This window comes from Fundulus heteroclitus, unplaced genomic scaffold, assembly GCF_011125445.2.
Source record: "Fundulus heteroclitus isolate FHET01 unplaced genomic scaffold, MU-UCD_Fhet_4.1 scaffold_46, whole genome shotgun sequence".
Lineage (NCBI taxonomy): Eukaryota > Metazoa > Chordata > Actinopteri > Cyprinodontiformes > Fundulidae > Fundulus > Fundulus heteroclitus.
The window spans coordinates 2,331,233-2,474,385 of record NW_023396879.1 but is presented as its reverse complement, the minus strand read 5'-3'; the positions used below and the strand labels follow the sequence as shown (position 1 = coordinate 2,474,385).

General features: G+C 49.0%; 2 protein-coding genes across 7 annotated transcripts in view; one reads left to right on the top strand and one right to left on the bottom strand.

The window, feature by feature from the left end:
- Positions 1 to 88, bottom strand: part of frem1b (Fras1 related extracellular matrix 1b) — a 52,015-nt gene extending 51,927 nt beyond the window's left edge. Inside the window, exon 1 of the mRNA XM_036131762.1 lies at positions 1 to 88. This exon is cut by the window's left edge and continues 12 nt beyond it. The gene's annotated coding sequence lies outside the window, so the exon portion shown is untranslated.
- A 36,131-nt stretch (positions 89 to 36,219) lies between these two features.
- Positions 36,220 to 134,322, top strand: LOC105933249 (nuclear factor I/A). Of its 6 annotated transcripts, none has more exons than XM_036131767.1 (12): positions 36,220 to 36,472; positions 65,960 to 66,488; positions 97,031 to 97,096; positions 102,373 to 102,447; positions 111,342 to 111,459; positions 113,370 to 113,497; positions 114,265 to 114,315; positions 117,812 to 117,928; positions 120,648 to 120,811; positions 124,599 to 124,764; positions 125,192 to 125,280; positions 133,858 to 134,322. In XM_036131767.1, exons 1-12 carry the CDS (start codon positions 36,254 to 36,256, stop codon positions 133,870 to 133,872), a joined length of 1,737 nt encoding a protein of 578 aa, XP_035987660.1. In that variant the 5' UTR covers positions 36,220 to 36,253; the 3' UTR covers positions 133,873 to 134,322. The 6 variants fall into 6 exon arrangements, with proteins under 6 accessions (XP_035987660.1, XP_035987659.1, XP_035987661.1 ...); XM_036131766.1 differs by having other exon boundaries at positions 36,221 to 36,472; positions 120,648 to 120,826; XM_036131770.1 differs by lacking the exon at positions 36,220 to 36,472 and adding an exon at positions 61,228 to 62,150 and having other exon boundaries at positions 120,648 to 120,826.
- Positions 134,323 to 143,153: the final 8,831 nt, after the last annotated feature.

Here is a 143,153-nt window from a genome sequence, read left to right as displayed (position 1 = left end):
CTCTTCGTCTTGCTGCCTGCAGCCTGCTGCCTCCCAAAGTCTGGTTTCAACACGCAGGAAGGAGAGCGGGGGGAGAGAGAGGCTGCCCTGAAGCCAGGAGGGGGGGGGGCAGACAGGAAGTGGGCTTTCTGCTTCACAGCCTCATCCCTCCGCCCACCTGGGAGTCAAACTACAGACTCAGGTTGCTCAGAGACCTGATCTGCAGCTAGGCTCAGACACCGTCCCAGTAAATATCCTGTACCAGCAGAGAAACTCAGCCTGGAGCAGAATGAGCCAGACTCCAGGAATTAGTCGCCCCCAGAGAAAGAAGAGAAGCTGAAATAAAATAAAACTTCCTGGAAATCAGCCGGAATAAGAGAAGAGAAGAGGAGACTGAGAAGCTGCATGAAATCTCCAGGAGGTAGACCAGTCCGGGGGGGGGGGGGGGGGGGTAGACTGCAGGAAATAGACCGCATCAGGTGTGTGAGAGGGTGCAGGTTTGATCAGGCCTGAAAGAGATAGTTCAGGTAAAATCAGGTAATTTCAGGTAAACTCAGGTAAAAATCAGGTAAACTCAGGTTTTCTGTTCAGAAATGTGAATTTTAAGACATCTTTAGATTTTATTTAAACTTTTCTTTCCAACCAGAGGAGGCAAAGTTAATACGTTAAAACTGTTCTGTGAGTAAACATGGAGACCTTCAGTCTGGGTCAGGCTTCCTCTGATCCTGGTACCTGCCTGGTTCTGGTCCAGTTAGAGCCTCTGATTTAATCCTGGGATGGGAACCAGCAACCCTCTGGACCTGCTGCATGTCCTCGGGTCTGTTGTCCTCATCAGGAGACCCAGCGCCGCCCCGGTACCGCCCCGGTACCGCCCCGGTACCGCCCCGGCGCCTGCAGCCCAGTTCCGGACCGGGCTAATGGCAGAACCAGCAGCAGGAAGCAGTAAATCCGTCCGGTCCGTGTTCTGTTGCTCAGATTAATGCTGAGTTCATGTTCAGTCAGAAAAAGCAGCATCTGCAGAAAGCTGAGGGTTCTCCTTCCTTTATCTGAGCTGGACCTTCCCCTCCAGAACCAGAACCACAGTACTGGTCCAGTCCAGGCTGCAGCAGAATCAGCGTTTCTGAAACCCTCCTGGTGCTACTGGACCTTAAATAAGGGGTTCTGGACTTTGTGGCGCCACTGGAGCTGGTGTTTCTCTTCTGTTTTGGGCCGGTGGTTCTGCAGAACCGGGCTTTGGCTGCTTGGTCTTTGTAAATATGAAAGATTAAAGTTCTTTGGTCTGAGTTTGTGGGACCGGTTCTGCTCGGCTCCAGAATCTTCCTGTAATGACGAATCAGGAACTCTGCGCCTCGGCTGATTGGACCCTGCAGAACCCGTCAAGTTTCTGTCTGACAGGAGGAGGAACTGTGAAGACGCAGAACCAGAACTCTGGGAGAACCTCCTGCAGACGTTCCTAAAGTGGCTGCAGAACCGTCTGTCAGATGGATTTACGCTGAGCGGTTCTCCGCTGTTCCCTGATGCTTCCTGACTGCTACCCTTTGCTGCGCTGAGAGCAGCAGCCGCAGCGTTTGGCCCCCCGCCCGGACCCCCCCCCCCCCACGCTCCGGGGCCCCGGGGCCTGCCAGCCTGCCGCCGTGACTCCTCGCTGGCCTGAAATGAATTTTCTTCCTCACTGACCCAGAGCGAGGAGGCGGGTCGGCGCTGGGCCCGCTTACTTTGTTGCTGCTCAGTTTGCTGCGGCGCCAGAACCTGCAGAGACAGAACCCGTCCGGTGCTGGGGGCCCGCTTTCTGGGGGGCCGCTTTCTGGGGGCCCGCTTTCTGGGGGGCCGCTTTCTGGGGGGCCCGCTTTCTGGGGGCCCGCTTTCTGGGGGCCCGCTTTCTGGGGGGCCCGTTCAGGTGAGCCGCCTGCAGCCAGACCGCGGGGGTTCTGCTGAGCCCGTCTGTGCTGGCAGCTGGGCCGGTGCTGCAGGTTGCTGCCAGCCTCGTGGCTCGTGTTCAGCTCCATGGCGCCGGTCCACGGAGCGCCGCGCATCTTCATCAAGATGGAAGCCAGTCAACATCATCATCCTCGCTTGGCTGTTAGTGAAGTAGAGAGGAGACGATCTGAGGCCCAACAGGCCCGGTTCTGAGGAGGAGGTGACCCAACAGGCCCGGTTCTGTGGATCTTAGAATAAAAGCTTTAACATCTGCTGTGTGGTTCTGACCCAGAATACTTCCTAACAGCAGCGACCCGGTTCTGTTGGACCCAGCCTTCCCCAGCAGCTGCAGTTCATCGGTGCTGGTGGAGGTTCCACTGGGAAGCTGTCGGTTCTGATCCGTCAGCGTCCCTGACTGACAGGCTGCCCCCCCCCCCCTTTGCTCAGGAGCGATGGCAGGACATGGCGGTGCGCTGCGGCCTGCGGGGGGGCAGCAGTAGACGGGGGGGGGGGGGGGGGGCAGCTCATCCTCAGATTATGCAGATGAAGTTTTGTTTTGATGCAGAATGAGCCGGACTGGCTGCTAATGTCTGAAGTGGTGAAAGGGCGAGACTCCCTGGGAGAAATACCATGGGGGGGTGGGGGGGGGGTATACATTATCATATTTCCACGTAATTAGTTGGGTTTTCCACATGAAATGAGGAAGCGGCCTGACGGTGCGTTCACTGCCGCGGGAAAAGCCGGCTCCGCCTTTGACTTTTACTTTCACATCATCAACCTCAGCCAAACACGGCAGGCTGGAAACGGATCTGATAAAAATCAGCGAATGGGCCCCATCAGCAGCAGCGTCCAGGGCTCCTGAGGGTCCTGATGGGTCCCTGAGGGTCCCAGGGGGTCCTGATGGGCTCCTGAGGGTCCCAGGGGGTCCCTGAGGGTCCCCGCATTCTCTGATCTGAGAAAATAATCAAATGATTTGCAGGAGCATGAAACCCAAACAGGAAGCTGCTGAAGCTTTCTGCAGCGATCGTATGAAACTTCTGCATCACAACAATCTGCAGGGTCCAGATCTGCAGGTCCAGATCTGCAGGGTCCAGATCTGCAGAGTCCAGATCTGCAGAGTCCAGATCTGCAGAGTCCAGATCTGCTAGGAACCAGAAAGCGACAGAAAAGTGTTAACAGGATTAAAGTGAATAATCCAGAAGCTGGAGAACTGGAGCGGTTCCTGTTAAAAGGCTTTTATGGGTCGTCCATCCGCCCAGAAGTTCTGAGCTGTAGGTTCTGGACCCGTGGTTCTGAGGCCCAGAGCTCAGAGATCCCCTAAAGGCAGAGGAGAACGTTCCCAGAGACCACCTCCACCGTCCTGCTGTCCTCCAACATTTTTCCTCTTGCCTCAAACGCCTCTGCAGTCCACGGAGGAGATGTGACCCTGCTCTCCGTCCGTCCCTGGGGGCCCGCCGTGAACGGACACCTGCCACCGTGGGAGATGAGGCGGCGTGGGCCGAGGCGGACCGGGGGCCGGGGGCCGGGGTGGCGTGAGCCCACGGAGCGTGCTCAGTGGAGCAGCAGGCGAGCAGTAGCTTCAGATTAGTCTGCAGAGAGCGGAGGGGAGCTGGCTGCCGTCCGAACGCCACGCTTCATCAGCCAGGCTCTTCCTGTCCGCTGCAGAGAGGACGGCGTGTTTTCCTCTGCGGCTGCTCGGTCAGCTCCCAGTCAAACGCTCTGAAGCCTTATTCTCCACCGTTAAAGGCGCTGTGGCTGAAATCAGCAATTCCTGCAGGTATGAAACAGGCCTGGGAGCTGCAGACACCTGCTGCTGCAGAGCAGACGCCGGGTTCTCACCTTCAGCCAGAGCCAACAGAGGATGCTGGATGGAGCGGCGGGTGGAGCGGCGTGGAGCGGCGTGGCGTGGCGTGCAGCCGCTCCACCCGCTGGCCGGGGCCCAGCTGGTTCTTCATCCCAGCAGGAGGTCAGCCTCCACCGTTCACAGCCAGCTGACAGCGGCCTGCAGGTCGGCCTGCCTCCATCACCTCCACCAGCGTGGAGGAGTGACTCCGTCCAGGAGGAGGATTAAGCGGTTCTGGTCGGGTTAAGACGAGCTGTAAACAGGGAACCTGATCCAGTTATTCACTAATGCTGCACGTTTGGATCAGAACCAGAATTTACCTGAACTGAATGATTTGGAACCAAAGAACATCTGAAAGCTGGAGACTGAATCTGCTGCAGGAGGCGGCCTCCACTTAACACCATTATATATTATATTATATTATATTATATATTATATTATATTATTATTTTATAGGAACCAGTAACCCCCACAGCCCTATTAGGGATTAAGCGGGTCAGAAAATGGATATTACATTATTTTATTTTATATATTATATATTGTATAACATTATATTATATTTATTATTCTATATATTATATGACCTTATATATTATATTAAGTATATATTATATTATATATCTTATATTCTATTAGTGGTATGGCGCTGAACCTCCTGCAGTTTGTCACACTTTGAGTTTTTCTGCAGCTGTGCTGATGATTCAAACTGATCTGGTGTTATTGATGAATGGGAGTCGTTTAGTAGGAGGAGGTGGAGGAAGAGGAAGAGGAGGAAGAGGAGGAGGAGGAGGAGGAGGAGGACAGATTACAGGACAGGAGGAATTTTGATGTGAACATATGCAAATGAGTTTGGAAATGTCAAATTAGCATAGATTTGGGCCGGCCTCCCTCGCAGCTACAGGATGCCTGACAGCTCGGCCTGAATCCAGACGAGCTGCTTAACATATCTGATGACCAGGGAGAGTGATGCAGACTGACAGGAGGCCCTGATGGGGGGGGGGGGGGGGGGGGGGGGAAGGTTCTGGTGACCTGTTTGTTTACCAGCAGCACCGCCTCCTCTACCTGTGACTGCTGCCCAGGTGGAGGTGAGGACAGCGCCCCCTGCTGATGGAGCATCAGACAACAGGTAGAAATCACCAAAGCAGAACCAGAACATTCTGCTCTATAAACCCTTCAGAACCACTGATCTGTTCTGCTCTCTGCTGCTGGTTCCTCTTTACCAGCCTGGTTCAGCTGCAGACTTCATGCAGCAACTGCTCAGACCTGCAGGTTGATCCATGCAGCAACTTCTTAAACCTGCAGGTTGATCCACGCAGCAACTTCTTAAACCTGCAGGTTGATCCACGCAGCAACTTCTTAAACCTGCGGGTTGATCCACGCAGCAACTGCCAGACATGGAGACCCCAGAGCTGCAGATCAGAATAAGTGATCTTGAGGAGTGAGAGAGGATCAGCAACCTGCAGGAACTAGAAGTGTAAGCGGATGCAGTGATGTCTTTAGGTCTGTGTGTTCTAGCTGCCGATGCTTTATTGGTTTTAAAAATGTTTAAATGCTCCGTCCTCTGTGCCACATTAGAGCGTGGGTCACATCACGAGTCTTTGTGGAGCGTGAAATTGATCGTGCGGACGCATCAAACCTGCTTCCAGTCCGGCTGAATCTGCCTGTGACGGCGCAGAGCCAGGCTGCAGCCTTCTCTCATTTGGAAGGGAAATGTGGCGCTGAGGCGGCCCACGCTCACGCTTCCTGCTGACGACTCTCAGATCTTCTGCTGTCGTGTTCATGTGGGTCAGGGCGAGCCTGAGGCGCCGGGATCTGCTGCAGGTCTGAGATCAGCTCAGAGAGCAAGCTGCTCCAGGCCTTCAGCAGCTCCACTTCTCCATGAGCACATCCTAAACTGAGCACTTTAAATCTGAGCTGCAGCTGGAGGCACTTTGACCACGAGACGCCGAGGAGGAGGAGGAGGAGGAGGAGGAGGAGGAGGAGGAGGAGGAGGAGGAGGAGGAAGAGGAGGAGGAGGAGGAGACGCCATGCTACTGGATCCCAGAGGTTCTGCTGTTCTGGATCCTGGATGATCCCAGAGTCTGCAGAGGCTCAGCAGCTCTTCTGTTCTCCACGTGTTTCCCTGCAGAACATTCCTCTCTGCAGTTTATCTGTGAGCTGTCAGAACCTTCATCCCATCAGAACCTTCATCCTAACAGAACCTGCATCATGTCAGAGCCTGCATCCTAACAGAACCTGCATCCTAACAGAACCTTCATCCCATCAGAACCTGCATCCTAACAGAACCTGCACCCTAACAGAACTTTCATCCCATCAGAACCTTCATCCTAACAGAACCTGCATCATGTCAGAGCCTGCATCCTAACAGAACCTGCATCCTATCAAGACCTTCATCCCATCAGAACCTTCATCCTAACAGAACCTGCATCATGTCAGAGCCTGCATCCTAACAGAACCTGCATCCTATCAAGACCTTCATCCCATCAGAACCTGCATCCAGACCACCGCTCAGGAACTGAATGAGTGAACAGCTTCCTGTCAGGCCATGTGACGCCTGTTTACAGCAGCTGATTGGTCCTAATGGGCTGACTGACCTCAGAACCTCTTTCTGGGGTAAACAGCCTGCAGGCTCCATGGTTTCCTGCTCATGTTGAGGTTGCAGCTCGGCTTACAGACTGCAGCACCAGAACCGGGTCCAGATCAGCACTACTTCCTCCCCCTGCAGGTAAACAGACATCTGCTGGTATTAACCCTGCAGCAGGTCTGACTTCAGGGCCGTGGCCGGCTGACATGTTGGGACACGGAGTAAGAGTTGTGACCCTCCAGAACCAGCTCCTGATAAACGAGGTAACCTCAGACTGATCTAAGGGGACCGGTGTATCAGTTCTGGTTCCAGAGCTGTTGGCCGAGGAGACTAATAAGGAAATGAGGAAAGATGACACAATGTTGACAGCATACTGGTAACACAGGAACGTGACTATGAGCAGCGTTACTGAGCCTTTTACTGTTCGTACTGGAGCTTTGTCACGCCTAACGGAGACATGTTACGTCCTTAAAAACAAAAAGCAGAGATGCTGGTCATTGGTACAGATCCATACGGGCGGACACACGTCTGCTCACATGGATTCACTCCCTGCAGTCACCTACTAAACACATTTTGAATTAATTGCTTTAAAAAAAGTGGAGAAACTACATTCCTTCAAGTCTTTGGACCCTTTCACCCAAAGCGAGAAGCTATCAAAGCTGCATTCAGATCCTGAAGAGTGAGAACTGCTGATTTCTCCACCTGAGCTCTAAAAGAGACTTGACCTGTTTAATTAGTGAAGGGGCTAATGAACACCAATTAAAGCTCTGCAGTGACAGCTCTGATGAGCCATCAGAGCTCCTGCTGCTCCTCTGGATGTTGGGTCTAGTTTAGTGAATTTTAAGCTTTGGTTCTGGTGATTTCTGGTAATTACTTTGTTTTCTCGTGTTTGCAGGTTTACGCAGTATTTCCCTCGGTGTCAGACCGCAGTGAGCTGAAGACTCACGCTCCTCCGTTGATCCTGAGGAACCAAGTTTATCAGCTTGTGGCCTTCAACAGGCATTCAATAACCAAAAGTTAGTGAGAGAAATAAATCAGTTGTTCAGTCATGAACAGGCTGACCAATCAGCTTTAGAGGCGGTGGTGCTCGCTGGGCTGCAGACTTAAACATCTAATAGTGTTTTATTTCCAAAGGTTCACAGAGCAGCATGAAGCCGGTCAGCCAAAGAGGTGCTGACATCAGAAAAGGTTCTGGATATTTTATCTGAAGAGTTTGTTTTTGCAGCAGAAACCAGGAGCTCCCTGCCGCTGAATTTCTGTGACTCGTCCCGTTATGGTTTTATTGACAGCTTCACTATTCACTTTATTAAAAATAACCTTTATTGATAATGCTGCTTTATAGTTTGAGGCATTTTCTACAGAGTTAAGGTTGTTTTTGAGTTCCTGTGATTGATTGGTATACTTTAGGCACATCTGAATTTACTGTGAACCTCTGGGAAAGAAATACCTTTAATAATAGGTTATGTCCCTTTAAATTGGTTAAATTTAAATTTAACCAATCAACAAGCATCAATCCATGAATTTTGATTGGCTTATTCATGTGGCTCGTTTGACTTTTAACATACCTTTTAATTGAAATTGTCATGTTTAGGTTAAGGGTTGGTTGTGGTAGGACCCAAACGCAGAGATAGTTTGTTGATGTTTTGTATAACTTTAGCGTTAACCCATCAAGTGACTGATTGCTACAGCGACACTAGCTTCTGGGAGGAAGAATTGTATTAATAAAATCAAGTGTCCTAAAAATATTGATTTCTACTAAGCTAATCATTCTTTAAAATGTTATTTTCTCAAATAATGTTTTGTTTAAGTCAGGATTTGCATTGTGAATGGGTTGAACATACCAAATGTTGTTCTAAATTAGTTAAGCTAATTTAACCTCATTCCACATTCTTTAAAAGGTATACTATGCAACCGGGGTTGATTTTCCAGCGAGGCTCCCCCCAGAGGGCGAAAATAAAAGTGCACTGTCATAAAGATGCTCAGCTGTTCTGGTTTCTCCATCAAGCCAGGCGCGGTTGTTTTGAGCTTAGCAGACAGGCGAACGCAACGAAAAGTGGAAAAAACGGCAGAACAAACAATGACTAACAGTGAAAGTATGAACATCAGGGTTTCCTGCAGCGCTATCTTGGCGAGACGCTACCGTGGTGGCCGCCTCGCTGCGGCCGCCACGGTAGCGTCTCGCCAACATTCAAAAAAATAAATAAATAAATAAATAAATAAAATAAAATAATAATAATAATAATAATAATAATAAAGCAACTCGATATGCTGGCATGTTTATTTGACGTTAACACGCGGTTCTTTGTTGTTGCTTTCGCGCGTGCATATAGTGAATGGCAGGGCAAAAACACATGGAGTTCTCGCAGTAAAGCAAGACCGACTCTCGCGATGCACCAGACTTCTGAGCCTGTGGGTGCGGGCCGTGAGCTCTTGCAATTGCAAGTACGGTATTTCCCCCACAGACCACCAGGGCGGCCGAGAAAACCTTAGTTCGACCTGAAATGACTCATTTAATCATCCAAAACGGTATGGAACATATTAATTAACTGAAAAATGTTGCATAGTATGCCTTTAAGATGAATTGTGGTTCTTTGACTCAGATCTGCAGAGAACCAGGATTCACTGACTCATTCTGATGATGATGTTCAACATGTTTTATCTTTTTGTTTGTTTTTGTGTGTAAATAGTTCCTTAGCTTCTTTTTATCTTCATTTTGATTAGTAGTTTAGTTAAGTTTCACAGCCTATTAGAGAGGATTTGTTGATTGTAATATTGTGTTAATTCAGATAAACAGCATTACATAGTGATGTTCTCTGGATGTTCATTTTATTTCTTTTAATAAATGCTTGAACTTGGAGAGAAGTTGTTACTCCTTTATTCTATGTGTACAGAGTTTGCTGTTAAAAGATCGTCAGAGCTAGAATCATTCCTTTCAACTATTGTCCTAATATCAGCTGTTTGGGCTGATATTCACCTGATAACACCTAACAGACAGAGATATTTGTTAAACATTAAATAACTTAAAACAGTGCGTAATTGCACAGCATATAATGGCGTCCCTGGGTGGGCATTCGTAAACACACGAGAATATCACCTGTGACATTTTTAGACTTTTGAAAAAAAAGTGAACTCCAAAATTTTCTCAGCTAGGGATAATAAACTGTACTATAAACAGCTTAAATTCAAATGCTTTCAATCAAGTTATTTGGTGTAACCAACAGTCTGATAGTGGATTTAACTGTAAAGTTAATCTTACTGTTTGAATCTAATTTTGTTGCACATCTGTTTCCAGATGCTGTGACTTATCCTCATGTTTGCTTAAACCACAATTCTTTTTTCCCCCTTTTTTTTAATAAACCACAATTTTTTAAATAAACCACAATTCTTAAATGAAAAGTCCACAGTTATGCGCTTTCAAAATTAACTTCCAGTCCAGAGGAGTTAGATCCAATATCTTACCTAAGATGCTCTGCACATTTGTCAAAAAGACATTTTAAGAGCTAAATTTGTGTTGTGTAGAACAGATTTGTTTCCAGATTTAACTCCCAGTTAATCTGAGGCTAAATCTAATCTAAAGATAAATTGCTAATTTCCTTCAAAATAAAAGCGAGGAACATATTCTTAAAAATATAGTAATTCCTTAAAAGGTGAAGCCCTGCGCTAAATGCTAGTAAGCCCTGAAGGTTTAGCATCGTAACACTGAAAGAATTGTGTCGTCATAAGCCGCATGTTGAACGGTTAACCTGCGCACCTGTTTCTACACACAAATAAGTATTTGCAAAATGTATGTTTAAACATAAATGCATAGCACTGACTGGATCTTATGTTATTTTGAAAGTTTTGTCATAACTTGTGTTTGTTTTGTGTTAGCAAGATGGAGCCAGAACGTCTCACATCTGAAGCTACACCTGTGGTGGACCAAGCAGACATAGAGAGGCAGAAGGTTGCTGACCTCATCAACTTATCCGCAGATGAGTTAAATAATTTAAACAGTTTTAACCTTGCTGCATGCGATAAAAAGATTAAGAAACTAATTCATTTAATTAAGAATCCGACCAAAAGGACGCGGATTCAAGAGGTTTTGGGACAGCTCACATTGTTATATCAACATAAATCACAACTAGAAGATGAACAATATCTTCAGTTACAGGTTGAGCATCAGATGGTTTTAGACAGAGTGAGTGCTGCAGGAGGTGAGCTCTCAAAGACCGAGGTGAGGATGGAGGAAGCTGATGCTGAGACCAAGGACCTCAAAGCTCCTGATGTCAGTGAGGCTGCATCTCACCAGAGAAGTCCGTCCTCCGCCCTTCAGGTGAAATCCTCACACGATCAACCTCAGCAGGTTGAATCATTGCAGGAGCTGGAATCACAGAACAGCTCTGCAGTTTCTAACTCAGCACCTAGAACAGAACCAGTCTTTCCTCTAAACTTTGAGTTCACAGGAAGTACTTGACCCCGCCTGTCCGGGAAGCAGGCGGGGTCACGTTGGTTCATAATAGAAAGATTGAAGAAAAAGAAAACAGCAGAGGGCAAAACGAGCAGGTGTAAAACCGGCGGATTCGACAGTGACTGAAAAACTGGGAGCATAAATACGGAGATGGGGGGAAAACTGGCAGAAGGAACAGGTGAATCTGATGAGCCACAGCTGAAAAAGATAGGAACTGGTTCAAAATTACAACATATGGATGGAAGAAAATGGATTCCCAACTCACACCAAATTAATGAAGCACACTAAAGTCCAGAAGCCTTGCTTCATCCTGCTACAGCCCCAAAGAGTACCAGGTAAACAACTCTGCAGACACAGGTGGTCCAGATGGGAGGGATGAGCAGACATCACACCTGACTCATACCACCACCTGTCCTGACTCTGTGGCGCCCCCTAAGGGCCAGAAGAGTCACACAGGTGGTCCACACCAACCTAAACCCCCACCACATGTCAGAGTTCACACCTTGGAAAACTCTGTTAGATCAGGAACATTCTTCCTTACATCAAAGGTTAGTTCACAGACCTCCATCAGGTCACCAACAGAACCGATTTGACTTCCCAGGTGGTCCAGGGCCACCTCATAATTACGGTCTCCGTTTTCGCCAACTTGAGTCCCTTGCTCAGGACATACAACAGTTCGACCCAGATAATCATGATTCCATAATTATCTGAAGGAAGTCGAACGCTGCCTCTTTGACCTGCCATCTCCCTCATCTAGGAGCTAGGAGATAGGAACTAGGAGATAGGAGCTGTAATTAGAACGTTTCGCTGTTGTGGCTTAGTGTTGCTTACTAACCATCTTAGTGAATATTCCCCTGCGGACAACAAATCTAGTGTTTCTCCATTTAAGCATTAAAATCTAAGCTGCATATGTTTCTTTAATGCAGCTGACAGCACAAACTCTGCCGACGTCTGCGTGGTTCACAGCCCGAGCCTCGCGTGCTGCTATCTCACAGAATTTGTTGCATTTCAGATACGCAACATTCTGCCAGCATGCTGCTTGCTTTGAGGAGGGAGCGAGTTTACCGGGGTGAGAACGCCACTCAGCGTGGGTCAGCACTGGTGCAGAGGAAGGACCATAGGTGTACCTCATCATGTGATCTGCTGTTGTTTAGACAGGCTAATAAATGCAGTAAATAGCTGTGAGCATGCACAGATTCTTACTCATTTACTGCATGTCAGGATCTTCTCGGGGGGAGGGGAGCCTCGTTGGCTGGAGCAGAACCCCGCTTGGTACCAGCAGGAGAACCGCTGAACAAGGAGAACCAACACTGCAGGCAGGGTTAGGCGGGCCACCTGCATCCAACAGCAATAATAATAATAATAATAATAATAATAATAATAATAATAACAATAATAACAACAACAACAACAATATAAATAATAATAATAATAATAAATAACAATAATTATACATTTTATTTCTAAAGCACTTTACATTTCAAATAAAATCCGGAAGTACTACAATAGCAGGAGGTTAAAAACAGTTCCCAAAGTGTAATAAAAACAAAAAAAATAACAAGACACTAAAACCATCATTTTAAATCATAAGTAATAAAAGGCTATTTGAAATGATAATGTCTTCAGGTGCTTTTTGAACATCAGGATGTTCTGCAGGTGGAGACCCAGGATGTTCTGCAGGTGGAGGCCCAGGATGCTCTGCAGGTGGAGGCTCAGGATGTTCTGCAGGTGGAGGCCCAGGATGCTCTGCAGGTGGAGGCCCAGGATGCTCTGCAGGTGGAGGCTCAGGATGTTCTGCAGGTGGAGACCCAGGATGTTCTGCAGGTGGAGGCTCAGGATGCTGTGCAGGTGGAGGCTCAGAATGCTGTGCAGGTGGAGACCCAGGATGTTCTGCAGGTGGAGACCCAGGATGTTCTGCAGGTGGAGGCTCAGGATGTTCTGCAGGTGGAGGCTCAGGATGTTCTGCAGGTGGAGACCCAGGATGTTCTGCAGGTGGAGGCTCAGGATGCTGTGCAGGTGGAGGCTCAGGATGCTGTGCAGGTGGAGGCCCAGAATGCTCTGCAGGTGGAGACCCAGGATGTTCTGCAGGTGGAGGCTCAGGATGTTCTGCAGGTGGAGGCTCAGGATGCTGTGCAGGTGGAGGCTCAGGATGCTGTGCAGGTGGAGGCCCAGAATGCTGTGCAGGTGGAGACCCAGGATGCTCTGCAGGTGGAGGCCCAGGATGCTGTGCAGGTGGAGGCCCAGGATGCTCTGCAGGTGGAGGCCCAGGATGCTCTGCAGGTGGAGGCCCAGGATGCAGTGCAGGTGGAGGCCCAGAATGCTCTGCAGGTGGAGGCCCAGGATGTAGTGCAGGTGGAGACCCAGAATGCTCTGCAGGTGGAGACCCAGGATGTTCTGCAGGTGGAGGCTCAGGATGTTCTGCAGGTGGAGGCCCAGGATGCTCTGCAGGTGGAGGCCCAGGATGCAGTGCAGGTGGAGGCCCAGGATGTTCTGCAGGTGGAGGCCCAGGATGTTCTGCAGGTGGAGACCCAGAATGCTCTGCAGGTGGAGACCCAGGATGTTCTGCAGGTGGAGACCCAGAATGCTCTGCAGGTGGAGACCCAGAATGCTCTGCAGGTGGAGACCCAGGATGTTCTGCAGGTGGAGGCTCAGGATGTTCTGCAGGTGGAGGCCCAGGATGCTCTGCAGGTGGAGGCCCAGGATGCAGTGCAGGTGGAGGCCCAGGATGTTCTGCAGGTGGAGGCCCAGGATGCTCTGCAGGTGGAGACCCAGGATGTTCTGCAGGTGGAGGCTCAGGATGTTCTGCAGGTGGAGGCTCAGGATGCTGTGCAGGTGGAGGCTCAGGATGCTGTGCAGGTGGAGGCCCAGAATGCTGTGCAGGTGGAGACCCAGGATGCTCTGCAGGTGGAGGCCCAGGATGCTGTGCAGGTGGAGGCCCAGGATGCTGTGCAGGTGGAGGCCCAGGATGCTCTGCAGGTGGAGGCCCAGGATGCAGTGCAGGTGGAGGCCCAGAATGCTCTGCAGGTGGAGGCCCAGGATGTAGTGCAGGTGGAGACCCAGAATGCTCTGCAGGTGGAGACCCAGGATGTTCTGCAGGTGGAGGCTCAGGATGTTCTGCAGGTGGAGGCCCAGGATGCTCTGCAGGTGGAGGCCCAGGATGCAGTGCAGGTGGAGGCCCAGGATGTTCTGCAGGTGGAGGCCCAGGATGTTCTGCAGGTGGAGACCCAGGATGTTCTGCAGGTGGAGACCCAGGATGCTCTGCAGGTGGAGACCCAGAATGCTCTGCAGGTGGAGACCCAGAATGCTCTGCAGGTGGAGACCCAGGATGTTCTGCAGGTGGAGGCTCAGGATGTTCTGCAGGTGGAGGCCCAGGATGCAGTGCAGGTGGAGGCCCAGGATGTTCTGCAGGTGGAGGCCCAGGATGCAGTGCAGGTGGAGGCTCAGGATGTTCTGCAGGTGGAGGCTCAGGATGTTCTGCAGGTGGAGGCCCAGGATGCTCTGCAGGTGGAGGCCCAGGATGCAGTGCAGGTGGAGGCCCAGGATGTTCTGCAGGTGGAGACCCAGGATGCTCTGCAGGTGGAGACCCAGGATGATCTGCAGGTGGAGGCTCAGGATGATCTGCAGGTGGAGGCCCAGGATGTTCTGCAGGTGGAGGCCCAGGATGCTCTGCAGGTGGAGGCTCAGGATGCTCTGCAGGTGGAGACCCAGGATGCAGTGCAGGTGGAGACCCAGGATGTTCTGCAGGTGGAGGCCCAGGATGTTCTGCAGGTGGAGGCCCAGGATGCTCTGCAGGTGGAGGCTCAGGATGCTCTGCAGGTGGAGACCCAGGATGCTGTGCAGGTGGAGGCCCAGGATGTTCTGCAGGTGGAGGCCCAGGATGCTCTGCAGGTGGAGAACCAGGATGTTCTGCAGGTGGAGACGCAGGATGTTCTGCAGGTGGAGGCCCAGGATGCTCTGCAGGTGGAGACGCAGGATGTTCTGCAGGTGGAGAACCAGGATGTTCTGCAGGTGGAGACCCAGGATGCAGTGCAGGTGGAGGCTCAGGATGTTCTGCAGGTGGAGACCCAGGATGCAGTGCAGGTGGAGGCCCAGGATGTTCTGCAGGTGGAGACCCAGGATGTTCTGCAGGTGGAGACCCAGGATGCAGTGCAGGTGGAGGCCCAGGATGCAGTGCAGGTGGAGGCCCAGGATGTTCTGCAGGTGGAGACCCAGGATGCAGTGCAGGTGGAGGCCCAGGATGCAGTGCAGGTGGAGACCCATGATGCTCTGCAGGTGGAGAACCAGGATGTTCTGCAGGTGGAGACTCAGGATGTTCTGCAGGTGGAGGCTCAGGATGTTCTGCAGGTGGAGGCCCAGGATGCAGTGCAGGTGGAGGCCCAGGATGATCTGCAGGTGGAGACCCAGGATGCAGTGCAGGTGGAGGCCCAGGATGTTCTGCAGGTGGAGGCCCAGGATGCAGTGCAGGTGGAGGCCCAGGATGCAGTGCTGCACGTTGAGCCTGCAGGCCAGCAGCCTCTAAGTGAGTAAATATGGTGCGTCTCGGTCCAGAAGACGCGTCTGCAGCGTCAGAGACCTGCAGGCCCAGAGCCCACGCAGAAACACGGCGCCGTGGCTGAGCTCCAGAATCATTTGAATATTTCATGCCGCCTGCAGCCAGGACTCGGTTAACATTAATGCTCGACATATTTTCTGCTTCCTCTCAGCCGTGTGATGCGGAGCAGCGACACTTTGATGCAGAACCAGGAACGTGTTCTCATGAAGCGCAACGTTCCGCTTTGATGCTCCAGGAACGGCGTTCTGAGGTTTGGGTCCTTCCTGGGCTTCATGGCTCAGGTGTGAGGGTTTAATCAAAGGAGGTCCGGTCTGAACATGAAACAGCTGGAAGGCGTCTCATCTGCTGCCGGGTCAGAAAAATAAATGTTTGTGTTGATTTATTATTAAAACCTGAGAAATATCAGAGACTTTAACGCAGGACGCTTTACATGTTTCAGCAACAATAAATCAGGGGCTGCTGCCAATGGACCCAGTTTGCTCCCCGTCCCTCGGTTCTGTCAGCAGCCGGGCCTCCAGAACCTGAGGATCAACAGAACCTGAGGATCAACAGAACCGGCTCACTGCCAGAGAACACTCGTACGTCAGTAATGATGCAGCCGCAGAGACGGAACCGGGTCGGCTGCTTCGTGGGCTCAGACCCGTTGGTTCTGGTGCCGGCTGCTTCGTGGGCTCCGGCCCGTTGGTTCTGGTGCCGGCTGCTTCGTGGGCTCCGGCCCGTTGGTTCTGGTGCCGGCTGCTTCGTGGGCTCAGGCCCGTTGGTTCTGGTGCCGGCTGCTTCATGAGGCCTTGGTCTCCATCAGAACCAGAAGAGAACGGTTCTGCACAGAACTATGCTTCTGCAGCTCAGGTCCGAATGTTTTTATTCTGGTGGCACCGGGCCCTCAGAGGAGAACCGCACCGGTCCACATCAGCGGCGCCAGAACCCAAAAGCTCCTAAACTCACTAATTAGAGTCGTCTGAGTGATTTATGACTCAACCGTAAATTTTAGTTAAAGTTAAAGCTGAACTTTTTCTGTAGAAAAAGTTCTTTAACGAACTGCGGATCCAGAACTTAAGAAGAGTTCTCATTAATTTTCATGAATTAATCAGGAGCAGATTTGATGGGTGGATGTTTGTGGATTCCCGGTTCCTCTAAGACTACAGAACCCAAAGCCCGGTTATTAAATGACGGGTTCTGTGGGTCGCCCCAAACATCTTTAAAATTTTTATGAATCCGTTCTAATTTAGCTCTAATTAAGGAAAATGAAAAGCCTGTAACTGCATCAGGCCCCCGGGCCGAACCTTGGGGTTCTGGGCTGACCCGGTTCCAGGTTTGACCCGGTCCGGCTGGACCTCTGCTTCCCTCACGCAGACACGCAGCGGTTCTGGTCCTGATCCGTTACCGCTCAGCGCCGTCTCATCTCCAGACCTGACCGCTACCAGAACCCTCTCAGATGGGATTTCAGGGCCCGGAGCCCAGTAGGAGCAGACGATGGTGATGAAGATCTCAGCTGGATGCCGGTCCCAGAGGAGGCGCCGGCGCCAGGCGAGTCGGGTCGGGCCAAGTTCTGTTGTCAGTCCACTGACCTTCAGCCGGCTCTGCTGGCTGCAGCTTTTTGTTCTGCAGGCAGCAGGAGGCAGAGATAAAGGCTGGGAAGCTCCCTGGTCTGGGCGTGAAAAGCTGTGTGAGGAGGAGCGCTGGTATCGGGGCCCGCACCCCCCCCCCCCCCCCCCCCCCCCCCCCCCCCCCCCCCCCCCCCCTGCCATCATGGGGGGGGCAGGAAGGCTGCCAGGCCGCTAATCTGCTCTCTGAGGGAGCAGCGACCGACACGGAGCCAGGAGAGCGCCGGCAGGCTGCAGATGGTGGACTTCCATCCCACCTTCAGAGACATGAAGGGGGGGGGGCGGGCACCTCGCTGCAGCGGGGGTGGGGGCACCTCCCTGCAGCGGGGGGGCACCTCGCTGCAGCGGGGGGGGGGCACCTCCCTGCAGCGGGGGGGGGGGGGCACCTCGCTGCAGCACAGCATAGGACCCAGAATGAGGCTCTGCTGTGTCAGCAGAAGCTTGTTGGTCACCAGGAGCTGAGAGCTGGTCTCAGATCAGCGGATCAGAGCTTTATAAATCCTACAGCTTCTAAATCCGCCTTTTCATTCTGGGTTCAATGGAAACATGTATTAGTCTCAGTGCATTCATTACAGCAATTAAATAATAATATTAAATAATTAAATGTCAAATATTAAGACATTTATTATGAGTTAAGTATATTTTTTAATTATCTCCTTTTTCCCCATAAACCATAGTCTAGGAAATCTCAGTCTGTCATGAAATCAGTTTATTGTGCTTTACCTGTACGGAAATTTAACCGTCAACCCGTCATCTCATGTAAGCAGGCTGGGCCGTCCAGGGAATAAAGGAGGATATGATTTAAAATGAAATGATTGCATTAAGATTAGCCCAGTAATTAAATTATATATCTAATAAATAAATAAATAAACATATACGCCTTGAACATTTATTGAATACAAATGTATGTAATAAGTTGGTTAAACAGGTAATTATCAATACGTGTATCCTATCATCTTATCTATTTAAAGGTATACTATGCAACCGGGGTTGATTTTCCAGCGAGGCTCCCCCCAGAGGGTGAAAGTAAAAGTGCACTGTCGTAAAGATGCTCAGCTGTTCTGGTTTCTCCGTCAAGCCAGGCGCGGTTGTTTTGAGCTTAGCAGACAGGCGAACGCAACGAAAAGTGGAAAAAACGGCAGAACAAACAATGACTAACACAGTGAAGGTATGAACATCAAGCTTCCCGCAGCGCCTCGCCTCGCCAGTTTTATTATTATTATTATTATTTTTTTAATGTTGGTGAGATGCCACCGCCTCGCCGCTGTAGCGTCTCGCCAACATAAAAAAAAAAATAAAATAATAATAATAATAATAAAACTCGATATGCTTGCATGTTTATTTGACGTTAACACGCGGTTCTTTGTTGTTGCTTTCGCGCGTGCATATAGTGAATGGCAGGGCAAAAACACATGGAGTTCTCGCCGTAAAGCAAGACTTCTGTGTGTGCGGGCCGTGAGCTCTTGCAACTGCAAGAACGGTATTTCCCCCACAGACCCCCAGGGCAGCCGAGAAAACCTTTGTTCGACCTGAAATGACTCATTTAATCATCCAAAACGATATGGAACACATTAATTAACTGAAAAATGTTGCATAGTATGCCTTTAATGTAAAAACTTAATTCTTACCTGAAGACCTTGGGCCCCTGCGAACTGTGGGCGGATTCCAGCAGCAGTCTGTAGGGGGCGCTGTGGCACTAAAGGAAAACTTTCTAGCGCTTCATTAACTCGCTGTCTGTCTTTTATAACTTTTTATTTAGTTTTTTTTATTCCTGGAAAACTGGAGAAATGTTTTAACGATAGTTATTGTTCTGTTTTATCGGAGCTCTGGGCTTATGGCGAGTTTATCGGTAGTAGCATTAAGCTAGCAGTTAGCCACATGCTAACTCGTTTTATCATTTAGATTTTCTGCCTTCAGGTTGAGTGAACATTTTTAGGCTGATCTGAGTGTGTGGAAGTAAAAATCTGTAAGTGGCTTTATGTTCATATTTTCATTCCCAGCTGTGCAGCTGGTGCGACGGTATGCTGCCGCCATCTTGGAAAGGTCAGCCTGTTGTGGTGAGGCGTTGCTGCGTTACAGCTCTAAGAGTTTATACCACAAATTTACTCCTTTAAACTTTATGAAACTAAAATGATTTAGGACTGTGATCGTCCCGCTCATGAGGATAAGGGCACCAATGGAAGCATCTGCACAGACGGGGTCACATTCTGCACTACAGGGTGAAACATTACGACAGAACCTGGTTCTCAGTGTCACGCTGAGATAAAGGCCAGGCGTGGGGAGATGTTGGTCACACCGTGTCCCCCACCGCGGGGTCACACTACCCAGCTCTACCGGGTCAGGGTAGAGTCTGATGGAGAACACCTTCTGGTTCTGCAGATCAGGCAGCCGGTTCTGCAGAACCAGAAGGTGATGCTGAAAGGATTATTGTACGAGGAACACATGAAGGAACCATGAGACTGCCGCTTTCAGCTTTAATTAAAGGGGTTCTGGAGACGTGTTCTGCTGCTGGGTTCCATCGTGGTTCTGGAGACGTGTTCTGCTGCTGGGTTCCATCATGGTTCTGGAGACGTGTTCTGCTGCTGGGTTCCATCATGGTTCTGGAGACGTGTTCTGCTGCTGGGTTCCGTCATGGTTCTGGAGACGTGTTCTGCTGCTGGGTTCCATCGTGGTTCTGGAGACGTGTTCTGCTGCTGGGTTCCGTCATGGTTCTGGAGACGTGTTCTGCTGCTGGGTTCCATCGTGGTTCTGGAGACGTGTTCTGCTGCTGGGTTCCATCATGGTTCTGGAGACGTGTTCTGCTGCTGGGTTCCATCATGGTTCTGGAGACGTGTTCTGCTGCTGGGTTCCATCGTGGTTCTGGAGACTTGTTCTGCTGCTGGGTTCCATCATGGTTCTGGAGACGTGTTCTGTAGCTGGGTTCCATCGTGGTTCTGGAGACGTGTTCTGCAGCTGGGTTCCATCATGGTTCTGGAGACGTGTTCTGCTGCTGGGTTCCATCGTGGTTCTGGAGACTTGTTCTGCTGCTGGGTTCCATCATGGTTCTGGAGACGTGTTCTGCTGCTGGGTTCCGTCATGGTTCTGGAGACGTGTTCTGCTGCTGGGTTCCATCGTGGTTCTGGAGACGTGTTCTGCTGCTGGGTTCCATCGTGGTTCTGGAGACGTGTTCTGCTGCTGGGTTCCATCATGGTTCTGGAGACGTGTTCTGCTGCTGGGTTCCATCGTGGTTCTGGAGACGTGTTCTGCAGCTGGGTTCCATCATGGTTCTGGAGACGTGTTCTGCTGCTGGGTTCCATCGTGGTTCTGGAGACGTGTTCTGCTGCTGGGTTCCATCATGGTTCTGGAGACGTGTTCTGCTGCTGGGTTCCATCGTGGTTCTGGAGACGTGTTCTGCTGCTGGGTTCCATCATGGTTCTGGAGACGTGTTCTGCTGCTGGGTTCCATCGTGGTTCTGGAGACGTGTTCTGCTGCTGGGTTCCATCATGGTTCTGGAGTCATGTTCTGCTGCTGGGTTCCATCATGGTTCTGGAGTCATGTTCTGCTGCTGGGTTCCATCGTGGTTCTGGAGACGTGTTCTGCTGCTGGGTTCCATCATGGTTCTGGAGTCATGTTCTGCTGCTGGGTTCCATCATGGTTCTGGAGTCATGTTCTGCTGCTGGGTTCCATCATGGTTCTGGAGTCATGTTCTGCTGCTGGGTTCCATCGTGGTTCTGGAGACGTGTTCTGCTGCTGGGTTCCATCATGGTTCTGGAGTCATGTTCTGCTGCTGGGTTCCATCATGGTTCTGGAGTCATGTTCTGCTGCTGGGTTCCATCATGGTTCTGGAGTCATGTTCTGCTGCTGGGTTCCATCATGGTTCTGGAGTCATGTTCTGCTGCTGGGTTCCATCGTGGTTCTGGAGTCATGCTCTGCTGCTGGGTTCCATCATGGTTCTGGAGACGTGTTCTGCTGCTGGGTTCCATCATGGCTGCGCTGTTTCCCGCGTTAAGCTGCAGGATGTGATTCCCCGTGGCAGGAGGCTGGCGCTGCCTCTGTGCCGCCGTGGCCCATCACATTAATTATGCTAAGCAGCCCAGAGGGGGGGGGGGGGGGGGGGGGGGGTAAACGGCGGGCCTGGTGGCGCGAGCAGATCGCAGCCTGCGGTCAGCCGTGATGACCGTAGAGACAGGCGGCTCCGGATGCTCAAATGGGATCTGCAGGGCACATTAGCATGCTGCTCTGCGGCTCCTGCAGCCGGGCCAGGAACCCTGGAGCAGAACCTGGACTCGCTCAGAAGCAGAACCTGGACTCGTTCAGCGGAGCAGAACCTGGACTCGCTCAGAAGCAGAACCTGGACTCGTTCAGCGGAGCAGAACCTGGACTCGCTCAGAAGCAGAACCTCAGATAGTTTACAGGTCCTTCCTGCCGGGTGGCTGTGACCGGTCCGCTCCTGCACTTTGGTTCTGCTGCGTGGTTCAGCAGAACCCGACAGTCCAGCTGAGGTGCTAAAGAAGCTGTGTCTTCACCTCCTGAATCTAGAACCTGAGCCTGGAGAACCTGGACATTCGGCAGTCTGAAGTTCTCCAGACCCGTCAGTTTCCTTGAGGCTTGGTCCCTGAGCAGGACCAGCGGGGTCCTGTCGGGTAGTTGTTAGTAGTCAGTAGCTTCCATGCTGCAGACCGTGGTGCTGAGAGATGATGAAGAATCGCACAGTGCTGGACTTCAGCTGTGGACCGCTGTGTCTTCAGAGGAACCTGGTCTGGTTCTCCTCCTCTGGGCGTTGGGCTCCTGGTGCCTCCAGCTGCTTCACATCCATCCACTCCTTAGATGATCTCCTGGAGACGCTTCTGTCTGCCTTGTGAATAAAAACCTGAAACGTTTCCACCCAGACGGCGTCCTGATGGAGGAAACCTGAGGCTGAATGAGAAACACCTTCATGCCTCTGATTTCCTCCATGTCCTCCTCTCCTGTTCCACTGCTCTCTACGTCCCACTAGGAAGTGTTCTAACACCAGAGGGGTTGAGCTATCCTCGTTTTTATTTAATCATTTAGTAAAAGGATTCAGGCTAATCTGACCTGCTCTGTTGATTTATTCTGGTTAATATAGTTTCAACTGTGCACTTAGTGAATTTCTAACGCGTTAGAGAACCTCCTCTCATTTAGTGTGTGCAGCCATTATCTATGAAAAACCTTAAAGCTTAATTCTTGCTTAACTAATGTCAGTAAACTACACACAGCAGAAGCCTTATGGGCTGCTCATGAAAACACAACACATTAAAAAACATTAAAAATCATTAAAAACATTAAAAACATTAAAAAAACATTAAAAACAGGCGGTGCCAGAGGCTGGAGGGCCGCTGGACCTTCTGAGGAACCAAAACCAGGTAAAAACCAAAACAGACTTCCCTGTTCAGCGTCCTTGAAAGTGCTTTGATTTGTCATAAAAGTTTAGAATCATTTTAACAGCTCCTGCTCACAGTTCCATAAAGTCAATCATCCCTAAAGATAACAATAAGTTGCTTTTCTTGAATAATAGTCAAATGATTCTCTCTTAATTTCTCTTTATTCTGTTGAGAACTTTGCAATCATTTGATTATAATTGATTCTTTAAAAACATTTTTTATATTATTTGATTCTTTAAATATTTTCCTTGCTTTGTGAAGCTGTTCTGTTTTGCTGCATCTTTCCAGTCCTTCACCTTCTTAGCAAGAAACGAGTTTAATTTGCTTTCATTTTAATTTGAGTCTTTCATGGAAGCTTTACTATTAAACACTTTCTGTGGAGAAAAAGATTTTAACTTGACGTGTTTGAAATATAACGCAGAGCCTCTTCCTCTCATCATTTGTCTATTATAAGTACTATTACAGTTATTAATAACGGAATACATAAAACGATACGTATTTTTTAACTTGAGGTAAACTGTATACTTGTTTAATGAGTAGTTTATAAAATATTACATTGCATGTATTATTCTAGGAAATAAAAGTTAACTGGTTAATGATACACTTGTAATTAATTTAAATGATTTATTTTGTTTCTTCAGACCTTTCTGTTTAGCATCAGCACAGATGAAAGAAAAGAAGGAAGCTAATTTTTGCTGTTTATTGAGCAACTCTTTTTATTCACATGTAGAACTGGCTGCAGCGCTGAGACAATGTGATGCTCAGGAACCTTTAATGTGTTTATCTGCTTCAGGATTTAGTATTTTGTTTTTGTCTGAAGTAAAGCAGCAGATATTTTAATGCAAATCAGAGGGATCTATATTTAATTTTCTGTTAACTGTAGCTCAGCCTCAGCTAAAAGTCTCTCATCCTGATGCTGGAGAGGCTTGGAGTAAACCGACTTCAGCTTCGTTAAGCCGCTCAGCTTCCTCTGCGATGTTCCAGGCAGGTAAGGAGCGAGGGACGCCTTTCCAGTCCAGGTAGAAATCACCTTTTTCTATTTTTTCACTCATTGTGACTGAACTAAAATGTGAGGATCAGGCAGAGTAGAGCAGGTTTTGCCACAAAATACTGTTAAAACATATATACCCAAAATAAATCTACAATAACTAAATTATATAAATCTACAATAACTAAATTATATATATATATATATATATATATATATATATATATATATATATATATATATATATATACACACACTTTAATTAATGTCAGCACCTTGGAACATTGTTTTCTTGTAATACAGAAAATTTGTAAATAATAATAATAAAGACATTTTATATTTTTTCACAACTGTTTATTATATTTTATTATATTTGTTTACAGCTTCATTAACTGCTGCTACTGGTTGCTTCCTTTTTTGGAAACAGACTTTCTGATAAAACAAATTAAATGAGCGTGCTTTATGTAACGCGCTTGGACTCCAGACTGCCTGCAGCTTCCTTGTGTTACTAAAGATTAGCATTCAGCATCAGAACGGTTCTTTAAAGAGGCTGACGACTAAACATGGACACAAATATAAGATTTCAATTAAAAATATATTAAACATTAACAATAAACATAAGGGCAAAATAAAACAAACAAAATTTAGAGGGTTATTGTAGATTTGCATTCCTTTCTTAAATTAAATTTTCAACCCCCCCCCCTCAACACAAGGAAAAATAAACATTGTTCCAAAAAATGCAAGTTCCATAAAAACCACACAGGTAGAACAGGGTAGCTAATTGGTTCAGTCAATTAGCTACCCTGTAAAAATTATTTAGTTGTTCTAAATATTCTAGCTAATTGGTTCGGTCCATTAAAAAAACCTGACCAAAAACAAGTGGGGAAAAACACAAATGAGCATTTCATTTAGTCTCTATCCTTTATCCACAAATATTAATGTTTACCAAATAAATGTTCATGTTTAATAAATTAAAGCAATTCAAATTAATGCATCATTAATTATCAATGCTTCATACAACCAAGAAGATAATTGAATAATTGATCCAATCAATTCAATTTAAACAGCTTAGTAAACTCAATTGTATCTTACCAAAATAAATCATTAAGTGCCCTTAAGTTCAGTTCTCAACATATTACAGTACTTATCCAAATACTCATGCATAAACCAAGGGTCCGTTCTTCGTACGTCGCTAACTCAGTTAGCAGGATTTCATTGTTGACGATTTGGCATGATCTTGGATCGTTTGGTTCTTCGAAAGACTTCCTGCACTTGTTGTCATAGCAACATGTGCGCCAGCTTAAACCTGCTCCAGAGCAGGCTTATTTCATGTAAACAAGATTAGATCACGGCTGTATAAGCGGAGGAGATAGGAAGTCTGCCGTAGCCATGTCCATTTTTACGACTGCAACCTGTTGCGGAAGGTGCAAGAATAATTTGCAGAGTTTTTTGAATTAATCGCGTATTGCGCAATAGACAGGATCCTTTAGCGCAGCGGGACAGTCTAATTGTAGAGATTTCTCTTGGTGGCTGTTATAAACAGACAAACATCATTTAACAGTGGCTTTTAAAGAGGAAAAAGTGATGGTTGAGCCATAAATCTAAAATATTTAAGTTATTTTATGATGGTTTGCTTTTTATTTTTATCATATTCAGTAAGAAGATTTGTTCAGGCCATTTTATTGTGAAGTTTAGTTTTACTTTGAAAGGCTTGCTTCCTGTCGAGCCGTATATTGTATTAGAAAAAACTATGGACGGATTATCTAGACACGGAGCAATACAGTTTTACCGTGTAAACTGTGGATGACTTGGAAAAGGAAGATTTTCATTTTTTTATAGATAAAGAATTTTTTTAGTTAAAATTCCCAGTTTGCACGCGTCCTTTACTTCCCGTCTCTAAGGGATGACACTGAAATTTGGATCTCTTGACATAACAAGTGCCTTTTTAAAATACAAGTATAATAATTAAATGCTACCATTTTGTAGAATATTCTTGTATTTCACTTTTACTTGTCCCCATGTTCTAGTGGGTCCCGTGGAGGCTCTGATATAAAAGAACAAAGTAAATATGAAATTATTAAAATGAAAAAATTCATATTGTAGAAAGTGATAGAAACATCTACCATGGACAGTATTTACGCATTAATTTGTCTGCTACTTTTTGCCAGCCCTCTCTCCTGGCTTTAACAGATTTTGAGGTGTTTTAATTAATGACTCAAATTCGGCATAACCTTCCAAGCTCGTGTTCTGCTGGGAGAAAAACTGTGGGCGTTCTTTGTTCATGCTGAACAGCCAATAGCAGCGCTGCTGATCATTGTTTCTACTATCGATACGTTTCCCCTTTTAAACAAACGCATGAACGTGCAGTTGTCTCAGATAACTCAATCCAGCCATACTAATCATAAACAACAGGTGTGTTGGAAGAACCCAATTAGCCGGATCAGGATTAGCCGGATGAAATCATCTTGGATGTGTCATTTGATCTCGGATGTTTTAAGCAACGTACGAAGAACGGACCCCAAAGGTTGAAAAGTGTTGTGCAACAACCATAATATGTATCTATATTAATTTCAATTGAGCTCCATGTACAAAACAAGCCATTGTTTTTAGCATCTAGAATAAAGTAACAAAAATAGCTCCATAGCTTCACTCTTTCAACCATTAGCCTCTATTTGGCTCATGAAATGACAAACCAGAGCAACAACATGATTAAAAATAAATGTCAAAAATAAATGACCGCCAACCAACAAATAAATGAACAGAAAAAGCCAAAAACTCACCACTGAAATATTGTTGCAACTGCCCAGATTATCAGAGTTTGTGATTGTTTGTTGCCAACAGCTTCTTGGAGGAAGAGGAAGTGACACGCTGTGACCTCATGACACAGAGGAAGCTGAGGAGAGGCTGGCCTAAAAAACATGGCTTACATTTTGACACGTTTGTTTGTGTCACACATTTCAGTACAAGGACAACGTAAAGTGCTTTACATGAAGAAGATCCACTTTTTAGGCAGAGCTGTGAAAACAGTTACAGTGATCAGAGGTCCGTTCTTCGTACGTTGATAAAAACATCCAAGATGAATTCATCCGGCTAATCATGATCCGGCTAACTGGGTTCTTCCAACACATCTGTTGTTTATGATTAGTATGGCTGGATTGAGTTATCTGAGATTACTGCACGTTCATGCGTTTGTTTAAAAGGGGAAATGTGTCGATAGTAGAAACAATGATCAGCAGCGCTGCTATTGGCTGTTCAGCATGAACAAAGAACGCCCACAGTTTTTCTCCCAGCAGAACACGAGCTTTTAATGGAAGGTTATGCTGAATTTGAGTCATTAATTAAAATGACAGGAAACACCTAAAAATCTGTTAAAGCCAGGAGAGAGGGCTGGCAAAAAGTAGCAGACAAATTAATGCATAAATACTGTCCATGGTAGATGTTTCTATCACTTTCTACAGCATGAATTTTTGCATTTTAATAATCTCATATATACTTTGTTCTTTTTTATCAGAGCCTCCACGGTACCCACTAGAACATGGGAACAAGTAAAAGTGAAATACAAGAATATTCTCCAAAATGATAGCCTTTAATTATTATACTTTATTTTAAAAAGGCACTTTTTATGTCAAGAGATCCAAATTTCAGTGTAATTCCTTAGACACTGGAAGTAAAGGACAAACTGGGAATTTTAACAAAAAAATTCTTTATCTATAAAAAATGAAAATCTTCCTTTTCCAAGTCATCCACAGTTTACACGGTAAAACTGTATTGCTCCGTGGCTAGATAATCCGTCCATAGTTTTTTCTAATACAATATACGGCTCGACAGGAAGCAAGCCTTTCAAAGTAAAACTAAACTTCACAATAAAATGGCCTGAACAAATCTTCTTACTGAATATGATAAAAACAAAAAGCAAACCATCATAAAATAACTTAAATATTTTAGATTTATGGCTCCAACATCACTTTTTCCTCTTTAAAGCCACTGTTAAATGATGTGTTTGTCTGTTTATAACAGCCACCAAGAAAAATCTCTCTACAATTACACTGTCGCGCTGCGCTAAAGGATCCTGTCTATTGCGCAATACGCGATTAATTCAAAAAACTCTGCAAATTATTCTTGCACCTTCCGCAACAGTTTGCAGTCGTAAAAATGGACATGGCTACGGCAGACTTCCCATCTCCTCCGCTTATACAGCCGTGATCTAATCTTGTTTACATGAAATAAGCCTGCTCTGGAGCAGGTTTAAGCTGGCGCACATGTTGCTATGACAACAAGTGCAGGATGAGTTTAGAAGAACCAAACGATCCAAGATCATGCCAAATCGTCAACAATGAAATCCTGCTAACTGAGTTAGCGACGTACGAAGAACGTCGCTAACTCAGATCTACTAAAGATAAACATGGATTAGTTTCTCCAGATCCTGCTGAGACATCAGTCCTTTAATCCTGGAAATGTTCTCCAGGTTCTAGAAGGTCCACTTTGTCTTCAGATGGAGGTTCAGGTGTGAGTCCATCACTACTCCCAGATTTCGGGCCTGATCAGTGGTTCCTAGCTGAAGCAGCTGAAGCTGTGAGCTAACTCTGGATCTCTCCTCTATTGGTCCAGAAATTATTCCTTCAGTTTAGTTTTTATTCAGTTAAAGAACATTTTGTCTCCTCCTGCATTGATTTCTTCTATTTCCTCAGAGGCTGAACTGGTTCATAGTCACCTGGTGACATGGTGATGTAGAGCTGTGTGTCGTCTGCATAGTGATGGTAGCTGATGATGTTCATGATCTGAGCTAGAGGAGCATGTAGATCTAGAACAGGAGGAACCCAGGATGGAACCTTGGAGAACCCCACATGTGATTATTGTCGTCTCTGATGTAAAGTTACCTGCTGACACTAAAAGTCCTTTAAGTAGGATTTAAACCAGTGGAGAGCTGCAGCAGAGAGGCCGACCCAGTTCTCCAGATGTTCTAACAGGATGGAGTGATCCACAGTATCAATGCTGCACTGAGGTCCACCAGAACCAACACTGAGGTTCTGAGGTCCAACAGAACCAGCACTGAGGTTCTGAGAGGTCCACCAGAACCAGCACTGAGGTCCAACAGAACCAGCTCTAAGGTTCTGAGGTCCATCAGAACCAGCACTGAGGTCCAACAGAACCAGCACTGAGGTCCAGTAGAACCAGCACTGAGGTCCATCAGAACCAGCACTGAGGTTCTGAGGTCCATCAGAACCAGCACTGAGGTCCAACAGAACCAGCACTGAGGTCCAGTAGAACCAGCACTGAGGTCCATCAGAACCAGCACTGAGGTTCTGAGGTCCAACAGAACCAGCACGGTGGTTCTGAGGTCCAACAGAACCAGCACTGAGGTTCTGAGGTCCAACAGAACCAGCACCTTGATCAGGGCGGTCTCTGTACTGTGGTGAGGAAACCTGACTGGAGAACATCAAAGCGGCTGGTCGTTGTTAAGAAGGTGTTTAATTGTTGAAACTCAGCTTTTTCTATAATCTACTGATCATTTTATATTAATTTCTGTGTTTGTGCCATAAGGTCATTTAGACCACCCCCCCCCCCCCACCACCACCCCCACAGGAGTCACAACTCGGTGTTTCATTGACTAGATTTTGGTTATTCTCTGGTTTACCTTTATGTTCTGTAAAGTTCTTCCTGTCATTGGGTGGATATACATTGTGCCAAATACTCTACAGGAGAGACCTGGGATTGTGACACGTCAATCACCTGGGGACACCTGGGGGCCAATCAGATTTCAGGGGGTCCAGTGCCCCCCCATCTCCATCCCTGCTTGTGATACTCAGCAGAACCGAACCCGCTGCATCTGGAGCACGGCTGGATTCAGGGTCAGCAGCTAAACCCGTTGTTTGGCTTGAGTTCCTGGATTTCCTGTAGGGGGCGCCGTTGCTTCAGATGAGGTTCTCCAGTCACAGGCCGTCAGCAGAAAGTCCAGAACTCTGATCCCTGGTTCCGCTCAGCCTCAGTCTGGGTTCTGTGTTACAGATTCTGTGTTCCCTGTCCACCGTTCTGGGTTCTGGGTGTGGTACCTGCTCCAGCCTCTAGATGGCGTCAGTGTTTCTGTCCCGCTCTCCTCAGTGACGTTCCTGCTGCTTGGTTCTGTCCTCCATCTCAGACCTTCTGCAGATCTTCAGCAGGTCTATGAAGCGTGTTTCAGTCGTTTGCAGCAGAGCCGGGCCCCCCCATCAGCAGGAAGGTGGTGGACCTGTGCAGACCGGTTCTGGTTCTAGACAGAACCAGAACCGGTCTGCAGAGCTGCAGGTTGCCCTGCAGAGAGTGAGCGCTCCCTGTAGCAGACGTCCTATCAGGACAAGCAGCTGATCGCATATCAAAGGCGCTCGCTGGGCATTGTTGTCAGGACGGACAGGCGGATCCAGAACTGCCGCCCGGACCTGATGGCAGATGAAAGGAACCCTGAGAGGTCCGCTGAGGCCGTCTCCAGAGGAAACGTTCAAAGGCAGCGGGATAAAAGTCAGCTTTCAGGCTGCGGGCCCCCGGGGGCCCGGCAGGTATAAGGTGGACCTCAGCATGGGCCACAACAAAGGAGGCATTATCCCCAGCAGGGAAATCCAAGAGGCGGCTCTCAGTCGGACCCTCAGCCTGGAAACAGCCGGGTCAGAGAACCGCATCAGAACTTCTTCTTCTCACAAACTAAAATATAAAGAAATTCAGAGAGTCTCTGGATTATATCACAGGAGAACGTCTGGCTTCAGTGCTGCTAGGTTTGGGTGGAGGATGATCCTGGAGAGTCCTGGGGGGTTCTGGGTGGTTCTGGGGGGTTCTAAATGTTCCTGAATGTTCTGGGGGGTTCTAAATGTTCCTGGGTGGTTCTGATGGGTTCTAAATGTTCCTGAATGTTCTGGGGGGTTCTAAATGTTCCTGGGTGGTTCTGGATGTTCCGGGATTGTTCTGGATGGTTCTGGATGTTTTCATTCTACATCAACAGGTTCTTTAACCACAGGGCGGGTCCAGTCTTCATCACTGCAGCTACTCTGCTTCTTAGAACCTTTTCATTTCAGACCAGATGTCTTAAAACACGTCGCCATGGTAACACATGTTGAATGAAGACTCTTCAGCGATTCTTGATGCTCCTGAACTGCTGCTCTCAGAGAACATCTGGACTCAGAGAACATCTGGTCTGAGGACCAGATGGCGCCTTCTGTCAGTCAGACCAGGACGGTGAGTGGATGAGTGAATGAATGAATGGATGAATGAATGGATGAATGAATGAATGAATGAATGAATGAATGAATGAATGAATGAATGGATGAATGAATGAATGAATGAATGGATGAATGAATGGATGAATGGATGAATGAATGAATGAATGAATGAATGAGTGAATGAATGGATGGATGAATGAATGAATGAAAGAATCAGTGACTGGGTGAGTGAATGAATGGATGAATGAATGAATGGATGGATGAATGAATGGATGATTGAATGAATGGATGAATGAATGGATGAATGAATGGATGAATGAGTGAATGGATGAATGAATGGATGAGTGGATGAATGAATGGATGAATGAATGAATGAGTGGATGAATGGGTGAATGGGTGAGTGGATGTAGTGTGAAGCGCTTTGGGTTCCTCAGGACTTGAAGCACTAACGGAACATTGAACATTAAATCTTTGGGTTCGTTGGATGTTCCTTTGGTTCTGGGAAGAACCTTTAGGTTCTGGCATTCTGCTGACCGGACCCACTCTTTGGGTCGGGCGTCTCTTCGTGGAGATGAAACAGGTTCTGTTTGTCAGCAGAACCCGGTCTCTGGAGCTCCTCCCTTCTTCCAGACACCAGGCCGGTTCTGTTCAGCTCGTAAACATCTGGAAGCCACAGAATGTCTTGGGCCCGGTTCTGGGTTCTGAGGCAGTTTTCTCGTGAACGTGGAGCTGTCAGGTTCTGATAAGTCAGACAGAAGGCGTTGTAACCGGGCCTCGGGTCAGAGCGTGCTAGCGGCGCCGCCACACAGCGAGGGCTTCCTGGCTGTCAGAGGACATGAGGATGACGAGCTTGGCTGCCAGTCACCGCCGCTCTTCCTCATCAGCAGTGATGAGCCAGGACGCAGGTCAGCGGCGCCACCAGCCCGACCCGTCTGCTCTCATGCCAACAAACTGAGCAGCGCCTCGTTTTGGGGAACCACGGCGGTTCTGCTGGCGCCTGCCGTCACTTGGCCGGCGCTCAGCGTCTTCAGGGCCTGAAGTTTGGACCGAGCTGAGCTGTCTCTGCGCGTTCTTCTCAGCTCTGATGTTCTACGCCAGCAGGACCGTCAGTTCTCACACAGGAGATGACGAGTTGGTTCTGATCCGGTAAGACACGGAGAAAGGTCGCCGCGTATAAATAGCCTTGAAGGACGCTGTGGAGCCGACCGGCTGCAGAACGCTCATTAATCTGGCAGGAAGTAGTTCCTGGGTCAGACGGCACTTCCTGCCGTCACCAAGGAACCCGGTTCTGCTGGAACATTTCCACCTAAATGTAGGAAAGCTGCTCCTAATAAAGGTTTTATTGACTGTAAGCAGTTATAGACAGCCCCCCCCCCCCCAGCCCCTCACATGCCGAACGTTTAACACTGGACCGTTGGGGGTTCTCCGCTGTTGGCCTTTAATCCAACATTTAGGAAATTCACCTAAAATCCAAATTGTGTCTGAATTTTCTAGAAATGTTCTCAGATGATATGTTCAGGATTTCTTTCCAAAAGAAAAAAACGAATTTTTCCAACAGATGATCAGAAGATGAGGATGAAGGAAGAGCAGCCAGGGATTTATTCTACAGAATAAAACAAACAATCATTCATATTTTAATACATGAAGTGTTCCACAGAGCCACTCTGGAACTTCAGGTTGCAGAACCCTGATCTCGCAGAAGAACACTGAGAACCTAACTTAATACGGCTGAATCTAAAAATGTTATTAAGTTATTAAAGTAAAGCTGTCAAGGCGAAGAACAGACTGCTGACCCATTCTGGGTCCGCTGCTGGACAGCCGGATCCAGAACCAGCAGAATCTGCATAAAGAACCGGAGAGTCAGGAGGAGAGTTCTGACCTGCAGCTGCTGGTTCTGGCTCACGGTGAACCAGAACCAGCAGCTGCAGGTCCATCTCAGCCCGTTGCCTTGGTTCTGGATGTTCTGGAGGAAAGAGGAAATGACGTTCTGCTGAAGTGGAGCGTGAGGCGTGAAGGACAGACGGAGTCGGTCTGAAGCAGAGACAGCTGGGAGACGCTGAGCAGAACCGTTCCTTAATGTGACCTCATGTGGAACTCGGGCTTCAGTGAGCTTCACGTTCTCGGCTGGATGAACGGATGGGTGGCGGGGTTCTGCCGCCAGGCCCGGGGCCGCTGCCGTCCTCCGCTGACAGGGGGACAGATGTCTCCAATCAGGTCCTGCCTCTGCGAGGAAGGAGCCGCATGGCTGGAACCTTCTGGAGGAACCGCAGGAGCCTGACTGTGGTGCTGGTTCTGGGAGGACCGGGTCCGCTGAGGCCCGGGTCAGGAGAACCAGCGGTTCCTAGAGTAGGGGAACCGCGAGACGACCCCAATAACGATCCAACTTTCTGTTTTAATAAATCTGATTTAATAATAATAATAATAATAATTTACGCCTTTGATGGTGAAAACAGCAGATATGTGAAATCTATAAACTCCATAGGCGATTATAGAACGTTACTCTGTGGTCGCTAATCTATTGTGTTTAATCAACAATGCCCTTAATATAAGTGTTTTTTGGGAAATTACGAGAATAAAGTGAGAATATTAGGCGTAAAAGAATAGAAACTATTGGGGGAATAAACTTGACTAGAGCAAAAGAATGCAGTTTTTTATGTAAATTACTAGAATATTCTCACAATTTAATAAAACAAATCTCTCATAAAGACCACCACATCCTTCCAAATGTGGGTCTGTGGCTGATTTAAATGATTCTTTTCTGCCTTCTGAACGGATCACCCCTGAGTGAGTCATTCTTACCGAACCGAAACTTTCCCTTTTTCCACATTTATAGAGAAAATCAGATTTTAGGTTTTAAAGAAATATCATGTTGAAGCTTAAATAAGGAACCATTAAATGAGATGAGTGAGCCGGGTCAGAATCACTACATGAGATGAGTAAACCGGGTCAGAACCACTAAATTAGATGAGTAATCTGGGTCAGAACCACTAAATTAGATGAGTAATCTGGGTCAGAACCATTAAATGAGATGAGTGAACCGGGTCACTGCTGCTTCAGAACCCTTCAGAACTTCAGTGCTTCACTGTCACACGGTCCAAAGAATCTGACATGTTCAGACCTGACGGTACCGGTTCTGTTGCCTTGGCTCTGCAGGTGAGGTTCCAGCACTGCCTCAGTCAGTGAAGCCATGAAGGCCCTCAGCAGATCTGGAACAGTTTGTTCTAGTCAGGTTCTCACCGGATCGTTTTATTATTCACCCAGTGGGACCCGATCGGACCCACTGGGTCATTTTATCCTGGTTCCTGTGTTCTGTTATCCAGGTTCCTGTGTTCTGCTTCATTTTATCCTGGTTCCTGTGTTCTGTGTCATGTTACCCTGGTTCTGTTCTGCGTCATTATCATCAGAATAATGTTCCGTGAGAACACCTCGTGACAACATGTTAGCTCCTTAAAGGAGTTTGAACTGAGGCTATTTTTGATAGAACGTTTTTACGGATGATGTTCTGCTCTCATTTGGCTAAATACTGACCAGAACATTCTCTCCGTGTTCTGGTGGTTCTGTTACTGAGTATTCTTGCCCATAGCATATCCTCAGTTCTGTGTGCCGGTCCGTTGTTCCTCTCGGTCCAGACGGTGGATGTGCTCACCTCCAAAGGTTCTCCACCGATCCGTTCCACGGTTCCAGCAATAACCTTTCCTCCTCACAGAACCAGAACCCTGAAGAACCCGATGAAGGGAACCTCTCAGAGGAATCTGAGGAACGGTCACAGAGTGGAGTTCTGGTGGTTCTGTTCTACCGCTGTTCCTCCATTTGGGTTCTTTTCCAGGTTCTCCGTGTGAAGCAGGAGGAAAAGCGTTAAAATAATAAAATGTTTAACTTTAATAACATTTTATAATAAGTTAATGAGCTGAGGTCAGCAGATTTAATGTCACAGATGATTATCTTTAGTCTGCCCTGTCTGGGCTCCTGGATCAGAACCAGCAGGAACATCGGTGTGAACAGAACTCTGTGCTAACAGGAACCAGCGTGTCCTCAGCCTGACCCCCCCCCCCCCCCCCCCCCCCCCCGGCCCGGTTACCTGAGCCCAGAACCACCCCGCCCGCCGCCGCCGTATCTCCGCCTGAATCGCATTCCTCCGCCACAAAGGTTCTGCTGTGGCCCGGCTCGGCTTCAGGTGTTCCCCTGATTAGGAACCCGAGCCGACACGGAGCGCCTCCACCTGCGTGGGCCGGGAGACTGACCAGAACCAGAACCCGAACCCGAACCCAGCTCAGAGAGAAGCGCTTTGGTTCCGGACGCAGGACTTTGTTCCCTACAGCCGCCGCCTTCACGCCACGTGGGAGGAAACAAGCGGACACGCTGCGTGGGGGATTTTAGCTCAGTCTGCCCAATCCGAACATTCTTCAGAACTTTCTGGACCGCCCAGAAATGAGATAATTATAGATGAAGCCCGGAACATCTCAGCCAGCTGCTGTAATCGGTCCATCTTCACTGGACCGACAGAACCCCGGAGAAGAACCGACCCGGTCCAGGAGAACCACGAATCTCTGCGCTCAGCTGATCAAGGTTTGGTCCGCAGATGTTGGGTTTTTACGCCCCAGTTCCGACCCATTCTGCTGGGATAAAATCACAATCCGGTCCAGAACCGAGTCAGCAGCTGAAGCAACCAGGACTGGGTTCGGTGGGCCGGTCCAGAAACCTTCCGAACATGGAGAAAAGTCTCCTTTAGAGGAAAGGTTCGGGTCCAGAAGAACACCGAGGCTAAGAAGAGGCTAAGCGCTGCAGAAATAATCCTACAGAACCCAGTTCTGGGCCCGGTGGGCCCGGTGGGCCCGTGTTCCGATCCTGTTTTACAGACCAAAACCTTCTAATGCACTAAAGTTTGTAGAACTAGAACCACCAGTGAGAAACTCTGGTTAGGCATAAAGACGAACTGTTTACAGAACCGACCCGACCAGAACCGACCCGACCAGAACCAAAATATGAGCAGGAGCTACGGAGGAGAGACCCGGTTCTACAGAAATGCCGCCAGTGCTGCCATTTATTTTATTATATTTTATTTATTTATTATTATTATTATTATTATTATTATTATTATTATTATTATTATTATTATTATTATTTTATTATTATTATTATAGTGATCCATTTCGGTTCCGTATGAAGTTATTAATGAATAATAATTCCTTTATTGTCATTAAACCAATTAAAACGTCACAATCCTGAAGGTCTGAATGTTTTATTCTATATTCTTTATTTTTAGTCATTCATGTGAATAATTAATAAAAGTTGTTCTGGAAGACAAACATCAAACCAGATTTCCCTGAAGGCAAAATAAATCAGAACCAACCAGGTCTCCTCGGACTGGGTTCGGTTCCGAACTGAAGCAGAACTAAACCTCATCAACCAGACCCGAAAGTCCGGGACGCCAGAAGCTCCGTCCGGGTCAGAACCGGGTCCGGAGGTCCGGCTCAGGCCCGGAGCGTGCCTGCGGAGCGTGCACGCGCTCCTTCAGTCAGCAGGTACTTAAACCTGAGGGGGGGGGGGGGGGGTCACGTGGGTTCACCTCTCCTCCTGATGATGATGATGATGAAGCGCTAATTAAAGCTGAGGAGGAAGGAGCTGTGTGTGTTGGGGGGGGGGGGGGGGGGGGGGGGGGGGGGGGGCAGAGGGGGGGGGGGGGGGGGTGATGGGGGGGGGGGGGGGGGGGGTCCTGCAGCAGCCTGCTCACCTTGCCACGGGCTCCACACCAGATTGGTCGCTTTTTTTTACCCATGATTCCTGGTGCGCAGCGACTACATGTTGGCCGTCATGCTGGAACGAGCGTCTCCTCCGTGGGGCTCCTGATGCGCGCAGAGCCGAGCCGAGCCGAGCCGAACCGAGCCGAACCGCGGCAGATGAGGCTCTCTGACGGCGGCATGGCGGCCAAAAGTTCCGAAGGCTCCATCAAATGGCAGCTGTGCTACGACATCTCCGCCCGAACCTGGTGGATGGTGAGCTGGCTCAACTTTTTGCTTTTTGCTGGTTCCGTCTGTCTTCCTCCAGAGCGGCTCCAGTCCTCCTCTTCTTCCTCCTCTTCTTCCTCCTCTTCTTTCTCCTCTTCTTGGTTCTGTTCGCAACTTTTCCCTCCGTGTCGCTTCGCTCCACTTTTACGCTCCCCGGTCCGGTGCCGCCGTGCGCCCCGCTGGCTGCGCGCCGCGGCGCCGCGTCTCCGCCGCAGAGCGTCCGGCGGTGTGTTCGCGCTCTGCGGCTCCTCGCCTCCCCCGCCGGGCGGCTCTACCGGCCCGCTGCCGAGCGGTCCCGGTTCGGACGGGGCCCGGTGCCATGGGCCGGGCCCCGCTTGGCAGCGTCTGTGATCAGCGGGGCCAGGCGACCTCTGACACCCTGTCAGTGAGGGTGCTGGGAGGGGGCGGCGCAGGGGGATTCTGGCGGGTTCTGGGGGGGGGGAGGGGGTTCATAATGGTTCTTTGTGTTCTGGTGGTCCAAATGAGCAGGAACACGAAGCTCCGCGCTGCCAGCGCTCATTGTCGGACAGCTCGTTACCGGGTCACAGCGGCCTGAGCACGGCGCGGAGCGGCCGGCCGGCCGGACGGAGGGGCGGGCGGCTGCAGGTTCGGCTGCAGGTTCGGCTGCAGGTTCGGCCGCAGGTTCGGCTGCAGGTTCGGCTGCAGGTTCGGCTGCAGGTTCGGGATCAGTAGAAACAGAGACGGCTTCATTTTCTCCGGACCAGGACCGCAGAGCCAGAGTTCTGCACCTTTTGGACCCAGACGCTCAGCGCGGGACACGCAGCAGCGGCTCCGTCCCGCCTGGACCACGGACCCGAGTGTTCTGCTGGTTCGGTTCCGGTTCTGTTCTGGTACGGATCAGCGGCTTGTTGCGCTCAAAACGACATTCAGACCGTTTTTATTATTTGTTTACAATTTAAAGATTTTTAAATTAATTCTTTTTATTTTGTTTTATTTCACTTTATTTGAATTTATTTCATTTCATTTATTTTATTTTATTTCATGTCATTTAATTGATTTTATTTATGTCATTTAATTGATTTTATTTTAATTTAGTTTATTTCATGTAATTTAATTTAGTTTATTTCATGTCATTTATTTTATTTCATGTAATTTAATTGATTTTATTTAACTTTATTTGGATCAGTCATTTCAGGCCGCGGCCGGTTCCGCTGCATTTTAGTTTAATTCTTACTTTGGGTCCAACAAGCCGAACTGCGCTCCGGGTTTTCTAATAATTAAACTTATTCTAAAGGTTCGGTTCTGGGTCTCTGGTTCTAGAATTAAATTTCCTGCAGCTGTAGATTTTAATTTAAATGAGATCCAATTTGGTTCTAAAGGAGAATTTCTGGTTCCGTTTTAAACCTACAAATAATTCGTTTTTGAAATAAATGTTTAATTCTCCCTGAAAAATAAAAAATAAAATAATAAACTGAGGCGTAAAAATCTGAGTTGGACCGGAACATGTTCCGGATTTTAGTGAGACGGCAGCAGGAAAGTTCGGTTCGTTTTTAGTAAAATGTGGACAAAAAGGAGCGAACTGGACCGGCGAGGCGAACCCGCAGCAGCAGGTCCGGAACCACATGGAGGATTTTCGGTTTGGATTAAATTTGTTTTTCTCATTACTGATCGGAACCGAGCGCAGAGGACTGGGCTGTTCCTGCCGGTGCCGGCCCGGCACGATGTGAGCCGAACCGGGCCAGGAGCCGTCAGACGGGGCAGAGGCTGCGACAGGAACCAGGTGGAGCAAACGGAACATTTTACCCAGATCAGAACCCAGACTGGGTTCTGCGGTACCGAGACCCACCGCGCTGTTTACAGCTGCCGGTCCAGTTTGCGAGGAGCAGAACCGCCGCGGACGTGTTCCGATGAGTTCTGTATGTAATAAAGGGAAGAAATAAATTAAATTACATCCAATAAAAATAAATAAATGGGTCTAAAAAATCAACGGAACCATTTTAACAGCAGAACAATTTCAGCGCGTTGGACTGAACGAGTTTCTGATTCAGTCAGAACCTCGGAACCACGCGAAACAATTAAAAGTGGGCCGAGAAATACTTCCACGGATCATTTAGGAGAATTCTGACCCGTCTTCATAGGTTCCCTGGTTCTGGTTCTGCTGGGATGTCTGCGCTCCTGTTTGGTTCTGTTTCACCAGGGTGGGTCTTTACTAAATGGTTCCGTTAACGGGAACCGCCCGAGGAGCCGGTTCTGTCCGAGTTCTGCTCATGCTGGCTCCTTCAGACTCAGGGAGCTTGACCCGGTTCTGTGTGTGTTGGTTTTGTTACTCTGCTAATCCTCTGCTCGGGGGTCCAAGCCCGGTTCTGAAGCTGCAGAACTCCGCTTTTAGGGTTCTGCCTTAATGCAGGTACTAAACCCAACAGAACCGCAACATTAATAAGACTGTATTCATTTAGCCTCCTTTCTGACCCGTTTCTGAGCTGGTTCTGACCGTATTTGGAAGTTGGTTCTGATCCGTTTCTGAGCTGGTTCTGACCGTATTTGGAAGTTGGTTCTGATCCGTTTCTGACCTGGTTCTGACCGTAATTGGAAGTTGGTTCTGACCCGTTTCTGACCTGGTTCTGACCGTATTTGGAAGTTGGTTCTGATCCGTTTCTGACCTGGTTCTGACCGTATTTGGAGCTGGTTCTGATCGTGTCTGAGCTGTTTTCGGGTTTGTTTTGCCTCATTCCTGAGGTGGTTCTGATGCATCTCTGACCCGAATGGTGCAGAACTTTTCGGCGGTTGCTGCTGGTAATTTTACCGACCCGGTTCAGAATTCTTTGACTGAACAGAAGTTCTGACTGAACAGAACCCGCTCAGTTTAAAGCCCAAACCCAACCTTTTCCAAAGGTTTTGGTCCTGCTAGCAACAGCAGTGGGGCTTCGTTCCAGAACCGGGTCTGGTTCTGGTTCCTTTACCCCCCAGACGGGCCCTGGCTGTTAGTCAGCGTCTGATTGGTTAATTTTCCGGATGACGGCGGCTCGGGTCGGTGTGAGCGCTACCAGGCCTGCTGTGGTTCTGTGTGAGCCGGGCCTGTTTCTGATTTGGACCGGGCCTCAGCAGCCCGACATGATTACTGGAGGAAATTGGAGGATTAGAGTCGTCTGCTGGAACTTCCTGAGCACGCCGTCCGCCGCCGGCGCCGCCGCCGCGCCTGTCCTGTGGCGTGGAGAGGGTGACATCACGGTGACATCACGGTGACATCACGGTGACATCACCATGACGTCACGTAGTTCTGACCGTGTGGACCGCCGGTTCTGATCAAACGTTTTAGAACATGTTTGAGTCAAAGCTCTGAGCATTTTACGTACCTGGTTCTGCTGGGTTTCCGGTTCTGGTCCCACGCGTTAACGGACCGATCCGAGCCGGGCCTGGTTCTGCTGGGTTTCTGGTTCTGGTCCCTCACGTTAACGGACCGATCCGAGCCGGGCCTGGTTCTGAACATCAACGAGCCAAAAACACAGAACCGGGTTTCTTCTGTTTGAATCCGTTGATTCAGAGATGCATCAGAACATTCTGCTTTGGGTTCTGGTACCGATACATTCGTCTAGCACCAGTATAGGGTTCTGGCCCGGCCGTGATGGACCCGGTCCTGTTTGGACCTCCACGTGTCAGCTGTCCCTCCAGAACCATCAGAGTTTAACCGGGTCACAGGAAGCCCATTTAGGTTTCCTCCACAATGTGGAGCCTAGAGTGTGGTGGTGGTTCTGACCCGGTAACTATCCAGAACCTTTTGGATTTAACCTCCTTTCCAGCTCACAACTGTCTCTGTACCGGGTCCAAGTGCTGTAGAACCCGTCTGTGCAGCTGCTTCACACTGCAGCCGTGGTTCTGACCCGTCCAGAACCCCTGTCCTGCCTTCATGTTGTTGTCCAGACAGAACTTCAGGTTCTGCTGGTGTTCTGCAGGTCTTAGGGAATTCTGAGCTGCAGGAGAACCAGGCCCGGTTCACAGGTTCTGGTGACAGATGAATGACCTGTGGACTCTGTGGACAGAGCAGGTTTAGTAGAGCTCAGCGGGTCAATGACAGAACCAGAACCTCTGCTCATCAGTCCGGATCAGGTGGAGGAGCGGTTCTGAAGGCTGTCCTCACCTTGAAGGTTAAAGTTCTCCGTGGTTCTCCCGACCGGTCCAGTAGAACCTCTTCAGTCGCAGCAGAATCCAGAACAAGAGATTCACCAAAAACCCGTTTTTCTCTGAGCAGGAATGTGCGGCTCTCAGAACCGGGTCACGGTCGTCTCAGAACACGCTCCCCGGGTCACTGCCCCTTCCAGAACCACCAGAACCCGGTATCACCGCCCCCAGTTGGACTCTGGATCCGACCGTTCCTCCCTGGTGAAGAGCATCTTCAGTGGTTCTGATGCACCCAGAACCAGGACCACTGACGTCTGCAGCAGCTGCTTAGATGATCTGAAACCCAAACGGACCCAGGTTCTGGATGTTCCTCTCTGAAAGTTCTGGTTAAATTCTGCATTAAAAAGTGGAAGAAACGAACTTTAACTGGAAAGAGAAAAAACAGATTTTAAGTTTCACTTCAAAGGAGAGACACCAGCGGTTCTGTTCTGCTTGGTTCTCCTGGGCAGTGCAGCAGAACCTGAGGACTGGATGAGGTTCTGCAGCACCACACTCACAGTGCCTGAAACGCTGGTTCTGGATGCAGGTTGATTTGGACCAGAACGTTTGTGCAGAACTCAGTCCAGTTTATTTCTGCAGGTTCACAACACGACACATGAGGGTTCTTCCCAGAATCCGTTCAGAACCTCCAGACAGGTCGGACAGAGGAGAACCTCCAGCAGAACCAGAACCAGGCTCAGTGTGAACGCTCATCTGCCTCCACCCACTGGGGCTTAGAGAAGACAGAGCAGAGACACAGAAAGCTCAGAAGCTCACATTGACCCAGGAGTACTTTCTATGTTAGAGAAGACAGAGCAGAGACACAGAAAGCTCAGAAGCTCACATTGACCCAGGAGTACTTTCTATGTTAGAGAAGACAGAGCAGAGACACAGAAAGCACAGAAGCTCACATTGACCCAGGAGTACTTTCTATGTTAGAGAAGACAGAGCAGAGACACAGAAAGCACAGAAGCTCACATTGACCCAGGAGTACTTTCTATGGTAGAGAAGACAGAGCAGAGACACAGAAAGCTCAGAAGCTCACATTGACCCAGGAGTACTTTCTATGTTAGAGAAGACAGAGCAGAGACACAGAAAGCTCAGAAGCTCACATTGACCCAGGAGTACTTTCTATGTTAGATGGTAATAGAGGATGATCTGCCTCCCCTGATGATGTCACAGCTAACAGAACACCATACCAGGTGTACCTTCTATGACCAGGTGTACCTTCTATGACCAGGTGTACCTTCTATGACCAGGTGTACCTTCTTTGACCAGGTGTACCTTTTATGACCAGGTGTACCTTTTATGACCAGGTGTACCTTCTATGACCAGATGTACCTTCTATGACCAGGTGTACCTTCTATGACCAGGTGTACCTTCTATGACCAGGTGTACCTTCTTTGACCAGGTGTACCTTTTATGACCAGGTGTACCTTTTATGACCAGGTGTACCTTCTATGACCAGATGTACCTTCTATGACCAGGTGTACCTTCTATGACCAGATGTACCTTCTATGACCAGGTGTACCTTCTATGACCAGGTGTACCTTCTATGTTACATGCTAATAGCAGACTAGCTCCGCTGGCAGCTCCATGGAAGTGTTTCCAGGTGAACAGTGGTTCAGGTGGATCAGCCAATCAGCTCTCTCCGTTTCCTCCATCTTCCTGCTTCAGACTCTCCTCCTCTCTGCTGTACCCAGGTACCCAGGTACTCGTGTTCTCTGGACTGTTCCATCAGGCTTTGCTCTCAGAACTTTATCTCCTTCAGCGCTCCGTTGGTACCATCAGAACCTGGCAGCCGGTTCCCACTTTGGACCGCTCTGCATCCGGTTCTGAAATGACCCGTGTTGATTCCTCTAGAGATTTATTTTATGAAAATAGAGAAATCTTGTTTGTAGATCAGATCTGATTGGCTCATTTTTTTGGCCCCTGACCCGCCGGGCCCTCAGCAGCGGGTCTCTCCAGCGCCGGGGAGGAACTTTGTTCCGCTCCTCTCTGCAGAATGTTCTAATTCAGCTTTCCAGCAGGAACGGCCTTATATGGTCAGGCCTTTGACTAGGCCACTCCAAGGTCCCCATTTAGCTGAAGGCCAGGGACGCCTGGTTCAGTTACAAACTGGGTCAACTGGACCCGTCTGGCACTAATTTACTGTGTTTCATGTTCTACTGAAGGAACAGGTCAGTGTTCCAGCTCGGTTCTGGTCCGGTGGGCCCGTGTGAGGGCTTCATCAGAGGTCCAGACGTGGTGCTGGAGATGCTAGGAGCCCAGTTCTGCTGGGTTGGGTCCAAATGAGGAGGATCTGCAGGCAGGGCAGAAGGTTCTGCTGGAGGTTCTGCTGGGAGGACACGCCAGGGTTCTAGTCCCGGTCTGGTTCTGGTTCTAGTTGTAAACTGATTCCCATCACAGCTGATGGGTTATCTGGGTTTGGGTCAGGTTCTGGTGTGGCAGAGGTCCGTGCCGCTCTGAGTTCAGAACCGGTTCCTGTGGCAGGTAATGGGCCGGCTGTGTGAGGAGCAGGAGAACAAAGCGGCCGTTGTTGTGGAGCGGGTTCTCTGCCAGGTCCGGATCAGTATCAGGAGCAGCTTTCATCCCGGCGAGGCGGATCCGGTTCTCTGTCCCGGCTCCGCCCAGAACCAACAAACCGGACCTCTGCTTCACGGCCCGGTTCACAAGCAGCACCCCCTGCTGGAGATCCAGACGTGTCCGCAGGGAGAACCGGTTCTGACGGCAGGAGGCCCAGCTGGACAGTACCGTGGTTCTGATGCTGAAGGTCCTACAGAACCTGGTTCCTGATGCTGAAGGTCCTACAGAACCTGGTTCTGATGCTGAAGGTCCTACAGAACCTGGTTCCTGGTGAGGAAGGTCCTACAGAACCTGGTTCCTGGTGAGGAAGGCCGTGGAGGCGCCACGCAGCTCTCTGCGTCTGAAGGCCTCCTGAGGCTGGAGGTCAGAAGATACCATAGAAGAAGACCTCTGGTGGTTCTGCTCTGACCCGGCTCGGTCCATTAGCTGCAGCCTGGTCCAGGTCCAGTCTGAGAGACCAAGGCGGTTCTGGGCTGCAGCTGCAGCATCAGGAGGTTCTGACCTCGCTGGTGAAGCGCCCCCTGCTGGCCAAGCAGAACGCCGTGCAGCTGGAGCCATGATCTGGAACCGGGGCGGAACCAGAACTTCACCACCTGGTTCAGTGGCACTGCTGGGGGGGAACCAGAACCAGGGAGAAGTTTCAAAAAGTTCTGATGTTTCACCTCTGAACCCAAAGCTGAGGAGTCGGCTAAAGGCTCTGATTGGTCAGCTCCAGGCCTCCATCAGAGGCAGGAGCCAATCAGAGGCCAGGCTGAGGTGGGATCTGTTGTGATTGTGACAGAGAAATGTTGGAACCAGAACCAGAAACACCATCTGCTGCGTGTTTTTGGGCCGGCGCCACGGCGCCTGTGCTGCCAGCTGAGGTGTCAGTCTGCAGGCTGTTTGCTGCTGGTTCCGTTGGCGCCGGCGGCCCGCTGCCACGTTCCGCTGTCACGTTCCGCTGCCATGTTCCGCTGCCATGTTCCGCTCAGTAAACATCACCTGTTCTGTCACACAGCCGTCAGCGTTCTGGCCCGCAAACGGCGCCGCTCATTATTCCTGTTTTCTCTCTGAGCTTCACGCCTTGCTGTGCATCTGATCCAGAGAGAAGCTGAACCGGCTTCTGTTGCTCTGGGTCAGAACCGGTTCCCCAGCAGAACCTGCTGACCTGCTGAGCGTTAGAACAGTAATGATGCATTTTTCTGCCAGAACTACAGAACCGGAGCAGCTCAGAGGTCCAGAGCGGTCTGGACCCAGGAAGGTTCTGAGCAGATACGGTTCTGCAGGCATCGCCCTGTCCCAGCATCTAGACCCGTTCCACCTAGAACATCAGAACCCTTCATTCATTCAGCTGTCCCCGGAACGGACCGGCAGGGAGCAGCAGCCAGAACCAGCAGAACCTCCTGAGGAGAACACGTCCTCCTCCAGCAGCTGACCTCTGCCTCCTGGTTCTGCTGCCTTCACTGACCAGAACAAAGATTGGACTTTTGGGTTCCGGCTCATGTTGTCGGCCTGCAGCCGAGGTTCTGGAGCATGTCGGACCAGAACCGGCCGTGCTGCTGCAGAGAAACATCTCCAGGAGAACCAGAGCCGTCCTCTGATGGTCTGCAGAAGCTTCCATGGAGCTGCTGGTGTCAGATCATCGGACCGCCGGTCCTGGAGGCGGCCCGGGTCCGATTGTTCTGCTGATAACAGAACCTGGAGCCGCTCCGGTTCCTGCAGATCCAGCTGCTGTGGAACGCCGTGATCCCATCAGAGCGTTCCACAGCAGCGCTCTGAGCGATTAAGCAATTCCACTAATGGACCTGAGAGAACCAGGAGCGCCGCTCAGGCCCGGCTGATCCGATTAGGCTGCCAGATGTTGGCGGATCAGAACCCTCCTGGTTAGAGTCCAGCACCGTGTTCTGGACCGGAGGTTGCTCCTGCGTCACAGGACTCTGCTGACTGAAGAGGTTCCTCCACACAGAACACAGAACTGGAAAAGGTTCTGGACCGACGAAGCGGGCCGGGACAGGTTAGAGTTTATTTAAGGGTGGACTCATGAGTTCTGTTCAAAAGTCCAAAGATGTTCCGGTGGAAGTGAGATTCTGCTGGTTCTGCTGGTCAGCAGACTGGTTCTGATTAGATGTCTGGGAACTGTAACTGGGCTGAAGATGATGTAAAAACATCAGAACCTTCAGAAGGTTCTGGATAAGTCTGGATCAAGTAAAAGATGATGACTGGATCGGAACCGGACCTGTCCTGGAGGCGTGACGTCAGAGCGGCGCCGTGTGAGCCGCTGACCTGCAGGAGGCGCCAGAGTCCTCCGCTCTCCTCCACCCAGGAGGCCGAGCAGCCAGGTGTGTGCAGGACCAGGTACGCTCACCTGGAAGGCTGACAGCTGGAGACCCTGCAGCCCCCAGGAACCCGCCCACTGGGGAGGTCCTCTGAGGGAGCATCCTGGGATCCAGGACCTCCAGGACCTCCAGAACCTCCAGGACCTCCAGAACCTCCAGGACCTCCAGGACCTCCAGAACCTCCAGAACCTCCAGGACCTCCAGGACCTCCAGAACCTCCAGGACCTCCAGAACCTCCAGGACCTCCAGGACCTCCAGGACCTCCAGGACCTCCAGAGGCCAGTTGATGCTGGAGAAGATGAGGATGCAGCATGTTCTCAGAGCAGAACCTCGGGTCCAGAACCTTAGGAGCGTTTTCAGGCTGATGGTGATGAAAGAGTCCAGCTGGTCCCCAACCAGCTGCTCCACCCCGGGTCAGGGGGGGGGGGGGGGGCAGTCAGGGCCGCTCTCCTGCAGATGTTGCCAGCTTTACCTCAGGGTCACCTTGGATGAGCCCCCCCCCCCCCGGTGGACAGATGGCGCCCTGCTTAATCCAGCGTGGGGGTCTGCACATGCTCAGTGGGTGTGTTGAGAGGCTGCACTGAGCTGGGGGGGGGGGGGGGGGGTTCTGGTTCCACATCATCATGAGGTTGTTAGACTCCAAGCTGCTTCACTTCAGAACCCAAACCGTCCTTCAGGTCCAACTCCTCCGTGGTTGAGGTTCTGCTGCGCCGCTGGTTCTGTTTCATGGCCGTCTGAGAACCAGACCTGGTTCCTGCAGAGCTCCTGGTTCTCCCGGCTGTTCTAACAGGGAGGTTCTTCCAGTGTGAGTGCTGTGGTGCTGCAGGTCAGCGACCCGACAGGTCCAGTTGCAGGTGAGGCCGTCCTCCTCAGCCTGAAACCAGAGCCGTTCTCAGGCTGCCGTTCTCAGGCTGCTGTTCTCAGGCTGCCGTTCTCAGGCTGCTGTTCTCAGGCTGCTGGTGGAGGAGTGGATTGGGTGTCCAGGGCGGCTGCAGAGGCCACAGAGCGTCCTGCCGTCTCAGCTGGTGACGCTGACATGGTGCATGCTGGGATTCTGGGCCGCTCTGCGTCTGAATGGCTTTTCTGGATTCTTTAAACCGAGCCGACACCGAGAGAGCAGAACCTCAGGGAACCTGGAGTTTATCTGCAGATACAGACAGGAAGCCGTGGAAATAGAACCTCAGCAGCAGGAGGAGGAGGAAGAGGAGGAGGAAGAGGAGGAGGAGGAAGAGGAGGAGGAAGAGGAGGAGGAGGAGGAGGAGGAAGAGGAGGAGGAGGAGGAGGAGAGGCTGACACACACCCGTTTCCAGGAGTCTTTGCTAGCTGTGGCTCGCACTGAGCAACCTGCAGTTGGAGCGCTGCTGGTTTTAGGGAGGAGAAAGAAGCCATCAGAGAACAGAGGAGGAGGAGTTTACAGCTCGGTTCTCCATCACGTTCCAGAGAGATTACATCAGCATCTCCTCATGGTTCAGGAGACCAAGTCCTCCTCTCACACCAAGCAGCAGCTTCTAACCACCAGGACAGAGATGGTGGGGAGCGTTTAGGCCTCCACAGGCTGGCACCGCCCTGATCTTAGCGTTCATCTAAACATGTTTGTGCAGCATCAGGTTCCACCTTGGATGCACTCATGCTAGCTGATGGAGTTCTGCTGGAACCAGGTCAGCTTCTCTGCTCCTCATCCATAACACCTACATCCACAGCAGAGAGGGCTGGACGCCTAAACATGCTTCCTTTGAGCCGATGCTTTCTTTTAGGCTACAAGCCCTAAACTGTGGCAGGATGTCCCAGCATGCACTGCACACTAGGTAAACTCCCCAGTACGCTGAGAAGTAGAATTTAAACAGCCATTACTGCGTAGCTGAAGACAGCCATGTATACACATTATTAACAAAATAAGTTCATCTGGGCGTTAGTGGTTCTTTAAAGGTAGAGACGAACTTTCCCCAAGTCCCTTTTTCAATGACTGCGTTAGAACGTCTTACCTGCTCCTCAGTGGGATCACATGGAAAAATCTCCTAAATCCTCTCTGGTCTCATTTATTTCTACTGAGATCTTCTTCTTCTCCTCATAATCAGGAACACGGTTCACTCCTAGTGACTCTCAGCCATGTTCAAAGTCTACGGTGAGAACAGCAGAGCTACAATGAACGGCTAACACCGAAGCTAACCGCTAAGCTAACTGCTAAGCTAACTGCTAAGCTAACCGCTAAGCTAACTGCTAAGCTAACCGGACACATAAACACTAGTGAGCAGCCAGCAAGCAGAAACTAACAGGAAGGAGCCAAACAGAATGATGCATGATGGACTACCAGTAGATTAGATGATTCCTTCAGACCCTGAGGGACGGATATTATCGGGTTTTAGGCTAAACTGGTCTTGGCACCACAGCCCCACAGCATGATGCCGCCACTGCCGTGCTTCACCGTTGATACTGTGTTCCTTAAGTGGGAAAGTCTCAGATTTAATCCAAACATGTCAGTCTTTGTCTCCTCTGATTGTTAAACAGATTTCTGGCTCGTCCACAGGGACAGCAGCACGTCTCAGGTCCATTTAGACCGGCTGGTTCTGTCCCGGTCCAGGACGTTAGTGGGCTGATTGGTGTTTGGTGAAACTGGCTTCACTGAGGAGCTCTGAACGTCCAGCCCAGTCTCCTCCAGCTGATGGAGCCTGTTGGGTTTTCCAGTCCTCGTTGTGGAAAGGTTCTGATTGGTTCTGTAAGACAGCCCCACCCTGCAGCAGGAGTACCAGAGCAACTCTACGTGTATTCAGCGCGGGGCGGTCGGAGGTCAGCCACCCAGACCTCTAACCGCAGCAGATTGGTTTGAAGTAATGAGGAGACGAGGAGGCCCGTCTTTCAGAAGCAGCTCACAGGCTTCCAGCTGCAGGAGGAAGCAGGAGGAAGCAGGTCTCATTGCTCGGTATCTCTGCAGGACTGGATCTAATAAAACTAAACTGGGCCTGAGGGGGAAGCAGCTGAACTTCCTGTAGCTGTGGGATTTATTTATTCGGAGGGTCCGTTTCAGGTCTCCAGAGCCGGCTGTAAACACAGAGCCCTCCTCCTCCTCCTCCTCCGTCCAGATTTATTTAGAATTCCCTGAAACCACTCTGCGCTGCAACCTGATCGCTGCGAGCTCATCAAAACGTCGCCGTTCCTGCAGATCTGCTGCGAAGGAAGTTCTCCCTGTTTGCTCTTTTCCTTTTCCAGCCCTCGGCCACTCACGCAAATAAATACCTTTCTGCTTAAACATACAGGGCCTAATTAATCCGGCCCATCTGTTCCCTCTCTGCACACACACCCTCTCCCTGCTGCCTCACGCTGCTCTGATAAGCGGGACAAAAGCAGACGTTTGAGGCTACTCCACACTCTGAGAGGTTCTGAGGCGGATGTTTTCTGACCGCCATGCAGAGGAAGGTTCTGATCCTGCCCGGTGTTTGGTGTCTGTTACTCATTGGGTCGGACAGGAAATAATTAATAGTTAATTTAAAACCAGATTTACATTTTTGGATCTGTTGCCATAAAAACCAGGAGTTAATGTTGGCTTGTTGCAGTCTGTGGGAACTTGGAGTCCAGTTAATTTATCCTGAGGGAGACGTCAATACGTTTAATTCTTTAAAGTGTTCTTTAGGTATTTAACCTTCATTTATCTCTAAAAGAAAAGACAGCTCATTTATTAAATATGATAGTAATAAATTATGCTTCAGTTTAAATTCTATAGGTCCAATTCTCAACATGTCGTCTAAAGTCAGCTTCCATCAGATCCTCCAGGGAGGAGAACCTCCAGCAGAACCAGAACCAGGCTCAGTGTGAACGCTCATCTGCCTCCACCCACTGGGGCTTAGAGAAGACAGAGCAGAGACACAGAAAGCACAGAAGCTCACATTGACCCAGGAGTACTTTCTATGTTAGAGAAGACAGAGCAGAGACACAGAAAGCTCAGAAGCTCACATTGACCCAGGAGTACTTTCTATGTTAGATGGTAATAGAGGATGATCTGCCTCCCCTGATGATGTCACAGCTAACAGAACGCCAGACCAGGTGTACCTTCTATGAAGAGAAAAATGACAGAGAACAAAAAGTTAAAAGCTGAAATAACAACAAACAATGCAGATTGGAGAGCAGCAATAATTTTAAATTTTAAATGAAGGGAAGCTAAAACAGGAGAAATATGATCCCTCTGGTTGATTTTCATCAGAACTCTTGCTGCAGCATTTTGGATCAGCTGAAGGCTTTGAACTGCATTTTGTGGACTTCCTGATAGTAAAGAATTACAATAGTCCAGCCTTGAAGTAACAAATGCATGGACTAGTTTTTCAGCATCACTCCTGGACAGAATGTTTCTAATTTTGGCGATATTCCTGAGGTGAAAAAAGGAAACTCTGGAAATCTGTTTAATATGAGATTTAAATGACATGTCTTGGTCAAAAATAACACCAAGATTTCTAATTTATTACGCTTTTATATCTTTATTTGCTCTACAGTGACTGTCATGTTCAACCTGTGGTGTCCAGGATGGTGTCTGTGATGGAATTAACGTAATAAATCATTAAAAACGGTTTTTTATTCTTTATTTTTACCGGGGGCTTCAATGAATTTGGTAAAATCTGAAAGGTCATGTTTGAACATTTATAGCAGATGTGCAGCGCATAAAATGTTTAGCAGCTAGCCGCAGAGCGACGTCAGGCTGGGTCGGGGGGGGGGGGGGCAGGACCACCCGTCCAACCTGAAAAAGAAAAGGAAGAGATAAACAGCAGCGCCACCAGCTGGTGTCAGCCGCAGCGTTAGAACCTGCTGCTGAGCTTTAGAACACGGAGCACGTTCTAAATTAAAGGTCAGGCAGTGATGTTGAACACAGAACAGCAGCGGTTCTGTCGGGACGTTCTACCTGCTGCTGTTTGTCTCCAGGCTGGAACATCTGGAGCTCCAGCTGAGGAGCTGCTGTCAGCTGGGGAACGTTTGCAGGAAGTTGGTTTAACCCTGAAGAAGAGAGTTTGGAACGTGCCTCCAGGGCTGCGGAGAACATTCCTGTGAGAACCGGACAGGAAATTACGGCTGGAGGGTCTGGATCAGCGGGAGTCTGGGAAGCTGCTCAGAGTCCAGAGGATCTGCAGAGGATCTCTGAAGATCTCTGAAGCTGGAGGTCTGGCTCTGACAGATGATCCGTCTGTGATTAACCAGCCAACGTCCCCTGGAGACCTGGAGAACATCTGGAACCGCTAGGGTAACCATCAGAACCTCAGCCACCGCTGGAGATGCAGACGGACCTGAGGAGGAGGAAGCAGCAGCTGCTGAAGGCCTTGGTTCTCCGTCAGTGGCCTCCACCCTGATGGTGGCTGTCCTCCTGAAGTCTCCTGCTTCATGTGGACCATGGAGTCAGGAAGATCTAGTTCCCTCCAGGTCTGGAGGAGACGCTGAGGGACCTCCAGGTCCAGAGACACAACTGGGCCGGAGCTGCTGCTGATGTGCAGATGTTCCTGATGTTCCTCCAGGTACACCTCGTTCTTCTCCTCTGAAGACCAGGCCCAGGCTGCCTGCAGGTGTGCCTGTTTTCTCCATCCACCTGCTGAGGTCCTGATCAGATCATCAGACGGTTCCTCTTCCTGATCCAGAAGAAAACTGTTCTGCAAAGCTCTCCAGGAAGAATGGGGGAACGGTTCTGGAGCATCTCGCTGGTTCTTTCTGGGTGAAAGAAGGAAGAAGAGTGAAGCTAGGAGCTGGTTCCTGAAGACACCAGGAGGCTGAGCGTCCCGAAGATCTGACCCACCTGAGCAGATCTTCCAGGATCCAGGATCCAGATTGGTTAGAACGTTCCCAGGAATGGATGCCGCTGGATCTACTGGACCTGCTGCACCTGCTGGATCTACTGGACCTGCTGGACCTGCTGGACCTGCTGGATCTGATGGATCTACTGGACCTACTCTCTTCATCATATTTAAGCTTTAGAGGTCAGCGGACAGAACCGGTTCTGCTGGTACTTGGACCTCCCTGTGCAGTCCAGGGGACAGCAGAGCTGCTGCATGCTGGGAACATCTCCGTCCTCCATGCTGGTAGGTCTGATGGTGGCTGTGGCTCCAGACTGCAGAGAACCGGACCTTCCTCTGGGCCCAGAGAACCGGACCTTCCTCTGGGCCCAGAGAACCGGACCTTCCTCTGGGCCCAGAGAACCGGACCTTCCTCTGGGCCCTGCGCTCTGCCTTCCAGGCTCCATCTGACCTGCAGATCTCTGCAGCTTCAGAGGCAGAAACTAGTCAGAAAGGAGTAGAACAGAAAATAATCCCAAGAGAAACAACAACAAATGTTCTTTTATTAAGAAGCTGGAACAGAATCAGCAGCAGGAACCTGCAGGAACCTGCAGGAGTCTCTCCCTGCTCCTGGGTCCAGCTCAGCCAGCAGGCCGGAGGAGGACCTCTCGCTGCTCCTGGGCCCCCGGGCCCCCGGGCCCCGGCAGAGCGGATCAGGAGGCCTGAGGAGGAGCCGCCATGTGTTTCTCATTAAGCGCTGCGGAAATAAGAGCTGAGCTGCTGGTTCCAGCCGAGGGGACGGAGAGGAGTCGGATCAAACCGAGCGGGGCCGGTCTGTCAGCAGCCGGTGGGCGGAGCGCTCAGGTGGAGCTGGGAGGTGGAGGATGTGGAGCTCCTGATCTGAGGAGGGCAGCGTGGGAGGTAATTATACCTCAGAGGTGGTCTGCACTCAGAGGAACCACAAACTGCTGCAGGAACACGTGAACTGAAGGTCCGCCCCGACAGAACACCTTCAGAACCATAGAATGAGAGTTCTGCTCAGAGGGGAACCAGAACCTGTGAGCTTCCATCAGAACCCAGGTTTTCTGGAAGTCCTGAAGAACACCAGGAGCTGCAGCCGTGCTCTGAAGGTTCCTCAGAGGGCGCGGAGGAGAACGTGGCAGAGCCGCTGGCTGCGTGCCCAGGTGGGGGGGGGGGGGTGAGTGATGGCGCCGCCTCGCCCCACTTCCTCCTGCAGCATCCTTCATGCTGTCGCCTCCTGCGGGGTCCATCACTCCTCTCTGAGGTCAGGCCCCCCCCCTCACAGCCGCCTCCTCCTGCAGGCCTGAAGGAGAACCGAGGCGTTGCTTCAGTTTCTGGGTCAGGTGCTGCTGGCCGGCTGTGAAAGCTTCAGGAAGTACCGACACCATCCAGAGGTTCTGTCCTGGTTCTGGTTCTGCTGCCACTCCTCAGAGGAGGCGCTGCTCCTGCAACCAGCCAGCAGGGGGCGGCCTTCCTCCACCTTTACTCCTCTCAGCTCATCGCTTCTGGCAGGACCCGTAGTTTCCTGGTTCTGGTTCTGGTTCTGGTTCTGAGGGATCTGTTCTGTGAGGTCCAGACTGGCGGCCCAAACGGTTCTGGAGCTGTTAGAACTGCAGAAAACAAGTTCTTCATGTTTTAAACCAATGAATCCCATCCGGCATTTTAAACCTTCATGTTGTTCTTTATTGTTTTTATTCAGTTCTATTTGTTAGAATAAGGTTCACATAAAAATGACGTTCTAGGCTCGTTCTGTTCTAAGGGCGCCTGCAGGTTCTGACCAATCAGGAAGCGTCCTACCTGCTTCTGATAGGTCACCTGAGTGCAAGCAGAGCCGCATTCTGATTGGCTGTCACCCTGAGCCCGCCTGCAGGTGTGCGTGCGTGTGTGTGTGCGTGTGTGTGTGTGCGTGCGTGCGTGCGTGCGTGTGTGCGTGCGTGTGTGTGTGCGTGTGTGTGTGTGCGTGCGTGTGTGTGTGCGTGTGTGTGTGTGTGTGCGTACGTGTGTGTGCGTGTGTGTGTGTGTGTGTGTGTGTGTGTGTGCGTGTGTGTGTGTGTGTGCGTGTGTGTGTGTGTGTGTGTGTGTGTGTGTGTGTGTGTGCGTGCGTGTGTGTGTGCGTGTGTGTGTGTGTGCGTACGTGTGTGTGTGCGTGTGTGTGTGTGCGTGTGTGTGTGTGTCTGTGTGTGTGTGTGCGTGTGTGTGCGTGTGTGTGTGTGCGTGTGTGTGTGTGCGTCTTCACAGACTTTGTTTAAATGTCTGTAAATATCTCCTGAGTTTCCACCAGAACCGGACCGTCTGAGTCCGGTTCTCCCGGTTCTCCCGGTTCTCCCTGCTGACCTGAGCTGTGATGAACGCAGCAGGTCTGCAGGAACCATCATGGTTCTGTTCCTGCGGTAGAGAACATGAATAACATCAGCATGTGTAACTGGGGGGGGGGGGGGGCATCCTCTCGCCTGCAGGCCTCCTCCTCTCTGCAGAGGAGGCGCCCAGTCGGGCCGGTTCTGGTGGTACTGGTAGCTGCGTGGGCGGCGAGAGAGAAGAAGAGAAGAAGAAGAATGTGAGGAGGCTGACCTCTGACCTCTCGCTGCTTTCCCTTCAGCGCTCTGCAGATATTTTGGTTCTCCGCAGCGATGGAGCTCTTCTCCTCCAGCGGATCCATAAACACGCAGCGCCGCTCTCTGAGGGAGGGAACCTCCCCCCCCCCCGACCCCCAGACCCCCAGACCAGGAGCCCGGGCTGCGTTCCTCAAGAACCTCCGGGATGTTCGGTTCTAAGGTTCAGGAGAACCACACATAATCGCTGCTGCTTCAGAGGGCCTAGAATGCTGAGAACCTCCGTGGAACCCTGTTAAATTCAGACGGTTCCCTCTGGAGGCGCCGCTCTGCTCCTCAGGAGAACATCTCAGGGCGCTTCAGATGGGATTAAGGTTCTCTGCAGGTCCAACAGAACCAGGTTCCACCGCCCTTCCTCCGCAGGAAGAAACGAGGGCAGAAACCACACATGTGTTTTAAGTGATGTTCTAAGTGATGTTCTAAGTGACGTACTGGGTCGTGTTCTGGATCATGTTCTGTATAAAGTTCTGGATAAGGTTCTGGATAAGGTTCTGGACCATGTTGAGGGTCAGTGATTTTCTAGCCTGGTCCATCATGGCTCATTCTTTTTAATGCGGTGCCTTTTGGTTTGATTTGACAGTAAATATCTTACTTATTGCTCCTTTAAATCATTTTTAAAGTATTTTATTTTTTTATCTTGATATTTCTTCTCTAACAACAGACTCTAAACTGGCTGAAAATAATAATCAGGCTTAATCTGCTAAACAGATTTATTTTGATTTGTCACATTTAATGTGTCCACAGATACACAACAGTTTAAATTTGTTTAAATTGTTTAAATTGCATGAAAGCTTTGAGAATTACTTTTTTAAATAAATTCTTACTTTCTCCTGAATTATATATTATATTCACTATTACGTTATTTTAAATCTATTTTTAATTACATTAAATACTGCATATAGCTATAAGACGTCGTCTGTTTTTCTGGTTTAGTTTTTTTCACAATGCAAATTACGCACATTTTGCATTTATTATCCAACAACTCTTAATATATCAATAAGCAAAGATAGATAATAAATATTCAGTTTAATAAATTTAAGGCATAAAAACAGAAACTTAATCTGGTTAACACGATGGACAGAAGGAACAAAGAGGGCAGGCAAATCCAAACCTTTATATTTTCTTTTTCACAATCAATCAATTAATATTTTATGTCCACTCAGTTATGCAAATTAGGTGTTAGGAGTGGGCGTGGCTTTCTTAAAGGGACAGTTACGTAGGACAACTGGACAGTCAACCCAGGGACAAACAATAAATGGTCATTTTAAACAAAATAACAATTATTTCTAAAACTGCATTGGGGACAAGGCAAAACAAAATAATAATTTATCTTTATATATAAACTAATAGTTACTTTTGGGCTGGGGACACCAAGGGCATTTAGAGAAGAACCCACACGTTCCTCCTCAGCAGAACCCAGGGTCTGCGACCCCTGGGCAGCACCTAGAACACGCAGGACGGGTTCCTGGGGACCTGGAAATGAAACCACTGACCTGGGTGAGGTTCTAGGTAATTCTCTGGGTGAGGTTCTAATTGATGTTTTAGGTGAGGTTCTGGATAATGTTCTGCGTGATGTTCGGGAACCTGCAGGAACGAGAACCTGACAGTCGGTTCTAAAGATCCGGTCCACAATCGGGTCCTCTCGCCTCTCCCTGCACCGCGTTTATGGGAGAGTCCATCGCTGACGCTGTGGCCTCCCTCTGGCTTCTTAGATTAAATATGTTCTCGCTTCTGTTCATTTTCTACGGTTCATTCGTAACAATGGGTCACCTGCATGTTGGTTCTGGTATCGCTCTGGACCTCACTGGACTTGGTACCTTTGGCAGTGTGGGTCGGTTCCAAGTCCTGCTGGAGAATTTAATCCCGTTCTATAAAGCACCAACATGTTGTCTCCATCAGATCCTCCAGGCTGGTTCAGAGGTTCTCTCTAAGGAACCCCAGCAGGCAGCATCCAGTCGTTGGCTTTGCAGCAATCCCTCATACTGAGCATGCATGAAGCGACAGTGGAGAGGAAAACTCCCCTTTAACAGGGAGGAGAACCTCCAGCAGAACCAGAACCAGGCTCAGTGTGAACGCTCATCTGCCTCCACCCACTGGGGCTTAGAGAAGACAGAGCAGAGACACAGAAAGCTCAGAAGCTCACATTGACCCAGGAGTACTTTCTATGTTAGAGAAGACAGAGCAGAGACACAGAAAGCTCAGAAGCTCACATTGACCCAGGAGTACTTTCTATGTTAGAGAAGACAGAGCAGAGACACAGAAAGCTCAGAAGCTCACATTGACCCAGGAGTACTTTCTATGTTAGAGAAGACAGAGCAGAGACACAGAAAGCTCAGAAGCTCACATTGACCCAGGAGTACTTTCTATGTTAGAGAAGACAGAGCAGAGACACAGAAAGCTCAGAAGCTCACATTGACCCAGGAGTACTTTCTATGGTAGATGGTAATAGAGGATGATCTGCCTCCCCTGATTATGTCACAGCTAACAGAACACCAGACCAGGTGTACCTTCTATGAAGGTACACCTGGTCTGGCTGAATTAACAACAAACAATGCAGAATGGAGAACATCTGTGCTGAAATCCGGCAGAACTTGGAGTTGAGGAGTTGCTTTGGGGTCCGGTTCGCTGAGGTTCCGGTTCCGAGCTCCGTTCTAGTTTGTTCACAACTGACCATCTTCATCTTCATCAGCTGTTCATCCAATGAGCTGCAACTACCCGTCCACCAATCAGGGGGTCCGCTGCTCTGAAAACAGGAAGTAACCGCAGCCGATTGGACAGAAAAATAGAGATAACTTCAAAATAAAATATTCTAATTATTTAAATTAAAACAAAACAGCTAAAAAAAGTTTTCAAGGAATGAAATTCAGCAGTTCAGGAAAAATAAGCATAAAATGGTTTCAAAGGAAAAATTCACCTGGAATGAAACCAGACAGGAAGTAAACTGATGATTTTAGATCAACATGTTTGTCCTTCACTGAGTCCACGTGATTCTGGACCGGAACCAGAACCAGAACATTTCAGTTCTGCTCAGAACTCCCGGGAAGCCTCTGGTTCTGCCGGGTTTCACTGACAGGGACGGGCCGGGAGACGAGGGAAGACGTGGAGGAGCCGGGAATTGAACCGCAGACCTGCAGCGCCTCCTCCTGGCTGAGGTTCCTTTATTCCCAACGTTCCAGTTCTCCTGCTGCGGTTCTCCCTCACATCAATTATTCACGCCGCCTCTTCTGGCTCCGCTCCCTCTTGGCACCGTCCGGTTCCGTGTTTGGAGCGTTCTTGGCACGGAGCCGCATCCCAGCGAGGTCTTGGAGACAGATGGTGGAGCGGCTGTCCTCCTCCTCCTCCTCTTCCTCCTCTTCTTCCTCCTCCTCCTCCTCCTCCTCCTCCTCCTCCTCCTCCTCCTCCTCCTCCTCCTCTTCCTCCTCTTCTTCCTCCTCCTCCTCCTCCTCCTCCTCCTCCTCTTCCTCCTCCTCCTCCTCCTCCTCCTCCTCCTCCTCCTCCTCTTCCTCCTCCTCTTCCTCCTCATCCTCCTCTTCCTCCTCCTCCTCCTCCTCCTCCTCCTCCTCCTCCTCCTCCTCCTCCTCCTCCTCCTCCTCCTCCTCCTCCTCCTCCTCCTCCTCCTCCTCCTCCTCCTCCTCCTCATCCTCCTCTTCCTCCTCCTCCTCCTCCTCCTCTCTTTTATTTAGACAGGCGGACGCAGGGAAACCCAGAACATCTGGAAGGACCCGATCTGCTCCCAGGTCTGGACCAGGAGATGTTCTGGGTCCGGCTCTCCTGCTCCTCTGACCCCCTGGTGGCGGCTGGCCCGGTTCTGGCCCGGTTCTGGTTCGGTTCTGGTTCGGTTCTGCTGGCTGCCCTCCAGCCTGGCAGCAGCTCGGTGGGAGCAGGTTGAGAACCCCCCCTCCTGATTCTGAGCCCAAACCCACATGGTCTCCATGGCGATGTCCAAGCAGAATTTTTGGGTTTCTGCTCACGCGTGATTGGCCGGCTGCTCGTGTTGTTGGGTGGAACCAGAACCCGGTGGAACCAGAACCCGGTGGAACCAGAACCCGGGTCTTGTGTGGATCCTGAGGTGACGGTGTTCTGATTAGAACATGCTTCACTACACAGAACCGATCTGACCCGTTTCCTCTCTGAATGCTGGTGAAGGTTCTGGTTCTAGGTGAGAGGTTCTGGTTCTGGAGTCCAGCTGCTGCCGCAGGGTCAGGTTGTGTTCTGTTTGGTCTCAGGCTGAAAATGGACCCGACCCAGTTCAATCGCAGCTTAAGGTTCCCCCTGAATGTTGGGCTGACAGTGTGAAGGTGGTTCTGACCCGGAGAACATCAGAACCTTTTGGATCAACCCTCCTCAGCTTCACATGTAGACAGCAGAAGGTTCTGACCCGGTCTGATGAAGAGCGATGCTGAGGGCCCCCGCTGCTCTCCTGGGAACCAGGTTTCTGGACTCAGGAGCCCTCTCCTGGTTCTGGATGTTCCTCTGTGGTTCTGCTGGAGCCCAGTTTCTGGGTTCTGGATGTTCCTCCGTGGTTCTGCTGGAGCCCAGTTTCTGGGTTCTGGATGTTCCTTGTGGTTCATCTTCAGGACAGGATGCAGTTCCAGCCCAGAGGCTCTAGATGGCGCCGTGAGCTGCTGTTCTCCGCGGTCCGCAGCGCCCTGAGGTCTCCTGCAGCTCGTTCCTCGTGTTCTCATGTTCCTCACATTTCTCATGTTCCTCATGTTCTCATGTTCTTATGTTCTATGTTCCTCACATTTCTCATGTTCTCATGTTCCTCACGTTTCTCACGTTCCTCACGTTCCTCATGTTCTCATGTTCCTCACTCTCCTCATGTTCCTTATGTTCCTCACATTTCTCATGTTCCTCATGTTCCTCATGTCTTCATGTTCCTCACGTCCTCATGTTCTCATGTTCCACATTTCTTATGTTCCTCATGTCCTCATGTTCCTCACATTTCTCACGTTCCTCATGTTCTCATGTTCCTCATGTTCTCATGTTCCTCACGTCCTCATGTTCCTCACATTCCTCATGTTCTCATGTTCCTCACGTTCCTCAAGTTCCTCATGTCTTCTCGTTCCTCATGTTCTCATGTTCCTCACTCTCCTCATGTTCCTCACATTCCTCACCTCCTCATGTTCCTCACATTCCTCATTTTCTCATGTTCCTCATGTTCCTCATGTTCCTTACATTCCTCACGTCCTCATGTTCCTCATGTCTTCACGTTCCTCATGTTCCTCACATTCCTCATTTTCTCATGTTCCTCATGTTCCACACGTTCCTTACATTCCTCACGTCCTCATGTTCCTCATGTCTTCACGTTCCTCATGTTCCTCACATTCCTCATTTTCTCATGTTCCTCATGTTCCACACGTTCCTTACATTCCTCACGTCCTCATGTTCCTCATGTCTTCACGTTCCTCATGTTCCTCACATTCCTCATGTTCTCATGTCCTAACGTTCCTCATGTTCTTCAGGTACTCATGTTCTTATGTTCCACATTTCTTATGTTCCTCATGTCCTCACGTTCCTCATGTTCTCATGTTCTCATGTTCCTCACGTCCTCATGTTCTCATGTTCCTCACATTTCTTATGTTCCTCATGTCCTAACGTCCCTTACATTCCTCATCTTCTCATGTTCCTCATGTTCCCCGTGTTCCTCACATCCTCATGTTCTCACGTTCCTCACGTTCTTCATGTTCTCATGTCTTTACGTTCCCCATGTTCCTCATATTCTCACGTTCCTCCACCTGCTGGCGGCCATGTTCACCCTAACCCAGGTGTTCATAGAGACCCTACCTCCTCCTGGTGGTTCCGTCTGGGACCAGAACTCTCCTCCGGAACCAGAACTCTCCTCTGGAACCAGAACTCTCCTTTGGAACCAGAACCTTCTGAGAAGCGCCACACTACGCCTGAAGCGGGAGAGCTGCTGCAGTTCTGTGGGCCACAGCAGAACCCAGGCCCGGTTTCATCAGAGGTTCTGGTTTCCGACAGCTTCACCTGGAGCTCCACAGGTGGAAATGAATCAGAACCATTAATGGGTTCTGATGAAGATTAAGGCCCGTTTAATGGCTGTAATCTGGCTCAGTTCTACTGACCCAGAACCAGGAGCAGCAGAACCATCTACCACTGCAGGTCCATAACAGAGGTTCTGCTCACCGGCTGGACCGACCTGCTGGTCAGTTCTGCAGCACCGGCTCATTTCTGAGGAACCGGGCCGGATCTGCAAAGATTGAACCGATTCTGGAGGACCGGATCAGACGTACTGGACAGAGTGGACCCTGCGGTACCATTTGGTTCTGTTCTGATTACCTCCATATGGATGCAAACAGCAGAACTCAGTTTGGTTCTGCAGAGAACTGGGATGGTTTGATTTAAACAGGAAATCTGGACCGGGTCGGTTCTGTAAGACTGAGATGAAACAAGGTTCACGTGACATCAACCCAAAGGTTCTGCTGAGCCCAGTTTGTCAGCAGCAGAACAAACCCTGGTTCTGTGCAGGAGGACTCCGGTGGTCTCCATCGGTACCGGCTCTGACCCGTCAGCTGGAAGCAGAACCCGGCCTAGAACCCAGTCACTGCGCTCCATCCAGCCTGCAGCTGACCCAAAGCTGCTGAAACGGACTCTAACCGGGTCCAACTGGGTTTTAGTTCTGGTTAGCCTGATGGTTCCAGCCAATCAGGGAAAGGCGTCGTGGTTCTGATGGACCAATGATGACCCGGTTGATTCTGACCCTAACATCCTGTTCTGATCCAGATTGACATCTGGTTCTGATGGTGTTGTGGTTCTGATGGTGCTGTGGTTCTGATGGTGTTGTGGTTCTGCTGGTGTTGTGGTTCTGATGGTGTCGTGGTTCTGATGGTGTCGTGGTTCTGTGTGGCCCGCTGGACTCTCCTGTTGGAGCCCCAGAGGAAGAACCAGCTGAGGCCGATCCTCTCCAGGTCCTCGGGTCCAAACTCTGGTTCTCTCAGGTCCGGTTCTGATAAAAATCTGGAGGGTTAAGGTGGTCCAGACGGAACCGGCAGAACCTGCATGTGGAGCTGCTGCTGTGGCCCCTGGTGGCCCCAGATGGCCCCTGGAATAAGCTCCGCCTCCACCCTCACAGCCAGACGCTGATTGGTCCAGAACCCCCGAACTGTCCCGAACCACTAATTTAGATATCAGCCCAGGTTCGGCCGGCGATGACTAACTTTGTGGAGTTCTGGGATTCCCTCTGCACCCCGTGGTGGTTCTGTTCCACCCAACTGGACCGGAACCGGTTCTGATCCAGTTTTCTCACCCACTTCACGCGTGGTTCGGCTTTTGTCCGCTTCGCTGCTCCTCCAGCCGGACCCGGTCCGACCAGAACCCCAGCAGCCGGTCCTCCCGGGCCGCGTGTGCGCGTGGTGGAGGAGGAGGGGGGGCACGCTGGAGCGCTCGTGCACGCGCGCGCACACAGCAGCAGGATACTTGTGGCAGCGCGCGCGGAGATCGATGCTCTTCGCGATCGATCCGCGGCGCGTGTGATCAGTCTGTGGCCGCACGCGGAGCGACGCAGTCCGCGGAGGAGCAGCGGAGGAGTCCGGCGTTGGAGCAGGAGGAGCAGGAGGAGCAGGAGGAGCAGGAGGAGCAGCAGCGTCCCGGACCGTCTTCCCCTGCTGGACGCGCTCTCACGGAAAGCAGCTCCCGGCTCGTCCGGCCGTCTCTCCCCGCTCCCGGCAGCGCTTGTCCCGGGAAGGACTCCGCCGCTGCGCCGCTGTCTCCGGAGCAGCGGGGAGCTGCGGCGCCCCACGCCCGCCGCGGCGCACCGCCGGGCGGCCACAGAAGTTCTGGGGCCCGCCTCTGTACGCGGTTCTCTGGCTCAGTGACATGCAGTTCGGAACCGTTCTGGATCTTTGTGCTGTCCGTCAGAACCTCCGGTCCGTCTCTCTGCGGCTCTAACGGGACTTTAGCGGCGTGGCCGGAGATGAGGTTGGATCGTGGGCGGAAAGTTGTGCGCTCCCCGGCGGAGGGCCTCCACAGGTCCGGACTGTGACCCGGGGCGGGTCCGAAGTTCAGCTCTGCCCGGAAATGTGAAGCGAAGCGGGCAGAAGGAGGGCTCCGCTTCCCCCCCACTCTCACCGTCTCACACTTTCTTTTTCAGTTCTTCACGCGCGCACGCGCACTCACACTCACACTCACACACACACACACACACACACACACACACACACACTGGAGTTACAGTAACCCCCCCCCCCCCCTCCACCCCCCACAGCCGCCGGGTCTCTGCGCGCCGCGGACAGATATGTATTCTCCGCTATGCCTGACCCAGGTGAGTCCCTCTACCTGCTCCCCGGCGGAGCTCCGCGGCTCCGCTCCCCGGCGGAGGCTGCGCTCAGGCCGGCGGGGAGCGGCCAGCCTGCCGGGACTGCGTAGCGCCCAGTGGCTCCAAACTTCTCCGGCTTCTGACGCGTTCTGGTTGGGTTTATTTCACCGGGTGTCCCGGTGCGCGGTGACCCGGGACTCCCCCCCCAGGTTCGCGGCTATAATTAGGGGGACGCTGGTCTGAGCAGAACCGTGATTTGGACTCTTACGGCGCGGGTTCTCTGGTGTCTTTGGTCTCTGTTGATTTCAGGAAGCAGGGAACCCGGGATTGTTTATTCCGGGTCAGTTTCCGGCTCCGGCGGTTGTTGTGCGGTAGGATGCGGGTTTGCCAGCTTTGCGGGTCTGGGTGTTAAATCTGTGTTTGGGCCTTGAGGCCTGAAAGAGAAAGTGAGAAATGGCAGAAATGATTGTTTGTGTGAGAGGAGCTGAGGTGACTCCCACACTTCATCCTGAACTTAAACTCTGCAGGTTGCATTCAGGGTCAGACGGTAAAACCCGCACTGAGAGCCGCGGAGGTTTTATTCTGCGGCCTGGTTCTGCTCAGAGAAACGGGACCAGCTGGAAATTAAATCCTCACAGAGAGCCATTCAGTCTGATTTTATTTTTATTTACAGCATCAGACGCAAAGATTTAAATTGATCCACTTCTGTGGATTCATTTCTAATGTGAGCGCCGGCTTTAATAACTGCAGGAGTAAATTTACTCCTTAAATCCCAAATAATTACTCCATGTGGATTTCTAATAATTTGCAGGGATCAGGTTTATGGATGGAAGCGGTGATAATTCAGGACGCCTGAGGAACGCCTGAATAAATCTGCCCGCATGGGTTTTCCTCTCGGCAGCAGCAAACAGGAGCATTAATCAGATTATCAGCCTGTTAAACCAATAATCTGACTGACTCTTAGTTCCTGCTAATCCTCCTCAGCAGCCGTCACCAGCAGACAGCGTTCAGCGCAGAACGTTTTATTCAGCCGCTGGATGGTTTACAAGTGGTTCTGATCAGAACCGTCACCTTTAAACCTTTTAGTCTTTGGCTTTTACCACTACTTTACATTTAGATTTGTTTCTATTGTTTCTTTTAAGTGTTTTGATGCATTATAGTTTTTATTTTATTATTTAATGGATGTGTTTCAGCTGCTGGTTGTTTTTAAGTGCTTTATTGATAAAGGATGTTATTTAAATTAAAAGTAAACCTGCCAGGAATTTTTTTTTCCAGATTAGTTTAAATTCTTCATTTAAATTAATATTAAATTAGCAGGCCTATTCATCCACCAGGATTTAAAGTGAGAATAAAATCAGGTGTTGATCTTTGGTTGTATGGAGGTGACTTAATCAGTTCCTGTGCTGCCACTAGGGGGCGCCATCACCTCATCGCTTCTGTTAAAAACGTAAACTTTCTTCGCAGCAGGTTCTACCTTTGTTCTGTTAAATGAAACGCTAAATTCAGCAGGTTCAACGTGGCAAATATTCGTTATTTCTGTGGTTCTGCTGGTTTACCCGAGAAAACCGAGGAATGTCCTGCATGAAGTCTGCAGCAGCCTGCAGACCTGCGGCGGTCCGGTACCGGACCCTGACCCGCTGTGACCCGCTGTGACCCGCTGACATCTGGGGCTCAGAACCCTGCAGCTGTGGCGGGTCCGTGGGGTTCTGCGGTGTGTGAGTGTCAGGGTTTCCACCTCCTGCCTGCGCTCCAGCATCCCCACAAACTCTTCACAGAACCAACAGGGCCCAATGATGCTCAGAACCATTAAATTGGATCTAAACTCATCCAGTGTGCTGCAGGAATTAAAGCCTGATTTCCTGCTGGTTCTCAAAGGTTTTTAATTTGATCTGAAGCCGTTTGAATAATAATCTGTGATTTTATTAATAGATTCCTGAAATAGTTTTCCTGCAGTTGTTTTTCCAGAAGCCCTAATTGGGTTTTTCCTGCCCCGACCAGAACCACTGAATGATGTGGGAGAAAAGCCGGCGGTGATGAAATGTCAGGTTTTCCAGAGGATTCCAGCTTCTCGGCGGTTTCCTGGCAGCGGCGGGGAACATGTGCGTGGGGATGGGTGAACGTGAGGCGCAGCCACGGATCCTGTGGGATCTGGGCGGCGGCGGACAGGCGGGGTGTGAAACGGCGCAGAGAGCAGGTCAGGAATGCAGGAATGTGGCTCCGGCGAGCACCGGGGCCCGCGGAGCGCTGAGGGACGAGCTGAGCTCATCGCTGCCGCCCCAGGACTCGCACACATGAGGAGGACGAGGAGCGCCGGCGCCTCGGTCCTGCTCAGAGGTTGGAGAGCTCAGAGAGAAGCTGCTGAGCTGCTGGAGGCACTTTTGGAGAGAAAGCCGTTCTCCTGGAGCGGCTCCAAGAAGAAACAATGTGCCGTATTCAGGCCCAGAACGGGGGGCGGGGTGCAGCGCTGCAGCTGGCGCTCCTACCAACGGCCCCCAGATATCTGAGCTCCGAGCTGAAAACTCACTGAACATCCTGCTTTTGTTAGTGGAAACTGAACCCGCTGCAGAACCCGGGCCCGGTTCCTCTTTCACCTGCTTTCAGCGGGGAACCCGCTTTGGGTTCTGCTGGCTGCTCTGCTGCTTGATCGGCAGCGTCCTCCTGGATGAATCAGTCTGGATGCATTTCTGAGCTCATCCAGGATGCCGAGCCGCGGTTCTAACCGAAGGTTCTGGTCCGTTAAAGTCCGCTGACGAAATCATCAGTTAGAGGTGGTCGGCCTCACAGAACCTGCTGATTCAGCACAAATATGCCCACATTTACTCATTCAGGAGAAAAATAAATCTGTTTAGATCAAGATCAATTGTTAGAGACGATTTATTCTCCTTAAAGTTGAATTTAAAACGGTGAGAAATCCACGAATGATGCAGTACCGCTGCTGCCCACTAGGGTCAGCTGCAGGCGCCGCTGCTCACCTGGTTGTGTAGGACAGGTGTGTTTAATAATTCTAACAATTATTATTGATTTGGAAACAACCAAACACCAACGTTAGGTTTTATTGTGAAGGTGAAGAAATTGTTTCTATTTCTGGGAAGTGAGTGAAAACGGTTCAATAAAGATCAAATCAGACGTTTAGCCTCATTCAACCTGTGGCGGGTCGGCGTGTTCTGGACCTTTGGGTCAGAGCAGCTCGCCGCCTGCAGGATCACCACGGTAACAGCGTGGCGCTTCAGAACCGACCCCCCCCCCCCCCCCCCCCCCCCCCACCCCGGTCCTGGCGCGGAGTTTGGGCGCTGGGGCAGTTTGGACTTTGCAGTCCAGCGCTGGTTCTGGTCCTGTTTGTGGTGTTCATGGACCTCCAGATGTTTTTACTGATCCAGAAACTTTGGGTTTTGTAGACCAGAACCAAACCTGAGCAGTTTTCTGTAGATTAGCTCCGTCTAACCGGGCCTGGGCGGCCGACCCGGAGCTGCCGGTTCTGTTCCCTTTCATCCATCCTCGCCTCTGTTTTCAGTCCAGTCAGCTGCAGATGTTGGAGCCGGACCTTTAGGAGAATCTTTAAGGAAATGTTTGAACTGTTTTCCTCAGACTGAACCTATAATCCAGGATATTCCAGGGTAATCTAGGCTATTCCAGCATATTCTGACATTTCTCCCCCATCAGTCAGGGTGGATGCCCGGGTCACAGGAAGCTGCTGTTCTTCCTGTTTCCACCCAACCTCCTGACCAATCAGATTAGACTCTGTGTGTCTCTGTGACCAATCCCAGCTGCCGCTGTCCCTCTCACTGTCCCTCTCTGTCCCTCTCTCCGTCCCGCAGGATGAATTCCATCCTTTCATCGAAGCGCTGCTGCCCCACGTCCGGGCCTTCGCCTACACCTGGTTCAACCTGCAGGCCCGCAAGAGGAAGTACTTCAAGAAGCACGAGAAGCGCATGTCCAAGGAGGAGGAGCGCGCCGTGAAGGACGAGCTGCTCAGCGAGAAGCCGGAGGTCAAGCAGAAGTGGGCGTCCCGCCTGCTGGCCAAGCTGCGTAAGGACATCCGGCCCGAGTTCAGGGAGGACTTTGTTCTGACCGTGACGGGGAAGAAGGCGCCGTGCTGCGTGCTCTCCAACCCCGACCAGAAGGGCAAGATGAGGCGGATCGACTGCCTGCGGCAGGCCGACAAGGTGTGGCGGCTGGACCTGGTCATGGTGATTTTATTCAAAGGGATTCCCCTGGAGAGCACGGACGGCGAGCGGCTGGTCAAGTCGCCGCAGTGCTCCAACCCCAGTCTGTGCGTGCAGCCGCACCACATCGGCGTGTCCGTCAAGGAGCTCGACCTCTACCTGGCCTACTTCGTGCACGCAGGTGAGTCTGCCGGGGCCGTGTGGGCGGGGCCAGACGGGCCGTGTGGGCGGGGCCAGACGGGCAGGTGGGGCGGGGCCAGACGGGCCGTGTGGGCGGGGCCAGACGGGCCGGTGGGGCGGGGCCAGACGGGCCCGGTGGGCGGGGCCAGACGGTCCGGTGGGGCGGGGCCAGACGGGCCGTGTGGGGCGGGGCCAGACGGGCCGGTGGGGCGGGGCCAGACGGGCCGTGTGGGCGGGGCCAGACGGCCTGGTGGGGCGGGGGTGTCCGTCCGGACCTCACGGGTCCGCCTGTTGCAGCGCGTGAGAGACAGCTCGGTTCTGCTACATACGCCCGTTTGGAACCAGAACCGGACCAGGCAGGCTGGATCAGGACCGGTTAGGATTCGGTTCTGAAGGGGTTCCATCTGTAGAACCCCTGTAGTGGGGTCAGAACTCGGGATCAGGACTGATGTTCTGAAGGATTCCCGACACCTCGGACTGGATCAGTGTGTTCTGCAGGTTCTGATGGATCTTTGTGCAGGTTGTGTCTGCAGCAAGGATTCGGTTCTGGTTCCGGTTGTTTGGACAGTTTGACAGGAAAAGTCTGGATGTTTTCGTGGACCTGAACCGGGTTTAATGTCCAATTGTGGCTGATCCGGTCAGGCTCAAGAACCTTTCCAGAACACCTGATCGTCTGCACCTTATACTGCAGGAACAGGAAAAGGGGTCAAAGGTCAGCTTCCCTAACACAATCAGGGGTCAGAGGTCAGCAGGGAACAAGTCAGTCTGTGTGAGTGTGTATTCATGTATTCATCCGCTGCTGAAAGTAGTTCCTGCAGTTTGTCTAGGAGCCGTTTGGACTCGTGTCGCCTCAGTGGACCCGGCTGATCCCAGACTGTGTGTGTGTGTGTGTGTGTGTGTGTGTGTGTCATTGTATGTGTGTGTGTGTCATTGTGTCATTGTGTGTGTGTGTGAAGACCCAGTTCTCTCTGAGCTCTTAAACAGATTTGAAGCTTCGTTTCTGGACTAATCACAGAAGCTCTGACTGACCTGCAAACTCACACCTGAACTCTGTCTAACCTGCAGCACACACACATCCTGGTTTAAAATACAAAGTGAGGACCCAACCTTAACGGACACTTTAGTGAGGACCAACAAAAGGTCCTCACTTTACTAGTAAAATGGGCCAGAATGTTCTCAGCTGCCAGAACAGGAACACACACACACACTGACTTTATTTTATGAACCCAAAGCTTTCCTCTTCAGGTAAAAGTCAGCAAATATTTTATCCTATGTTACATTTTTATTTTTTGCTTAAATATTTTTTCTAAATGTTTTTTTCCTCACTTTACTTGATTTTTAAACTTTTCAATTAAGCATTAAACTAAAAACTCTTTAATTACATTTTTATTTGTCATTTTACTGCCATTATAATTTATTTTTATTAGTTATTTTAAACATGTATATTTACTCCTTTAATTATAGTTTTTTTTCCAATAATGATGTTGTTGTTTTCCATTAGAAATAATATATGAATATTGTAGTTTTGTAAGTCGGGGTGTGTGTGTTCTTGTATTTGCAGATGAGTGAGAACCTTTCTAACTCGTTTTACCAGTAAAGTGAGGACCTTTTGTTGGTGCCGGCTTTTTTTCTGGGCTGGGGGTCTGGTGCAGCACAAAGGGTCTGTTAGGTTTAATTTATAGTTAGAAGAGACGGTCCTCACCATTATACTTTGCATTAAAAACACGGATGTGTGTGTGTGGTGGAGTCAGGGGTTGATCTGCTCCTGCAGGTCCTCCTGACTCTTCTTCTCCTGCTGCTCTGCATGTGGAGCTGCTGCGGTTCCTGCGGTTCCACAGAAACACTCCCACCCCACCACCAGCCACACTCCCTTTATTCCCGTCAGACAGAGAACAAGGCAGGCTAGAGGAGATCAGAGGACCAGGCTGTCTGCTGTGAAACTTCAGCTGAAGGACGGTCCAACAGTTCACAGAACAGAACCGGTTTGGATCCTCAACCTTAATACAGATAGAAAAATAATTCATTCCATTCTCGGTACCACAACAACGTAACATGAAGGCTCACGGCTATTTCTGGCCAACAGCCAAAATAAAAAGATTATTTAACTTTAATTTCGTTAATTGGGTCAGAACTAGGGCTGAACAATTAATCGCATTTTCAATATAATCGCGATTAAAAAAACCCGCAATTTCCAAATTGCAGATGTCTGCAATTTTTGGTTATGTAACAATTAGTGAATCAGACGCGTCCTTTAGGTGTTGGTAAAATGTTTAAAGTGGGTTTGCTCCACATGGAAGGGAAGACAGTTGCAGCAGTGAGATAATCTAATTTTATTACTTGTTTTAGAGTTTATATAATCGTACATAGCATTAAGTACAGATCAATCAGTTTAATACATAGACTTGTTTGTTGGTTGCACTTTATGTTCAACAAGGATTGATCAATTAAATTAAAAGCTGTTTTCTTGAATAATATTCTGATTTATAAAAACATTAAAAGTTCTTGTTTTAAATAGTCCTTGTTTACAAACATCTTTATTTAGAGGCCATTTGAACAGACCACAATTGTTGCTTGTGGTTATTGCAGAAAAAAGTCAAAATTGCAATTTTTGTTGAAATATATTTTCAACCAAACGCAGAACGCAATCATTTCTGCTCCGAGTTTAGATGCTGTGGGTCTTTTAGTAACTAATCCGCACGGAGAGGAAACAAATTGATTTGTTGTTTTGTATATGTTTAAAAACACATGATAAATTAAACTGGGGAAAAACAAATTGCATTAAATCGCAATATTAAGATAAAAAATCGCAATTAGATTTTTTCCAAAATCGTTCAGCCCTAGTCAGAACCGGTCCATAGAGCAGAACCCAGCCCTCGTTTAGAGAAATATTCCTGTTGGTGTCACTCCTCTGCTAAAGCAGTAGAGCAGATAATTCTAATATTATCCTACATGGAACTACGTAGCTTTGAGTCAGGCGTGTAATTTTATTATAATTACTCTTAGCGTGTAGCGTGGTTCAGCATGTTTTCCTGTCCGCCTCACAGGGAACGATCCTCTGATCTCCTCTGTGTTCGTCCTTAACGAGGCTGCTGTGGTTCTGGCTGAACCGGACCTGCTAGCAGAGCTCCAGCTTCCAGCAGCAGATCATCGTAGTTCAGCGTCGCTGCAGCGCTGCGGTCCAAGACGGACCACGGGTATATTCATCCAGACGCAGAAGAGTATCTTTGAATAATTCACCTTTTTAGTATCGATTATATCCAGATGTGGATTATTTTGCCGGCTGTAGCCCTCTGGGTAATGTAGTCACTTTTCTCCTTGGCTGCTGCTCACCTTTCTGTCCTGTCATGTAGTGAAAGCAGCGTTTTTAAAGCGGTTTAGTTCTGAATCAAGAAGTTCTGTGAAAGTTTGCATTTTCACTGCAAACTTGAGTGTTTGTCACCTGCAGTGATCAGATGTTTTCACTGAGCTGAGAGCTGTGTGAGGTCAACAGGTTCCTGAAGGCTTTAAACAGCCCCGCTGCTGCAGTGTGTGAAGCAGGACAGCTGCGAGCATCTGCAGGGAAACGCATCACAGATGGTGCAAACAGAGACGCTCCTGAGCGCCGTATGGCAGCAAGAACACAGGAAGGAGGAGAAGAAGAACAAACCGGGTCGCCGTTCTGAGCGCCAAGCTGTGCAACGTTAAACCTGCGCTTCAGATCAAACTTTAATGCTTTTCCAGCCGAATTAATACGAAAACCTGCTGCTCTGTTGGACATTTTCAACCCGTGGAGATCACGTTATTTTTCATAAATATGTTTTATTAATATATATTTCATAAACATTTACATTTTCTCTCTTAATTTATTGTTGCATTTTCTTTGTAATTAAATATTGTTAGAATTAATGTTTTTTAATAAAGCAAAAAAAAAAGGAAAAAAGCCAAATAGGTTGTATAAAAAAAATAAACTTCGGATGGATAAAAAAACACATCAATGAATGAAAAATTACATAAATCACTTTTGATATTTTTAATGATTTTTCTAAACTCTGATTGTTAATTAGTTCCATAAATAGCTCTCAGTAAAATCAAAGAAAAATGTTTTTAATGTTTAAACCTTGCGGCTCAGATTGGTGCTGAGAGGCTGGATGAGCCCATCACTGGATCCGGTCTGCATCCAGAACCCTGGACCAGAGACCTCCATCGCTGCTGGGAAGGTTCAGCAGGTTGGACCCTGAGCTGCCGGGTCAGAACCGGACCTCACGGTTTGGATCTTACTCCAGGGCCGACCTCCTCCCCCGGAGGAGACCCAGACAAAGCTGGAGGAGAGGAAGAGGGAGGAGTCTTCATCAGCCTGAAACAGCTTGTTGGTGTTTGGACCGTTATCAGTTCAGCTGCTGGGCAGCACCACCACTCTGTGGTTCTGTTGGTGGCCGGGTCAGTTCTGGTGCTGAATGGTCTGGGCGGGGAAGGGGGGGGGGTCTTCTGGACAATGGTGCAGATGCATTTAGAGGAATTTATCATTTTCTGTGTCTTAGAGAGCAAAAGCATTCCTGCTGCGGTTCATAAAGTCCTTCTGAAGATCCTGGGTCATAAGGTTCTCCGTGGTTCTGAAGATCCTGGGTCATAAGGTTCTCCGTGGTTCTGAAGATCCTGGGTCATAAGGTTCTCCGTGGTTCTGAAGATCCTGGGTCATAAAGGTTCTCCGTGGTTCTGGAGATCCTGGGTCATAAAGGTTCTCCGGGGTTCTGAAGATCCTGGGTCATAAAGGTTCTCTGTGGTTCTGAAGATCCTGGGTCATAAGGTTCTCCGTGGTTCTGAAGATCCTGGGTCATAAAGGTTCTCTGTGGTTCTGAAGATCCTGGGTCATAAGGTTCTCCGTGGTTCTGAAGATCCTGGGTCATAAAGGTTCTCCGGGGTTCTGAAGATCCTGGGTCATAAAGGTTCTCCGTGGTTCTGTTCTGGTGTCTCAGGGTCCGTGTCCTGGGACTGAGAGCTGGGTCAGAGGGCCATGAAGAGGGGATCCTGGTGCAGAACCAGAACTCACCTGGGGACACCTGGGACACCTGGGGACACCTGGGGACACCTGGGGACACCTGGGACACCTGGAGACACCTGGAGACACCTGGGACACCTGGGCACACCTGGGACACCTGGGACACCTGGGGACCATCCAGCAGAAGCTGCCCAGCATCTCTGAGGAAGCAGGTGGACCTGCCACCCTCTCACCTCCAGGGGTTGGTGCTGTGGTGCCGTGGTCCGGTTCAGATCGTTTCTCACTCACCTGTGGATCTTTGGCTCAGGTGTGAACCAAGCCTGTACCTGCTCTGATCCCCTGATACGTGCTGCTGCTGCTGCAGTGCCTTTGAGCATGGCAGCGTGACCTCCAGGCTCCTCAGGGACCGTTCACAGACTGATGATAGGAGCTCAGCCTGTCCTGCTGATAGGCGGGGTTTCCAGAGGACGGCTGCAGGGGTCGGACTCTGCGGCTTCCTGCTAATTAAATCCTCTGCTGTCCGTGAGACGGAGCGAGTGACGGGCTGCTGACTCTGCACAGGTAGACCGCTCCTCTCCTCCTCCCCTCCTCCTCTCCTCTCCTCTCCTCCTCCTCCTCCTCCTCCTCCTTGTCCTCCTCCTCCTCCTCCTCCTCCTCCTCCTCCTCCTCCTCCTCCTCCTTGTCCTCCTCTCCTCCTCCTCTCCTCCTCCTCTCTTCCTCCTCCTCTCCTCCTCTCCTCCTCTCCTCTCCTCTCCTCCTCTCCTCCTCCTCTCCTCCTCCTCTCCTCCTCCTCTCTTCCTCCTCTCCTCTCCTCCTCCTCTCCTCCTCTCCCCCTCCCCCCCTCCTCCCCTCCTCTCCTCCCCTCCTCCTCCTCCCCTCCTCCTCCCCTCCTCCTCTCCTCCTCCTCTCTTCCTCCCCTCCTCTCCTCCTCCTCTCCTCCTCTCCTCCTCTCCTCCTCCTCTCCTCCTCCTCCTCTCCTCCCCTCCTCTCCTCCCCCCCTCTCCTCCTCCTCTCCTCCTCCTCTCCTCTCCTCTCCTCCTCCTCCTCCTCCTCTCCTCCCTGCCAGGTGCGTTCCTCCTGGCCGGTCCGGTGCTGCCGGGCCTCCTCGGGTCCAAGGAGAGCGGCAGAAGCGCTGCAGAGCTTTGACTGAGACGGACCCTCTGCTGACAGGACGCTCTGCAGGGACAGGCCCGCATATGAACTGGACCTGAACTGATCCGGACCTGAACTGGGACCGGTTCTGGACCAGAACCCGGTATTAATCTGGACCCATCTGTTGATTCACGTCTAAGAAACAGATTTAAACCTGATTTAAAATAGTCCAGCATCTTCAACCCGCAGCTTTTACTGCAGATCAGAACTTTTCATGTTGGACCTCACCAGGCTTGATCGTCTCTGAAGTCATGAGATCATTTCTGCAGGTTCTAATGAGTTCAGGACCGTCAGAACCTGTCTGGCTGCTCTTCTCTCCAGAACCAAGATGGCAGCAGGACTTGCTTTGAGACATCTAGGACAACGTCCTCTGGACAGATGAGACCAGAGTGGAGATGTTGGACCACGATGGACAGAACCGTGGTTGGAGAAGCTACAGCCTCATACCAGCGGTGGAGCACGGTGGTGGAGGGGTGATGGTCGGGTCTCCTTCATGTCCAATCAGCTAAGCGTTTCCATGGCGACAGGACGGGATGAGGTCCGGACCGTTAAATCCGTCCATGTGACCAGGCGCTGGCCGTGGTTCTGAACTCGTGGAAAAGAGTTTTTATTCTTCTGTGTGTTGATCAGGAAGCTTGTAGCGGTCGCCTGGATTTCACTTTTAGTTCCCTTTGCTTCTTCTTCTTCATGCCGTTTTATGGGTCCGGTTCTGGACTGACAGAACCGGACAGTTTGTGCCTGATGGAACAGACCAAATGAAAGAACCACAGGAAATAACAGAACCCCACTGCTGCTGAAGGTGGTTCTGGTTCTGTCTATTTCACGAGACTCAAGCTGAATGCTCAGGTTCTGGTTCAGGTTCTGGTTCAGGTTCTCCTTCCTGTGAGCAGAACAAACTGCTGCTGTTTGGCTCAGTGTTCTGGTTCTGGAATCACTGAGGCCGTAAATCCGGACCGAGCCGCAGGATTACATGTGATGCTGGAGGCTGAAGTCGTGCCGGCGCCGCTCCGTGTTCAGCACTTATTGGAACCGGACTTTGCAGCTCTGCGTCAGAGTTCTGGTGTCTGCTCCGGCGGGTCCGACTGTAACCCGGCGCCTCGGTCCTGGTCCGGTGGGAGCCTGGATGCAGCAGGAAGTGACAGCCGATAAACAAAGACGGATGCGGGTGAAGAAGAGCTGCTGACTGGGCGCCCCCCCCCCCCCCCCCCCCCCCCCCCCCCCCCGGGCCCTCTGTTCCAGGCTTGGTTCTGGTCCAGACTTCCTTTTACTTCTCCTCCCACTGACCGCCTGGGAGCCGAGGTCACGCTCTGACATCACTTCCTGCAGCTCAGACTCGGAGCAGGACGATGGCTGCGTTTGGGCCAGAACTTCTGTAGAACCGGCCCAAGGTTCTGTACAGAACAAATAAAAACGGCTCAGACACAAGAACATAGAATACAAATAAAAGGAAACATCAACAGAACCTTCAGTCGGCAGAACCAAACATCAGCAGAACCTTAACTCCCCATCTGAGTCCAGTCTCGCTCTGAGAAGTTCTTTCAGCAGGCGGGCGGCTCCGTGGGCGCCGCTCCGGATCCACCGGACCGGTTCTGATGAGCCGATGCTCCCTCTCCTTCCTGCTGTGGTGTCAGGGTGGCTTTAGGTCAGACGGTGTTCAGATCTGGACCGGTCCCTGGGATGCTGCTGCAGACGGACTCAGAGGCATCGGGTCAGAACCTCCAGCTTCTAGCAGAGGCTGCTGCATCCTGTGGTCCAGATCTCCTGCTGCTAGTGGAGCTGTGAGGGGAAGGAGGAGATTGTTCTGGTTCAGAACCGACCCGGGGGGGGGGGGGGGGGGGTAGTCGCCTGGCCCAGCGGCCCAGCTCTGATCAAATGGGTTCTGATCAGATGGGTTCTGATCAGATGGGTTCTGATCACAGCCTGGTTAATCAGCTCCTCCTCCACACATGCAGACCGGATGCTGTGTTCCTGTACTTACAGCGGAGCGAGGACATTTTCTGCACATTTTATTCCTAAAGTGAGAACTTTGGTTTAAACCTAAGACCAAAAAATGTGAAGACAAGAATAAAGTCCTGACTTCATGGGGAGCAGGGGATGGGTTCAGGACTGAGGCGTCAGGCAAGGTTAGGCCATGGAGACGGTTTATAATGATGGCAGTAAGTATGTTTGTGATGATGATGATGATGATGATGATGGTGTGTGTGTGTGTGTGTGTGTGTGTTATTGTGATATTGTGTGTGTGTGTGTCTGTGTGTTATTGTGATATTGTGTGTGTGTGCAGATCAATGCAGTGGCTCCTCTGATAACTGAACACATGGATCCAGGTGACACATCTGTTCAGGCGCCTCATTGATCAGGACCTGCTCTCTCTCTCTCTCTCAGACCCGTGAAGACGAGCCGCTCTTTGACTTTCTGCTCCTCCAGACGCTTTGAACCGTTAAAAGTTTATCAGGATTTTCCTTCAGGGTCAAACGTAGACCCAGAGAATCAGAACTGAAGCCGGTCAGGCTGCTGAAACCTGGAGCGTTCTCCAGATCGACCCGGGTCCTTTCTGGGGTTCCCCAGTAAGCCTGACTGGTTCTGCTGCAGATGTTCCTCCTGGAGGTCCAGTTGGTAAAGTTTGATGGACAGATGTGGTGAATCTGGCTGAAAGAACCAGATGTGCCATCATCCAGTAGCTGAGCAGAGCTCTGGCCATGTTTCCATCCACCGGTCTGGAGCAGATTAACCAGGCTAAGCGTGATGCCGTCAGGATCTGACGTTATGCATGGTTCTAATAAACAGGAGGTGAAGCTTATAAACTAGCAGGACCACAGGTTTTAAAAAAGGAGAGAGGTTTGTAGAGCTCAGCTTGTAATTCCACGTGTGTTTTGGGAATATCTGGGAAGAATGTGGGAACAGCTCTGAGGTAAATGTCCGCTATGTCAGAACTTAGTCGCTAAATGTGTTTCCATCTTCACGTAATACAAAAAACACCACAAACGAGCTTAAAAAGGTTTTAGAGAAATTAAGGAAGTTATTTCATATTTTGACATTTCCGTCAAGCTTTTCTAAAATGGGAATAAACGTTGATGGAAACACGGCTGGGGGAGGAGTCAGATCAGGACGCCTCACTTTGATTGGGTGATGGCGATCGTTTTCCAAGGTTCTGCTGAGCAACGGGTTCTCCTGGCTTCATGTGGACCAGAAATACAGAAGAGCTTAGTTGGGTTTTGTCCATGCGTCTCCAGCCCGCTCCATTGAGCCGTTGTTTACTCTTAATTGGTTAATTGGCTCATTAGGCATGTTAGGAGCAGAACTGTTGCTCCATTTGCACAGAATGGGGGGATGCTGCAGTTTGGGTCAGAACCCGTTTGGACTCCTGGTGTTTTGCATCTGGTGTTGGTGGTTCTCCATGTGGAACAACAGAGCATATCTTCATTATTCCTAATAATGGCCAATCAGCTGCATGTCGATCTGGCACATTGTTTTCAGCCCTCAGTGCCCGCTGGTTCTGGCAGAACCCTGAAGAACTGCAGGTCCATCTGGACAGCGGCAGGTTGTGTGTGGGACCTGGTAGAAGCTGTGGTTGTTGCAGGACCCAAACGCAGACAAGCGCTAGAAGATGCATGTTTGAGGGAATGATGATTTATTATCAACAGACTATAACAAAATAAACTCACCAACTGAACAGACAAGAGGCAGGCAGAGAAGCAAGGATCTAAGATCAAGAGTAAAACAACTAAATCCATAATTAACAGAATACTAAAGAATGACAAGATGGAACTAAATGTACAGACCAATAAACAACTAAAATGATTAAAACCTGAAAGAATGCACAATCCCCAGGAACCTAAAACTGAAAATAGTCAAACACAGAGAGTTTGTGAGAGTAGCACGGGGGATTGCTGAGGAACCGGCACCTTCGTTCTCTGAGAGCAGAAAGGCAGAACCTGGAGAACGTCTGGAAATGTCCACAGACAGATGTGAGTCAGAATAAAAGAGGACTGGTGTTTGTTCTGCTCAGATGAAACGTTCCTGATAAGGTTCAGAGATGGTCAGAGACGGGTTCTAGTAGAGATCATTTTCAGCGTCACAAGAACAAACCAAGAGAGTTCAGACTGTTCCTTCAGTTTTCTGCAGATGTGAAGATCAGGTCGGCCTGCAGAGGTCCGGCAGGTTGGCCGTCTGCTGGGATCAGCTCAACTCATCCTGTCAGGGTTCTCAGGTTCTGGGTTCTAGGGTGCAAACAGAACTCTGGCTCTGATGATAGAGAGCCTGCTCTGCATAATGCATGACATGAGTGTAACCACAGCTTAGTGCAGGGAGGAAGAGGAGGCTGCCAGCGCAGCGTCAGACGAAGCAGCTTCACCGATGAAGAACGGTTTATCAGAGCGTCACCACGGTGGTTCTGGTCTGAGGCTGCGCTCAGGAAGCTGATCTACGCAGAGGAAAGTGTGAAAACTCTATTTCTTTATTTGTTTTTATTTCATCCTACGCTCTGATTGGCCAGCAGCTGCCACTGGCTCCGCCCTGTTTCCGTGTTTTGGTCCCTGCTGAGCCGGACGGTGTGGACCGCTGACGACCCCGCGCTGGTTGGTATTCCAGGCGGAGCTGTAGATACAGTATAAACACGCACACACACACACACACACACACACACACACACACACACACACACACACACACACACACACACACACACACACACACACGGCCGCCTCTGCAGTGCTGCTCTGTGAAGGGCAGACCTGAGATCAGCATTACTCTGATTGTGAGTGTGTGAGTCAGTGTGTGAGTGTGTGTTATTGTGCGTCAGTGTGTGTGTGTGTTATTGTGCGTGTGTGTGTGTGCGTCCATGCGGCCTCATAAATAATTCCTCTCCATATTGCTTTTAAACGATAGCATCCCTCGGCCGGCCCGGTGCAGAGCGCTGCTCGTCTATAAATGATCCTGTCAGGACACAAACGCGGAGCCATTATTAAGCAGCGAGCGCCCGTCCAGCCTGCCCCATGCAGCCGCGGCCCCCTGAGTCCTGCATGGACCCCAGAGACGCCCTGAGTCCTGCATGGACCCCAGAGACGCCCTGAGTCCTGCACGGACCCCAGAGACGCCCTGAGTCCTGCATGGACCCCAGAGACGCCCTGAGCCCTGCACGGACCCCAGAGACGCCCCCCTGAGCCCTGCATGGACCCCAGAGACGCCCCCCTGAGTCCTGCATGGACCCCAGAGACGCCCTGAGCCCTGCACGGACCCCAGAGACGCCCTGAGTCCTGCACGGACCCCAGAGACGCCCTGAGTCCTGCATGGACCCCAGAGACGCCCTGAGTCCTGCATGGACCCCAGAGACGCCCTGAGTCCTGCATGGACCCCAGAGACGCCCTGAGTCCTGCATGGACCCCAGAGACGCCCTGAGTCCTGCACGGACCCCAGAGACGCCCTGAGTCCTGCATGGACCCCAGAGCCCCCCTGAGTCCTGCATGGACCCCAGAGACGTGTCCCCAGACCCAAAGCGGGCCTGCTGAGGCCTGAAGGTCTGCTCAGTGACCCGTCTGGGGCAGTTCAGTCCACTCGGGTCGGATCCACCCAGGAGGCGTTATCAGGGCCAGAGGAGACACACCAGAGCTTTCCCACTCAGCCCCTCCTGGAACTGGGTTCTTCTCCAGATGTTTGCTATCAAACCCTTCACATCCTTCCAGGAAGCTTTCAGGGCTTCCAACCAGTCCGCTATCTCCTGATAAACTGTAAGAGCCTCTGGACTCCAGGGCCAGAATTGTGTTCCAGGACATAGATCTCCTGCTGCTCCTGCAGAGAAGCTCCACAACGTGAGAGCATCAGAGCTGCTGGAGGTTCTGGAGACACGGAGATGACCGGGATCAGTCCTGGGACCCGAGTCCATCTGCTGGGCTTGGAGATGAAGGCTGAGAAGGTCCAGCGGTGGAGTCCTGTCAGGTGGTCGGTAGCTCAGGTCTGCTGCTGGTCTCCTTCAGAGAAGTGCTGAGAATCACTGGAGGGTTTGTTTTCTGGAGAACTTCCTGTCTCCAACCTGTTCTCCAGCTGTTCTCTGTCTCCTTAACAACCTCCATGTGGACCCAGCTCCACGCCTCCTCCTCCTCCTCCTCCTCTTCCTCCTACTCCTCCTCCTTCCTCCTCCTCCTCCTCCTCCTCCTGAAGCTGAGCGGCTCAGATCAGCAGCAGTGTTGTCTGTATCGCTGCGATCTGAACCGCTGCAGCCAGACCCCCCCCCCCCCCCCCCGCCCCCCCCACCACCACCACACCCTGCTTATCTCACATAGTTGTAGGAGGAGGAGGAAGAGGAGGAGGAGGAGGAGGAGGAGGAGGAGGAAGAGGAGGAGGAGGAGGAGGAGGAGGAGGAAGAGGAGGAGGAGGAGGAGGAGGAGCTGAGCAACATGAAGCCGTCTTTGTTGGGACGGAGTTCTGTAGGAAAATGATCGTCCCACTGAGGAGAATCAGCATCGTGTCTGCTAGCGTCCCGCCAGAGTGTGTGTGTGTGTGTGTGTGTGTGTGTGTGTGTGTGTGTGTGTGTGTGTGTGTGTGTGTGTGTTATTGTGTGTGTGTGTGTGTGTGTGTGTGTGTGTGAGTGTGTGAGTGCAGCTGCCGTCTCTCTCCTCCCTTCATTCCTCCAGTCGGCAGCAGTGAAGCCCCTCAGGGTGGAGGCAGTGGGGGGTCAGAGGACGGGAACATGGAGGCCTGTGGGGGAGGGGGGGGGAGACGGGGGGGGGGGGGGGTGGTGTAAGCATGGCCACAGGCTCTGACAGCCACACAGGAAGGAGATCACAGGAGATCCGCCCACCGCTGCTACCCCCCCCCCCCCCCCCCCCCCCATGCTGATCAGCTGATCTTCTGCATCCCTTTAAACTCACAGTCTGTGTGGTTATGCCCCCCCCCCCCCCCCCCCCCTTCAGGGACCCAGGCAGTAGTCTGGACCTGAAGTCTGGGTGCTGCTTCTGTTGGTTCTGAAGAACCCGGGTTCTGGAGCAATCTGGACTTTCTGTCTCTGCGTGATGATGTCATCAGTTTCTGCCGCCTCTCCAGGCTCGTTGCGTAACTTCAGAGGAAACTTTGACACTTTTTTAATAACCAGCCGGACCTTTGGACCACCTGGGGCTCTGGCTTCATCTGGTCCTGGTTCTGTTCTGTTTGGACCGCTGGGTTCTGCACAGACCTCCCTGTAACGATCGCCGTCAGCCTCTGATGCTGCAGATTTATTCAGCACAGCATGGTCTGTCAGCCTGCAGAGTATTTAAAACCTTCATCAGAGGCCGTTTGATCTGCAGATTTATGGGCGACCCGGGTCAGAGCAGGTTAATTAGCCGCCATCGACCCGGAGTCAGGAGGCAGAACCGCACAGAAACACACGGAAACGCACACCTGAGCCTCTGCTCCCAGGCACACTCACCTGAAGGCCCGTCAGGAGCAGGTGGGTCTCAGGGGGGTGGCTGGTGAAATGCATCCTGGGGCTTGTAGTTTGCCCCGTCTCTGCCGATGAGACAGTCCGTCAGCGGGAAGCTGCTGCGGGTTCGGTGCTGCGTTCAGGCGCAGCGGTAAATCTGAGCGGTGCGTCTAGCGTGGAGGGAGGTGTCTGGAGCCCTGCAGCGCCTCGCTCCAAGGTGTGTGTGTGTGTGTGTGTGTGTGTGTGTGTGTGTGTGGGCCTGCGGTCGGCCGGTATTCATTATTTAGTGAGAGCTATTACTGGGGATAAGAGGCTGCTCTCTCCTCTCTCTCAGGAACGTATCGATCGCTTTAATTGCCCCAAAGATTGTCAACTCTTAAGATAGATATTAAAGCGCCGACGAGGCTCTGCCAGGATGCTCTGCAAATGGAGCTAACAGCCCTGAGTGTGTTGGGGGGGGGGGGGGGGGGGCAACACGTCCCAGACCGCCTGTCGAGCTGAGAGGTCTCACTCCGACCGATCGATAACGCGCTTGTGAACACGCAAGGCGATCAGACAGGAAGTCCGTTTTCATGTCTGAATGGGACCAAGAGCAGGGATCTGATTGGCCGGGGCTTGTCACGTGTCCTGCAGGTGGGTGAGGTCACCTGAGGCCACCGTCCCGCCGAGGTTGCTGTGACAACAGATTGAACCAATCAGCAGAAGAAGAGGGATGCAGGCCCGTCAAGGACGCTCTTGGTTCTTGTAATCATGACTTTAACGCTTCAAGAAGGAACCGGACCGCTCCAGAACTCCTCCTGAGTCCGGTTCTGGTTTACCGCACAGAACTCCTCCTTAGTCCGGTTCTGATTCACCTTTCTGGTAAGAGTTGCTCAGCATTAATTTATCATGGCCTCATCAGCTGAACAGGAAAATGAATCGTTTCTATCTGACTCTCTGACTGAATCGTTTCTATCTGACTGACTGAATCGTTTCTATCTGACTCTGAATGAATCGTTTCTATCTGACTCTGACTGAATCGTTTCTATCTGACTCTGACTGAATCGTTTCTATCTGACTGACTGAATCGTTTCTATCTGACTCTGGCTGAATTGTTTCTATCTGACTCTGACTGAATCGTTTCTATCTGACTCTAACTGAATCGTTTCTATCTGACTCTCTGAGTGAATCGTTTCTATCTGAGTCTCTGACTGAATCGTTTCTATCTGAGTCTCTGACTGAATCGTTTCTATCTGACTCTGAATGAATCGTTTCTATCTGACTCTAACTGAATCGTTTCTATCTGACTCTCTGAGTGAATCGTTTCTATCTGAGTCTCTGACTGAATCGTTTCTATCTGAGTCTCTGACTGAATCGTTTCTATCTGACTCTGAATGAATCGTTTCTATCTGACTCTGACTGAATCGTTTCTATCTGACTCTAACTGAATCGTTTCTATCTGACTCTGACTGAATCGTTTCTATCTGACTCTAACTGAATCGTTTCTATCTGACTGAATCGTTTCTATCTGACTCTGACTGAATCGTTTCTATCTGACTCTGACTGAATCGTTTCTATCTGACTCTAACTGAATCGTTTCTATCTGACTGACTGAATCGTTTCTATCTGACTCTGACTGAATCGTTTCTATCTGACTCTAACTGAATCGTTTCTATCTGACTGACTGAATCGTTTCTATCTGACTCTAACTGAATCGTTTCTATCTGACTCTGAATGAATCGTTTCTATCTGACTCTAACTGAATCGTTTCTATCTGACTCTCTGAGTAAATCGTTTCTATCTGAGTCTCTGAATGAATCGTTTCTATCTGAGTCTCTGACTGAATTGTTTCTATCTGACTCTCTGACTGAATCGTTTCTATCTGACTCTAACTGAATCGTTTCTATCTGACTCTAACTGAATCGTTTCTATCTGACTGACTGAATCGTTTCTATCTGACTCTGACTGAATCGTTTCTATCTGACTCTAACTGAATCGTTTCTATCTGACTCTGACTGAATCGTTTCTATCTGACTCTGAATGAATTGTTTCTATCTGACTCTAACTGAATCGTTTCTATCTGAGTCTGACTGAATCGTTTCTATCTGACTCTGACTGAATCGTTTCTATCTGACTCTGACTGAATCGTTTCTATCTGACTCTAACTGAATCGTTTCTATCTGACTGACTGAATCGTTTCTATCTGACTCTAACTGAATCGTTTCTATCTGACTCTGAATGAATCGTTTCTATCTGACTCTAACTGAATCGTTTCTATCTGACTCTCTGAGTAAATCGTTTCTATCTGAGTCTCTGAATGAATCGTTTCTATCTGAGTCTCTGACTGAATCGTTTCTATCTGACTCTCTGACTGAATCGTTTCTATCTGACTCTAACTGAATCGTTTCTATCTGACTCAAACTGAATCGTTTCTATCTGACTGACTGAATCGTTTCTATCTGACTCTGGTTGAATCGTTTCTAACTGACTGACTGAATCGTTTCTATCTGACTCTGAATGAATTGTTTCTATCTGACTCTAACTGAATCGTTTCTATCTGAGTCTGACTGAATCGTTTCTATCTGACTCTGACTGAATCGTTTCTATCTGACTCTAACTGAATCGTTTCTATCTGACTGACTGAATCGTTTCTATCTGACTCTCAGCGTCTCACATCGTCTTCTTTGCATCATTGCTTCAGTCACGGAGGCTTCTGAGCAGCTCCCTCAGCACAATTCATTAAACTGAGGTCTGGACTTTGACTAGGCCAGTGCAGAACCTTAATTATTTTCTTTTTCAGTCAATCTTTCGTAGATCAGTACCTGTGTTTGGGACCATTGTTCTGTTTATGAAGCCGTTAGAACACGTTGGTGTACAGAGAACTTCACGGTCCACTCAGCCCACAGCATCAGAACCTTTGCTCAGATGCAGCCAGGAAGAAGAACACCCCAGACAAGTGGAGGTGGCGCCACCTTCAGGCTGGGAATGACTGTGGGTCATGTTTGAAGGTGGGGTGAAGCTGTGTCTACAGCCATGAAGATGCTGGACCAGTGAAGCTTGAACTTCACCAGATGATCTACATTCCACCCTCACCGCTGACTATAATTAGGAGAACCCATCAAACCTGATCCAAAGGTCGGTTCTGCTGGACTGCTGCTAGACTTGTTGTTTCCCAACCAGCGCAGGACATAACCTGCTTACACGCTGATCCTCTGCCATCACAGTTTAACCTGATTACTCTGATTCTCCGTCCTAACTGAGTCGGAGCAGGATGAGCAGCGTTTTCCTGGAAGAATGGCTTCCCTGCCTTTCTGGTCTAAAATGGTTCTGAATCAAACTAAAAACAGAACGGTGCTCAGAGATTAACCTGCTTCTGGTCACAGGTAGCCTCCGTCTTCCTGTAGCGGGACGCCTTCAGCGCCCCCTGCTGGTTATCAGAGGAGTCAAACTGGATGATTTGGAACTTTTCTGTCCACTGGTCTGTGTTCTTTTACATTTGCTTATGAGTTTTCATGTCATTAAGAACATTTTGTTTTCATGTTAAAGAAAACCGGAATGATAAGATTATGAAGATCTGATAATTTTCTGATTGCAGAACGACGTGGAACCAGAGCCTCTGGTTCCCTGCAGAGGTTCAGGAGTTGTTGTTACAGCTCCACTTCCATGTGGCGTTCCCCAGGGATCGCTACTCAGTCCTGTTACCTTTTAGGACCCATCATTTAAAAACACGTTCTTTCAGTTCTATGCAGATAATAATGATAATCCTCGTTACTCATCATTGTACCACCCAGAGAACTGTTCCAGCAGTGGGCTACCACTAGGTGGCAGTCTAACGTCCTGCTGCCGTCTCCGTTTCTCTGACCTAACCCGTCTCCAGCCTCAGTTGATGCCAGACTGTCCATCTGAACTCAATTCAGGCTGAGATCTTTGTGTTTGGATCAGCTGACTCCTTCAATCAAACCCCAGTTCTTCCTTCCAGTCTGGGTCCTCATCCATGAGACGACCAGAGGAGGTTCTCCTCCTGTTTCAGTCGGCAGAGGAACCAGGAGGAACCTGGAGGAACCTGGAGGAACCTGGAGGAAAATCCATGAGTTATTCAGCGGTGATGTTGGATTGAATCTGGTACCCAGGGTGCCAAGGCGCCCGCCTGCAGGGTTCTCCCTCAGATGGACCTGACCTCAGATCCTTCTGCCCTGATCTCACCTGTGTGTGTGTCAGGTGAGGCTTTCAGCAGAAGGTTCTATTCAAGGAGAACCTTCTGCCGCTTCCCTCGGCTGACATGGACGAGGAACTGGATTTAGCTGATTTAGCTTCAGGAGGAACAAAGAGAAGACCTCAGAACTTTGCTTCACAAAGTCAGAGGTTGGTTGAAGGAGAACCGAGGAGAACTCTGATGCAGGACCTGGTTCTGGCAAAATAAGGTTGTTTCCATTTAGAAAATGAAAAATGTGGAACAGTCGTGCTGTCCCAGGTTCAGATTTGATCTTAACGAGCACCAAAGGATGGTTAAGTTAATTACTAAAATAAAACCAGCTGTGAGAACATGAACATGAAGCCTGGACAGCAGAACCGTGGTTCTGGGATCCTCGTGTTTGGGTCCATTAAAAAGTTCTGCAGGCGTTCTGGGCTTCCCGTTAAAGCTTCGTCACAATCCGGCTAAACTTTCTCCAGCGGACCTTCAGGCGGTCTTTTCTCAGGAAACTCCTCCTGGCTGAGTCTGGGCCGTCTGGAACGTTTCAGAGTGACCTTGCAGCGTCCCCCCCCCACACACCCCCCCCCCCATACCCCCCCCCCCACACACACACACACACACACACACAGCCTGTAAGTGCCGAGGATAATTTATATCTAAAATGTGTGTGCTGGGGGGTGAGAAATGGCTGTTTCCATCTTTAGGTGGCCGGGGCTCTCCATTACTAAGATGGGCTGAGTCACCGCTGCAGGAATAATAATCAGCCCCCCCCCCCCCCCCCCCCCCCCAGCCTCTGATCTCATGATGCAGCAGATTACTCCTCTGACTGCTCCCTGCCTGCTTTATCAATGCTGCTGCTGCTGAGCGTGGGCTGGACCTGCTGCTGGCCCGGATCACAACCAGAACCGAGCAGATGTTTGGACTCAGACTGCTTTGGTCCGGTGCTGCAGCAGCAGAACCTCGGTTCACTTTGGTCTGATCTGAAGAACATTTATTTATTCTGACCCACCAGAGAGCAGAACCGGGCCAGTTCAACCTTTTCTGGGTTCTGTTTATTGTAATTATTCTATTCTATTCTATTCTATATCTATCTAGCTATTATTTCTGCAGTTTTTTAGCCGTTTACCATCAGAACCTGTTTGTGTTTGCAATAAAAATGTTGGGCAGAACTTTAAAGGCTCCAGAGAACCGAGCCGCTCCAGGTCTGCAGCTCAGAGCTGCTCTGATTGGCTGGTTGATTAAATCTGGAAGCTCGTTAGGGTCGTTTAGTCCTAACGAGTGAATCAGGTGGAGCTCAGAGGAGGTTCTGGTTCTGATGACTCGGGCCCTGATGACAGAGGATCAGCACAGTTGAACACTGGAGGAGTGAAATCAGCTGGGAGGAAGAACCCAGGAGGTTCTGGTTCTGACAGCCTGGGCCTGAATGAGGGGGTTCTCAGCCCCATTCTTTGGGTTCCAGGGGTTCTCAGGCTCCTCAGAGGAGAACGTCTGGGAGGTTCCTCTGGAGAAGACCTCCACAGACCTCCTGGTTCTGATGGACTCGGCCCGTTTTAACAAGGCAGAGCTGCTTCTTCCTGTTTCTGGCAGATTTTAAAGGTTTCCCTTCGGTTCTGCTGCTGCTAACAGGCGGGCCCCGGGGCCCCTGCGGCTGTACAGATGCTGCTGCAGATGGGACCCCGCTACCTGCCTGCCCCCCCCCCCCCTCCTGCACCTACAATCCATAAATATCTCATGTGCTCAGCTGTCGGCATTAAACATGCACACCTGGAGCAGACGGCGGTGCCGTGCTCCTGCGGGTCGTTAGCGCGCCGCTGATGGAGGGGCTGTGGTTCTGGTTCTGGTTCTGCTTCGCCTCAGAGGAGCCCAGCTTGTGATGCGTTCACTGACACTCAGATCTACGCACTCCACCACAATCAATGGTTTGGTTTCCAGGCTGGTGACGTTTGTTTTTAACTACTTCTGATGTCTGCATGTCTGCCGCTCTCTGCTTTGGCCGATCAGTAAATATTAGCGCCGCCCCTCTAGTGACCACGCTGGACGCCGTTCTCTACTAGAACTTCCCTCATGTTCTCTCAGTTTGATTTAACGTCTCTGTTCCTGAACGGTTCTTTCTGAGGCATTCCTGCCTCTTCTAGACCTGCAGCATCACCTTGAACCGTTCCACAACTTTAGTGAACTGTTCCACAACCTTAGTGAACCGTTCCAGAACCTTAGTGAACTGTTCCACAACCTTAGTGAACCGTTCCACAACTTTAGTGAACTGTTCCACACCCTTAGTGAACTGTTCCAGAACCTTAGTGAACTATTCAACAACCTTAGTGAACCGTTCCAGATTGTTCATGAACCATTCCAGAACCTTAGTGAACCGTTCCAGAACCTTAGTGAACCATTCCAGAACCTTAGTGAACCGTTCCAGAACCTTATTGAACTGTTCCACAACCTTATTGAACTGTTCCAGAACCTTAGTGAACCATTCCAGAACCTTAGTGAACCATTCCAGAACTTAAGTGAACCGTTCCAGAACCTTAGTGAACCATTCCAGAACCTTAGTGAACCGTTCCAGAACTTAAGTGAACCATTCCAGAACCTTATTGAACTGTTCCAGAACCTTAGTGAACCATTCCAGAACCTTAGTGAATCGTTCCACACTTCAGTGAACTGTTCCAGAACCTTAGTGAACTGTTCCAGAACCTTAATGAACCATTCCGGGTTCTTTCTGAACTCTCAGACGATCCTAGATCTGTTTCTGAACAGATTCTTTTCGTCATTCTTCCAGAACCGTCCCTGATAATCCGGTTCTTCCCTTCGCTGTCATACAGTCCTTCGTCTTTCCCCCTCACCCCCCCCCCCCCCCCGTGTGATCAGCTGAAAGCCGTCCTGGGTGGACGAGGCTGGCTGGGTGGGTGTTCAGTGGGAGTGGGTGATGCGGCCGTGGTTTGTGTGCTGCTGGTCGGCTCCAATCGTCTTTTTCTGCTCCTAATTCCAGCTGAAGCTTCTGCTGCTGCAAAGCCATTACCATTGATTTTCTGCAGGATGGGATTGGACTCGCGCTCTCCGACCTCCTCGTCTTCATCGGCATTGTCTTCCTCCCCGTCTTCCTCGCTCGTTTGCTTTTCCTGAGACTTTATTAAAGCGGCGCAGGCTCATCTTCATCCTGCTCGGCTGCAGAGCGGAGAAACTCTTCTTCATCGCATCAGCCGTGATTTGACTGTGTATGCGTTCAGCTTTCAGGCTCCGCCCCGCCCACACACTCTGACCTCTGACCTGTCCTCCTCGCTGCCGTTCCACTCACAGATCCTGAAGGCCGCATTCCATTCCCTGTCTCCCCCCTCCTCACCCCTCCTTCCTCTTCCTCCTTCCTTCCCAGCATGCCTCAGTGAGGAGTGAAGGAGCGATCCATTCCGATTGTCTGAAACTCGGCTTTAGAAGACAGCTGTGGCGCGGCGCTGGGACCACGTGTTGGACGTGTTGGACGTGTTGGACGTGTTGGACGTGTTGGACGTGTTGGACATGTCAGATGTGTCGGACACGTTGGGGGACACGCTGGACGTGTGGGACATGTTGGAACTGTTGGGGGACACGTTGGACATGTTGATGTGTTGGACGTGATGGACACGTTGGACATGTTGATGTGTTGGACACGTTGGACACGTTGGACGTGTTAAGGTGTTGGACATGTTGGACATGTTGGACATGTTGGACGTGTGGGACACGTTGGACACGTTGATGTGTTGGACATGTTGGACATGTTGGACATGTCAGACATGTTGGACATGTCAGACGTGTTGGACATGTTGGACACGTTGATGTGTTGGACGTGTTAACGTGTTGGACGTATTGGACACGTTGGACATGTTGGGGGACACGCTGGAATCAAAGCTGATTTCTTTCTCAGTCCTCAGCGTCAGTCAAACTCAGACAGATGTGCAGCTCCGCGGGTCGTCCCGTGTTCAGTGCTCAGACTCCAGCAGGTCCAGCTGTTGGGTCCGCCTCCCTGAACCTGCAGCAGGAGCTTCACCTGGTGCAGGTGTGAGCGTGAGGTCATCTCAGGGCGGGACCTGAGGGACGGTTAATCAGAGACAAACCCGACCAGCGCGTCTCTCCTGCTGGCAGCTCTAATAATAGTAAAGAGGACGCTGCATCCAGAAAGGATTAGCTCCTCCTTTGATGTGGTTCCACTTTCTGCGCCTCAATGCGATTCCCGTCTTGTTTGTTTCAGGAGGAGGAGGAGGAGGAGGAGGAGGAGGAGGAGGAGGAGGAGGAGGAGGTGCTTCTGGGCTTTCCTGCATGTTTTTGTCGTCTTGTTGCATTTTGAGGTGTTCGATGATCTCAGCTGAAAGCTGTGGAGAAGCTGCTGCTGGTTTCTGTGAGAGTCTTCCTCTGGAAGGAGACCAGAGGCAGTCATCCAAAGGAGGGAGGCCGGAGCGTGATGGGGGGAGGTCTCCAGAAGGAGGGGCATCAGGAGGAGACTCCTCCTGGATCAAAGGGGGTTTACTGTAGCAGGGAACCCCGGAGTCCGGTTCTGTAGGTCAAGTTCTCTTTATGGAGATGGTCTGGATTTATCCGGCCCTGAAAGTAGAAGAAATAAAGAAACAAGGCAACGATCCAGGTGTTGAGACATCAGCTGCCCCCCCCCTGCTCCTCCTGAACCTCCTCTGAGACAGAACCCCCCCCAGACTGAACATGATGTAGATCAGGTCTACTTCAGGTCTGGACGGCCTCATGGCCCAGAAAGGATCTTTAATGTATGTAACTGTTTCTGTGTGATGGGGCGGTTCTGGTTCTGTTATTCTGGATGTGAACTGGACGCTTCGCCTTCAGATGACTAGAGTTAAATCTGATGTTCCTCAGGTCTGGTGTCTCCACAGGCCTGAAGGTTGACCTCAGTAACACCAGAGAAACCAGAAGGTCTGCAGGCCGCCCAATGACAGCGCAGTTAGCCAGGCTCCGCCCACATGGCTCTGTAGCTGCAGGCCGCCCAATGACAGCGCAGTTAGCCAGGCTCCGCCCACATGGCTCTGCAGCTGCAGGCCGCCCAATGACAGCGCAGTTAGCCAGGCTCCGCCCACATGGCCCTGCAGCTGCAGGCCGCCCAATGACAGCGCGGTTAGCTAGGCTCCGCCCACATGGCCCTGCAGCTGCAGGCCGCCCAATGACAGCGCAGTTAGCTAGGCTCCGCCCACATGTTCTAAACTGTTTCTAAATCTGAAACACCTCACTAAACCTTCAGATTTCCAGAGTAGAACCTGCAGCAACACGCGACCACAGAGCCAAGAATGACGCTGACACGATGGATCAGTGTCGGCGTGGATCAGCTTGACCAGCAGGAGTTTAGAAATGTCGTGGATGTCGTGCAGATCCTGAATCTGCTGGTGTCTCCTTCATTTTGCTACTTCTGACCTGGATCTGTTGAACTAAAACCTGTTTTTATTGATTGCATAATTAAAAGCAGTTCTGCAGCTTCCGTCTGGTCCATTTAAATCAGACCCGTCACCACTGCTGCTCATTGGCTGGCAGCGATCACATGGCCACGTGGCTTCTGAGTTGAGTGTGTGTGTAAATCTCTCACCACGATGTTGTCATGGTGACATGGTGACATAAACTGATTCTGGATGCTGGAGTCCGGTCAGGGTCAGGGGGAAAAGAGACGAAAAGAGACGAAAAGAGACGAAAAGAGACGAAAAGAGACGAAAAGCAAAATTTCTGTCACATCCATCCATCATCCATCCATCCCTCCATCCATCATCCTTCCATCCCTCCATCCATCATCCCTCCATCCTCCCTTCATCCATCCCTCCATCATCCCTCATCCCTCCATCCATCATCCCTCCATCATCCCTCATCCCTCCATCATCCTTCCATTCCTCCATCCATCATCCCTCCATCCTCCCTTCATCCATCCCTCCATCATCCCTCATCCCTCCATCCATCATCCCTCCATCATCCTTCCATCCCTCCATCATCCATGCAGATCTTTAAGGAAACAGTGAGAACTGCGATCTGATTGGCTGCTGGTCTGTTCTCGATATTCAGCATCTCTCAGTGATCAATAATTTATCAGCATTGATCAGACTGCAGATGAGAGAGAGAGCGAGTGAAAGAGAGGAAGAGGAGGATGATGGAGGGAGGAACAACAGGAGGAACCACCTGAGGGGAGAAGAAGTCAAGGTCACAACATGGAAGATGAAACTTTTATATTTGAGTCTTTTTAAATGTCATCAATAACTCATCGGCTCATTGATTCACAGAATGATGACATATGACACAAGGCATTATGGGAGTTGGAGTCTGTTGAAGCCCAGTTTTTGGGCTCTTCTAACTTAATGATTTCAAACTTCTGACCTGATGAAACTTGACTGATTATATCTTTGGTTTTGTTCTGAAGCTTTGATGAACAATGAAGGAAGACTCTGTGGTTCTGGACAGTTGATGTCAGGTAGACGTATCTTCAGCATCGGGTCGCTTTGATTCTGTCTGGGTAGAACCCTGGAAGAATATTTATCCTGATTTATCCTGATCTCATGTTTTCATCCTCAACACCGGGCTTTTAACACCTTCTGGGCATTCCTGTGAGTCCCTTCGGTTCTGACCCATCAGAATCAACGGTGGAACCGCTTCAGAACCAGAGCCTGGTGGTTCTGATGGAGTCCAGCTGGTGAGCCCAGGGTGAGCCTCCAGATAAAAAGGTTCTCTGCTGATGAAAACAAATAATAATACAAATAATATGCTAACAGTCAGTTGGGCCATGTCCGTCATGCAAAGGTCAGAGGTCAGCCACGTCCCAGCTTACAGAAGCTACAGTAATCTGGGAGTAAACTGGGAGGTCTTTCACTGTTCACTGTTCTGCTCTGGAGGGTCTGGAGAACGTGTCGGCCAACAGAACGTGTGCAGCCAGCGAAGGCGGGAGCTCCTTTGTTGTGGCAGAAACCGCCGAGTGGCTTCAAGAAAACAAACAGCGGCTCCAAAATGGTTGCCAAAGCTTTAACATGGCTGCCAGACCCCCCCCCCCCCCCCAACTCCCCCCCCCCCCCCTCCCAAACACAAAGGGGCGGAGCAGGTCCCTGGTGTTACTGTGTGACAGAAAACGTTGGTGTGTGAGACTGAAAACATGAAGATATCAGTGTGTGTGTGTTATTGTGTGTTATTGTGTGTGTGTGTGTGTGTGTTATTGTGTGTTATTGTGTGTGTGTTATTGTGTGTGTGTGTGTGTTATTGTGTGTGTGTGCGTGTGTGTGTTATTGTGTGTTATTGTGTGTGTGTGCGTTGCCGTTGGCAGCGGCTCCTTGGCAGCGGCGGCGGCTCGCCGGTCCAACAAAGATGTCGGCTGCAGGGACGAAGCGTCTCGTTGGCAGCAGCGTCTGCCGGACACAAAGCTTCGTCTGTTTCCCTCTTTTCTGTTTAAATGTAATGAACGGATTGAAACGCTCACTCTGCAACTGTCTGAGGGGGGGGGGCAAAATGGCGGCTGCTGATAGCGCTGAAATGGAGGCAGTAAGCATAGCGTAGCTTAGCGGTCAGACGGTGAGACGGTTAGGCCTGCAGGCCTGCCAGGAAACAGAAAAACACAGGCTGGAGAACCAGAACCTGTTCCTGCTGGAGAACCAGAACCTGCTCCTGCTGGAGAACCAGAACCTGCTCCTGCTGGAGAACCAGAACCTGCTCCTGCTGGAGAACCAGAACCTTTTCTCCAGGCTTAGTGCATGCGCCACACGTTGGACTTGTTTCAGGAAAACGTCTGGATTGATAAAAGGTAAAACACTCAGATGGATGAAGTTCTGTAAGGTTCTTCAAAGTTTCTTTGAATGAGAGTTTTTCAGCGATGGAACAGGAACACCAGACTGGGAGAAAAGCTTTCTCTCACAAGAGAAATCATATTTCTCCAATTTTAGCTTCCCTTCATTGGCTTCCTGTTAAATCAAGAATAGAATTTAAAATTCTCCTTCTAACGTATAAAGCCCTTAATAATCAAACTCCATCATATATCAGAGCTCTGATTACCCCGTATGTTCCTAACAGAGCACTTCACTCTCAGACTGCAGGTCTGCTGGTGGTTCCTAGAGTCTCTAAAAGTAGAATGGGAGGCAGATCCTTTAGCTATCAGGCTCCTCTCCTGTGGAACCAACTCCCAGTTTTGGTCCGTGAGGCAGACACCCCGTCTACTTTTAAGACTAGGCTTAAAACTTTCCTTTGTGACAAAGCTTCTAGTCAGAGTGGCTCATGTTACCCTGAGCTATCTCTATAGTTATGCTGCTATAGGCTTAGGCTGCTGGAGGACATCAGGGTCTATTTCTCTCTCTCTTTCAGGAGGAGTGAATGCTGCTTGGAGAGACTTGATGCAACCTGCTGGGTTTCCTTAGAGAGGAAACTTGGAGGATCTGTGTTGTGAACTGGAGCTATATAAATACAATTGAATTGAATTAAAATTTGAATAATTTAGTGAACCTCCTCTGTGATTAGTTGGTTTGTCTGCAGGGCTGAGAGGGCAGCCAATCAGAGACGAGCGCCTGAGGCATTTTCCCGGTGCTGGTTTAATGGTTCTCCTCAGACATGGAGAACCTTCCAGGTTCTGAACAGCCTTTTCAGCACCGGGAACGGTCTGGCAGGATGAGATGATCCTTAATTGTGCCAGAACCAGAACGTGGTTGGTGTTTCTGACCACTTCAGATGAGTTCCTCAGTTTGTTTCTGGTTCTTCTCCTCATGAAGATCAGCATCACAAACTGAGACCTGCTGAGCTTTCACAGCTGGGCTCCATCAGCAACTTTCCCCTCATCCAACAGAAGCTGGTCTGGTCCCCGGCTTACAGGTGGAAGAGAATTTAAAGCTATAATTGAAGCAAAACCACATGTCATGGGTCGTCTCAGTCAGATCAGGGTTCCTGATCAGGGTTCCTGAGGTTCTGCTCTGATCCATCTGGGCCTGAGCTGTGCAGACTTCAGGAAAGGGATTAAACACTGATTAATTCTGCCTGTTCCGCTGGTTTTCCTGGTTAATTGGTGGAATGGACACGTGATGCCATGTCTGCAGATGGTTGAGGGTCTGTGTTGGAAACACCAAGAACCCCCCCCCCCCACAACCCCACCCCCTCCCCAGACCCCCCCGCTGGTTGGGTGGTGTAGGCAGACAGTCCGGTCTGCTCCCACGCCTTATTAGCATATTTAATTAACCTGCTGACTGATGAATGAGGAGAGTGTGTGTGTGGAGTGGGTGGGGGGGGGGGGGGGGGGGGGTGTGAAAATGCCCCCAGCACCCATCCCCCCCCCCCCCCCGTTGCCTTGGTTTCCGGCTGATGCTCTTTGTTTTAAGCTGCTGAAGCAGGATGACACGGTGAGCGGCATGCAAAACAAGGCTGATAAATGCTGCACTTTGTCCCTGCTGGGGGGGGGAGGGGGGGGCAGAGCTGGGAGTTTAAACAAAGCACGCAGCCTGGTGGTGATCCTCTGTAATTACAGGATTAGGGACATTAAAAGTAGGGAGCAGGCCAGTTCCTCCTGGTCTGTGGGAACCAGAGACCCCCCCCCCCTGCAGCCCTCAGCCCCCCCGAGTCACAGCTGCAGGAGCACCAGGGCTAATATTTCTTTCTCCTCCAGTATTTTATCTGCAGCACAGCCGATCGATGCCGCGCTGTTAAATCATTTTCAGGAGCGGAGCTGCTCGCTGCAAGCAGAGCTGATTTATCCTGCATGTTCTGCCCTGAAACTTTTCTCTGCAGAAATCCTCTTCCTGGTTCCTCTTCATGGACAAATAAGAACCGCTGATTCTTCTTCAGACTCAGAAAGGAACCGCTGAATCTTCTTCAGACTCAGAAAGAACCGCTGAATCTTCTTCAGACTCAGAAAGGAACCGCTGATTCTCCTTCAGACTCAGAAAGGAACCACTGAATCTTCTTCAGACTCAGAAAGGAACTGCTGAATCTTCTTCAGACTCAGAAAGGAACCACTGAATCTTCTTCAGACTCAGAAAGGAACCGCTGAATCTTCTTCAGACTCAGAAAGGAACCGCTGAATCTTCTTCAGACTCAGAAAGGAACCACTGAATCTTCTTCAGACTCAGAAAGGAACTGCTGAATCTTCTTCAGACTCAGAAAGGAACCACTGAATCTTCTTCAGACTCAGAAAGGAACCGCTGAATCTTCTTCAGACTCAGAAAGGAACCGCTGAATCTTCTTCAGACTCAGAAAGGAACCGCTGAATCTTCTTCAGACTCAGAAAGGAACCACTGAATCTTCTTCAGACTCAGAAAGGAACCACTGAATCTTCTTCAGACTCAGAAAGGAACCGCTGAATCTTCTTCAGACTCAGAAAGGAACCGCTGAATCTTCTCAGACTCAGAAAGGAACCGCTGAATCTTCTTCAGACTCAGAAAGGAACCGCTGAATCTTCTTCAGACTCAGAAAGGAACCGCTGATTCTTCTCAGACTCAGAAAGGAACCACTGAATCTTCTTCAGACTCAGAAAGGAACCGCTGAATCTTCTTCAGACTCAGAAAGGAACCGCTGGTTCTTCTTCAGACTCAGAAAGGAACCGCTGATTCTTCTTCAGACTCAGAAAGGAACCGTTGAATCTTCTTCAGACTCAGAAAGGAACCGCTGAATCTTCTTCAGACTCAGAAAGGAACCGCTGAATCTTCTTCAGACTCAGAAAGGAACCGCTGATTCTTCTTCAGACTCAGAAAGGAACCGCTGATTCTTCTTCAGACTCAGAAAGGAACCGCTGATTCTTCTTCAGACTCAGAAAGGAACCGCTGAATCTTCTTCAGACTCAGAAAGGAACCGCTGATTCTTCTTCAGACTCAGAAAGGAACCGCTGAATCTTCTTCAGACTCAGAAAGGAAACGCTGAATCTTCTTCAGACTCAGAAAGGAACCGCTGAATCTTCTTCAGACTCAGAAAGGAACCGCTGAATCTTCTTCAGACTCAGAAAGGAACCGCTGATTCTTCTCAGACTCAGAAAGGAACCACTGAATCTTCTTCAGACTCAGAAAGGAACCGCTGATTCTTTTTCAGACTCAGAAAGGAACCGCTGAATCATCTTCAGACTCAGAAAGGAACCGCTGAATCTTCTTCAGACTCAGAAAGGAACCGCTGAATCTTCTTCAGACTCAGTTCCTGGAATGGTTCAGGTGTGGGTCAGTGATTCTTTCCCACTGAACAAGCGGGTCGGCTGTGGTTCTGCTGATGAAGCTGCCAGTGTGCGGTCCAGAGGCTCCTGCAGAACTTCTCAGCTGTTTCGGTTCTGCTGAGAACACACTGGAACAGATCTCCTGTAGTGGGACGGTCCACTCTGGTCACCCGGTACGCCGGTCAGAACCCGGGTTCAGAAATGGACTCGCTTCATGGAGGGGTTTGGATCAGAGGGTTAAAGTGTGGAGCGCTGGGTTCCAGCTGTGGGACTTTAATCCAAGCCTCCTGTTGACTGCGTGGTTCTGGTTCTGGTTCTGGTTCTGGTTCTGCACTGGATGATAACTCCAGTCATAGCATCCCTCCACTGGCTGCTTGTTAAGTTTAGAATCCGTTTTAAATTCCTTTATCTGCTTTTAAGAACCAGATGGGCCCTTCCTGTTTATCTGAGCCGCTCCATCCTTACATACCTGTGTGTGTTCTTAGATCCGCTACCAGGAGCTTTATCTGACCCAAAGTCTCTAGAAGTGCAGAGGAGACCCAGCCTGGTGAGGCTCCATCGTCTGAAAACACTTTTTTCTTTGCCTTTAACCCAGAGGGAGTTTTTTCTGTGTTTCAGTTGTACTTGTAGTTTTGTTTTCTGTTTGTTTACATCATAGTGAGTTTTCTGCATATATTTTATGTATTTGTTCTTTGTGCAGCTCTCTGGTCAGCTTCTGTGTTGCTTTGAACGTGCTCTAGAAATAAAAGGGTGTGAATGATGCACTAAGCTGGACCTCCCTGTCAGCCACTGGCTTCTGGTAGCGACATTAAATCTTATGGGTCTGACCTTCTGACTGACGGCTCTGCTGCACGTTTCAGCTGATTGTGTCTAAACGGTTCAATCCAAATGTTCTTGGTTTTTAATCTGAATACATTTCGGTCCGATCATCAGGTGTTGTGAGGAAGAGCAGAGGAAGCTGAGGAAGAGCAGAGGAAGCTGAGGAAGAGCAGAGGAAGCTGAGGAAGAGCAGAGGAAGAGCAGAGGAAGCTGCGTCATGCAGACCAGGTCGACTCATTCAGGAAGAGTTTCACTTATTGGGCTTCAAGTTTTTTCAACAGAATTTCCACATGGACAGCCTGTCGCCAACCAGTAACAGGAGATGGGGGTTCGTCCTGAAACTGGCAGGTTGCCGGTTCAATCCCCCGCTCTGACCGCTGCAGGCGGTGGTCAGAGGGTCTGAACTGTGGCCTCCTCCGTCAGTCTGGGCCAGGGCAGCTGTGGCTGCCAGCAGAGCTCACCACCGTCAGGGGGGGAACCACTGATGCATTCTGGGTGCGGTAAACGCCATTTACCAACCACTATACTCTTTGTCAGAGGAGACTTTATCTATTTTCATCTCCTTCTAAGGACTAAATGCTGTGAAGCTCAGAGAACGAGCGTCTGTAACAGATGGAGAACAGTCTAGAGCCGGATTAAGTCGGGCTTTACGGGCTAAATCATACCATCATCGGCATAAAGAGGAGCTTTAATAAAAAGGGTAAAAAGAACAGTAACCAAGATGGAACCTTCATTATTTCCACAGTTGGTCAGCAGATAGTCTGTGGCCTTGGTTCTGGATCAGGTTCTGGTCCTGCTGCTGAAGATGAGAGCAGAACCAGGTTGTTGGTTCTACTGCTGCTGGTCAGAGAACTGAAACCATCCGGCTGCTGTTTGTCTCACAGCTCCTCTTGTCTCTTTCTGTTTCCCTCCAGAAACCAGCCAATCAGAAAGCCCCAATCAGGCCAGCGAATCAGACATCAAGGAGCAGCCAGAGAACGGTGAGTCACGCCACATCAGCACGCTGCTATAGACACGTGTTGCTAGATCCAGTTTACCTGCATGTTCTCTACGTTCTTAGTCTTAGTGGAAGGACTTCAGAACCGGGTCCATGTTCTCTACGTTCTTAGTCTTAGTGAGGACTTCAGAACCGGGTCCAGGTTCTCTACGTTCTTAGTCTTAGTGAGGACTTCAGAACCGGGTCCATGTTCTCTACGTTCTTAGTCTTAGTGAGGACTTCAGAACCGGGTCCATGTTCTCTACGTTCTTAGTCTTAGTGGAAGGACTTCAGAACCGGGTCCATGTTCTCTACGTTCTTAGTCTTAGTGAGGACTTCAGAACTGGGTCCATGTTCTCTACGTTCTTAGTCTTAGTGAGGACTTCAGAACTGGGTCCATGTTCTCTACGTTCTTAGTCTTAGTGAGGACTTCAGAACCGGGTCCATGTTCTCTACGTTCTTAGTTTTAGTGGAAGGACTTCAGAACCGGGTCCATGTTCTCTACGTTCTTAGTCTTAGTGAGGACTTCAGAACTGGGTCCATGTTCTCTACGTTCTTAGTCTTAGTGAGGACTTCAGAACTGGGTCCATGTTCTCTACGTTCTTAGTCTTAGTGAGGACTTCAGAACCGGGTCCATGTTCTCTACGTTCTTAGTTTTAGTGGAAGGACTTCAGAACCGGGTCCATGTTCTCTACGTTCTTAGTCTTAGTGAGGACTTCAGAACCGGGTCCATGTTCTCTACGTTCTTAGTCTTAGTGAGGACTTCAGAACCGGGTCCATGTTCTCTACGTTCTTAGTCTTAGTGAGGACTTCAGAACCGGGTCCATGTTCTCTACGTTCTTAGTCTCAGTGAGGACTTCAGAACTGGGTCCATGTTCTCTACGTTCTTAGTCTTAGTGAGGACTTCAGAACCGGGTCCATGTTCTCTACGTTCTTAGTCTTAGTGGAAGGACTTCAGAACCGGGTCCATGTTCTCTACGTTCTTAGTCTTAGTGAGGACTTCAGAACCGGGTTCATGTTCTCTACGTTCTTAGTCTTAGTGAGGACTTCAGAACCGGGTCCATGTTCTCTACGTTCTTAGTCTTAGTGAGGACTTCAGAACCGGGTCCATGTTCTCTACGTTCTTAGTCTTAGTGAGGACTTCAGAACCGGGTCCATGTTCTCTACGTTCTTAGTCTTAGTGAGGACTTCAGAACCGGGTCCATGTTCTCTACGTTCTTAGTCTTAGTGAGGACTTCAGAACCGGGTCCATGTTCTCTACGTTCTTAGTCTTAGTGAGGACTTCAGAACCGGGTCCATGTTCTCTACGTTCTTAGTCTTAGTGAGGACTTCAGAACCGGGTCCATGTTCTCTACGTTCTTAGTCTTAGTGAGGACTTCAGAACCGGGTCCATGTTCTCTACGTTCTTAGTCTTAGTGAGGACTTCAGAACCGGGTCCATGTTCTCTACGTTCTTAGTCTTAGTGAGGACTTCAGAACCGGGTCCATGTGCTCAGTGATCAGATCTACTAAAGATAAACATGGATTAGTTTCTCCAGATCCTGCTGAGACATCAGTCCTTTAATCCTGGAAATGTTCTCCAGGTTCTAGAAGGTCCACTTTGTCTTCAGATGGAGGTTCAGGTGTGAGTCCATCACTACTCCCAGGTTTCAGGCCTGATCAGTGGTTCCTAGCTGCTGACTCTGGTTCGTTCCTCTTTAGGTCCAAAGATAATTACTTCAGTTTTGTTTCTGTTCAGCTGGAGAACGTTTTGGTGCCTCCATGCATTGATTTGTTCTAAGCATCCTTTCAGTGCATGGATGGTTCAGACTCACCTGGTGATGTAGAGCTGAGCATCTTCTGCATAGTGATGGTAGATAATCTGATTACTTGTTATAATCTCAGCTAGTGGGAGCGTATAGATATAGAACAGAAGGGTTCCCAGGATGGAACCTTGGGGAACCCCACATGCGACTTTTGTCTGCTCTGATGAGAAGTTACTTACTGACACAAAGAAATCTGTATACACACGTTACTATAGACACAAATGGTAATTCAGTTCAGTTTTATTTATTTTCTCACATCCCATCATCTCATCAAGGTTCTTTCCAAAGTCAGCCTCCATCAGATCCTCCAGGTTGGTGAGAAAGTTTCCTCTCTAAGGAAACCCAGCAGGTTGCATCAAGTCTCTCCAAGCAGCATTCACTCCTCCTGAAAGAGCGTAGAGCCACAGTGGACAGTCGTCTGCATTGTTGATGGCTTTGCAGCAATCCCTCATACTGAGCATGCATGAAGCGACAGTGGAGAGGAAAACTCCCCTTTAACAGGGAGGAGAACCTCCAGCAGAACCAGAACCAGGCTCAGTGTGAACGCTCATCTGCCTCCACCCACTGGGGCTTAGAGAAGACAGAGCAGAGACACAGAAAGCTCAGAAGCTCACATTGACCCAGGAGTACTTTCTATGTTAGAGAAGACAGAGCAGAGACACAGAAAGCTCAGAAGCTCACATTGACCCAGGAGTACTTTCTATGTTAGATGGTAATAGAGGATGATCTGCCTCCCCTGATGATGTCACAGCTAACAGAACACCAGACCAGGTGTACCTTCTATGAAGAGAAAATGACAGAGAACAAAAAGTTAAAAGCTGGAATAACAATGCAGATACGTCCATGTTACTACAGACATGTTTGCCGTTCTGATCCCACATTCCTGAGCAGATCTCTGTGCGTGTGACGGATTTCCTCCTGGTTGTGTGTGTGTGTGTGTGTGTGTGTGTGTGTGTGTGTGTGTGTGTGCGTGTGTGTGTGTGTGTGTGTGTGTGTGTGTGTGTGTGTGTGTGTGTGTGTGTGTGTGTGTGTGGGACCTTGACCCGGGTTCAGCTACGTGCCGTCAGCCACAGCTGAGAGTGATTATGCTGCCGGGGAAAGCGAGGCTTTTTCTTCCTCACTGCGGGTCCTGGTTCTGGCTCTGCTCCTCTTCCTGTTCTCTCAGCTGTTGATGGATGGCAGTTCTGCAGAACCGTCTGTAAGATCTGCTCCCAGAAGCTCTTCAGATGAACTTCTGCTCTATCAGCGAGGAAACATGTGACCTGTAGTCCTTTACTTTGACGTTACTGGCTGATAAATATTTGTTAGCTGTCTTTGTCTTTATGTGCGTATCAATCAAAGTTCACAGCACAAATGTCCGTTTTCTCCTATAATCAGAAGAGTGATTTATTTCCTTTGCAACGTCCATTTATCTTCCACTTCCATGTAGAATAAACCTTCTAATCAGCAGCAACAACTTGAGCTTAAATAAGCCATACATGCCTTTGCTGTAATCAGAACATAAATGAAATTCCCCCCAGTGGTGAGAAAGGTAAGGAACCAGAACCAGGACCTACACCACCCTCCTGTTTTAGGCCCAGGTGACACCACCCATCGTGATTGACGGTAAAGCTGTGAACGCGTCTGAGCCTCTGCCCACAGCCGGAATGAAGCAGCCATCTTTGCAGCTGTGACGGCACATGTGGTGCAGATGCTGGCTGCTGATTGGCTGCTCCTGCTGACATCAGCGTATTACCTGGCCCATGGCCTCACCCAGAACCGCCTGCTGCCGTTTGGGTTCTCCGGTCCTGCAGAATGAGAAACACGTTTTTCCTTGAGAGCAGGAAAAACGTGTTTCTCATTCTGCGTAGGAAGTCTCAGCAACCAGGAACTGTCAGGGAACGCTGCAAAGTCAGGAAGCATCTGGACTTCATTATCAATCCACCAATCAAACTGCGTTTGTACGGCGCTTTACAGCAGCTGCCTCTGAGACGAAGCACTTTCCAGCAGTGCAAGAAATACAAAGTAGAATAAAGGAAAATAAAAGCAAAGCAGAACAGAAGTGTCAAGTTTTGGCTGCTGGTGAAGTGCAGATAATGAAACTTAGACCAGCTACGTTAAATCAGCGCTTGAACTCACCCGAGGACCGCCGACCCTCACCTGAGGACCGCGCCCTCACCTGAGGACCACGCCCTCACCAAGCCGTTATCCGTAGGTTTCTGTGATCCACGTCGTCAGCAGCCACTTTAAGCTTTAACCCGGCCAGCAGCAGTGAGCGTCTCATAGAAACGGAGCGCGGCCGCAGGAAACCTGTTTGCTCTGTGATCTGAGACGTTAGCTTGTTAGCACCTTCTGACCGTCAGCTCTTCTGACGGAGCTGGCTACTAAAACCCAGACTCCCAGACCCGTTAGGATGCAGGTCCCTGTTTCTGGGAGGGCTGCTGGTGTCGCCTCCCTCAGGCGCCGCGGCTTCAGGTCTGACCGCAGCGTTCAGCGCACCGGTAACACAGCGTGGTTTTTACCAAAACTGTAGGTGCTAACAGCGGGCTGTCTGGCAGGGTTTGGGCTCCAAGCTGAGCTAAGCACATTACCTGGTAGGTCTGGATCATGGCCATGGAGCTCCAGCTCCACCTGATGGACTCTGCTTCACTCGCGATAGCGTTGTGCTCATCCAGAACCACAAAAGCCAGACGCTAGTACTTTAAATGAGGGCTTAGCTGACAGACACGCTCACCAGCAGCTAGCTAGCCTGACTCAGAGGCGTTCTTAGAGAGGGGAGGAGCTAAGAGTTAAGATATATGGTGTGGGCGGAGCCTACCGGTCCTCTTCATCACGTCATCTGCATAGCAGGACGCTGTTGATAAAACAGAGAACACACGGCCCAGTGGTATAAAAACCTCTTTAAACACCTTAGCAGGTATAAAGTCCAATGAAGAAAAGCTGATTTAATGCTCTGCAGCATCAGAGAGTAGAGACAGAGAAACCTGCAGGGCCACCGGTGCCACAGAAAGCCAGGAAAAGAATATAGAGATACTTTAAAACAAACAGGGGGGGGGGTAAGGAACAGGTCCCAGAGTTCTAACAGAAAGCTCATGGGTGAAAAACTGAATAAATATTTCACAGGTAGTGAAATGCCCTGTGGAGAACTACTAACAGAGTTAATTTGGTTAACCAGTAAAGTTGTTGTGGATGAAGTTCCACAGATAATGAGATTATTTCACCGTCTTACACGATCTTCTGACTGCTTCATTTCATTGTTGATGGTCCTAAACTGTGTTTCTGGATTGTACTGTAGTGAATTCAGTCATTCAGGGTGTTGTGTGCCTTTAACGGTCGTTGAGGTGACATTAGTTTTAGTTTGGTGCTGTGGAAAGAAACTAAAGGAAGGTTTTTCCTCCTGAGCTGAAGAGCCGTCAGCCGATGCGACTGGATCTCCTGCTTCCAGCTTCCCTGCTGCTCTGCCTGGTCCTGACTCAGTGTCCTCTGCTCCTCCACAGGTCACCTGGGATTCCAGGACAGCTTCGTCACACCTGGAGTTTTCACCGTGGCCGAGCTCGTCCGGGTCTCTCAGAGTGAGTCCAGCGCTTTCCTTCTCTTCTTCACTCTCATTGGTCAGTTACTGACAGCTGATCTGATGGACGTCCTGTGATTGGTTCCAAGTTAATGACCGTACACAAATATTATTATTATTATTATTATTATTATTATTATTATTATTATTATTATTATTATTATTATTATTATTATTATATTATTGTTATTATTATTACCGTTATAATAATAATAATAATAATAATAATAATAATAATAATAATTATTATTATTATTATTATTGTTATTACTTCTTCTATATTCTTGTATGTTATTATTCTTTCCTTCTTTCTTGTTCATTCTTCTTCGTCGTCTTCCTCTTCTTCTTCTTCTTGTTGTTGTTGTTGTTGTTGTTGTTCTTCTTCTTCTATTCTTCTTCTTCTGCTTCTTCTTCTTCTTCTTCTTCTTCTTCCTTCTCTTCTCTTCTTGTTGTTCTTCTTACTTCTCCTCTTCTTCTTGTTCTTCTTCTTCTCGTCCTTCCTATTCTTCTCCTTCTTGCTGTTGTTGTTGTTGTTTCTTCTTCATTCTCTTCTTCTTCTTCTTCTTCTTCTTCTTTCTTCTTCTTCTTCTTCTTCTTCTCTTCTCTCTTGTTGTTCTTCTTCTTCTCCTCTTCTTCTGGTTCTTCTTCTTCGTCGTCTTCCTCTTCTTCTTCTTCTGTTGTTGTTGTTGTTGTTCTTGTTCTTGTTATTCTTCTTCTTATTATTATTCTTCTTCTTCTTCTTCTTCTTAGTCTCTTCTTCTTCTTGTTGTTGTTGTTGTTGTAGCTCTTCCAGCAAAGGCAGGGATGCTTAATGAAAGTCTGAAAAAGATAAACTGTTTTGGGCCAAATATAAAGTCTAGTGGTCTAGGTACACGGTCTTGAGGCACTCCGTTGTGTCTCAGAGCTGCTGACCACCAGTTGTGTTGCTTTAAAACAAGCAAAAAGTTCATGATAACTTTGTCACATTGAAGCAGCTTCAAAACTTCAGAAGCTTTCTGCGCTCACACAGTGATCCAGTTAAACTGGAGAGGGTTTGATCACTTTAGCTCCATGTAGACAGGAGATGTCCCTGCAGCTGCTCCTGAAGCTGAGACACAAAATAACACAATAACACACACAAACAATAACACACACACACAATAACACAATAACACACACAAACAATAACACACACACAAATGCATGGACAGCTTTTGTTTTTGTGTGTGTTGCGTGGGTCAGCACATTTGCAGCGATGCGGCTCTGAAAGAATCACTTATGGATTAGAGTGCAGGAGCCTGCATGGTGTGTGTGTGTGTGTGTGTGTGTGTGTGTGTGTGTGTGTGTGTGTGTGTGTGTGTGTGTTATTGGGTGTGTGTGTGTGTTATTGTGTGTGTGTGTGTGTGTTATTGTGTGTGTGTGTGTCTGTGTGTGTGTGTGTGTGTGTGGGGGGGGGTGACAGCGTGACAGCAGCGTCGGTGTCGCCGCTCATGAAGATGAGTAACAGAGCTCCAGTGAAACCGGGCAGCTCTGACTGCAGCGTCGTCCCTCCAGGTTCTGACTGAGGTTCTGAAGGTTCTGTTCACTCAGACCCACGGTTCTGTTCACGCTGACCCACGGTTCTGTTCTCACTGACCCAGTTCGTGTTCATGGTTCACTCCAGGAGAACTCTGAGCTGCAGAATGGACGCTGTGTTGACGAGCTGCTGTCTCTCTGCTCACACAGAGGCAGAGGTGTGTTTGGACCTGCAGGATGCACACGTTAAAGTTCTGACTGGTACCGGCTGCTGTGGACCGGGTCAGTCCAGAGGGTCCGCACGTCTGTTCCACACCGAGGAACCAGCTGGGAGGCAGGCGTCCCCTCCTCTGCTCTGTGGGACTTTACTTCCTGCCACCTGACAGAACCGAGCCCTGACCCGGGTCCAGGTGGCGCCTCACCTGGATCAGGTCCAGCAGCAGCGTCTGATGCTGCTCCCTGAGCAGAGAACACGCGCTGAGAGGGCCTGCAGTCCAACACGCGCGCCGCCGGTGACCTTGGCGCTGTGCAGCCATTACACAATTCACTGGCAGCCAATCGAATCTCTCTCTGTCGATCAATATCCTATTAAAGCGCCACACAAAGAGCGAGCCCGTGTGAGCGGCGAGCTGCTGCTGCTCGCTCCGGGTCGGTTCTGCTGCCGGGTTCTCCCGCTCCACCATCCCTCTGCCTGCAGCTCACGGCCAGAACTTCCTGTTTCTGTCTGATGCTGAGGAACCTCCACTCAGACAGAAGGAACCGGACCAACAGAACCAACAGAACCAACGTTTCCAGGCCTGAAAAGTCTCTGGATTCTGCCCTGAGTTTTGTCTGTAAGGCGTTTCCAGCCACCCTGACCCTCCTCCTTGTTAATATTATTGAATAAATGTTTTTTATTAGCAGTGTGTTTGTCACAGCAGTTAAGCCCCTCCCCTTTAATTTACTGCTGAACTAAAGCAGCGCTCCTTCTAAGCAGTCTGACTTTCCTGCGTCTGGCAGGCTTCAGCGCGTATTCTCAGGTAATCCAGAGTAGCCATTAGCAGCAGCTATCCTTCACAGCCCACTGCGCGTTTATGGCTCCTATTCCTCTATTTCACAGCCTGGTATCTGAGCTGGAAGGATTTTAGTGACTAGGAAAAATTAGTCCAAAGGTGTTGTTTAAGTTGCACCAAGGCACCTTTAAAAAGCAATAATAATAATTCACAAACCAAACACAAAGACCATGTACAACCATTAAAGAACTCAGTGATGAAAATGACTCTAATAACTGAATGTAAGCACAGAATGTAGAACGTTATCTGTTTCTTTCATTAAAATGGTTTGCAGGGTTAAGTATAAACAGATAAAAATAGAGCTTATCTAACTACACTACCTCTCCCTGTTTACTGGTACTACTAACTCTGAGAGTTTCCTTTATGCCTATCTGGTCTGAGTCTGCCCTCACCTGGATGGGAGGCACCGGTCCTCCCTGCTGATCCAGGTGCGTCCTGCAGGCCAGCCCAGCTTCCCCGTGTGACCCGTAGGAGAGGTGTGAAAACATTTTGTACCGGCAGCAGCTCATATAGGCACGTCTGGCACAGGCTGGAACCTTTTTGGTCAGGATTGTGACAGAAGCTGGTCGCTGACTGGCAGGAACAGAGCAGGCACCTGTGCAGGTAACCTTGCAGCTTTCTGACAGGAGCTTACCTGCAGGTGCAAACAGGTGTCTCAGGTGTCTGGTAGAGAAGGTCAGGGATCAGCGGCGTCTGAGGGGCAGCTGGAACCGTTAAACTGGTTTAACCCAGGTAGTGAAAGGCTTGTGGAGGAGCAAACTGTGGGACAGTCAGGCTTTTTCTGCTGATCGGCTCTTTGTCTTCAGTTGTTGGGGTTATTTTCCCCGAGTTGCTGAGGGAAGGAACCCAACCTGGAACCACAACGTTACAGGACTGACAGGTTGATGCTTTGCAGTGTGCAGCATCTGGCCGTGGCTCCAGGTCCCCTCCTGCCTCCTAGCTTCTGCCTCCTAGCTCCTGCCTCCTAGCTCCTAGCTCCTGCCACCTAGCTCCTACCTCCTGACTCCTACCTCCTGCCTCCTAGCACTTAGCGTCGCTTAGTGACGCTTTGCATTGTTTAGCGTCACTTAGCATCACTTAGCGACGCTCTGCGACACTTAGCGACGCTCTGCGTCACTTAGCAACGCTCTGCGTCACTTAGCGTCGCTTAGTGTCGCTTAGCATTGCTTAGTGTCACTTAGTGTCGCTCAGCATCGCTTAGCATCACTTAGCGACGCTCTGCGTTACTTAGCGTTGCTTAGTGTCACTTAGCGTCGCTTAGCATCACTTAGCGTCGCTTAGCGACACTTAGCGACGCTCTGCGTCACTTAGTGTCGCTCAGGGTCGCTCAGCGTCGCTTAGCATCACTTAGCGACGCTCTGCGTCACTTAGCGTCACTTAGCGTCGCTCAGCGTCGCTTAGCATCACTTAGCGACGCTCTGCGTCACTTAGTGTCGCTTAGCATTGCTTAGCGTCACTTAGCGTCACTTAGCGACACTTAGCGACGCTCTGCGTCACTTAGTGTCGCTTAGCATTGCTTAGCGTCACTTAGCGTCGCTCAGCGTTGCTTAGCATCACTTAGCGACGCTCTGCGTTACTTAGCGTTGCTTAGTGTCACTTAGCGTCGCTTAGCATCACTTAGCGTCGCTTAGCGACACTTAGCGACGCTCTGCGTCACTTAGTGTCGCTCAGGGTCGCTCAGCGTCGCTTAGCATCACTTAGCGACGCTCTGCGTCACTTAGCGTCACTTAGCGTCGCTCAGCGTCGCTTAGCATCACTTAGCGACGCTCTGCGTCACTTAGTGTCGCTTAGCATTGCTTAGCGTCACTTAGCGTCGCTTAGCATCACTTAGCGATGCTCTGCGTCACTTAGTGTCGCTTAGCATTGCTTAGCGTCACTTAGCGTCGCTTAGCATCACTTAGCGACGCTCTGCGTCACTTAGTGTCGCTTAGCATTGCTTAGCGTCACTTAGCGTCGCTTAGCATCACTTAGCGACGCTCTGCGTCACTTAGTGTCGCTTAGCATTGCTTAGCGTCACTTAGCGTCGCTCAGCGTTGCTTAGCATCACTTAGCGACGCTCTGCGTCACTTAGTGTCGCTTAGCATTGCTTAGTGTCACTTAGCATCGCTCAGCGTTGCTCAGTGTCGCTTATCGTCGCTTAGTGTGACGCCGCTCCAGTGTGACACCTGTAGGGATGTCATGTAAATGTGTCGCTCAGACACGTTCACGCTTAATGTACAAACCTTAAGGAAAAAAATCCTAGAATAATCGCAGTGCTGTGAAAACAAAAAGAAGGAACCCTGAGAATCGAGCCGTGCTCTACACCCTTGAATCAAACACAGTCTGCACTGCAGCGCCTGATGCCAGCTGGACCTGGAGCTGCTGGGAGCGTGCACGTAGCCAGGGGCGTGCACGTTGCCAGGGGCGTGCACGATGGCACTGACACAGATCTGACAGTCCTCTCCTGCTGGGGGTGGATGTGAACTCACGGGTGGAGCTCACTGGAAGACGGATGACCCACTTGGCTCGGAGAAGAGACGGATGAACCTCCTTCCCCCTGCACTCTGTTGCCCTGGGCAGCACACACACCTGGTCAGGTGCCAGCGGCAGATGGGCCCTGCAGCTCGACCTCAGCAGAGACGTTTGGCTGTGTTCATAATAAGCATGGCAGTAACGACCGTAGATCAGCAGCTTCACCGACACAATTTATACTAGAGCACAGAACCAGTCTGGACCCGGGACACAGAGCTGGAGAAAAGATGGAGGCCTGATGGAGATGGAGTGGTGCAGAAGAAGTGACCTGAGGCTGTGGCTGCGTTAAGCTGCTGGAAGCGTGCAGAGCGCCCTCTGCAGGCAGCAGAGGGCATCATAGAGACAAACATCTGTTCTGCAGCTGCAGCAGAGGAGCTCTGAGAGGATTCCTCTCTGCAACAAGTGATGTTCCTCAGGGAACCATCTGGAGATACAGTGATCCACTTCAGCCACTGATTGGTTTCCGCTGTTTTCAAACTACAGTTTGCTCTGAGAAGAAGAGGTGCCTCAGCACAAAACGGAGTTTTACCACAGAATGGCTGGTTCGATTTATAAAAAACAACATAAGGAAGCGCTAAACACACAAACACAGTAATTCAGTAACCGTCCCACAGCATGAATGAACCTTCATTATTCTGATGATTCTGGTCATTTTACTGCTTCATCTACCTGGCACTGATGCGCTCTCACCTGTCAGCGTTTCACCTGCTGGTATAAAGCTGGATCTGGAGAAATGACGACAGGAAATGGAGGAAAAGGTGGAGGAAGGAGCGCAGCAGCTCCTCTCAGCTCTGGGAGGAGAACAGAGGAGAGTTGAAGGTGTTCCTGGTTCTGCTGAGGCGACTATGAAGCTCTGCTGCAGATCAGTCTTTCTCTGCTTTTACCTCCAGCCTGGAAAGTGAGGAGGAACTTTCAGCAGAACTCTCCCAGCTGATTGGACAAGGCCACCCCTATTGCCCGCCTACCAAGCGGTCGGTTTCAGCCAATCACGGTAGCAAATGAAAACGTAGCAGCAGCTGCAGTGAGAAACCACAACAGGCTGAGCAGGTCGAGGCGCTTCCTGCTGTTCTCCCAGCAAAGAAGACGTCGTGGATTCTGACCAATCAGAGGGGAGCAGCAGCTGCGTCCTCCTGCGCCGCCATGTTGGCTCAGCCGCTCCTGCTTTCATCACAGCTGGCATGTCCCGCCTTACCGATAATCCTGATTGGCCCGAACCGTTGTTGGTGCAGACATAAGCAGCTGAAGCCAGAGCAGGGCTAGATGGTTTCTCGTGTCTGTTAACGCGTAAATACCGCGAGATTTCAGCTAGCAGGCGATTTTTGGATCTCGCTACACAGCAGCTAGCGCTCCATAAAGACCGTCGTTAGCAGCGGCGCTGCTTTCTTCTTTCATGCTCCGTCTCACTGCCATCTGCTCTTAATGTCGGCTCTCTTTGATCAGCAGCTTTCTAATAATAACTGAGTCCCCATTATTTAATTTTTCTTTTTTTTTACCAAAACTTTATTGAACTCTCCTAGAAACAGTTAAATTCTCCATTGCTTCGTAAACAGCGCCCCTCTGTGACGTCTCCTGGTATCTGCGCCTGCAGAACCGTTCAGACAGAACGTAGCCTGAGGGGCTAAACGTCGTCCTCACAGCGCTCTGTAGGAGCCCAACATGCTCTGTGAATTTACCTGAACCAGGTAAATTCAGGAGAAATCCTGAGATTTTTATTATTTTAATCCTTCCTGTGAAGTCCAGATGAATCCGTTCAGCTCCAACCTGCAGTTTCACCGCGGAAACATGAACACGACTGCCTCCCTCACAGGAGAGCAGGAGGTGTGTGTGTGTTATTGTGTTATTGTGTGTGTGTGTGTTATTGTGAGTGTGTGTGTGTGTGTTATTGTGTTATTGTGCGTGTGTGTGTGTGTGTGTTATTGTGTTATTGTGCGTGTGTGTGTGTGTGTGTGTTATTGTGTGTGTTATTGTGTGTGTGGGTCTGCAGGGCTCAGAGTGATAGATAGATGGAGTGAGCTCACGGTGCTGAGCTCAGCAGAAAATTACCCACCAGGTCCTGTCACTCCTCCTCCTTTCTTCCCATCATGCTCGGTGTCAATAAAGCAGTGGGGGGGGGGGGGGGGGGGTAGACGGATGTCCGGGTTTGAAGCTGAATGCTGCCTTTGTTCAGCAGAGTTCACTAAGTGAAGCGTCTGACAGCGAGGAGACGAGTCTGTCGCTGCAGCAGGAGGAGAGCTGCAGAGATGAAGGTTCTGGTGTCAGAACTCTGGATGAAGGCGGTACTCGATCACTTTGGTCCACATCTAGGTTCTGTGTGGTGGAGCTGAAGCTCTCTGATCATGCTAGTAGATCTTCAGCTGGGTTCTGATCTCTGGGCTGAAGAAGCTGGACTGGGCTGCAGCACTCTCTGTGTTGCTCTGGTCAGAAGAAGGAGACGTTCTGGGTTTACTGCTCCAAACCCGTCTGTGTAAAACAGCAGCCGTGTTCTGTGGTTCTGATAGACGGACCAGGAGCAGTAGAACCAGATCCAGATGCTAGCAGCTGAACGCAGCTTCCTCTGAGGGACGGAGGAGCTCCAGGGGGACTTTGGAGCGGAGCTGCTGCTCCTCCAGAACCTCCAGAACCAGGACGGGTCAGCTGAGAGGCTTCATCTGATCCGTCCTGAACAGCACCGGGTTCATCGGACACGTCGCCCTGACCCAGAACCAGCAACAGGACGGGTACAGCTAGACTAGAACCTGGTTCTGATGAGACCCGGTGTTCAGATTAAAAGTTAAGAAATAACCTTTAAGCAGCGATTAAACACAGTTTTCATTAAAAACGGTTTTATTGTCCTGATGTCAAACTCTGGTTTATTGAATGAGAACCTGAGACATGTAGATCCTCCAGGAGAAACTGGTCGATCTCTAGATGTTCCTGCTGAGAAGATACTCTTGATTTGTCCTGGTGGACCAGTTACATCCAGAACGTTATCTGATGGAGGGATGGAGGACTTTCCAGCAGTTCTGGAGGATCTTCTGTGGTTCTGGAGGATCTTCTGTGGTTCTGGAGGATCTTCTGCTGCTGCAGATTCCTAAAGTTTTTATTTCTTATTTCTGATTTTCTCTTCAGATCCATGTTTTTGAAAGACTTTCAAACGGGGCTCATTTTCCATCCAACACCTCTCTCTCTAAAACCAACATACAAATGGTGGTGGTGGGGGGGGGGGGGGGGGGGGGGGGGGGGTCTAACCTTGAACACCTGAACAACCATCTCACCTTTGCTAATCTTTAGAGGAGCCGTCAGGAACATCCCCTGCTGCTGCTCCAGCGTCATTCTTAGTTTCTCAAACGGGTTAACGTTAATAGCTAGCTCATAGCGGTTAAGCTAGCGTTATCTCATAGTGACTAAGCTAAGCTAACATTAGCTCATAGTGATTAAGCTAAGCGAACATTAGCTCATAGCGGCTAAGCTAGCGTTAGCTCATAGCGGCTAAGCTAGCGTTATCTCATAGTGACTAAGCTAAGCTAACATTAGCTCATAGTGATTAAGCTAAGCGAACATTAGCTCATAGCGGCTAAGCTAGCGTTAGCTCATAGCGGCTAAGCCAGCGTTATTTCATAGTGACTAAGCTAAGCTAACGTTAGCTCATAGCAGCTAAGGTAGCATTAGCTCATAAGGTGTGCCTGTGACATAAAGCTCATTCTGCTGGTTGATGTTAGTGTTTGACACCAAGTAGTTGGAGGGCCCGGGTCCCTAGTGGGGCCCTGGTAGTCAGGTCTCCCACGTGGCAGAACCTGCTGCTCCTCCGGTTCTGTAGGTCCTCATCAACAACTGTGTGTTCTGTCTGTCTGTCCATCAGCTCCCATTGCAGCCGGAACCGGGCCAAACTTTTCCCTGGCGGACCTGGACAGCTCATCTTACTACAGCATGAGTCCAGGAGCCATGAGGAGACCGCTACCCAGCACCTCATCCTCCAGGTGAGCACACCTGTCAGCTCTTCATGATGATAGTCTCCACCTCAGGAAGTGCTTAGGAGTTCTGATCCGACCCGTTTCTGTCTCAGTCAGAACCAAAGAGTCCCTTAGATCCTCCTCCATGTTTTAGACGCGTCTCTCCTGAGGTCCAGAGGACCAGGAAGGTCTACATGCCCACATGCTCGTTATCATGTCATCGTTTGAGGCTCAAACTCATGTTTGATCCTTGAGTTGAACTGAACCCAGTGATCCGGGTCATTTTAGGACTGGGTGGGTCAGAGCCGGTGGCAGGTTGGCGTGAGGGCGGCGCTCCGATGGCAGGAGCAGCTCGAGCCGTAGGAGGCGCAGCCTGCTTTGTAAAAACGAGCCACTGGAGCCACAAAGACCCAGAAAGAGAGTATAAAAAGCAAAGGTTGCATGAATTACTGCACACTTTCACGCCACCTCAGTTCTTGTGTTTGCTGCGTACGCATGCTTCGTGCATGAGGCCCCCGGTCCTCCAGAACCAGAACCGCTGCTTCTGTCAGAGATGAAACACTTTGAAGCTGGAGAGACTCTCAGATCTGCAGGAAGTAGAGCCTGCAGGTCCAGGAGGATTCCTCTCTCTCTGCTCGGCTCGCAGGGTTCTGCCTGACCTCTGCTGTTCAATCGATGCGGTGGCAGGAGTCTGTCGGCTCAGCCCTGCGGCCCTCTCTCTCTCTCTCTCTCTCTCTCTCTCTCTCTCTCTCTCTCTCTCTCTCTCTCTCTCTCTCTCTCTCTCTCTCTCTCTCTCTCTCTCTCTCTCTCTCTCTCTCTCAGCGGCTCTGAGACTCCGCCCACTTCCCCAGGGACCGCCCACACAGGGAGCTCCCAGCCTGGGGGGCAGATCCGAGTAGAAACAGTTGCTGCTGTCAGAAAGCCTCGTTCTCACAGAGCAACACACACAGCGCTAAATGGACCAGAGCCGGTTCCACGTAGCGTCCTGAACAGAACAATCCCCAGCAGGTTCTGTCTCAGGGTTCTGCTGGGTTCTGCTGGGTTCTGCTGGCCCTGAAACAGTGAAACAGAGTCCGGGTCTGCCTGGTTCTGGCCTCTGAGCTCAGGTGCTCCCAGAATGCCGCAGGGCTTTGAGAAGGACCAAGCTGTGGTTCTCTGGGTCAGACCGGGTCAGACCGGGCCAGACCGGGCCATACCGGGTCAGACCGGGTCAGACCGGGCCATACCGGGCCAGACCGGGTCAGACCGGGTCAGACCGGTGTTCTGATGGCCGGGGGCAGGACTAAAGCAGAGTGAAAACTAGCCAGAGTCCAAAGAAACTGGATCCAGGCCAGTCTAAAAGGAAAGCCCGGGTCACAGGGTGAGGACTGGATCGGCGCCACTTTGCTGTTTCTCCCGGTCCCGGTTCCAGTAAGAGGTTCTGTTGGTTCTTAGCTCAGGGGTCTGGATTATATTTAAGCTGTAGTCTGTCTGAAGCAGAAAGAACATCTGGGCTGGATGTGACTCCACAGCACCAGTAGAGCTCATTTAGCTCCACAAATATCTGCTGTCATTTCCCACAAACATCAAAGTTCTTCAGTTAAAAACTATAACATCACGATTTTAAGTGTTTTTTAGAACCTAAATTGAGAAATAAAATAGTGGTTCTTTAAATGGTAGAACATTTTAGCAGGTATTTATTAAAATTATATATTAAGTTTTTGTTGAAGATCAGGAACAAGTTTTATTTTAGCTGCACTGGCGGCTGTTTGGACTGTAAAGGCTGTGGAGCCTTTGACTAGGCCGTTCTAACCCCTGAAAGGCTGCAGGTTCAGATGTTAGATTGTAAAATGTTGATGTGTGAGTCGTTCTGCTTTGTGCTGATTGGTCGGCCAGGTGAGGCAGACGTTAACGTGTAGCAGAGCGCTAACGGGTCTGCCGGTTCTGTCTGTGTGCAGCTCGGCTAAGAGGATAAAGTGCATGGAGGAGGACGTGGACAGTCCGGGTGAGGAGTCCTACTACCCGGGCCAGGGCCGCTCTCCAGGCAGCGGCAGCCAGGCCAGCAGCTGGCACGACGTGGAGCCAGGTACGCCGCCGCCAGCAGCCACACCTGCTTTAATAACCGCCATCTAACCCCCACTAACCCCCATCGGCTCCAACCTGAAGCTGCTGCAGACCACAGGTGCTGCCAGGGGATGTGGGCGGGGCTTGGAGCGGTCACCTGTGTGTGTGAGAGAGAGAGGCTGAATTAGGGCTGATTTCACCTGAAACACCTGAAGTCGTCAGGAAGGAGCGGATCCACCATCCTGACCTGCGGTGATTAAGGCAGGCGTTAGGGGGCGGAGCCTGCATCACACCTGAACACACCTGGCGGGACGCCCACAGCACAGCGCAGGAACATTCGCTTTTCAGTTTTAGTTTCAGGGGCGCTTTGCTGTTCCTGTTTGTGTTTAGCAGCAAATTACTGATTTTCTAATTCTTTCATTCTAGTATTTACATTTACAATTATATCCAACATATCATATCTTTATGTTGGATATAATTCTTTACATTTGCCCTTTTAAATAAAACACTAACATAATAAAATACCATACAGTACAATTTCCATCTTAAAAGAAAAGATATTTTAAAAAAGGTAAATTAAATATGTTACAGAAAGCTAAAGAATTCCTCAATATTATCTAAAAGTATTCTCTAAATCAAAAGCAAAGAATAATAATGCGGATTAAATGAAAGTGTCCTGGTGCTTCTCCACCCGTCTCTCCCTTCTTCCTCACTGCGTATATTTATGCTGCTTTTCTTCTTCTTCTCGTTTCTTTCCTTCCCTCCTTTCCTCCGTGTCGCGGTGGGAAGCTGGATATAAGCTGCGTGGCTCTCTAGCTAGCTCATTCATCTCTCGACAAGGTAAACACCAACATGGCTTCTTCCTCTCTGTCTCCGTCTGTGTGACCCGCCTCCTCCTCCTCCTCCTCCTCCTCAGGTGATGGACGGATAGGTGTGGATGCTTTGTCTTTGTGTTGTCTGCTGGACCCCACCCACCTGCCTACACGCTGCGTTTCTACCCTTACAGTCAGAAATGTACCTATTCTGGGTTATTTAGCTGTTGTAGGAGGAGAAAATGGACTTTTATAAATGTGTGAAGGAAAATGTGACGAGGAAAACATTTTTTCCTCTTATGACAACTAAATAACTCAAATATTGCTGTTAATTTCTGACTGTCACATAACAACACCCCATACCTGCCTCACCTGTCTGCCCCGCCCACCTGCCAGCATGCAGATGACATCATGGTGGCTGCTTATTGGTCCGTGTGTTTGGAGGCGGTGTGTGTGACTGAACCTCTGAAGGACCTCCAGCTCAACAGGTGGAAAAAGGTTTTCTCATCACATCTAAAGATCCGTCCGGCTTTATAAAATGTTTCCCCTCCTCCGTTAATCAGTCCCCTCTGCAGAATTCATCCTCTCAATGCAGAGAAATAGTTTCTCAGGTGGATGACAGGTGTGTTTTAAATGTTGGGTTTTAGTTCATGGATTATAAGAGAAGAGAGAGAAACTCCTTTATTGTCTCACAGTGGGAAAAACCCTCAGTTACACTAAATCAGCTAAAGCAACAGAGAATGAGTTTATCAGGAAGGCAAAAATAAAAATACAATAAAAAACAAAGTATGGCACAATTATCAATAATACACCATATTGGTGTGAAAAGGCATGGAGCCAGGAAGTAACCGGCCCGTTTCCATCGTCCATAACGATGTTTGTCACGTGTGTGACGTCCAAATGCCCGGGAATCATCGGTTATTTTCCCAATAACTGCTTTAGCCTGTAACCTCCTGTAATATCTACATTTATAATAAGATGTTAATGTTGAAACATGCAGGAAGGTTTACCTGTTTCACCTGCAGATATTTTAGGACCATAAGGTGCGCTAGAACATGTGTAACATCACTCCTCTCTGTGCGTCTCTGTGGGACCAACAAGTCAACCTGCAGAGGCTCGTTATCAATAACCTTTGTAGAAAAGTAAATGAGCATCCAGGCTTAGCAGCAAGAGAAACACAGATGGAAGATAACAGAACAACAGAACAACAGAACTGCAGAGGAGGACGAGTGCATCCAGCGCCGTTCTACTAACAATTACCTGGCAGTCAGCGGCGTCACAATCACTGATTAATCCAGGCGGTCAGAACATGAAAACCACAATAATACTGATAAATTCCTGATATGAACTTAGTTTCATTCTGTAGCTAACGGCAAAAACATCAAATTTAACTTTACATCCAGCCATCTAGAAATTCCCTCCAGATCCGAGCAGAGTCTGCAGGTTCTGGTCCTTCATGCTAAGCTAACCGTGGCTAAGTCCTTCTAGTTTTCTTCTTCTTGTTCTTCTTCTTCTTCTTCTGTGATCAGCGAGAAGCCGGAACAAAAACCAGCTGAAATAAAATTGAACCAGACTATTTTAAAAATGTAAGAAGTGGAAGTAAAGCGTCAGCTTGAAAAAAATTACTGCAGTAAAGGATAAATAAGCAACATTTCTACTGAAGTTACAAAGTATTTATACTTTGGATGGATGGATGAATTAATTAATTAATGGATGAATGGATGGATGGATGGATGGATGGATGAATGGATGAATGGATGACTGAATTGATGAATGAATGAATGGATGAATTAATTGATGAATGAATGAATGAATGAATGAATGAATTGATCAATGAATGGATGGATGGATGAATGGACGAATGAATGAATTGATAGATGGATGGACGAATGAATGGATGGATGGACGAATGAATGAATGAATGAATTGATAGATGGATGGACGAATGAATGAATGAATGAATGGATGGACGAATGAATGAATGGATGGATGGATGAATTGATGAATGAATGGATGGATGGACGAATGAATGAATGAATGGATGGACGAATGGATGGATGGATGGATGAATTGATGAATGGATGGATGAATGGATGGATGGATGGACGAATGAATTATTGGATGGATGGATGGATAAATTGACGAATGGATGGATGGATGGACGAATGAATTATTGGATGGATGGATGGATAAATTGACGAATGATTGAATTGATGAATGAATGAATGGATGAATGAATGAATGAATTGATGAATGAATGGATGAATGAATGAATGAATTGATGAATGAATGAAGGGATGAATTAATTGATGAATGAATGAATGAATTGATCAATGAATGGATGGATGGATGAATGGACGAATGAATGAATGTATAGATGAATGGATGAATTGATGAATGAATGGATGGATGGATGGATGGATGGATGGACGAATGAATGAATGAATGAATGAATGGATGGACGAATGAATGGATGGCTGGATGAATTGATGAATGAATGGATGGATGGACGAATGAATGAATGAATGAATGGATGGACGAATGGATGGATGGATTGATGAATGGATGGATGGGTGGACGAATGAATTATTGGATGGATGGATGGATAAATTGACGAATGAATGAATTGATGAATGAATGGATGAATAAATGAATGAATTGATGAATGGATGAATGAATGAATGAATGAATTGATGAATGAATGAATGGATGAATGAATGGATGAATGAACGAATTAATGAATTGATGAATGAATGAATGAATGAATGAATGGATGTATGAATGGGTGGATGGATGGATGAATGAATGAATTGATGAATGAATGAGTTGATGAATGAATGAATGAATGAATTGATGAATGAATGGATGAATGAATGAATGAATTGATGGATGAATGAATGAATGGATGAATGAATGAATTAATTAATGAACTAATGAATGAATGAATGGATGTATGAATGGGTGGATGGATGGATGAATGAATGAATTGATGAATGAATGAATGAATGAATGAATGAATGAATTGATGAATGAATGAATTGATGAATGAATGAATGAATGGATGTATGAATGAATGGATGGATGAATGAATGAATTAATGGATGTATGAATGAATGGATGGATGAATGAATGGTTGGATGGATGGATGAATGAATGAATGAATTAATGAACTAATGAATGAATGAATATGTGTATGAATGAATGAATGAATGAATTGATGAATGAATTATTGAACTAATGAATGAATGAATGGGTGTATGAATGGGTGGATGGATGGATGAATGAATGAATTGATGAATGAATGAATGAATGAATGAACTGATGGATGAATGAATTGATGAATGAATGAATGAATGAATGAATGAATTGATGAATGAATGAATGAATGAATGAAAGGATGAATGGATGTATGAATGAATGGATGACCTCATCGGTTATGCCATCACTAGACGCCACCTTGTGGTCAAACATGTGAAGTTACGCCCTTCTCTGCTCCTCATCTTCATCGCCGTGGTTCCTGCCAGAAATCCCGTCTTCCAGCTTAAAGATGTCAGAGAGGTCCGGTTTCTGCAGCACCGGCCCCTCTTCCCCCAGAACCGTTCCCCCACACCTTCACCGGCCCATCAGTACCGGGCCTCAAGGTGAGGTCCAGCACAAGTCCAGAACCTTGCAGCCTCCACCTTTACCCCCCCTCCTTCCCCGGCTGAAGTAAGACCTGAAAGTAAACACTCCCCCATCGTAGACCCCCCCCCTGGTCGCCTAACCCCCCCCCCCCCCCCCCCCCCCCCACTGCTAGTAGCTCCTGTTGGGCTGATGTCTCCTCTTCTGATTGGGGCTTAATGGATGAACAGAAGTTCCTCCTTAAGAACCTAAGTTGGTTTCAGCATAAAGAGCTGTAGGGAGTCATGATTCTGTTTTAGATCCATCCAGGACCCAACATGTTCCTCCTCCACCCTGTAGATCTGTGATGTCAATGATCTCCATCACTTTGGTTCTCATGGACTCCATGTGGACCTTCTGCTTCTGTTTTCTGGTCCACAATCCAGTTTTGCTCATTCTGAGGCATTTGTTCTCCTTCTAATGGTCTGACCACTCCATCCGTCCTGGCTCCGTCAGGTCTTCTCCATCCTCACCTAACGCCGCCCACCTCCTCTACCTGCTCGGTCTTAAAGCGGACATTTCAGGCTTTTCAGTTTATCTTTCACATTTATTCCTTCAGCTGTGGTCTATAAAATATGGAACAGCGACGCGTTGGTCTGAATTCCTCGTTAATTTACCCCAACCTTCCCCCAGACGCCCCCCCCCCCCCACCTCCAGGTCACAGAGCGCTCCACTCCTCCCCATTCGGCCATTTTTGTAGTCTGCAGTGGGGCGGTGTGAGGAATTGTGGCGTAAAACCCAACAACCAAACATTTCCTCTGATCCACTCAGCATCCTCCAGCTTGGACCAGTGAAGCCTTCAGAGAAACACAAGTGATGAAAATGGTCAGCTGGAGGTCCAGCACCTGGTTTAGCAGCTCTGCAGCAAATATTGTGACACAATTGTTGAAAACAGATAACAGAGAAAGCTGAACGGAAAGGAAAATATGAAGCAAACTGAATCTGAAGATATCTACGGCGCTCCTGGAGAGACTAGATTCAACCTTTCTGCTCTTCTAGACTCCAAGGACACGACAAGAAGGATTTAGGGGCTAAAAAGCAGGATTTCTCCAGATAGGCTCCCTTTAAAGTAATCTAGCAGCAGCAGGAGGAAGAGGAGGAGGAGGAAGAGGAGGAGGAGGTAATCTGCTAAGTGGAACTAATACGAGCTTTTCTCTGAGTGCTGGACAGACGGTGCGCTGATCGACTGAAACACAAACACTCCTGCTGTGTTAGAGGAGAGTTCTTCTCTGGAGAACGTGCAGGGATGAGGTTCTGGGTTCACAGAACTGTAGGCGGCGCCAACAGAACCTGTGTTCCTTTTTAGAACATCGTTTTATCTTCGCAATGATGTGAAACTTTTTACTCGTCAGTAAAACCGCGGGACATCCAAACACCCGACATGTGATCCGGATGCGCCTCCTGGTTCTGGAATAATCCCGGTTCTGGAGGGTGGTACACTCCTGGACCAGCCAGACCATGAAAGATTGGAGCAGAACTGGAGCAGAACTCCTGATCCGATTCAGATCTGCTGACAGAACCAAGACTCTTTGATCTTCAAAGAGCCAGAAGCTCGGCAAGCTTTCCTTGGAGTCTTCTTATATTTTTCATTTTGATTTTGGTTTAGAAACAAAAGAAAAGGGGATTTAACTTTTTGATTAAATCCAGATTAGTTCCAGATTAAAGCCGGGTGCCAATTAGTCCCAATACAATCCAGTTCTGATTGGCCCAGTTTACCGGGTTCCTGAAATAGGAAATCATCTAAATCCATCAGAGCCGTCTCACGTGTGATTGGTCAGCTTGGCGTCATGTGACCCAACATGAATCACCTCTGAGAAACAACGACACAGAAAACACAGAAAACACAGAAAACACAGAAAACACCGAGGTCCGTTCAGTTTGAGCGTGTGTGAGTGTGTTATTGTGTGATATTGTGTTATTGTGTGTGTGTGTGTTATTGTGTGTTATTGTGTGTGTGCGTGTTATTGTGTGTTATTGTGTGTTATTGTGTGTTATTGTGTTATTGTGTGTTATTGTGTGTTATTGTGTTATTGTGTGTTATTGTGGCTCAGTGTGTGTGTGTTATTGTGTTATTGTGTGTTATAGTGGGTCAGTGTGTGTGTTATTGTGTGTTATTGTGTTATTGTGTGTTATTGTGTGAGTGTGTGAGAGCGCTCTCCCATCCATTCGGTGATTACAGTAACACGCTCTGAGGATTGTCAGAGTGATAAATCACAGCCGACTTTAAGTGAATTAGTGCAGCAGCTTTAACTCTCCCTCCATCCCTCCATCCCTCCATCCCTCCGCCCTTCTCTTCCTCTCTCTTCTAATATTTCTAATGTCTCTCTATCCCCACCCGCCTCACCCCGAGTTCCTCCTCCTGCTCCTCCTCTGAGCTACACACATCACAGGCTCTAACGAGACCAAAGCCACTAACGAGCAATCAGACCCGATTAGACCAATCAGGTTCTTAATTAGACTGGAGAGGAGGAGCAGCAGGAGGAGGAGGAGGTGTAAAATGTGGAAATAAAGATATGATGGAAGTTGGATGGAGGCAGAGCGAGACTGAGCGCTGCTGTGGGCGGGGCTTAGCGCTGCATGCTCATTGGTCCATCTCTGCTGTCTGTCCATGGTCACTGATCTGCACGTTGACCTCCCTCCCTTGTGATAACCTTTAAATCTGCTCCCCCCACTAACCTGCCCCCCCTCTGTCTCCCACAGCGAGCCCCCACGCCCCCCCCTCCAGCCTCCACTTCTCCTCCTCCCCCATCCTGCAGCAGCCCGGCTCCTACTTCTCCCACCCGGCCATCCGGTACCACCCGCAGGAGACGCTCAAAGAGTTCGTCCAGCTGGTGTGCCCTGACTCCGCCCAGCAGGCCGGACAGGTGGGCCTCCTCAACGTAAGCACACACCTTGACACACACACTCAGAGCGAGGTGGAGGCGGGGGGGGGGGGGGCGTGTGCTTCAGGCTGCGGTCTGACAGCCGATACGTCTGCGTCTAGACATGGAATCGATGCGCAGCACCAAACACACACAGGCCTCTGCTCGCTCCGCACTGAGCCGCAGCTCCTGGTGGCCGCGTCCCATTTCCTGCCACGCCGCCTTCCACCGACCCAGCAGCTGATGCTGGACCTGGAGGTTCTGCAGGAGGTTCTGCAGGAGGTTCTGCAGGAGGTTCCTGCTCTGACTCTGCTGCTGTTCACCTCCTCCATGCCAGCTGAGCTCTCTGAACTTCCTGTAAACAATCATTAAACCAACATCATTTTCCATCGATTCAGATTTACTAGTTGACTTTTATGCATCGTCTGCATTCATGTCACAACAAATAGTTTCTTCATCTCTATTTTACCAGGTCAAACAAAGTTAAATCCAATAATATAACAAAGATTTTAATATGTATATAATGTAGTTGTGGAGATAATGAAGGGTGACTAAATCTGAATTCCTGGACGTTTTACCATTAAATATCTTTCCATTTGCTCTTTGTTAACCATATTTAAAACATTTTCAGGACCTTAAACTTTGTATTGAGTCAGTTTAAACCCTCTTGGCTCCTCAGCGTGAGGCTAACCTCCGTATTAAACTATTGTGCAGGACAGGCTGCAGCCGTTTTCGCTGCTCCTCTCTAGTCTTTACATCTGACCTGCTTCCTGAGGAGTGTAGGCTGCAGCAGCGCCTCTAGCCTCTCCTCTGCTCCTTCTCCTGTTTAACGTTCTCGCTGCATATCTCCTGGTCAACACGGTCCTGGGCGCAGCTTGCTGGATGTCTCTGCGCTGCTTTTGGTTCATTAGCAAAGTGCAAACGGAGAGGAGTGGTCATCTCTCTGCTCCGACTGCAGCCTGGTTTGCAGGACGAGGCAGCTGCTGTCTGTGAGACTGACTAGAGAGGAAGGGAATCACGGCTGCCTCCAGCAACTGGAGAACGAATGGAGATCTCAGGTCAACTCGCATATAACACAGAAAAAAGACAAAGTTGCTGTTTTGAAGATGAATAAATCGGTGGAGCAGGGGTGTCATCATTTATTTGGACTCCTCAGAACCAGGAAACCCGGTCAGATTCACCGCTGTTGCCTGACCAAGATGGCAGCTGAACAAACAGTGACATGAGCAGCGGTCCAATCAAACAGATGTTTTGGCACTTTGACATTTCTAATGCTGAGTCAGCGTCCAGATGGGTCCAATACTCACAGTTCTGGATTTATCTTCAACACTTTGATTTAATTGAGGAGAATAAAAATAATTCTAGATTTCTCTTCAGTACAGTTGCCAAATTTACCCAGACCCACAGCTCTGTTGATCCATCTATTCCCTTAGCTCTTAGCAGTAATGATTTTATGGGATTCTTCATAAATAAAATTAATTCCATTAAAAATAAAATAATTGGCATCCTCCCAAACATGATTACCTCGTCCTCAGTAAGTGAGGCAGCGTTGGAGGAATCTTTAGAACCTGCGCAGTGTCTGAACTGTTTAGAAGCAGTAGAGCTTTCTGAGCTATCTAAAATTTTAGCTTCATCTAAACCTTCTACCTGCATGTTAGACCCAATCCCAACCAAGTTGTTTAAGGACATATTCCCTCTGATCAGTGGTCCTATTTTAGACATGATTAATCTATCCTTAGTAAATGGATATGTACCACAGGTTTTTAAAGTAGCTGTTATTAAACCTTTACTTAAGAAACCTTCTCTTGATCAAGATGAGTTAGTAAATTACAGACCTATATCTAATCTTCTTTTCTTATCTAAAATTCCTGAGAAAGTAGTTGCTAATCAACTATGTGAACATTTACAAAGTAATGACCTACTTGAGGAGTTTCAGTCAGGCTTCAGAGCTCATCATAGCACTGAAGCAGCTCTGGTGAAGGTCACTAATGATATTCTCATGGCCTCAGATAATGGACTTGTGTCTATACTTGTCCTGTTAGATCTCAGTGCTGCATTTGATACAGTTGATCACAATATTCTCCTACAAAGACTTGAGCATACTGTAGGGATTAAGGGAAAAGCATTAGGCTGGTTTAAATCTTATCTGTCGGACAGATTCCTGTTTGTTCACATTAATAATAAATCTTCCTCAAACTCTAGGGTCACCTGTGGAGTACCACAGGGTTCAGTCCTTGGACCAATTCTCTTTACTATATATATGCTTCCCATTGGCAAAATTATCAGACTTTGTTCTAGACTGTTTATGTGTTTTTTTGTGTAAATACTGAACTGTCCCTTTAAGAAGAGGGATCATATTACTCCAGTTTTAGCTTCCCTTCATTGGCTTCCTGTTAAATCAAGAATAGAATTTAAAATTCTCCTTCAAACGTATAAAGCCCTTAATAATCAAGCTCCATCATATATCAGAGCTCTGATTACCCCGTATGTTCCTAACAGAGCACTTCGCTCTCAGACTGCAGGTCTGCTGGTGGTTCCTAGAGTCTCTAAAAGTAGAACGGGAGGCAGATCCTTTAGCTATCAGGCTCCTCTCCTGTGGAACCAACTCCCAGTTTTGGTCCGTGAGGCAGACACCCCGTCTACTTTTAAGACTAATCTTAAAACTTTCCTTTGTGACAAAGCTTCTAGTCAGAGTGGCTCATGTTACCCTGAGCTACCTCTATAGTTATGCTGCTATAGGCTTAGGCTGCTGGAGGACATCAGGGTCTATTTCTCTCTCTCTGCTGAGTTCTCCTACTGCTCTCCAATCTGCATTGTTTGTTGTTATTTCAGCTTTTAACTTTTTGTTCTCTGGCGTTCTGTTAGCTGTGACATCATCAGGGGAGGCAGATCATCCACTATTACCATCTAACATAGAAAGTACTCCTGGGTCAATGTGAGCTTCTGTGCTTTCTGTGTCTCTGCTCTGTCTTCTCTAACATAGAAAGTACTCCTGGGTCAATGTGAGCTTCTGAGCTTTCTGTGTCTCTGCTCTGTCTTCTCTACCATAGAAAGTACTCCTGGGTCAATGTGAGCTTCTGAGCTTTCTGTGTCTCTGCTCTGTCTTCTCTACCATAGAAAGTACTCCTGGGTCAATGTGAGCTTCTGAGCTTTCTGTGTCTCTGCTCTGTCTTCTCTAACATAGAAAGTACTCCTGGGTCAATGTGAGCTTCTGTGCTTTCTGTGTCTCTGCTCTGTCTTCTCTAACATAGAAAGTACTCCTGGGTCAATGTGAGCTTCTGTGCTTTCTGTGTCTCTGCTCTGTCTTCTCTAAGCCCCAGTGGGTGGAGGCAGATGAGCGTTCACACTGAGCCTGGTTCTGGTTCTGCTGGAGGTTCTCCTCCCTGTTAAAGGGGAGTTTTCCTCTCCACTGTCGCTTCATGCATGCTCAGTATGAGGGATTGCTGCAAAGCCATCAACAATGCAGACGACTGTCCACTGTGGCTCTACGCTCTTTCAGGAGGAGTGAATGCTGCTTGGAGAGACTTGATGCAACCTGCTGGGTTTCCTTAGAGAGGAAACTTTCTCACCAACCTGGAGGATCTGATGGAGGCTGACTTTAGAAAGAGACTTTAGATGACATGTATTGTTCAGTGGTGCTATATAAATAAAATTGAATTGAATGAATTGAATTGAGCCAATTGGCTGTTACCAACTAGAACATGTTCAACTAAGATGATCAGAACCACTCAGTGACTCCAGGTTCTGTTTTCTGTCTCTGCTCCTGACTCCTCTTCCTCCTCTTCCTCAGCCCAACAGCAGCTCCCAGGGGAAAGTCCACAACCCCTTCCTGCCGACGCCCATGCTGCCTCCCCCGCCACCTCCCCCGATGGCCCGGCCCGTCCCGCTGCCCGTCGACGCCAAGCCGCCCTCCACCTCCTCCACGGAGGGGGGAGGCAACTCCCCCTCCTCCCCCAGTGAGTTCCTGCAGGCTACAAACATCATTATCTCCACATTTGCTCCATGATCTGAGCTGTGCTGGGTCGGATTGGCTTCAGGATGTTCAGATAACTGCTGACGTTTGGCACCAGCAGGCCGAGCTGCAGCCAAAACAGCTAATCCTGCTATTGCTCCTCCACATTTACACCCAGATGTGTCGTTCAGGTGCTTTCTGACCCAAATCTTCTGCTAAACTCTATCAATAGGAAGCAACTCCTCATCAGTTGCCTTTAAAGATTGATTGCTCAAATGATCGCCTGGGCGTTGTTGTTTTTTAATGAATTACATTTCAGTTTAAACATGAAATAAATCTGATTTTCTCTCCTGAGTGGATGTCAGAGTGGATGTTTACCTGTCACGCTCTGCCCACCTCGGTACTCACCTGTGTCTGTGTGTGTTCTGCAGCGTACTCCACCCCCTCCACATCTCCGGCCCAACGGTTCGTCAGCGTCGGGCCCCGGGACACCGGCTTCAACCTCCCTCAGCAACCTCAGGTAAGACCGGACTGCACCGGGAACGTCTGCTGGCTTCTTACCAACGTGGCTCCAGGTGGGACCACCAGGTCATTGGTGTGTGTGATCACTGCTGATAACACCAGCGCCCCCTGTGGATCAGATCAGTCACTACAAGCCGATGCAGCATCCTGAATCCACTCACTTCTAGAGGAAACATGGTCCTGGTTCTGGATCTTAGCAGCCAGCCTGTTCATGAGAACACCTGATGAACTCACCTGGTTTGGAGGTGATTCAGAATCTCAGGAACGCCTCCAGGAAATGAGGATAACTGATCCGTGTCTGTTTAAAGCAGCCTCTACCCAGGCTGATAGGACCAGAACCTGCACAGAATATATCCAGAGCTTCATCTAAGTAAAGGTTTGCATGACAAGAACAGGAGGATCCACGTGGGCCACTGTTCCACTGCCGCCGTAAATGAGAGAACTCCTGATGTTCTCTCATTTCAGGCTAGTGCTGTGGTTCACCCAGGAAGGCTTCCTCAGTTCCTCATGGGTTCTCCTCTTTGGATTTCAGAACCAAAGTGTCAGTAAAACTGGGTTCAGTCTGCAGACGCATGAAGCCAAACAGGCAAAATCCTGGATCTCAAGCATCAAAAACGTAAAAATGCAAAGTTGACAAAAACAATTCTGCAGCCAAATCGTTGCAGAAGTTCTGCATTGTGATGTCATCAGGCGCCAATCAGGGTTTAGCGTTTTAATCCAGCTACGGCTGAAGCAATAGCAACTGTTTTTCCAGCAGGAAGAACGATTAGCAGCAAATGTTCCTTCAGAGGTTTATCTCAGGAAATCCATTTGGTGAAGAACTTTTAATCGCTTCAAACACTTTCTGAGGTCTAAACCAGCAGAAACCGTTTCTTTCAGCCGACTCTGGTGTCATGGCGACTGGTCAGCTGATCAGTCATGTGACCGCTCTGGCGCCTTTGTCTCTGAGTTGAGATTTTAGGGTCAAAAAAGTTGTGATAGAAACACTGAAAAATATTCATTTGGGATATTTCTCGGTCAGTGAGGGCAGCATTTTAATGGTGTGTGTGTGTGTGTGTGTGTGTGTGTGTGTGCGCGCGCGTGTCCGGGTCAGGCTGTGTTTGTCAGCTGATTTATGGAGAGTACAACGATTGGTCGGCTGCGCTTTAACTCATCTCTCTCACACACACAGATAACAATGAGCTGGGAGTCCTCTGTTGACATTTCAGACATGCTCCATCGCTCTGGTGTGTGTGTTATTGTGTTATTGTGTGTGTGTGTGGTGACCTGCAGTGAACGTGTCTGTCGATTTATCGATCCTGTCACAGGCCAGCACACACCCTCTGAGAGGCCGACGTGGGCCAGGTGTTTGTCTCTGAAACAGAGCCGCTTATTTATTTATTCCTCCTCTGGCTCCATGAGCTGCTGCTGCTGCTGCTGCATCCTCTCGCTGTGTGGGAATAATGAGCAATTCCTCAATTCCAGAATCAGAGGATGAAAACTTTTGTTGCTAGAAGCTTGGGTTGGTGAAGGTTACTAGTTATGTTTCCATCCGTTCTATCGTGCGAATTCTGAGAAAAGGTTTAAAATGTTGCAAAATAGAAAAAAGAAATGTTTCCATCTACAGGCGTGGCGCGAATTGGCGTTACGCATGGCATTACATCATGTCGTTACACATAGCGTTACAGCATAACGTTACAGCATGACGTTACACATGGCGTTACACATGGCGTTACACATGGCGTTACACATGGCGTTACAGCATAACGATACAGCATAACGTTACAGCATGGCGTTACACATGCCGTTATGCATGGCGTTACACATGGCGTTACATCATGTCGTTACACATGGCGTTACAGCATGCCATTACAGCATAACGATACAGCATAACGTTACAGCATGCCGTTACACATGCCGTTATGCATGGCGTTACAGCATGGCGTTACAGCATAGCGTTACACATGGCGTTATAGCATAACGTTACAGCATAGCGTTACACATGGCGTTACAGCATAACATTACAGCATGGCGTTACGCATGGCGTTACACATGGCGTTACAGCAAGGCGTTACAGCATGCCATTACAGCATGCCGTTACACATGCTGTTATGCATGGCGCTACACATGGCGATACAGCAAGGCGTTACAGCATGCCATTACAGCATGGCGTTACACATGGCGTTACAGCATGGCATTACAGCAGGGCGTTATGCATGCCGTTATGCATGGCGTTACAGCATGGTGTTACACATGGCGTTACACATGGTGTTACAGCATGCCGTTACAGCATGGTGTTACAGCATGGCGTTACAGCATGGCGTTACACATGGCGTTACAGCATGGCGTTACAGCATGGCGTTACACATGGCGTTACAGCATGGCGTTACAGCATGGTGTTACACATAGCGTTACACATGGCGTTACAGCATGCCGTTACAGCATGGTGTTACAGCATGGCATTACAGCATGGCGTTACACATGGCGTTACAGCATGGTGTTACAGCATGGCGTTACACATGGTGTTACAGCATGGCGTTACACATGGTGTTACACATGGTGTTACAGCATGGTGTTACAGCATGGCGTTACACATGGCGTTACACATGGTGTTACACATAGCGTTACACATGGTGTTACAGCATGGTGTTACAGCATAGCGTTACACATAGCGTTAAAGCATGGCGTTACACATAGCGTTACACATAGCGTTACAGCATGGTGTTACACATGGCGTTACAGCATGGTGTTACACATAGCGTTACAGCATGGCGTTACAGCATGGCGTTACAGCATGGCGTTACGCATGGCGTTACACATGCCGTTATGCATGGCGTTACAGCATGCCATTACACATGCCGTTATGCATGGCGTTACACATGGCGTTACATCATGTCGTTACACATGCCGTTACACATAGCGTTACAGCATGGCGTTACAGCATAGCGTTACACATGGCGTTACAGCATGGCGTTACAGCATAGCGTTACACATGGCATTACAGCATAGCGTTACACATGGCGTTACAGCATGGCGTTACAGCATAGCGTTACACATGGCGTTACACATGGTGTTACAGCATGGCGTTACACATGGTGTTACAGCATGGTGTTACAGCATGGTGTTACACATAGCGTTACAGCATGGCGTTACAGCATGGCATTACACATGCCGTTACACATGCCGTTATGCATGGCGTTACACATGGCGTTACATCATGTCGTTACACATGCCGTTACACATAGCGTTACAGCATAGCGTTACACATGGCGTTACAGCATAACGTTACAGCATGGCGTTACGCATGGCGTTACACATGGCGTTACAGCAAGGCGTTACAGCATGCCATTACAGCATGCCGTTACACATGCCGTTATAGATGGCGTTACACATGGCGTTACAGCAAGGCGTTACAGCATGCCATTACAGCATGCCGTTACACATGGCATTACAGCATGGCATTACAGCATGGCGTTATGCATGCCATTATGCATGGCGTTACACATGGCGTTACAGCATGGCGTTACAGCATGGCGTTACAGCATAGCGTTACACATAGCGTTACACATGGCGTTACAGCATAGCGTTACAGCATAGCGTTACACATGGCGTTACAGCATGGCGTTACACATGGTGTTACAGCATGGCGTTACACATGGCATTGTTTCAAGGTAATTGTTTTTGTTTCAGGGTAAATTCAGAATATTTGCAGGTAACCATTTGGATAAAATTTTGAGTATTCCAGCATAAGGTGTTTCAGGGTAAATCTGGGGGCTATCAAGGTACATTTTGGATATTTCAAGGAAAAACATTTGGGGTAAATATTTTTAGCTTTCATGGTAAATGTTATGGGTTTAAGAGTACATTTCCAGGGTAAATTTAGGATATTTCAGGAGCAAATATCTGGTAGATTTTTTAATTTCCCAGGGATCAGATGAATTGCAATGTAAAATGTTGGAGTAAATGTTTAATGTTTCAGGGATTATTTTGGGAATTTCAAGGTAAATATTCAGGGCAAATTAAGGGTGTTTCAAGATAAAGTTTTGGGGTAAATTTTGGATATTTCATGGTAAATTTGGGGGGATTAAATGTAAATCTTCAGGGTAACTATTGGGTGTTTCATGGTAAATTTTCAGGTTAAATTTATATTTCAAAATAAGACATTGTGGGTGTTTCAGGGTAATATTTTGTTTCAAATTATATTTTCAGTGTAGATTTAATGTGTTTTGGGGTAAAATTTAAATATTTCAGGGTAAATTCAGGATATTTGCAGTTGACCATTTGTGGTTAATTTTGAGTATTCCAGAGGTAGTGGAATACCAGGGTGTTTCAGGGTAAAATTAGATATTCCAGGGTAAATAACAGATTTTCCAGAGTGAATTTTCTGGGTAAAACTTTGGGGTAAATTTTGGATGTTTGAAGGGTAACTCACCACCAAATCAAAGTTTTTGGCCAATAAACTGTTTTTTGGTCTTAGAGAGCTGTCTACATATCCTGGTCACATTATTTTGAAAATGTAGTACATATTATTTGAAATCCTGCTTTTGTGTCTAAAACCGTCAGTGTGGCGCCCTAAGGTTAAAATTTGGTTCTGTCTGGGTAAAATTTTTGTTTAGAGTAAATTTTGGGTGTTTCCAGGTAAACTTTCAGGGTAAATTTTTGATGCCTTCAGATAAATTGCTAAGGTAAATTGTGGATGTTTCTGAGAATAAACACCCATAGGGTATTTCAGGTTAAAGTTTTGGTTTTTCAGGGCATATTTGGGTGTGTCAGGGTAAAGTTTTAGGTTAAATATTTGATGTTTCAGGATAAATTGTGTCCAAAGCAGGACCCAGGGCAGTCCCTGTTGTGAGGGCTGAAACCATAAACAAGTTGGTCCAAAACCTTTCAAAACAATGTCCAGAAGACACCCCCGTCCTTCGTCTTTTCCAGGCTCTGGCTATTGTTGTCCAGGAGTTTTCACGTACATCCCCGTCCAAACTGGGTCTCTTTTTAACACAATTAGGCCACTTTAAAAGATCACAGGAGGGAAAAGGTGGAGAAATAAGGAGTTTTGGACAGGATATCTAAGTGAGACCAAACAGGAAGACGTTTTCTGGTCCTCCAGTGCAAGACAAGCATAAAATGGCTGAATTACAGCTGTCAGAGAAATTCTGGCTGTCTGGCCGGCCGGTGAGAGTTTCATCTTCAGAGTCTTCTCAGGACAGAGGTGGTGGTGGTGGTGGTGGGGGGGCTGCTGCAGTGCTGGGGGGAGGGCGAGAGACACCAACACACAGCGGGAGAGAGAGAGCGGGCCAGAAAAGTCCCCGCGTCAGCAAGTTGTATTGATTAAAAACTAACCTTCCAGTCTTCTCCTCTATCACTGCACGCACACAGAGCAGTAGAATTACAACGAGTCAGGAGCAGGAGGGTCTGGCTGCACGGCGGCCTGCAGAGCCTGCAACACACACTCAGGAACCCACAACACACAATGAGGAACCCACAACACACACTCAGGAACCCACAGAGAGCCACAGACACGCGGAAACACGACAAGCGAAGGCTTTCTCCCCCCGTGTTTTATTAAACTTCCTTTTATTTTCAGACACATTTCCTAAACTCTGCCTCCATCTCCAAGACTGCGTGTAGATGTGTGCGTCTTCACTTTAAATCGATACCGTGTGTGTGTGTGTGTGTGTGTGTGTGGGGGGGGGGGTGATCCAGAGAGGACTGCTGAGGAAGAGGAGTGAGGATGATGAGAAGGGAAGGGTAGTAAAGTAAGGAGAGTGTTTTAAGGTGGGGGGGTCCTTGGCGATGGTAGTCACGTCCCAGGCCGTCTGGTTGTCCCGGCAACCAGACATGATGTAAGACGTGGACGAACTTGAACTTGGCGTGGCAGTTAGAACGATGAGGGAGAGATTGGTGAAACTGGAACCGTTGGCGATCAATAGCAGCCGATCAGAGATATCGCACACAGACGGGTCCGCAGCAACGCCCCGTCCCTCTGAAGCTCGGCGGGGGCCGCTCAGGGGCCCGTCTGGGATCCAGGGTTCCCTGCAGGCTGCAGAGGTCACTGCAGCGTAGACAGTTTTCCAGCAGCCAGACGTTCAGGAATGTTCTCAAGATGTCTGGATCGATAGTTCTTCAGAAGCTTTTCTTTGGGTTTTGGCTACTTCTCCCGCCAGAGTCAGTCCTTCTCCTGAAAAGACTGTAACGCCTCTTTCAGTTCTGGCCATAATGAAAAAGGTTTAGGCTCTGAAATGATTAAACTCTACTCTTATGATTAAAACACACTACAGCCTCCACAGGGCATTACTTTGGTCCACTCTTCTTGGTTATTTGGGTTCCTGCTCAGCTCTCTGCCCGTTACTCCGGCTGCATTTAGCCCGGCTCTATTCAGCTCCGCCCGCCTCACCAGCATTTTGATTACAGCTTTTCCATTCCTCCTCAGGAGGTAGGATGAGTGGAGTAGGGCTGACCGCTGTTCACTAATTAGCTGAGGAGAAACCAGAACGTTTACCTTACGGGGAAAAGTTAAACATCGATGTTTAGGCCCACCATGAATGGTGTAGGTCTGACCAAAATACAGTTTTACTATTTACAATCATGAACCTAGCCTGAAGGAAACAAAAGGAAAATGACACATTTAGCTTTGTAGACGCAGACGGCTGCACTGGATTTAACAACCTAAATCAGATCCTCAGCGAGGCTTTCTCTCATTTTACCCGATGCTGGCTGTCGTTTTCCAGGCAACCGCTGTCTTCTGTCTCCTCCTCCTGGGCAGGGCCGTGACACAAAAGATCAGACAAAAAGAAATCTCTCATCTGTGCAGTCTAGCTTAATGATTAGATTTGCATCACTTTCATATACAGAGAACGCTCTGACGTTTTGTCCCTAAAGAGTCTGGTTGAACAATGTGTTGGCGGATGGAACCACCATGTGTGGGAGGAAGGCAGAGAACCGCTGCAGCAGCCGCTAACACACCGAACGCTCCACCGAATCAGCACCGCCTCAACATCCAACATCCAATAATCCAATATTTCTCTGCGGTCAAAGTCTGCGGTTTTGCACTTTAAAGTCCTTCTAGTTGTTCCTCATGAAGCCCTAACTTTATCCTCCATGAGGCAAACTTTGGAGTAGATCAACACATTCTTGTAGATACAAAAATACAAACACTATTTGTTTTTTTATTTATTTATGTTTTTATTTATGATTTATTTACTTTTTTTAGAGACAGATCAAGCAGAGTCAAGTGGAGCTGAAATGGAAAAGTGCTTAAAGGTCCCACGAAAACATTTCAGCCAGGACCTGGTGTGTACTTTGACTAGGCCGCTGCCTTGCTGCTCTTGTTTTCAAGCCTTTCTGTTGTAAATCTGCTGCTTGTTTTGGATTATTGTTCTGCTGGAGAACCAGTTTGGGCCAAGTTTCATCTGTTGGACAGACTGACCCACGTTTTACTCTAGAAACCTTTGGTCTACTGAGTAGAAGGTAACGGGGAGGTTGCCAGGTTCATCCACCACCAAGCTTGATGGTTGCCATGAGGCGTTTGTGCTGATAAGTAATGTTTGGTTTTCTCCAAACATGGTTCTGTGCGATTGGTAGACATGTCTACTTGGGTCTCATCTGAGGACATTGTTCTTCAGTCAGACGCAGCTTTGCAGGCCTCCGTTTGTTTGTGGATAGACGCAGTAATGATAGACTTGATAACGTCTGGAAACAGCCATAAAGCTCTCTCCACACTGATGGGCGGCTCATTTCTTTTTCTACTGCGGACCTGTAGAGTCCCCCAAGGCTCCGTCCTCGGTTCTCAGCTTTCTGTTCATCTAGAACAGGGGTGTCAAACTCATTTCTATATGGGGCCACTTTGGCGTCATAAAGTCATTAAAAGGGCCGGTAGCACGTGTATAGACGATACTTTTCATTTCATAATTTCATTCCAGTTCACATAGAAGTATAAAAAAATGCACAGTAACATAAAAATAGCAACCTTAGGCCCAGTTTATACAGTTTATCTGCAAGAAAAGTTGATATTGGGGTGAGTTACACTTACAGGTGGCACAGCTTTAGCCACTTTGTACACTTTAAAAGGATATATACCTCTACTTTATTACATGATATGCTTTTTTTTTTGGCTCTTGAGGGCCGGATAATTTACCTTGACGGGCCGGATTCGGCCCACGGGCCTTGAGTTTGACACCTGTGATCTAGAAACTGAACACAATCCACAAACACAGTAATGCAATCTGCTCCTGAGAACCTGTTCACACTCCTAGAACAGACCTGAAGGTCCGTTCATGAGCTGTAATATGAACATCAGACAGAATCGGATCACATCTCTTACGACACAATTTGTTCTCTGTAATGTCTAAAAATAACAGTCTGTAAGACGGACAATAGGACTCTTTGGTTCTAAGAAGGACGATGATACAGCTCTGAGGTCCTCGTCAGGTCTTCAATGGACCTGTTCCTCTGACTCTTTGGTTTTCATGTAAAATGTGCCTCTTCCTGAAGGCTGACGCTCAAATTAAACCATTTTTCTGCTGCAGATTGCATCCTGGGTGCAGGTTAGAGGACTGGCGCTCTGCTCGGATGTTAACGCCTCTCTCTGTCTCCACAGTGGTACCTGGGATAAGGACTCCTGAGGTGCCGCCACCCTCCTCTACAGTAAACTACTGCAGTCTCCTCCTCCACCTCGGACACCAGCTGTGACAGAAAGCCCATCTCACCTGTCCCTGGTCAACCCTTTGCAAGTCCTGCAGATCCTGGCTCCACCGTCAAACGACTCGGCATCAGCATGGCTAAAGCGGATCAAACGCACCCTCTCTGAGAATTATTTGTCCCAGAATTCCTTGCAGGCGCTTGGTTCATGTATCTGTAGTGCTGGATCTGAGCCTCGATCATTTTTCCCTGAATCCCAGATCTAAGGGGGAAGGAGGAACGGCCCGCCGGGTTCTGGGAAAGTGATCAGACTGAATCACAGAAATCCCTCTTTGGAGGAACTACCTATCAAATCACTTTTTGCTGTGTGAACTTTCATTGTTTTGAAGCTCCCCATGTAGCCCCCCCCCACCCCCACCCCCCCACCACCACCACCACCTAGTGGATACCTGCAGCCTGGGACTGGTGGGAAGGTGTTGAAGGAGGGGCTGGGGTGTCCCTGGCTCAGAGGCACCAGCTGAAGCATCCCTCCTGAGGGGGACGCCGCCTCTCCAGCTCTCTCTGAGGACATGGACCACTTTGACGGGACGAGCTCAGAGATGCTGCGGCATGAACTAAACACGGGGTCTCAGGCGGGTGGGTGATGAAGGCCCATAGCCAGCTGGGTTTGTTGCTATGTTTCACCAAGCGCTTGTTTCTCTGGAGGCTTCGGCTTCATGGCTCATTGGTTTTGCTCTTTTAGCCACCATTTCCTCTTCCTCCTCCATCCATCCACCTGTCTGGGTGACGGTGCTGCGTACGCAGGGTGGGCCAAACCTTCAGGGTCTGAGGTCAAGCAGGCAGTGAGGAGAGAGCCATGTCTCTCAAACCTAACAGTGAAATCAAGAGGAAAAGTGCAATTTTGTTGACTAGCTGTGGGATTATTAAATATCGTATATCTAAATGTATATTTTTCTTCTAGTCCACTCACACCTCTGGGACTCTAAAATACTGGGGTAGCAAAGCAAACAGCCCGCAGCCTTGGGTTAACCCGAAATCCTGACCCGTTGACAAATAAGGGAGCCACGTTCACTTTGATCGTTGTTTTGTTCTTTGTTCCTCTGTTAGTTTGATATGAGAACCCCTTAAAGAGATAACTGTTTTTTTAAGCATCTCGTGCAGCTAAGGACTGATTTTTACTCAGTTATTAAAAAAAAACGCCAAGCGATTAATTTATTTTACTGAGCACTTCATTCTGCTTCAGGAAAAACAAACGTCTCATGAAGCGAAATCAGAAGAATTTAGACTTGAAACAAATCAATTAGGCAAGATAATCTGCCCGGTAACGGGTCACGATTTGATTGGCGGGGTCTTCCAGGGGCCCCGTCCAATCACAAGCACTTGGTCCTGCAGCCAGCCAATAGGCTGTGAGTGTGTAATCGGAGGGTGTGGCTTGTTAATGAAAGACCTTAACTCAGCTCTTCTTCAGTTCGTTTTTTCTTTCTTATTCTATAAATATCTATAAACACACAAACAGACACATTAAAAAAACACGAGTTTAAATGAAAAAGTGTTTAAAAAGAGTAAAAAAAAAATCTGCATGTGTTCGTGTTAGTAACAGTCTTTTCCATAGATGATGTAGTTAGAAACAGACAATATATTGTAAACATTCACAACATCAGGCGCTTCCCAGCAGCCGTCGCTTAGTTTGGTCCCGTCCAGTCCAGTCTGGTCCGGTTTAATCCGGTTCCACCCATTCTGGTCTTATCCAGTCCGGTCCCGTCCATTCCGGTCTCATCTGGTCCATTCCGGTCTCCTCTGGTCCGGTCTTATCCGGTCCATTCCGGTCTTATCCAGTCCGGTCCCGTCCATTCCGGTCTCATCTGGTCCGGTCTCATCCGGTCCATTCCGGTCTTATCCGGTCCATTCCGGTCTCATGCGGTCCATTCCGGTCTTATCCGGTCCGGTCTCATCCAGTTGATGTGGCCTGTGCCTCAGTTGAAAGCAGACTTGATGAGATCTGAATTGGAAGGATTTTTTTTTACCTTTCTTCTTCTTGTGTGAATTTTCCTCCTGATCCGAGATGTTGAGGCCGGCCAGAGGAACCCTGTGGAGACGGAGTTTGAAGGGTCAGCAGAGGTTCTGGTCCAGTTGGCAAGGTTCAGTCAAATGAGCAGCGAAGGTGAGGAAGATACAGAGGAACGTAGTTATGGTGACGGCTTTAGATCATTGGTGCTGCCAGTGGGTGGCGCTGCAGGCAAATTCTCTTTATTTAGGAGCAAATTGTCTGAGTTGAGTGAAAGCAGCTCCTGTCTGAGGATCAGAAGTTAACATCTTTCAGTCTTTGTGTCGTCTGCTCTGTTTCTGTTGGAAACGTTCATCCAAAGCGGTCCAGGTCCAAACCAGAACCGGTTCCTCCTGGAACCTCTGATCCAGACGCCGTGTGGAGGATTACGGAGCAGCGAGGAGTCCTTCCCATCACCCCTGCTTTAGCCTCGGTCCAAAATTATTCATACCCGTGATAGGTTTGAATTTATTTCTCTCCTATAAACATAACTACATTAGAATAAAAACTACTAAAAACTACCTCATCTCAGGTGTCGATGGAAACAGCATCAGAACAATCAGAACTGAGAATGAAGGTGTTCTGCTGGTTTTCTGCTCATCTGACTGACCTTTGACCCTCCTGGTGGATTAGTTCACGCTCTTCCCGTTCTTCTTCTTTCCAGTGACTGACATCTGCTGCTGGAAAACGTTCCATGTCGTCCTGTTTCCTTCCCCCTGATTGTTCTCAGTTCCCACATCTGAGTGATGACGGTGTAAAATATGCAATGTCTGCTTGCACTCACAGATGAATTCTGTCCTTTTTATGGTTACTTTTCCTCTTTCTAATCCAAAGTCAGAGCAAACGGGCCTGCTGTGGTTCTGGCCCACTGAACCACCTGGCTTCCTCGGGTTCTTGTTTTGTATTAAGCCCGCCCCAAACAAGCCCTCCTCCTCCTCCTCCTCCATCCCGGCGAAGATCGCTTAGCTCTCCAGTAGAAGAAGCAGCTCAGTCCGGTTCCGTCCGGTTCCGTCGCGGTGATGGTTGAGTTGTTCCACTTGGGTCGGTGCAGTTCTCCTGTATTCCTGCCTTCCCTTTAGCCCAGAGTTTGGCATTAATTATCTGCACTAAATATATATAATTAATAAAAAAACAGCTTCTAGGTCTTTAAACAATCGAAGGGAAAAAAATCTAAACGTTGCACGGACATTTTATAAAGTGTCAAAAAAAATCAGCCTAGCATTAATCCGATTTTTGGGCTGAGTGTACGATACAAACTAAATTTGCACCGTTTTTAAGGAAACAAAAGTGAGCGTGAAAGCAATAGTTTGGGCAGCGTCTTCCGTTCCTGTTTGTCTGTTGATTTAGTTTGTTCTGCAGCAAAGGAGGATGGAGCGCCTCCTACTGGCCAGAGGGCAGTGCCGCAGGGCCTGACTGAGAGACATCTCTCTGCTCTATGGTTTTATTGATTATACTGATTTAAAGCTGCCCTATTTTATAATGCAGGACTTTTGTAACAATGACTAAATGAGGAAACTCTCGTGTTGTGAATTTTCTGACTGTTTGTATGGAGGCCACGTTATTAGAACGGGTTTGGTTTTCTTTCTGGAAACTGGATTTAAGTTGAAAACTTTCCTGTTTCCTTCTCTATCTTGTTTTCCTTTTTTATGTATTTATGGACTTTTCCTCTGTTAAATTAGCATATTCCTGCTCTTCTAAAGTCCAGGGTGCTGTGGTGATCCGACCATTGTAAATGGGTGTTACAGTATGCCGTATGTTCAGTGTTGATTAAGCTAAATTTAGTCATTCTGAGGAGAAAAATGACTTTTTTATGCATTTGAAGGAGTTTAGTTTTTAGGCAGGAGACAATGACATAGCCAGCCAAACGATGCCCCGACTATAAATGCATCCAGGCATCTTTTTTTGTGTTCACCATTCCATGCAGAAAAATAAACAGCTTGATTATGCAACATGATTCTTTTTTTTCCCATCTGTTTCTTTCTTCACCTCCTCCACCACCAGCTCCCGCTCTAGGTCCATCCGCTCCTCCTCGGCTGCTCGGCGCCGACGTGCAGCCGAGGAACGACGATGCAGGACGGTGTGATCGGAACTCCTGCTCCGCTTTCCTCCCAGATTCAGAGCTTTGATTCCATCAGGAATCCATCGTTCTAACGATCAGTAAATCTTCTCTTTAACATTTCCATTAGAGGATCAATGGTTCGACTGAAACAGCAAACCAGATCAGAAAATACTGCTGCTGCTGCTGCTGCTGCTGCTGCTGCTTGGAAAACCGGATCAGATTCTGTACCTGATTCATGGAAACGAGCAGCAGCTCTGATCACACCTGAACTGGAGATAGAAACATCTCCACCCTGAGGATGAATAACTGAAGCTGAAGATACCAGCCAGCACCCCCCCCCCCCCCCCCCAATCCCTGGTGATGAGCAACTCTGCTGGCTAGTCAGGAAACAGGGTTGGACAGTGCTCACAGTTTTTAAGCTTCTCTCACAGGACACAGAATCCCTGAGACTGGCTCAGCAGTGGGGGGCAGAACAGCCAGAGAGAGCTGATGGAGTCCAACCCAGGCACTGATCTCATCCCCTCAGACATGAAGCTGCTCTGCACCTCTAAAGAATCGCTCCATCACTGTAGCGGTAATCCCTGATCCTGCAGAGGAACCGGGACAGGGAGGTATGCTGGAGCCATGCTTCTGTCATGTCCCCCACAGCCAATCACAGCGCAGCGGTCTAGTCTGCATGAGAACTATGCACTGACTTACAGCCTTCCCGTGGATGAGGTGAGGCTCACATCGGAGCAATCCTTCCAGATCCCAGCTTCCACGGAGCAAACGCCAGAAGACTGAAACCCAACCAGCATATTCCACCATATAATGAAAAGATCAAATGTAGTGCCTGTGAACCTGTATTATACTGACACCTGTTTGTAACTTCTGAACACCAGTAGCCTTCGCTCTGTCAGGTCTCTGACTCTAGCTGATGTTCAATAATCACCAGATATAACTGCACTGCATGCTCTTCCATAATCGCCTATTAAGCTGTTACAGAGACTAAAGTAAGAAAAAATGACAAAAAACGACTTTCTGTCCATCCTTCACCTATCCTCCTCTTCATCAACACATCATCTGCAAGAGACATCTGAACAGCGTTTAGATCTGACATGTGTCCATCATGACCAGTCTCACAGGACAGAGTGACAATAGACAGGTGTCTCACTCTGACAGGTGTCTCACTCTGACAGGTGTCTCACTCTGACAGGTGTCTCACTCTGACGGGTGTCTCACTCTGACAAGTGTCAAAATCTGACAGGTGTCTCACTCTGACGGGTGTCTCACTCTGACGGGTGTCTCACTCTGACAAGTGTCAAAATCTGACAGGTGTCTCACTCTGACGGGTGTCAAAATCTGACAGGTGTCACACTCTAATGGGTGTCTCACTCCGGTTGGTGTCTCACACTCTGACAGGTGTCACACTATGATGGGTGTCTCACTCTGACAGGTGTCTCACTCTGACAGGTGTCAAAATCTGACAGGTGTCTCACTCTGACAGGTGTCACACTCTAATGGGTGTCTCACTCCGGTTGGTGTCTCACACTGACAGGTGTCACACTATGATGGGTGTCTCATTCTGATGGTGTCTCACTCTGACGGGTGTCTAACACTGACGGGTGTCTCACTTTGACAGTTGCCACACTATGATGGGTGTCTCACTCCGGTTGGTGTCTCACACTGACAGGTGTCACACTCTGACAAGTGTCACACTATGATTGGTGTCTCACTCTGACAGGTGTCTCACTCTGACAGGTGTGAAAATCTGACAGGTGTCGCACTCTGACAGGTGTCACACTATGATGGGTGTCTCACTCTGATGGTGTCTCACTCTGACAGGTGTCTAACACTGACAGGTGTCTCACTCCGACAGTTGCCACACTATGATGGGTGTCTCACTCTGACGAGTGTCTCATTCTGATGGTGTCTCACTCTGACGGGTGTCTAACTGTGACGGGTGTCACACTATGACGGGTGTCTCATGCTGACGGGTGTCACACTCTGACGGGTGTCACACCCTGACAGGTGTCTCACTCCGGTTGGTGTCTCACTCTGACAGTTGTCTCACTCTGACGGGTGTCTCACTCTGACGGGTGTCTCACTCCGGGTAGCGCTGACTGCTCTGAGCCATCAGCCCTTGAGCCTTGCATGGTTTTAATCCGACAATCTTCCAAATCACTGTTACCATCAGCAAACACCCAGCTGGTCCGCTCCACACTCTCCCCTGCATTCATTGACCAGCAGACTGAGCCCCCCCCCCCCCCCCCCCCCCCCCCACCTACCACCACCCTATCCCCCTCCCTGGGCTGTTTCCTGCAGGAGTACCAATCGATGGCCTCTGCATTTTTCTGCAGCACTCAGCATTATCTGGGGCTGACTCCCCACCTCCTCCTCTGCATCTACCCCCAGGGCTGGGCTTTAAACGAGCTGCTGCTCCTCCAGGATCAGAAGGCTTTAAAGAGAAAGAGGTAGCAGCACCTGTGAGTCGCCCCCCCCTCTGCCTCCCACTTCCTCCCCACCCGGTCCGGACCAGCTGGGGTCGATCGTCTAGCTCACCTCCAATGGCTCCTGCAGCCTGTCGATGCAGCTCAGCTCTTTGAAACTCAACAGTTTTCTTCGACTCGTGCGTCTCTTTCAGGCAGAAAACTTTGTTGATGACCAGACTGTTTTCCTAAAGGGCGATGCCACTGACTCTGCAGGCTGCCTGTTTCTGTCTTCTTCAAAGTATTATTTAGTGAAAAGTATTATTTAACCGGCAATAAGGCTGTAAAAGACTCCTATAAACTAATTATTTACATATATTTACCCATACGTGTATTAATAACAGGGTCATGGCTGCATTTTATCACATTTTATATCCAACATCTTTCCTGACAGGAATAAAAGGGCCTGTTCATTGTTAGAATAATATTTCTGTCACATTTCCTGATGCAGTGAAATGTTACAAATGCCACTATCTGTTAAATCCTACATTTTACAGTTATGACATTGATCTCAGCTAATGAAATGTATATGGCCTCCATGATTTTTAAATGGCATAACCAAGTTATTACTCATCCATTTCTAATCACAGAACGTTCATGGTAAAGACATTATAAGGGTCTTATTGCATGTGAAAGAATGCATGGTGCAGCATTTATACCTTACCAGAGAATCCTCATCATCTTTGCAAATGTCTGACTTTAAAACTATTTGGCTCATAGATTCTTCAGAGTAAACATTTTGGAGGTTTTCTACAGAAAAGCAGCTTATCTAAATCTGAACTCTTAAATTTCAGTTTTCGTGTTAAATGTCTTAACCTGGTAAAATCACAATAATCAGCCCTGGATGTTGGCATTGGCGCGCTAATACTGAAAAAAAGAAAATCTACCAGAGCTTGTGACGTCAGTAGACTTATAACATTAGTGACTTTTGCATAATAAGAACTAGAAATGAGTAAGACTGAAAATCAAAATAATTGTATACATAAATATTTTCCTTTCTAGTCCCCCTGAGGGGAAATGTGTCACAGTGTTTAACACCGTCCATTAGGGAGCAGAGTGCTGCCGCACAGAGAGACACACAGGGAGCAATCTGTGGTCAAGAGTCTCACTCAGTGACCCAGACTGGCAGACTGAGGTTCCAACCGACAACCTTTGCTGTCTCTCCTAGATGTAAACGCCCAGCTCTCTGACCTCTTGACCACCATGTCCCAGAAACGGACATTAGCATGAGGCCTGCTAACACTAAATATCAGCTATGCATCTGTGGAAATTAGCTGTATGCTATCATTAGCATCAAATGCATAATTGTGAGTTATTTTAATTAACACTAACTGAAACTCATGATAATTAACTGTGGACTTAAGCGTTAGCTTTGTAACACTTTTTTGTTGATGGCATTAGCGGAGGCTACCAAACAAATACAATTAGGAATAAGCTTTAGATTTAAGCATAAGCCTTCTTCTACTAAATTATTCTTCAAACATCATATTAATTAGGTGTGGACATGAATCTTAGCAGGCTATCTATAAATAAAGTCACAATAATTAGCGATGGAAGTCAGTGCTGGGTTGGTCACATAAAAGGAAAACGCATTAGTCTGAAAACACCAATCAAAATCACAATTGCTGGTAAACATTACAAATATTTAGGTCTAGTAAATAGTTAATATTGGTTGGTGGGATTAGTAGTAATCAGTAGCACTGTTTAGAAATGATAAAATAGCTGTGGACATTAGTTTTAGCACTAACAATAAAGAAAACCACATTAACTAGCTGCCAGCGAGGGTCTCACTGCTGACAGGAACATGCCTGTCTCACGCTCATTGCATGAGACTTGAGAGTTCTTTTAATATCTAGTACATACTTTAGCTACAATAAATAGTAATTAATTGTAACACAAACTAATTATTATATTGATTACCGGTAGACAGTGTTCGTTTCTAACACTAAAGAAACACATTACTGTGGTATGAATGGCAACTGGCTTGTACTTGTATAGTGCTTTAACTAGTCTGACGACCCCAAAGCGCTTCACACTACATTCAGTCATTCACACCCTGACGGTGGTGAGCTAGCTTAGCAGCCACAGCTGCCCTGGGGCGGACTGACAGAAGCAAAGCCGCCATGCATCGGCGCCACCGGGCCCTCTGACCAACACCAGCAGGCAATGTGGAGCCTGCTTGCAGCCTACTGCTGACTGTGCCGCCTCCTGCTAGCACTAAATGGAATGACAATACTTAGCCGAATGTTAGCATTAGCCTGCTAACATTGCATAAAATCCCGGTGATTTGCTGTGGACATTAGTAGCATGCTAATTAGTAGTAGTAAGTAGTACTAGATGGGATAGCCTCAACTTGTTAGCATTAGCATTAGCTTTCAAACATAAGTGCCAGTCACAGCTAACTGTATAGACTTTAGTGAGTGTTAGCAAACAATTAGACCATAAAGACGCTAAACATTTGAAATTCAGTGCTGCTCTAACGGTACAGCATGCAGTGAATGAATGCAGAATTCAAACAAGCTTTACGGTTAATTAGGAAAATATAAATGGAAGGGGACTCAAACTTGAACACCCAAAGCAGTGGCATTGCCCTTAAGGAGAATACAATAGAATAGAATAGAAATGTTAGCATTCTTTATTCCACACTGTGTTGAAATTTCTTGGTAAACTGAATCCAGGGATTG

Coding starts and splice junctions, on each gene's coding strand:
- LOC105933249 (XM_036131766.1), top strand. CDS start 36,254: ATGATTCCTGGTGCGCAGCGACTACATGTTGGCCGTCATGCTGGAACG. Junction 114,316..117,811: donor CTCATTCATCTCTCGACAAG/GTAAACACCAAC, acceptor GGTTCCTGCCAG/AAATCCCGTCTTCCAGCTTA. Junction 124,765..125,191: donor CAACTCCCCCTCCTCCCCCA/GTGAGTTCCTGC, acceptor TGTGTTCTGCAG/CGTACTCCACCCCCTCCACA.